General features: G+C 40.6%; 1 protein-coding gene across 4 annotated transcripts; it reads right to left on the bottom strand.

The window, feature by feature from the left end:
- Positions 1-32531: 32531 nt before the first annotated feature.
- Positions 32532-131353, bottom strand: lingo1a (leucine rich repeat and Ig domain containing 1a). Of its 4 annotated transcripts, XM_061677909.1 has the most exons (3): positions 131197-131353; positions 94559-94713; positions 32532-35543 (listed from the first exon to the last, which is right to left on the bottom strand). In XM_061677909.1, exon 3 carries the CDS (start codon positions 35529-35531, stop codon positions 33684-33686), a length of 1848 nt encoding a protein of 615 aa, XP_061533893.1. In that variant the 5' UTR covers positions 35532-35543; positions 94559-94713; positions 131197-131353; the 3' UTR covers positions 32532-33683. The 4 variants fall into 4 exon arrangements, with proteins under 4 accessions (XP_061533893.1, XP_061533894.1, XP_061533892.1 ...); XM_061677910.1 differs by lacking the exons at positions 94559-94713; positions 131197-131353 and adding an exon at positions 78230-78278; XM_061677908.1 differs by lacking the exons at positions 94559-94713; positions 131197-131353 and adding an exon at positions 61710-61885.
- Between the last annotated feature and the right edge of the window lie 12826 nt (positions 131354-144179).

Here is a 144179-nt window from a genome sequence, read left to right as displayed (position 1 = left end):
CTGAGCACTATTAAGGACCCATTGTAGAAAAACAAAGCCAAAACTAAACAACAGCTCGTAACTCAGAATTGTGTTAGTTGGGGTGCTCGTAAGTCAAGGTATCACTGCAATAGCTAAACATGAGAATGGTGTTCATGTTTCAGATCTCGCAACGGAGTTTGGTTTGGCCAACCATACCTTGTGTCCAAATCTTAAAAAGGCAAAGAGGCAATAAGGCATTATTTTTTCATTTTTTTTCTTTTTAACTGAAACCATGAAAACAAGGTAAACATAAATTGTCTATGGATCTGGAACAGATTAATTATATTTCCATTAATTTTAACAGGAAAGGTGCCTTTGGTTCGTGAACATGTCGGTTCGTGAACCGAGGTCCGACTGTATATGTGTGCCCCACGTTTGCTAACTAGTCTGAACTGCAGTTTCATGTCTACATTTACATAATGAGGACCATTAAAATGTCCGAACGTGCAGGCACCGGGGAGCCTGTGCTACCAAAGGCATGACCCAAGACAGCAGGTTCGAACCCCCCCCCCCCCCCCCCCCCTCCATGAAAATGCATCTATTTATATCTGCTGAGGCAGATGAAGGTGTTGGGTGGTCACAGTGTGTCGTAGCATGCCATGCAAGGCAAATAGAAGCACTTACACTCACACGGCATTTAAATCATCTTATTTGCATGCCATAACAGATGGAGGGGCTGCCGAATGTTCCTGGTTTGTGTGAGAGGGAGAGGTGAAAACATAATTCAGGAAGCTTGTATGGAATGGAATAGAAATGTGTTAGTGTCATACATCAATGGTGCACAGCCCACATCAGCTTACAGTACACTGTACATACAGTATGTTGCAATAACGGAATAGCATTCAAGTCAAGTCATTCATAAAAAACTTCACTAAAACAGTCTTATTGATGTATCTTTTAGAGAAAAACACAGTACAGTACTTTTAAGGTATATTTATCTATGCGTGTTAGCCTTTTTCTACACATTTACATTAAAAGCAAAGTAAATTAAAATAAAAAAAACTAAATTAAATTAAAAGAAACTTTCGCTTTGTTACTTTTTTTTTAGGTTAATTGTTTTCTTCAGTTTAAATTTAATATACTTTTAACAGTCATGCAGGAGAACACTATGGAAGTCTATTTCCACAAGTGAAAAATAAAACAAACAAACAAAAACATTTTTTTTTTTTAAATTTAAAATTTTTTTTTTTTTACCAGGGCAGCAAGCAGGCTTCTGCCAGTTTAAAAAAAAAAAACGATAGGTGGAGGCTGTTCCCGCCAGTGATTTTCTTTCTTTCTTTCTTTTTTTAATTGGGAGAAGCCATTTTCCACCAGTGAGATTAAAAATTTTTTTAAGCTACTGTCAGAACAGCTGCACGCTCATGTGCGCAATCGCATCCACAGGCAAGGAGAGTTCAAAACAATTGTTGCACTCACCAGGAATCTAAAAGTGCACTTTCTGAGGTATTGTATATACTCATACTTCACAAAATGTAGTAAAATGATGTAAGTTGTGGTTATAGGCCGACATGCGATAATACCCTACCCACAATCCAACATTTTTGGTGCATCTATCTGTAGCTGTGTTGCTTGCCAGCCGTTTGCAGCTGAAGGTCTTTGAAGCCTGCCACTTGAGCTTCATATGTAGCTTTCTCCCCAGAGTCCGTAGACTGACTTGGATATTATAAGATTCCTCCAAATTAACTAATATGTCACGGTTTGTGAATCCACGCCTAAAGTAGTCTTCAATAATGACATCCATTCCATAAAGATCTGCAAAGCTCTCTCACCTTCTCCCAACTTGTGGCTTTGGCACTACACATGGAAGATCTTTGGCAGTTTATTTTTTATTTTTTTTTCAACTTACTACATTAAAAGAAAAAAATAATTCCATCAGTGGAAAATGGCTTCTCCCAGCAAAAAAATAAATCACTGGCGGGAACAGGCTCTGCCTATAAATATATATATATATATATATATATATATATATATATATATATATATATATAGTTTATTTTAAACTGGCGAAAACGGGCTTCCTACCCTGGATAAAGAATTCATCATGTTGAAAAAAAAGAAAAAGGGTTGTCACAAAGTGGAAGTAAAGGATTTTCATTGGCTGGTGACAATTGTTAGTTTGCATTTGCATGATGAAGAAGAAGACGAATCATCTTTGTCGTGACATTAATGCATAGTCACAGAAGAAGATTGGACCGTGACAGCCCTGGCTTAGTTCTTAACTTATATAACGATTTAACTTTTAAAGTCAGTATATTTGTATTTAAGCTTTACAAATTGTTTGTTTTGAAACATTTATATTGGTACAATATTTTCTTAATTTTTTATGTGCAGTACTTTCTTTTCTTTTTCTTTTTTTTAGTATTTTCTTCGGTGGTACTTGGTTAAAACATTTTGCCGGCCACTGGTGTACCTGATCTGTGTACGTGGCGCAACTCGTAGACGGCGCTGATAGGCTAGCAATAGACGTATTTGCCGCTGTATCGGGGTGTGCAAATCAGCACATGAAGTCACATGCTCTTAAGGTTTGACCTTGAAAAGGAAGCGTGAGTTGAGCTCTGGGAAATAGCTTTCTGAGAGCCACATTAAATTCAGCTCCCCTCGCCATCCAGGGGAGAAAAAAAAGTGTCAGGCTGATCCCCTCTCTTGATCCGTAGGCGAGAAGGCAGCTAGCGAAGGGCTGACAACGTCGGGGCCTCGATTGCGGATGCTTATTATTATCCTGCGGCTGCGAAACATGTCACGTCTTTGCCTGCTCACGCGCTGACCTCTATAGTCCATCACTTAGCCACTGATGATAAGATGGAGGAGGCTGACGCTCACCCGTTCACTCTCGGCCAGTCGAAAGTGAATATGTGGCGTGTCAGGGTTGGCGGGTCAATCATGTTGACATATGTCAGGTGTTCAATGGAAGCAAGTTGTGCTGATGAAGGTCACCCACAGCGCAAACATCTCCCACCCGTGTGTTTGCCTCTGAATAATACCTTCCTTCAGGGATGGGAAAGTTCCACTTCAAAACAGAGTTTGTGGAACTTTTAATGGTCGGCTGTTGAGTAATGCGCACGTGTACACGCGGGTATAATATCACTCTGCAGGGCCGCTTGTGCAGGAAAGGTCATTTGTTCAGGCTATTAGATATCTGCAAGACAATGCAATCGATGCTAGGCCACTGTCAACGAGCTTTGCAGCTAAACGTTGCCCAATCGCATTTCCGCACTCAAAGATAAATGGCCGGCATAGGCGAGTGTTACACAAGCAGCAGCTATCGATTAAATATACACTGCATGATATTACGCGCATGCTTTTGTACAGTTGGTGTTTCATCAAAATGATTGTCGACAAGGCTATCATTATTTCATTTCTATTAGTGAATGACCGTCGCCACAAATTTCCTCACTGATATAGTAAGACATAAAATAGAGGCTGGCTGTGCTAATACAGATATCGATATTTTATCAAAAGCATAGTTATCGAGGCTACAGTATGATGATAGCCAATTCCAAAAATTTCCTGACTGATATGATTCCAGGTAAAATAAACGTTGCCATCGATCCTGATATCAATACAGATACTTAATGTAGGTGATTATGTATACACTACTACATTTACTGCACTACATTACTACATTTGTGTAAGGTCTATTAGAAATTTTCAATACCACAAAGTTCATTCCTAAAACGTTACCAATTAAAGTGTATACCACCAATCAATAATATTAATATCAAAACGTCAAGTGATTGTTTTGTCTACAAGACATTTAAGTCGTTTCTTTTTGTAATGGGCAATACAGTGATGCCTTTGAGATACGAGTTTAATTCATTCCGTGACCACACACATACCTCAAAACACTGATCTCCAATCATCCTTTCCAAATGAAATGGAAATGCCATTTATCCTTTCCAGCCTCCCCTTCCTAAAAAAACAACTAAAATGTTTGATGCATATTTTGAATAATAAAAATAGCACACGATAATATTGTACTTTATAAACACATGCAGTAATGAACTAATTAAACTGAATGTAAAGAAAGATTTTCTTCAGTTCAATGGACATTGTGTTGCTCCATCTGTTGTGTGCACCATTGGCAACTGGGGGCAGGATAATACCGGCATTTACATTGAAATGGTCTTCTCAGGAAGGCCCGGTGAAACATTAGTCGGCTTTACACGATCAAGACTTTTGGGGCCGATCACCAATCAGCGAGTTTAAAAAAGCGATAACTGATCACCGATCCGATCACAAGATGGAGGAATGTGTCTATTTAAATGACCTGTTCAGTTACTGTATATACTTGTGTACTTAATTGCTAAAAAAAAAAATACATTTATAATAAATAATGTATCTTTGTTCCTCTATTTATGCCAGTGAGGCATAGTGACAGACAGAACAAATGAATGGCCTTCTATTAGATGGCAGGAAATAAATACAGTAATGAATGTATCCGCTTTTTGTGACATTTTTATTTGTTGGTGTGCCGTGAGATTTTTCAATTGTAAAATATGTTCATTTGCTCCATAAAAGTTGGAAATCACTGCTCTAGTCAGATTGTGTATTCTAATCAGTCAAGTCACACCAACATTACAACATGACAGAAATAATGGGTGCTAAATTGCTGTAATTAAATTACTTTATTTTTAATTAAATTACTTCACCCACACTGAAACTTTAGTGCATGATTCGACAGAACAGCGGCATGTTTACGTCCAACCGTTCGTGGTACCACTAGCTTGCTACGCTACATAACATTTTATTGCGTGCTTGCGAGCCGCACCGTATTAAAAGTATGGGAACACACCTCAAGCAAGCCTTAAACGAACGTCCTCTCCTGTCCTGAGCACCGGTGAGCCATCAACACATGTTTTTCCCCATTTTGTCCTTATAATAAAAAGTCGACGCGCTCCACTCTTGTTGTCGTCGCCACGGTAATGAGTGTATCCGGTCACATTTGAGTTGACGATAAATCTCAATGATTGTAAAAAACGGGATGCGTAATATACTGTGTATACTGGGATATATATACTGGAGTAAATGTCTTTTGCGGAGTCATTGATCGGATCGTCGAATTATGACATTAAAGCCGATCAGCATAAAATGCTAAATATCGGCCGATACCGATCAGCTCGATAAAATCGGTGTAAAGTCTAAATATTAGTCGTTAGGATAAATAATGCAGTATATGCCTGTAAGTATTATTCCATCAGTCTACATGTGTTTCTCCACCATTTGTGTTGAAATATCCTTTGCTTAAAGGGCTATAAACCTCAACACCGATGCTATTTGTTAGCCCATCTATGACGCTTCCCATTATGTGTTAGCATTAAGCTAGTGGACTTTAAAGCAAAGGTACAGCATGTGTTTGTTTTAAACACACAAGGCTTTATTCTCTTTGTTTTATCTTTAATTTGACAGTAAATTTCTACTGGGAGCGACAATAAACAGCTTCAAGTCTCTTCTTTGAAGAATTGCTCACTATCTGCCAAACTGCTGCTTGTTGTGAAGTGAGTTAAATTGAAGTCACTGCCGCCATACAGCGCTTGTATCTTAGGTGGTTGCTCCTAATTCAAAGCAAAATGTCGGGGGACTCGTATGTCAAGGCGCCATTGTATGGTTCTGTCAGCAAGAGCCCCTTTGATTTGGAAAGTTCCTCTTGCTTTACAGTGCTCGACCCAAGTGTCACATTTTTATTCTTATCACTTCTTACTTAGCCAGACACGATTTGTAATCAATCTTCTTCAAACATTTGGTACAACTGCCCTGTCAGAGCAAATCGATCTTTTGATTTTTAGTGTTCTTCCTCAAAACATTGAAGGTCGTGTGATATTTTAAAAAAGAATAATAACATTTAGAAGACATGATGTACCAAAGGCTTGAAAAATGAATAGCCTTCTTTTATGTATTACAAAATGAAGAAAATGTCATCAAAATAAATGTTCGCTGTTCATCATTATTTATTTCGTGTGTGCAATGCACATGTACATTTATGAATCCGTGATGCGCTGCTGTCAGCGAGCGTGTCAAATCATCGCCTCATGCCATCTGACAGCATTTTCAAAGGTGCAAAAGAAAAAGAGAGAGAAAAAAAATCCTATAATCCCCAAAATGAGCCCATGAAACTCATGGCGCGCTTTCAGGTTATTCCGAGGCGTAGCGAGCGCATTCACATAATGACCAGTCGCATCATTACCATTTGGCAAAAAAGGTGACTTGCACCATTAACATCGGGGGCGTGATCAGCATGTGTGAGCTCTGCCTGCTTTTTCGGGTTAGCTCAAATGTGATGCAAGGTGCTCAGAATAACGACGGGAATACACACTCTCAAATGATCTTTCCCCATTGAAATGAACAAAAATACCATCAATACATTTCAGTGACCCCCCCCAAAATAGAAAATCACCATCAACTATTTTTGTAACTGTTTTTCTAATTGGAGAAATAGCACTCTGCAGTATTGTGCTTTATTAAAACATACAGTAGTGAAATAAATACATTGAATGTAATGAATTAAACAAATGTTACATTGGAATATCAATTACGGATGATGAAGCAAATTAAACGTTTTCGGGTTCACACATGGTAGAATAAGCCGGTAATATCACAATCTGTGAACAAAGGCAATTAGCAACAGGAAAGCTTTAAACACATTTAATTGTTTTGGTTCTCTGGCCATAAACATGCAGGCTTCCTTTGCGTATTGCAAATGAATTTTACAGCTGTTAGTCAGGCGACGCAAAGTTCAGCATTCGTACCATAAAGCTTCGGTCACTGCACAGATGGCGCACGGTTGCAGGCAGACGGACGCAGCAACAAAGAGCCTTGATCGAGCGCTACCTGTTCCTTCCGTGTAAAATATTGACGGAGCGCCGTGCACCAGGCCACGGGCAGGAGATGTCATTTTTGGATCAATGACTCTCGGTAAACACTTTCCCATCTGGCGGAAATGAGTTTACGCTGGGAATTGTGTGGCGTTCTATGAAAATTTTAAGTGATTATTGTGTGAATATTGAAGAGCACTCACACATCTGTTACTCAGTAACAGCATTTTTTTTCTACTTCTCTCTATTCGTTGTCCTTCTTCTATTCAAAATTTCTCAACTGATTCAAACATCACAATATTAACATCTGTACAGTTCATTCAGCACATATTTTGGAACTATATTTCACATTCCCAAATTTCCACAGGTTTCATTATTCCACGTTTTCCATGACAATGTCACCAAATCTCTCTTCCTTCCACATTTCTCAACTGATGCAAACTATTCAAACATCAAAATATCCAACTCTTTCAGGACAAATACTTTTTTTACATTTCCCAAATTCCGATTTTCAGACAATTCCATATTTTCAGATAAAAGAAAACATTTTATCATTTCAACTACTTTCTTGCACATTTCTCAACCATTCCAACTTCAGAACATTTACAGTCGCTCATTCATCAGGACATTTTGGGGAACTATTTTCACATGACCAAAGTTTCCACTTTTCCCACAATTACACATTTTCCATGAAACAAATATAAAAATGTTTACTATTTTACCTATTTCTTTCACATTTCAGCCCCTACTCAATCCATTCCAACTTCAAACTTTTCAGCTTAATCGGGAAATCTTTGGGAACTATTCGTCACCGACCTCTAATTCCCAAATTTGTCATCCTTGCACATTTTCCATGACAACATTCCCAAATCAATGGAGCCATTTTGTATAGTGACCTCCTCCTTCCACATTTCTCAACTAATGCGAACCATTCAAACAACAAAATATTCAATTCCTTCATGACATCTTGGGAGATATTTTTATGTGTTTCCCAAATTCCCACTCTCCCCACAATACAATTCCAATAACATTTTACCTCCTCCTTGCACATTTTGTGACCAAATCAAACCATTCCAACTGCAAGCTGTTCATCTCATTCAGGACGTCTTTGGAGCTACTGAACATCCTGGAACCTACTTACAACCCCAATTCCAATGAAGTTGGGACGTTGTGTTAAACATAAATAAAAACAGAACACAATGATTTGCAAATCATTTTCAACATGTATTTAATTGAATACAGACAAGACAGACAATAAAGACAAGTTATTTAATGTTCAAATGGATTAACTTGATTGTTTTTAGCAAATAATCATAAACTTAGAATTGTATGGCTGCAACACGTTCCAAAAAAGCTGGGACAGGGTCATGATTACCACTGTGTTACATCACCTTTTCTTTTAACAACAGTCAAGAAACGTTTGGGAACTCTGAGGAGACTAATTGTTGAAGCTTTGTAAGTGGAATTCTTTCCCATTCTTGCTTGATTTACAAGCTTCAGCTGTTCAACAGTCCGGGGTCTCCGTTGTCGTATTTTACGCTTCATAATGCGCCACACATTTTTAATGGGAGACAGTTCTAGACTGCAGGCAGGCCAGTCTAGTACCCGCACTCTTTTACTACGACGCCAAGCTGTTGCAACACGTGCAGAATGTGGTTTGGCATTGTCTTGCTGAAATAAGCATGAAAAAGACATTGCTTGGATGGCAGCATATGTTTCTCCAAAACCTGTATGTACCTTTCAGCATTAATGGTGCCTTCACAGACTTGTAAGTTACCCATGCCATTGGCACAAACACAGCCCCATACCATCACAGATGCTGGCTTTTGAACTTTGCGTCCATTACAGTCCGGATGGTTCTTTTCTTCTTTGGCCCGGAGTACACGACGTCCACAATTTCCAAAAACAATTTGTAATGTGGAAATCAAATTTTTGCTGGCAAGTCAAAGCAAAAAAATCGGCTGAGCACCGGCTTATATAAATGTGTTGTGGTTGTTGAACATCCTTCAAAAGCTGTATAATTCTTATTTCAATATTGCATGATACTGGTGCGATCACATTTATAAAAAAAAAAAAAAAAAACAGCCCTTGCCTAAGATTTAATTATTCAAAATATGACGAGGAATTATGGATGGTCCAGTTGGCATCACTTGATTGATGATCATATATATTTAATGCATCACACGGAGGTTTAGCCAATTCCCTATTTAATTTAATTTCCAAGTGTAACCTCAACAAAAACTTCAGGAAGGATGACCGTCCAAAACCCCCGACCCCCACCACCCTCCTGCGTCGATGTATATTAAATTACCGAGCACATGAATGTTTTATTGAATGAGAAAATATTGAAATTCAGACATCCCACTCCAGTCGAGTTTGTTCTCACACTCCTGTGCCCTTAAATTGATTTCACGCTCAGTGGCTAGCTGCATGGAAAATAACGGGCAGCATTATTAACCAAGGGAAAGGGAGGAGAAAATGGGCCGTCAGTCTGCCGCATCTCCCCGTCGAAAGCGGCTTTGTTGTGTTGCGTTAATGGGGTGCGTCTCCTGGAGATCCGCAACAATTCCTCAAAAAGTTTTTATTGGGGGCGCTCGTGTTGATCAGCGTCTGCATCTTTATGTTTCCGTCTCGCTGAGTCAGGGGTGCCGACCTCATTATCGATTCCGAACGTGTCAGCCTGGGGAATGGGACTTTCATGGTGCCAAATCTAATTAGCTCAAACTTTCAATTAAAGCCAATTTAAACTCTTCTAACTGTACTTTTGCTTACCGCCTCTTTGTAGTTGAGCGGCTTTGTGTTGTTTCCCCTTAAAGCGACCATTTGTAAAGTTAGACGACAAAAGAGGTTCATGAGAATTTTGGAGAATAATTGGAAGAAGGTGAAAACAGATTATACTTCAACGATAAATGTTCATGAATTCATGAGAATAAAGTCATAAAATGAAAAAAAGTTTCGATTTTACGTAGATATTACACGAGATTGTAGATGGATAACGTCGTAACTAGGGAATAAAATCATATGATCACAGAAAAAAATCCCTTTTACGATAAATGGTGGTCATTATGTGGGACTAGAGTATATATGTAGAATATATATTTTTCATATAGTACAAAAAAGTTGTGTTTTATGAGAATAACTTATGTAAAATATTACATCAAAAAGTTATGATTTACGAAGAAAAAGTCATACTTTTGCGAGAGTTGATAATTTCATGAGAAATAAGAATGCATTTTCCCCCCAAAAAATTGTGATTGAAAGTGAACTTTTTACACATTATTACATGACGAAGTTAGAATTTCAGAAGAATAATGTCGTACCGTGAGAATAAAGTCATATTACGAGGTAAAAAAAACAACCTATGATAAATTCATGATGATAAGCTCATTTTATTTGAATAAAGTCATAATATTATGAAAAAAGTTATGATTTTGCAAGAATAGCTAATATTATATATTAATATAGCAAAATATTAGTGTACATGAAAAAGTTATGCTTTACAAGTCATAATATGAAAAAAGGTGAGATTTTTCAAGAATAAAGTCGTATTGAGAACAAACATTATTAAAACAACAAAAGTAACACTTTTACGGTAATAGGAGACAAATCAGAATTTGGCGATCAAAATGTGAGACTTTTACGATTAAGAATACTAATTTTACAATAGTCATAACATCACAAAAAAGTTGTGATTTCATGAGAATTAAGTCATATTGCGGAAAAAGTTACACTTTTATGAAAAATAGCTTTAAAAAATGATGACAACATTTTGATCATGAGTGATAAAGTATATAAAGTTGTAGTCTTAGAAAGCTGTGATATTATGAAAACAATTGTAACATTTATGAATAAAATCATAACAGGATGAGAAAAAGTCATACTTTTTACGTTTATTGGAAATAACTGTATGAGAATGAAGTCATACTATTACCCAAGAAAGTCGCAATATTAAACAAATTATGTAAAAAATACGATGAGAAATTTGTCACTTGTCAGAATGACAACATAATCCATCCATTTGCTACCGCTTTCCGAGGTCGGGTCGCGTGGGCAGTAGCTTTAGCAGGGACGTTCAGCCTTTCCTCTCCCCAGCCACTTCATCCAGCTCTTCCGGTGGGAGACGTAGTCTTCCCAGCGTGTCCTGGGTCGTCCCCAGGGTCTCCTTCCGGTGGGACGTGCCCAGAACACCTCACCAGCGAGGCATCTGAATCAGATCCCCCAGCCACCTCATCTGGCTCCTCTCGATGCGGAGGAGCAGCGGCTCTACTCTGAGCTCCTCCCGGATGACCGAGCTTCTCACCCTATCTCTAAGGGAGAGCCCGGACACTCACTCGTGACCATAGGTCAGGGTAGGAACGTAGATCGACCGGTAAATTGAGAGCTTCGCTTTTCGGCCTAGCTCCTTCTTTACCGCATAACCACAAAACATAATGTGATTTTTAATTTCAGGGCATACACGTGTGACCCAAATACTCTATAACTAGGACTCTCTAAATGCCTCTGAGCAAGGCACGCTGTGTCAAGCAGCGTCAAGGTGGGCACATCAAATTAAACAGAGTGTATTTAAGTGCAAATGGAGCGTGAATTCCTATCCCGGTCCAGCGAAGCAGCAGACAAGCCGGCCGGGCCGACGAGTGGCGAGGCCAATAAGAAGTGCCAGCCAACAGCTTTTGACCGCCTGCGCTGGATCCAGCATACACAAGTTTACACAAGCGCTCACCTGTGACACTCTCGTCGCTAACAAGCGGGCAACTGCGAGATCATTTACTGGAGAGTCGAGTCTGTGGGTGGAGGATTACAACCTCCGCTTGTTAATTCACAGCTCGGAAAGCTGTCGGCTTGATTACTGTAAAAAGCACTTTGCTGTGTCATCTTCACCCAGAGTGCTCGCAATTTGCGATCTTACTGAATGACCTAGATCAGTAAATTTGTATTATTATTTTTTTTTTACTGCAGAAATAGGATTCAAACAGCTATTCATTAAATCTTTATACTGGTAAACCTCATTAGGATCATAGGTGAGCCGCAGCCTATCCCAGTTGACTTTGGGCGAAAAGCGGGGTACACCATAGACTGGTTGCCAGCCAACTGCGGAAATGTGATTCAACACGTTTATTATTACCTCATGTGTCCAAATAGTCAATTTAGATTTGTTCACAAATGGATAGTGTGGTTTTGTCCCCATATCTGTAATTTTTACACATTATCAACTAATTTGTGTGTTGAAAATAGCTTCAGAACAAATCTATTAACTCACTTGAACACTAAACTGTTTGAGGAGTGATGTAAAACTCCACCTCTTCCCTCACTCTGCGGGAGCCATGCGGCATTATGTCCACTCAAGATTGAAAGTCAAGATTTTTTTCCCCCAACAATAATGAGTGAAAAAAGTTCGATTCATTTGATGAAGACTGACTTTTGTTAAAAATGGATCGCTGCAAGGCCTCAGTGCAGAAGGAACTGGTCAGCAACAAAGGTACGTTTGCGTGACGATTCATTTCTGCCTGTATAAACTTGCAATCAATCATGGCTGTAAGACTTTGGCAAAAGAGTTCAAGACGATGATATAACCACAGTGTTTTTTAAATTTCCTGTAAAGTGGTATTTTTGGACACGCGAGGATTCTGCCCGACAGCTGCAATATATTATGATTATTTGGGAGGGTTAAAAGTTTATTCATCCATCCATTTTCTCCACAGCTTATGCTCATTAGGGTTGCATGGCACATATAGACAAACAACAATTCACACGCACGTTCCCTGTAGATGCCGCGATGTCACAATGGACATCAGTCGTTTGCTGATGTCGTTATCAAAATGTCGTTTTGAACTCGTCCTGTAAATGTAACTGCCTACTTTTTCCAGAATGAGACCCGCTCATTAACTTGTTTGACATGAAATAAAAAAGAACAGTGCGCCTTTTAAATTGTCTTCACATCTGCACACGGGTTTATTGCACGTGGATTACATCAATCCCACAGAAAAGTAAACACGCAGCCAGCAAACACACCCGTTCACCTTCCTGACCGAGCGGCGAGCAGACGACGGCACGCACACGCATGCGTTTCGGCCAAGGGTTTGATTGGAGCTCCCAGCGCAATCGAACCTGAGCGGCGTTGTCGGTGGCCGCCGCGGAAGCTTTCCGCTTGTGATGACGACTGATTTTCTCTACCGGGAGTGCGTCTGGCGGCTCTTAGGCTGTTATGACTTTTCTTTCTATTTGTTCTTCTGCTGCAGCAGCCAGAGGCCACGCAGCACAACAAGCTGATTGATGGCTGCCCCTGCCTTTGCTTTATTCCTTCGGCGACACGTCCCAACATGCGGCAATACAATTGACTCACTGTAGCTTTGCACCTTGACTTACAGTACTTTGTTTTGTACCGTGACCAACACAACAAATGTATAATGTTTTTAATAAGGTAAATAGCACTAACTTAATAATATAACTAAATAGAATGCTAAGAATTAATACAGTCATGTAGACAAACGAAGAAGAGTTTTACAACTACAGTGACGCAGTCGACTGCTGTAATATTAGTCGTTTTTAATCCGAGGATAAAGAAAATATGCCTGTGAGTATTGTTATATTGTCTGTCTACATGTGTTGCTCCTCTGTTTTTGTTCAAATAGCTACAGTATATAACACCACAACTATTGGTTCTATTTAGCGGCCCTTCTGTTGTTTTGCATTGTTGTTAGTGTTAAGCTAGTGGAGGGCAAGGCAAATGGCACATATAGTTGTATCAAATACACATGTAATTCTCTTTGTTTTAGTTTGACAGTAATCTTCAACTGGGAGTGGCATTATACATCTTGAAGGGTGTTTTTTGAAAAATTGTTCACTATCTGCCTAACTGCTGCTTGTTGTAAAGTAACCTGAGTTGAGTACTCGCATCTCAAATTTGTGCACGCAAGTCAAAGCAAAACATTGTCCAAACGACAGCTCGTATCTCGGGAAATGTGTGAGTCGGGTCACTCGTATCTCAAGGCACAAGTGTATTTCAAATCAATATTCCCAATTGAAATGCCATTGATGCCAACCCCCAAAACAACACCTGAATCTTTTTTGCGAGTTGTTTTTAATTAAGAAAAATGGCAATATCTTGTATGATAGCATTTACGATAAAAAGTTTCCATTTTCCAAAAACAGCGCTGTGAGAATGAAATTGTGATTTAAAAAAAGAAATGTGTATTTTTACTATAAAAGGTGATTCATTTCATAAAAATTCAGTCAAAATATGAAAGAAGTTATAACAGAAAGTTGTAATAGGATGTGGAAAAGTCATATTTTCCCCCAAAAAGCTGATTAATTTCACAAAAATAAACATACACTATGAAAAAAGGTGTAATATTGCAATAATAAATTATTGCACAAAAGGTTGTGTGATCTTTGAAAATCTGAGAATAAAATGGTAATATGACAAGACAAAAGCCACAATTGTACAACAAAAGGGATAGTTTAGTGAGAATAGAGTTTAAATATTGCACAATAAAGTAATTTTACAAGAAAAAGTTGTGATCATTTTATGATTTTATAATATTAGCCAGAATAGTGTCAAATATTGCATGAAAAAATAAAAACATTTATGAGAATAGAAGGTATTGCATGACAAATTTGTAAGTCGTAATTAAGTTGTAACCTGAGTAACTTGAAATATTGCATAAAAAAATGTTGCTTGTCCAATGAGAATAAATTTGTGATGGAGAATTAAATGGTACTATGACCAGAAAAAGGACAAGTTTATGATAAAAGGGATAGTTTTGGGAGAATAAAATCTAAATATCTGCATTACACAATCAAGTACTTTCACAGGAAAAAAGTAGCGATGATTTTACAACATTATAATATTATGAAGAATTCACAATTTTACCAGAATTATGTCCAAATATTGCAAGCAAAATTGTACTATTTTGGGAAAATAAATTGTAATATAATTTAGGATAAAGGGAAATTTTATATTTTTTGATGAAATGTTGCATTTTCATGGGAATGAAAATATGAGACTAAAATTGTGAAATGATGAGGATGAGGAAACACTCTTAATAACAACAGCCAACAAATTTGATGTCATCATATTATGAAAAGAGTCGTAATTTAGTGAGAATGATGTCAAAATATTAAATGAAAAGGTTATGAATTTTTTTCATGGTAAAGTCATAACATTGATGAGGAAAACAATCGTTATAATTTTAAGAGAATACATTTGGAATTTTACAAGTAGTCCGTCCTATTATTAAAAATCACAATGAAACAATGCCGCTGAATACTTTTCACTGAAGAATTCTTCACGTAAATCTTAACATTTGTGATGGGCTGTGTCAGATCCGGAGTAAAGGATTTTATCAGCATCTGTTGTCACCTCATCCAGCATTGCACAGAAATTAGCGGCGGCTGTCGCGTCTCAGATCAATCGGGATGCGGAGGAACACCTCAGCCGTTAAATTTAAAAGCATCGCCTGAGGCCATTTCACAGCGCCGCTATTTGTCAAAATCTATTGACGAGCAAACAGCGGCGAATCCCGGGAAGTGTAAAACGACGTCTCCAGTTAATACCCGGCACCATCTAAACACTCCTATCACATCTTTGGAGTCATGATGAGGGAGATGAAAACACAGCAAACACTGCCTTTTCCTCAATCAGACTTACGGACAAAAGCACGTTTTGAGCTAAGGTTTGCTACAGTGGCGCAAACACGTCCTTTCCATCCATCGCCGCCTTGAAAGGTTATGTCAGGGCCCATTGCAAACACACACTCAAGCTGAGCACTCGAGCGTGCGGCCGTCAGCGAGGCAAGCAAACACTTTGGTTTCAGCACGATCTCGCTGATGTTTCCACTTTATGACAATTTTGACTCCCAGAACGCCCATGCCTCGAACTCGATTGTTAATCATCGGGTGCGTTCGTAAATAAACGCCGAGCGTGCTCTGCTACACTTCGGACCGTTTAGAAACTCAGAGCAGACTTGAAATATGCTGAACATTCGCACTCTTAGAGTAGAGTTAGGGCGTCAGATTGAATTTCCGAAGTATAAATAATAATGTGCCGCCCCAACCATGCACGCCGCCATCTTGGCTTGCATTTGCGCTACTGCAAACTGCTGTGCCACATTGGTAAGGGAGAGAAAAAAAGAGTCGCACGTGCCTACGAATTGAACGGGACACGTGGACCGAACCAAAACAGTGGAACCAACCCGTTTTCAAAAACGGTTCCACCGCTAACGTGTATGTATGTATATATTTATTATACTGCCCAATCGTGGAACAATGCTTGCATGAGCTGTGCGCATTATGTCTCCTCAAGATTGCAAGTCTGGATGTATTTTAGACAGCAACGAGTGAAAATAGTTTATTAGATACGTTTACAGTACGTACGATTTTTGTTAAAAATGGATCACTGTAATGCTTTGATGCAGAAGGAACTGGTCAGCCCTGAAAGCAAGTGCGAGCAGATTTTGAGAGTGCAAACTTCAATGTGGATAACTGGCGCTGGTGCCTTGTTCGTACTCTTTTAATCAATGACAGCATAATTTATTAGCATTTTTGTGTGTAATAAATTGGCTGATGAACTAAATTTTGGAGTGGCATTGTGTTGATGTTGGTGTGCAACAGTATATGATAGCAATATAAGGTATACCAACTTGAATGATTTGGTAGTTGGCAACTCAAGCAAGATGGCATTTTAAAAAAAATTACTGATATTTAGAGGTTTCAGAGATGTGAGGATGTAATGGTGAATGTGCAATATGCATACAAATAAATGATACGATATGTGTGTTAATATGGAGTTAATATTTCTTTTGTGTATGAGCAAGCAGAGAATAGCTTCACGTTTGAGGGGCTGGGGCGGCCCGTTGAGTAGCAGATGTTGGAGAGCGGATCTTTGCGCCAGAGGCTCTTGAACAGATGAAAACATGTCGGGAAGCTGACAACGAGGCCTCGGGGCAAGTGCAACTAAATACTTTCCCAAAGAGGTGGTCGAGGAGGGAGGAGGATGGTGGTGTTGGTGGTACGTTGCTCCTCAAGACCTTTTGACATTCATCTCGGGAGATGTTAAAGACGTTTGTACTCACTGCTGCACATTATATCTACAGGCTAAAATCCATGGATTCAATTTCGCCTGCAAATTACATTGCACTCGGGGATGTGCGGATCACAATGTATATTGTATTTTCATTTTGTGAGACATTGATTAGCTAGCGAAGAGATTTTCAGAAATTACACACATTATTGCACTGCACTGCATCTTTAACAGGGACATTCTGTAATAAGACACGCTTAAGTACTTCTCGGTTGTTTTATCCATCCATCCATCTATTTTCTATAGAGCTTATCCTCATAGAGCTCATCCAGGTGAGCTGGAGTCTATCACAGCTGACTGGGGCACACCGTGGACTGTTCGCCAGCCAATTGCAGGGCACGTAGACAGACCACCAGCCACACTCACAGTCGGACCTATTGACAATTTAGTGTCTTCAATGAACCTGACATCCATGTTTTTGCAACATGAGAGGAAGAAAAGAGTAAAAGATGCTAACACCACACAGGAAGGCCGGAGCCGAGAATCGAACCCCAAACCTCAGAACTGAGAGGCAAATGTGATAACCACTAGGTTTGAACATTTTAAGACTTGATAAATATGGAGTCCAGGGTAAAACATACTTTTTGCGATTTTGTGGTTTTGGGCGCGGTTAGGGTTGGGGTTAGGTTTTAGAGTAAAGTAGGATAGGTTTGGGTCGGTTTAGCATAAGGGTTAGGTTAGTATTTCAGGTAGAGGTAGGATTAGGGGAAGGATCTGGGGTTACGGAAAGGCTTTCTGGTAAAATGAGATTAGGCTGGGGTTAAGGGATGGGTTGGGTTCTCGTAGCATCACACAAATTGGTTGGGTTCTCGTAGCATCACACAAATTTGAGCAAACGAACAAGGATTTATTTTAACAAGGGTGTGCGACAAGAATCCATCCATCCATCCATTTTCTGAGCCGCTTCTCCTCACTAGGGTCGCGGGCGTGCTGGAGCCAATCCCAGCTGTCATCGGGCAGGAGGCGGGGTACACCCTGAACTGGTTGCCAGCCAATCGCAGGGCACACAGAAACAAACAACCATTTGCACTCACATTCACACCTACGGACAATTTAGAGTCTCCAATTCATGCATGTTTTTGGAATGTGGGAGGAAACCGGAGTGCCCGGAGAAAACCCACGCAGGCACGGGGAGAACATGCAAACTCCACACAGGGGGGGCCGGGGATTGAACCCGGGTCCTCAGAACTGTGAGGCTGACGCTCTAACCAGTCGGCCACCGTGCCGCTGCGACAAGAATCATTAACACAAAATTAAAAACTACGCCAACAACGGGTTGGTGCTGAAAAAAATAATAAAGAACTAAACTGGATGGGCAGAACTGAGAGGGAGCGAGACGCTGAACAAGAAAAATACTAAACGAAGTGACAGACTACAAGTAGGTAAGATAACGGAAGCGCAGCAAAAAACTAACTGTAGAGCTCAGCTGCAAATCCGCAAGGAAAAATAAACACAAAAAGCGTCAGTAAATAAACGGAATTCAATTACAAAAGTTTAGAAGACAACGATACGAACAAAGACACAACCTCTAACCTACACGAGTATAGAAACAAACACTACAAGTGTGAAAACCAAAAACTACTTACGTGTGAGAGTGAGGATGAAAGATACACGAATGACAACAAGGGCAATGGCGAAAGTAGACAATATTAAATGTAGGATAATGACACAGCAGTATTTGATTCGGTTTCGGGGTAAGGCTCGCTATGGTTGGGGTTGGGGTAGGGAAGGTTTTTAGGGTTTGGGTACAGTTACTGTCGCTTAGGGTCGATGCAGGTTAAGGGTTAGGGTTCGGATCAAGTTAGTTTAACTGCCATAAAGTGATGATGACAGTTCATTTCATGTATATTAAAACGTTTTTACATCATTTTGTGAAAAGAAGACGGTATATTTGTTTTGTATGTTTATTGTTAAGAACTATTCTTGCAGGTTATGTACACAGGAAGTGGGGGATATTTAGTTGTTGCACATCCTGTTCGACGCGCGCCACTGAATATGTAATCCATTACGTCAGTCAAGAAGTTAGCGACGCATCTGAAGGTACATGAAGTCTTCACCTGTGATTTTTGTGCCAGTTTCTGGGAGATTTTTGGACTCACTCCTTTCCGTTTTTTTTTTTTTTTTTTTGAATATATGTGCAGCCAGCAAGGTATTTGCTTGTTGAACATTTTATGTTCTTATCATATGATGTATCTAAGTTTCTTTTCCACATTGTATTGATGACGCAATGTCATTAAATTCATCAGTGCATAACAACGGTGTTGTGTACCGTATCCCTGGGCAGGAATGATATTTAGGTTAGCGTTGGGTTGGCGTTGGGCTCGTTTTCACCGACTTAGATAAAGTTTCTATCAGGGGTTAGGTTCAGTGAATAAAGTACTTGAGAGGGTGGAAAACGCCTTGCCATTGAGGATTTATGTTGAGTTTCTCGAAAATGTTGCTATTTCCTTTAATCCTTTAATCCTTTACATTATTGTATTTTTCCAAGTGGCTAATCCCTTAAGTAGATGTGTCTCTATCTTCAACATTGTTACAACATTCGCCGTCAAAAAGCGACCTGAGCAACCTCCTGCGTCGCTTCTTTTTGCGTCTTATACATTCTCGGCCGGTGGTCAGTGTGTGCATTTTCTTGATGTCTGCGTGATGAAATTGTCGTCGCACAACTTTGTCCGGTCCCGTTCTGCGTTCTTGTGGGACAGATGAAGCTTAACCTTGTGCGCTCCCGGTCTGCATCATGTATCGGTTACTCTTGGGCTGTGTGTTGTGCGTTTGGAGCTCAACCGACACAATAGAAAACACACATCCCTAATTACCCCGCGTAGATGAAAAACTGCAATGATTTATGTGTGATCCTGTAATTTTCTCCTAGTTGAAGATTAATTAGACCACTTAGAGACTGTGTCAGAATGCATTGCGTCAAATGACTTCTCGCACTGCACCAACAACAATATGGAAATTGGCAGACTTGGGGAGCTAATTCTTGTTTTTTGTTGCATGTTGTCAAATAAACGGCACGCAGTTCAGTTGCTTTTTTTTTTTTAAATTGCTGGGATCAACCAAACCAGACAAAGAACTTTAATTAGGTGATTACATCTCTAATTAATGTGATCAGCGTGTAATGAGCTTTCGAGGTGTTGTACTTTTGAACCCAGATAGCTTTATTCTCCAATTCCGCAAACGCTCATCTCCTTCTCCTGCTCATTTGAGACATAAAATCCAAAAGGTTTCACATTAATGCTGAGTGATAGTTACCAAAAGTAAGAGAGAGCAAATCGACATGTCCATTTGTTATTTTGTTGTTGTTGTATTTTTTTTAATCGTGTCCCAACAATTCAATTGAAAACATTCACTTTAGCCAGACATGCTGATTGTAGAATTGTTATTAGGATAAATGGAGGATGAGGCATTTAGCACATACTACTATTGCAACCGGGCCCGACCGCCAATAGTGCAAATCTGTGAATAATTGACACCCATTCTATTTGCATTGATTGTTTCCTTTTAGTTTGTTTTATTTCACCCGAACAATTCTTGAATAAGCATTAATATACTGCCAATAAATGTCTTGCCCAAACCAGGTTTTTTTATGTTTCAAATTTTTTTTTAAATTGGGGGGGGGGGGGGGGAATCCTTGAATAGGTGAATCCGCGGGTGCACACCTGCGGGTATGCGGGGGGTCTACTGTAGCTACATAATGAAAAATGTATTCAATGAGGGAGATGCTTTCTGAATGTGTTACAAGTAGATGCTCAATAGATTGAACGTTAAATGACTTTCACTGACTCGGAAATTCATATGAAATATAATTTAATATAATTAGTTTTTACACAGGCAAAACTTTGTCTGGGTGAAATCACGTGATTACTGCTTTATCAGTGAGGAAAGTGGCATTGATTTCGACTTAAGTTACCATGCGCTGTAAGGGCTACAATCAACAAAGCACTCAGAACTGTTTATATTAAACTAGATGAAAGATGCCTTTTAATGCTAAGCTTGATGAGAGAGCCATTATAAACATTTAATAAGGTTTAATAACTAAGGTTTAATGTTAAGGTTTCAGGCAAGGGGTAGGCTTTCAAGTTGCGAGAGTTCAAATTGTCCATCCAAACCCGAATTATGGTTTCAAACAAGGATTAAGGGTGGCAGAGTCATGGCAGAGTTTGGATTTCAAATGTTGGTTTCAAGACTAGGTTAAAGGTTTTAAACAACGGTTAGCGTTTCAAATTAGTGTTTGAATGCAGGGTTAGAGTTTAAAATGAGGGTTTAAATTAATAAAATCAGGAAGGAGCATCAAAAGTTCTCCGAAGGACTCAAATAAATGCCCCTCAAATATCAAAACACTTTGGGTGGGATTGATGACAGAAAGGGTCATTTATTTATTATTTTTTTAAATTGATGAATGGAAAAAAAAGGAGCTGCAGCAAAAAAGGACACTTTTTTTTTTAATCCAGGAAGAAAAGGCAGGTGATTGAGCACCACCTGGGCTCTCTGTGTGCACGTGCGTGCACGACGGTACGATTGAAGGCATGGACAGCTTAGACACAACTCTCGTTTTATGTTGCTCTTATTTGAGAATAAAGTCTGCAGCAGTACATCTACGAAGGGTGCGTGGCTTCTTTTTGCTAATGAAGCCCATCGATCGTTCTCTTTTCTGCATCTTGCATCCAGCCACCCATGAAATGCAACGCATGCTACCTGCAAAGCCTGCGTCTCATTAAAGTTGCCACCGCAATAAGAATTTTGTCCTTACAGAGGTCATTAACAAGCACCACAGCAAGAAATCTGTCTATCTCGCTCTCTCGCTCTCTCTCTCTCTCTCTCTCTCTCTCTCTCTCGCTCCTCCTCGCTCTGTCTACTGTAGGCCAGCCATCACTGGCAAAAGCAGTCTCCATGGAAACAAGAAAATAACTTGGCAAGAGGATGCCGAATGGGATGCTGACACACACGCGCATGAAAAACAAACAAAAAAAGGGGAAGACAGATATAAACAGAGAGTGGACACATGGCCAGACGTGTTGAAGGGAAGCTCATTAAGACTTGACGTCATGAGTGGCTGCAGTAGGGTGTCATTGGGTCTCAATGAAATTGAGTTCGTATCAAAGTTTAAGCTGCATGGGCAAAGGCCGGGGCTGACAAGAGCCTCATGAGATTTTTACAGCTGAACTGACTTCTCAAACAATATAATATAATATAATATAATTATAATTATAATATAATATAATATAGGCGGCAAGGTGGACGACTGGTGAGCACATCTGCCTCACAGTTCTGAGGTCCAGGGTTCAAATCCCAGGCCCGCCTGTGTGGAGTTTGCATGTTCTCCCCGTGCCTGCGTGGGTTTTCTCCAGGCTCTCTGGTTTCCTCCCACATCCCAAAAACATGCATGGTAGGTTCATTGAAGACTCTAAATTGCCCTTAGGTGTGAATGTGCGCGCGAATGGTTGTTTGTTTATATGTGCCCTGCGATTCGCTGGCGACCAGTTCAGGGTGTACCTCGCCTCTCGCCCGAAGATAGCTGGGATAGGCTCCAGCAGAGCTGCGACCCTAGTGAGGATAAAGCAGAAAATGGATGGGTGGATAATATAATATAATATTGCTTTTCTGATGTTAAAATGACACATCGTCATGTGTTTAAACATGCAATAAGCAGAACCACTCCAAATGAATACAGCTCTAATTGTTATAATGAGGTTTTATTGTCTGTATAAAAATCATTTTGCAGGCAAGCTGTGGTTGAAAGTTAAGAAAAGAAATGAACAAGATCACGGTGGATTTTCCAAGAGCTCTCCTTTGAGGCCTGAAGTGATTTTCTCACGCCTCATCTTTTGTCAAAGTCCAATTCTTACGCAATACGCTTCCGTATCGCAGAAGCGTATTGCATTCACTTGGATAAAAAAAAAAAAAAAAAAAAAAATTTCTGACTAATTATTTTTCTCAGTTTTTCTGTCTAATTTCCCGCTCTGTTTTATGACTATTCTCCCCCCTGTTTTTCTGACAATTTTTTTCCTAATGACTAATAACAATACCATCTATGTGACTCAAAGACAGAAGTATCTCCCAGTGTCTTAAACCCATATCAAAATAAAACTTGATCAAACTAAATAAGCCGGTCATGTTGCTTACTACCGCAAAGAGTCACTTGCAGTTCGCAGGTTCTCACGTGAGTTCGATGTGTCCCAATTGGTTAGAAAAACAGAAAAAAATAGTCAGGAAAATGGGTGGGGGGGGGGGGGGATTGTCATAAAACAGGTGGAAAAAAATTAGACAGAAAAACTGAGAAAAATGATGAGTCAGAAAAAAAAAAAAAAAAAATTTCCAAAAAAACAAAGCCCTAAAAAAATTACTCAGAAAATGTTTTGTTTTTTTAATCCAAGTGATTGCAATACGCTTCTGTAAATTCTGCACAATTGAGAGAAAAGAAAGAGAAAAAAAAACTGGCTCTAACACTTCTTGAAATGATAAAGTTCCTCTTAAAGACGTTTTATTATTGGACAATTCTTGGTGATGTAAACATGCGCCACATACACACAGTGTAGTGTATGCAGCGCTGCTTACATGAGTTAAGACTTTTATTGTCCTTCAAATGAGGGTTTGAAGCCGAGGTTAGGGTTTCAAATTTGGGTATATTGCCTGGGTTTTGGTTTCAAGCAAATGGGAGGGTCTCAAATTACGGTATGTAGCCAAGGGTAGGGTTGCAAGCCAGTGTTGGGGTTTTAAGTAAGGGTTTCAAAGTAATATTTTGATGGTGGGTTAGCGTTTCACACAAGGGAGTTGAGGATTTAAATTCATTTTGAAGCCACAATTAGGGTTTAAAGCCAAGGTTAGCAATCTAAACAAAGGTTAGGGTATCAAATTAGGATTTCAAACCTTGATTATCATTTCAAAAAGAAGTTATGTTTTTAAATAAATGGTTTGAAGCCAAAATTAGCGTGTCAAGAAAGCTTAGGGTTTTCATATAAGGGCAGGGTTTCAAAGTGGGCTTTGAAGTCAAGGTTGCGGGTTCACATGAGGTTAGGGTTTAAATTAGGGTTTCAATCCAAACTGTCGATATTCCTCTTCACCAAATGTGTCTGCCACACAGAGAAAATTTGACATAATAATAATAATGATAATGATGATAGTAATCATCATAATCATGACCTCGTCGGTGTCATGAATCAAAGTGATTTTCTCGACGCGCGCCCTGTAATTAACACGAGCCGCACAGACGTCACGTACGCACCTCACGCTAATATCATAAGCGGCATTTCCGCCGTACGCCGTCATTATTCCTAATGAACGCGTGGATGCACTTTTGATTAGGCGCAGCTGCTGTGTTTGCTTTATTAGCCAAACGCGAGCCCTCGCCGTTGTTTGCGCGGCCGCTCCAGGAGACGCGATGATGAAAGAAAATATCGCACGTATTGAACACGTTTTGTCGGCGTTAATGCCACAATGGAAGAAGCACAATTTAGGCACCCACATTTTTGAAAAAAAAAAAAGAAGGCTCCTTATTTAACCGTTTCAAGAAAAACAGGTAATTAATCATAATTTAATTGGATTGGTCCAACTCAACTATCAACGGTGCACTTTTTATGAGATGTTTTATTTGTCATATCATATATTTACATTTGGCCAACCCTGTTACAGAGACTCAAGCAACACTTAAAACATGTTGCTAAATCATTAACAAATAAATAAATATTGTTACATTTCATTTGTAAACTAATTTAATATTATTATTACTGTAATTACAGTGGTGGGGTTGTTGCAAATCATTGCTCATGTTTTTGTTTTTGCCCAAGAGTACTTGCTAGCTGTGTTAGCTGCTATGCACACTGGTTATCAATTCTTCTGCTGTGCACGACTTGGCCACCAGGGGGCAGTATAATACAGTCATGCAGATACACACGAAGAAGACGTTCACGTGAATCACTTTTACTACAGCAATAGCTAAAACATTTTGTCTCAGGAAAATTATAATTTACACAAGTGAATTTTGCTGTATTTTGTGCACGGATTATTTGAAATTTCACAGGGTGGACGGAAAATGTCCTCAAATTCTGGAATGACCCAGCATTGAGCGTTTCAAATCGACAACCTCGAGTGGATTATTGCTTCTCAGGGGACGTCAAATCACCTGGGGACATTCGCCAGCCGGCCAGTCACTCAATAATCTCATTTGATCAATTAACTGCTAAAGAGACTCGGTGGACACTTGGGTATTACATCCACTGGGAAAATAGTGTTGGCTTACGCAAATGTACTCCACATTTAAATGATATACTTCAAACCTTGGCTTCAAAGACCAGCTTAATATCTTGCTTGAAACCCCAATTTGAAACCCTAATCTTGCTGTTTAAAAGGGTGATCCTATTTGTTTTCAAAAAGGTGCTATCGAAAGAAGCGGGACAGAAATAGGCCAAAGCTAAAAGCGTGCAGATCAGCAGTTAAAACGCTGACAAATGGGCGCCCGAGCTCGGCGCGGCGCCTCCATCAGATCACGTCGTCCATCTTGTTGCTCAGCCGTCTCATCAAATATCTGCTACCCGACGTCCTTGAGGCGCGTGCGCGAGGGAGCCAAATTGTTGGGAGACGGGCAAGGCTCTCAATTATCTCCCAGCGCCATATTTAGATCTTCCTTCATTAGGGCCAACATATTTATAATATTTCTGTACATGCTGCTGATTTTGGAGATCACCTTGGTCCTCCTCAACATCTTCTCCAGGGTGCAAATGAAGCACATCGCTTATTTGTATACTTTAAAAAATAATAATCATAACAAATAAATCTTAAAACTAAGAAAAGTTCATTTTCTTTACTAGGATAAAAGAAATAATAGAAGACTACATTTGGAGATATATACTCTTCACATGACAAAAACCATGTAACTCCAAGGGATGTTATTAATCCTGTGATTTTTCTTGTTTTGCACCTAAAAGAAAACCAAAGCTGACCACATTTGGAAATGCTTGATTTTCATTGTATAGTAAAGAAGCTATTTTAGTTTTCTTTTGTTACCCTAGTTCACATCTTCTTCTTCTTCAGCATTTTGATACAGTATTGTGAAAATTACAATTCTAAAACATTTTTGTTTTTTTCCATTGATAAAGCAATTTTATTTTTAGTTTTTTTTTAATGAAAAGTACCGCACAATTTGTTGATGAAAAGCATGTATCTCCAAATTGTTGACGTGTGGTTTTGTTCTTTGTTTTCGCCAAACACCTAAGAAAATGTATTTTTCTTGTTTTGTGGCTAAAAAAAATAATTTTGCTGATGTTATTTTTTTCTGTAAAGTGATGAAAAGCAAGAAAACTAATGCATTTGGAGATGTATCCGAAAAACAAAACAGACTTTTCTTTGTTTTAAGGTAAAAAAAAAAAAGAGAGAGAAAAAGTACACAAAATATGTACTATATTAAAAAGCATGTATATCCAGATTGTGATTTTTTTTTTTTCAGGGAAATTTTAACCCCAAAAACAAATAAGTGATTTTTCTTTTCTTTTTTTGCAGATATAAGAAAAAAAATACATGGCACACTTTTTTTTTTTTTTAATTGTATGTTGATAATACAATGGAAAGTAGTATAGAATCAAAATGTTAGCGTTTTTCTTTTTACCCCTAAGAATAAAACAAAAAAAAAAGTCATTTCACACTGTTATTAGCAAACTCAGTCATTTTTGGTTTTAGGTCAGAGGGGGGAAAAAAATGTACAGCGATGATAAAACAACAACAAAAAAAACAACATATAATCACGTGCTTTTTTTTTTAAACATTCCATTTTTTTTTCTCTGATAAAATCCTCTGATGAGAATTACATGATGGCGATGTTGTAGTTAACCTTGGTGCTTCTCTTCATGTGCCTGCTTTCCAAAGTGGCCACAATTTATCGTGGAAAACCTCTTTGCCAGCAGCGCTTCAGTTTCATCGGTCAGCCAAAAAGATGCTTTTAATGGCAGACAGATGCATCTTTTGGCTTTCACATTTTCCCCCCAAATTTGGGACTCGAGTCTTTCATGGGCTTGTTAAATAAATAAGTAGGGTAAATTGAGTCGCCAACAGAGATGGGGGGAGGGTTGCTGTGGCATGTGGCCCGGGTAAAAAAAAAAGGCTCTTAGCAGATTGCCTGTCTGGGACCTGGTCCAGGTCCCAGACTGGTCCTGGTCTAGGCTGAGACTGCAGTCAAAACACAGGCGGAAGATGCTTTTTTGATTTATTATTTATTTTCTTCCAAAAACACATAAGTGGGTCATCTACTGCCCGTGAGAGCAATTCAAATGATAACTCAAGAATGCAGTATGTGAATGCTGAAAAGGTGAAGCTGCAGTGGAATTAGAAAATTGTCGAAATGTAGAATGTGAGGCGGCACGGTGGACGACTGGTTAGAGCGTCTTCCTCACAGTTCTGAGGACCGGGGTTCAATCCCCGGGCCCGCCTGTGTGGAGTTTGCATGTTCTCCCCGTGCCTGTGTGGGTTTTCTGCGGGCACTCCGGTTTCCTCCCACATCTCAAAAACATCCATGGTAGGTTACTTGAGGACTCTAAATTGCCCGTAGGTATGAATGTGAGTGTGAATGGTTGTTTGTTTGTATGTGCCCTGCGATTGGCTGGCAACCAGTTCACGGTGTACCCCGCCTCCTGCCCGATGATAGATGGGATAGGCTCCAGTACGCCCACACGACCCTTGTGAGGAGAAGCAGCTCAGCAAATGAATGGCTGGATGGGTGTAGAATGTGAGACTTGGATTGGTTTTAATGTTTTACATTTTTAGAATGTGGGAATTCTTGAAGTGTGGAAAATAGTTTCCGAGATCTTCTGAATGATGAGCTAAACAGTTTGAAGTTGGAATGGTTTGAATCGCTCAAGAAATGTGGAAGAAGGACATAAATGTCAAACATCTCTTGAATTAGAGACATTTATTGTGAAAACTTTTAGTGTTACATTTTTCGAATGTGGGAACTCTTGTTGAAGTGTGGAAAATAGTTCCAAACATGTTCTGAATGATGAGCTGAAAAGTTTAAATTAGGAATGGTTTCAATTGGTCACGAAATGTGAAAGAATTGAATTTTTCTGTGAAAGTGTTCGGGTGTGTTGCAGTTGTTGGAATGTGAAGTATACTTTCTAAACTGTTCTCATTCTGAACGAGTTTGAATTTGGAATGCGAATTTGGAATGCGAAAAATGGGAAAGCTTTTTGTTAAATGATTCATTCACTGGAGTTAATTTTTTAAATTCATTTTATTACATTAGCTTTACTAATTAAACATTATATATATATATATTTTAGCTACCTTTTTCCCTTTTAACTGTAAAAAAAACCCTTCATACATCGATCCGGAAATGTTTGTTTTTGTTGTTGTTAATGAATGAAATGTTTGGAGATCCACACATTTTGTTGGGCATGAACATAATGAAATAATAAATAATAATAATAAAAAAACACTCATCAAAAACTCAAAATTTGATGATTTTTGCTATTTTTATTTTAATTAAAAGACTAAATTTGGAGACGCATGTTTTTCGTGTCAAATTTGCTACATGATAATTAATTAAATGTTAATGGTAGCATCTTTTATCCTCAAAAAAAAATAAAAAAAAAAATTTGTTTTTAATTTTTTTTTTAAAATTTAACATTAAACAGTCATCTTGCTCCTAGAACTAAAATAGTAATAAAACAATAACAATAATTCACCTTCTCATCTGTGTATTTTCTTGCATGCTCAATGCTTTTTACTTGTCTATATACATTTTATAATCTTGGTATCAGAGATAGAGTTTTGCATAACTGTGATACTATTGTGATGTGTATCATTATAAATATAAACAAACTTAAAAAGTAAAGACATTTATGTTTGGTAGATTATTTGTTTGTTGTAACAATACAATGCTTCTTGGCAATAAATCTTATACTGTTGGAAATCAAGTTTATTATCCTTTTAGATGATTCCATATTTATAAGGAACATGCATTTCTGGGATGAACAGTCGAGCTGAATAGGTGGGTTGCGCTCATGAAAAATTTGCCAGATCTTATCACAAGTTACTCTGGGATTCCCACTAATACTGTAAATTGTTCTCCTTATGGTTATGAGAAAACGTTTCACATTTAAGCGTCTCTTTGGGCTTCTGATGAATAAAGTGTTTTCCAAATATAGACGTAACTTATGAGGAACGCTGAAGACTGTGGATCAGTTCGGGGAGCACCCAGAGGTGTATGCATGTGTGTCTGATGTGTGTGTATGCATTTTCATGCAGAATCCATCAGCCTGTTCCTGACCTAGAATTGTAACGACACATCTAATATGTGAGGGAAGCTTCTCCTATCACTCCCCGGGGGGGCTCCAAACACCCAAGAATAGCTTCTCTCTTCCTACTGTGCGTGTCTAGTTTTAAGTCACATGACAAATGAGCGTGCTTCGCTAGAACTCGAGGGCGGAGAAATCGGGAATGTCCAATGTCCCAAAGGTGCCCGGACAGAGGCAGCATGTTAATGCATAGCGGCTTCCTGATTGATGGCTATCCAGATCACATCCAAGAACATTTGTGGAAACCTGCAATTGCTCATTTTATTGTTTTCGATAAATAGATGGATAGCTAGATAGATACATACAAAAATAGATACATAGATATACTGTCTAGTATATCTATGTATCTACTTTATTCATCCACGAGGTAAATTCACTGCTCTCTTCAAAGAGAGAGAGACAAGTTACATGGATAGCAGAATCAGTTATTTGTCTGGGTGTCTCCATCGTTTTTTGTTGTTGTAATTGTTTTATATACGATTGTTATGTTTTTGTGTTTCACGTACGCTATTCTGTCAACCAATCATAAGAGTGAGTTGTACCTATTGTTAGTACGGGCTCGTGATTGGCTTCAATGCTGAGTCTTCAATGAACTAAAAAAAAACCCAAATAATAATAAGTGTATGGCACTCAATAAAACCTTTCATTTTTAACAAATTTTGCATTGGGGCTGTTTGGTTCTGCAGGGTTAGAAAATGTAATATGGAACGATGGCGTGATAAGCAGTGTGCTTGTTGACGTGACTATTTTTTTCTAAATGGTGCATGCTAGCATTTGCACTGGAACTCATCACACGCAACGCTTGGAGCCCTTTGTCCTTCCAGGCAGCTGACTTGAAGGAATTTGCTTTAATGATACAACTGTCCTATACTGTTGTCCAGCCAACTATTCCATATGTCTTGCAGTGATGGTGTGAAGAATGTAGTTGTTTTGCTTGGAGATTGAAGGAGCGGAAATAATCGAGCTCGCTGAGTCCGCACAAAGAAAGTGTGTGGCATAAAGTCAATTGTCCGGAGCGAGCAACTTATGATGCTGTTGTCGTGCATTCAAAAACACTGCGGTTCTGCTTAGCTGTTGGCTTTGTGTGAAAAAATAAACTTTCACATTGTTGCAAACTCGGTGTGCAGGGCAGTATTTTTCAAAGTCGGCCCTCTCATGAACCTTTAAGAGTTAACTGCTTAGCCCACATGGGTGCTTAACAAATCAGCAGTAGCTACGAAAGCACGTCAACTATCTCCGTGTGTTGTAAATGATTCACCAGCGCATAATTAAAAATGACCTTCTCTTACGTTATGTGCAGGTGACGGCTTTAGCGTTCCAGTAGACTCTGACATCCCATCCCTCTTCTAAAGCTCTTGTCCTCATTTGGGTCACTGATGAGCTGAAGTCCATCCAAGCTGACTGGAGCGAGAGGTGGGGTCCACCCTGGACTGCTCACCAATCAATTGCAGGGCACACACCTATTCACATTCACACATTTGGAGTCTTCAAAGAACCTCACATCCATGTTTTTTGAAAGGCACGAGTAGAACATACAAACTCCGCATAGGAAGGCGTGAGCCAAGAGTCGAACCGCGAACCTCTCGACTGTGAGGTAGACGTGCGACCCACTATTACACCAGCTTTAGCATCAATTTTGTATGTACAGCATAAAGTGTAAGTAACATTGACAAAATATATAACATCACAATTGAAGAATGCTATACTATCTTTGGCCCATGCTGAGATCTCAACTAAAGTGGTGACCTTCGAGACACAACTGGAACCGTTACTTTGCTGATTTTTTTTTCTGACCTACAAGTGCTTCAGACCTCCCGCCACTAGATGGCGCCAGCAAACTCCACAACACCCGGCCAATTAATTCACATTAGTTTCCTTGCAGAAGAAGGACACTATTGGTAGGTGGCGCAAATGGACCGTTACGCTGGTTCGCAACCACCAGTAAACCCCACAGAAAAAGAAAAAGGAAGGCCAAAATAACAGGGACAGCCGTGTTTTATGCTTGTATTTTCTGATTGCAGGTGATGTGTAGAGTAAATGTTATTACCATGTTTTTTTTTCTGGAACAGATTAATTACATTTCCATTCATTTCACTGGGGAATGATCATTTGAGATAACATTGTTTTGAGATACGAGCGTGGTCACGGAATGACTTGTATCTCAAGGCACCACTGCAGTTAGGAAAAAATCATTGTGGTAAAAGAAGACAGAACCAGTGTGTTTAAAAAAAATCCATAGATTGTTTAATACAACATACCATATTGTCAACAATTCAACATCAACATAATTGTGTTAATTAAAAAAAAAAAATCTGCATATTACCTTTATTGCACAGAACAATTTGAATGATTTTTTTCCATATGTATATTTTTTTAGGTTTTTTTTTTTTTTTTTTTTTTTAAAAGTTGGCTCGGACTACATGATCAATATAGTCCAGGGTCAAAAGAAAAAAAAAAAGGGGGGGGGGGGTGGGAATTAAAAAATATATAAATAAATAAAAAACACAGAATCCTAGTTCACTCAAGACCAAAAGATGCTGGGTACAGTAGCCACACCTTGAACACACAGACAGCATTCATAAGCCGTGAGCCATTTGCACGGTTGTTTTGTCTTTTTTTTCCTCCTTTATGCAAAAGGGATTACACCAAAGCTGCTTCACATTGTATCCACGGGTGAAACCATCTGTGTCGCTGCCGCCGTTCGCATTTTCGCAACCCATTACCGCATCTCTGTCAGTAGTGAGGTCCATTATCGAGAACCTGGTCTTCTTTAGCCTCACGCGCTTTTGCAAAAGCCAGCTGTCCACAGTGTTCAATTGAGAAACTAAGGCGAGAAGAACCTCAGCATTTCATACAGAGGACAGTAAGTGTCTTTACATCTTCTGACTAACATGGTGACATTCATGGGGATAAGCAAACCTGTAGATAATCAATTCTATGGCTTTGATGATACCAGGGATGAAATATTAAACGCACAAAAAAAATGGAAGTCAACTTTTCCTCCTCACCATCATGTCCAACACAAATGATACCATTATTTTTGACAACCAAATGCTGTTCAATAGCAGAATTATCAAGATACAGCATTGCCCACAAAAATAAATAATTAGACTTCTTTCTGATTCATCCCCCAACTCTTGACTCCGTGGTAACATAAATTCGATATGGTAATCACTGACAAGTTCGTTCTCCCAATATTACCGATTAAGTGTTCTTTCATCTTCTAAAATGCGGATGCAGAAGTTAAGCTGTATGTTCATGTCAGGTATTTCAAACAATGTTCAGTGACTCGGAAAAATACTTCTCTTTTTTTCTTCTTCTTTTTTTTTTACACCTACAGCACTGTTACATTGTAACATAAATTTGATCATCAGTGGTGTGTAATCAAAATAACAGTTGTTCTTATAGCAGCTTTATTTTTTTTTTATTTATTCCCATTAAACAGATTTTAAAAATTGCTTTTTTTTGGCCTTTCCTAAAAAAGAATGTTATGAGTAGGACGATAAGTACAATAAAATTTGTTATTCCTGTACTGAATCTCAAATCTCTCAATATGTCCAGAATGTTTTGTGCTTTTTGGGGGTGGGGGGGAATTTTGGTATTGTACCTTAAGAGTTGTAACATTCTAAAACTTTCGGTAGCTGGAATTTTTCTATGGTGATGAATTGTAATTAAGTAATTAAAACATGTTAATTAAAAAAGACCAATACATTTTCATGTTCAAAGACAAAAATATAATCAATATTTATTCAAATTTTAGTTTTTTTTTTTTTTTGCATGTGTACTTGTTTGTAAAAATTTGCCAAAATGTTGCTTTCCCATAAAGATCCATCTTGCTATTTCCAAATGAAATTTTTTTTTTTTCCAAATTCCCTTTGTGCATCAATTCCAATTTCTTTTCATACTAATATCCAAACAATGTGTCCTCTTCTTCTGACATGTACTTTACTCATGAGGGAATTTCTGATCAATGGGTGTGACACTGATGAATCAGACTATTAACGGTCAAAATCATAAAGTAGGACAAAAGAATCACAGTTCAAACACTGATCAGATTAAATGTATTGATTTTGAACTTCAAATGCGTCATCTGTGTTTCATCCCATACTGACATCATTCATAACTTGGCATGTTGCCTCAGGGTGTGGGGGTGGGAGGTGCAAATTAAAATAAAAGAAACACAGACACAAAACAGCAGTGGCCACACAATCTACCTCTTGCATTCTGGCAGCTTGGACGGGTATAGATCCACAGGAACATGAACGTTTTATGACTAACATGACTTTCAATAAAATCAGCCCAGGAGCCATATAGACCTCACTAATGCCTTTCTGCGGTGGGCATGCTTTCATTGCCTCTCATTTGAAAGTCAGCGACTGCCCTTCTAAAGTTCTTAAGTCATTCTCCATGTGAACACACCAGGATCCAGTACTTAGTACTCAACAATGTCTACTTGACCATTTTTTTTTAAAATTCCTTTCAAGGGCCGCTTCTTTAAATCATTTTCATGTTAAACTTGCGGGGAGCGTCCACCGTGCTGCTGCTCATGCCAGCGTCCGATTTGCGCGGCACATACTCGATCTCGATGTTGTGCTTTGTGTTGCCTTTGCCTCTGCTCCAAAGGAAGAGCAGCACCAGGCAAAACAAGACGACGCCCAGAAAGGAAATGAAGCCCATTGTGGTCGCAATGATCAACGTCTTTATATCGAAGGGGAAAGGGACATTGGCTCGCGTGTCGTTAGCACCAGTTTCTGCAGGCTGGTTCGAGATGAAAGCAAAAGTCTTGTTGGGCTGGTATGGCCAATCAGGCGAGTAGCTGTGAATGTGCAAGTGAGCCACAGTGGTGTCATTTCCCCCCGCGTTGCTTGCTATACACATGTAAGTTCCATTGTCCTGAATCTGAGCGTAGCGGACCTCAAGGGTACCATCTGGCAACACAGAGATCCTTCCGATTGTTTTGGTGGTGATTAACTTCTTCTGCGGGGAGAGCCACATGATCACCGGAGCCGGATCGCCGTCCGCCTCGCAAGCGAAGTGAACGATGGCTCCCTCGTCGACAAACTGCTGCTGCGGTTTGCGATCCCTAATCCTGGACTTGCGACAGATGAAGTAGTTGGGTTGCAGGACATCCGGGAAGTCCTTAAACTCTTTGCCTTGGACAAATTCAGGGGAGGCGCAGGTGGGCTGCTGCCGGTTGAAGTTGAGTCTCCAGCGTCGCCGGAAAACCCACAACAAGCGACAGTCGCAGGCCAGGGGATTGTCATACAAGGCCAGAGTCTCCAGATTGCCTACTGAATGGAATGCGGACTCCTCTAAAGTAGTCAGGGAGTTCCCAGACACATTGAGAATCTTCAGGTAATTGAGACCCCGGAATGAGTAGGGCTCAATCATGGCCAGTCGCCCTCCAACCAGGTGAAACTCCTGAAGACGCAGAAGATCGTGGAGCTTATTTCCATCAATGGTATGGATCGGGTTATAGGAAAGATTAAGAAAACGCAAGTATACCAAGTGCCTTAGGGCGATGTAAGGAATGGTGGTCAGGTTAGCATTTGCTATGGTCAGGGAGGTCAGGTTTAATCCATACAAGCAATTTGGGGTCATTGTATCCAAATATGGCCAATTGGCAATCTCCAACACTTTGAGCCTAAAGAGACGTTTAAATGAGTAATCCCGTATGATATTGATGTTGAGGTGGTGCAGCCTAAGTGTGATCAGACTGTGCAGGTGGGTAAAGGCCTCTGTTGGCACAGAGGACAGGTTGCACTTCTCAAGACTCAGATGCTCAAGGCTACTCAGGCCATGAAAAGCGCGGTGGGAGATAAAAACCAGGTCGTTATCGCCCACCTCCAAAGAACGCAGGTTGTACAAATCCTGGAACATATAGTCCAGCAGGATGACGATCTTGTTCTCGCTTATGTCCAGCTCAGTGAGATTGCTCAGGCCCGTGAAGACCCCGAGCTGGATCAGCTTAAGCTTGTTGCTACGGAGCCCCAATGTCCGTAAACCGAAAAGGTTGTTGAATGCGCCGGGTTCAATCGTGGAGATCGTGTTCTCGCTGAGCTCCAAGTGCTCCAGGTTGGCAAAGATGGCGAACTCGTCAGGGTTGATGCTTCTTATGCGGTTCTTGCTGAGATCCAGCAGCCGGGTTTCTGCGGGGATTCCCTCGGGGACTGTCATGAGCTTCTTGCGGTGGCACATCACGGTGCGCTCTGGGATGTTGCACTCACAGCGGGACGGGCAGCCAGTGGTAGAGGCAGACAGCACTGCGCCCAGCATCAGGATCAGAACGGGCTGCCAGCACGTCACCAGGAAGCTGTGCCCAGTCGCTTCCCGAGCCGCCATCTTATCGGTTACCTGGGGGAACAACCACATAAGGCACAGCGTGGCGTTAGAAAATCAATATCAGTGAAAGGCAGAAGCAGTACAGCAGCACAGAAATAGGAACTGTAGAAGTAACACGCCCTTATTATAAAGTTTTCATTCAAGTTCAACAATCAATACATTTTTAAAAGGACACCGTTCTCATGTGACGCTATTCCTATAAATTTGCCACAAAGGATCATTTGATGCTGCGATATTGCTGCCACAGACTTGACAGTAAAAAGTGGGAGTACGCTATGATGTCTGCACACTTCTCCCGCATTCGACTTCAAAATCAAAGGCCAAACAATGCAGGCAATCCACTTAAATCTGGCATTGCACTGTTATTGCTGCTTTTCTTCAGGGCACCATTTCCACCGCACAGCTTGCAGGTGATCAATCAGTGACTGCTATCATCCTAATAACTAGGGACAGGGGTGCAGCTGCGAGTAGGATTAACATTTTTCAGCCTGCGATCTAATACCCGCTGTGCACATCGAGGGTTTGTTCCACTAAGGCTTACCCCCATATTCTTCCTACTTCAAGTCTGAATTTAATATGTAGTTGGGACTAAAGCAGAAATAGTAGAAGGAATGTGATGATAAATGAGATGTACAGTATGTGCTTTGGCTGACACTTAACCCGTGCCATCTATACGGACAAAACATAGCCCATGGCCACAATGGAATAAAAATAAACTAATTTCAGTGGCATATGTTCATGTATTTTTCTGCCTGCAATTAAACCTTAAGTTACCACCAGTTACGTCCATATAGTCTCGGCGGAATGAGTCGCATTACAATGAAATCTGGTAGTAACATGTAGAAGAACCTTAAGAGCAATTGTGTGACGATCTTTCGGTTGTGCGAAGGGCTTCTTGAACAGTTTTAAGCGGCCATTTCCATGGTTTCCTTCAAAAAATGACCTCCTAGAGATTTTGACGATTGCTGCCGCATTTTAACTACGACAAGACAGTTTGCTGGTACCAATCTGGAAAAGAAAACTACCTTCGTCTTCGTCTTGCTTGCGGACAAAACACGATTGCAGTTTGCTCTAACAATTCAACTCCACAAAGTCAGTGCCGTACCAAACGTCTTGTGTGCAAAAAAGGTCACACCCTGAATGGTTCAAAGGATTCCCTACTGTCAGTACTGTATAGATACCATAACTGCATACTCACCTTGACCCAACGTGGAGTGCTCAGACCTCATTGCTGCTAGCAGCCAAAATGTTTCTTTGTAATTATTTTGTATGTACAAGCAAAATTAAAACTAATCTACAGGGAAGTTAGTCTATCATCTCTTTTATGATCAGATGTAATGCCAAACTGCCAGACTGGAATGATACCAAGTTAATTATTTAGGTGTTGCTACCAACTGCGAAGAACTTCAACCACAAGACAGAAAGCGTGTTGGTCTAGTCTAAACTTTCTATTTCATGTTACACCCTCCCTCTGAGGTCAAAGGCAAACACTAGAAATTGGACGATAGCATCTTTAATTAAGACGACAGAGACGATGATATTACCCAGAGCCTTGCAGCGCAGCCTATCATTTTTCTTGACTAAGCCATATCGATCATCCCTGGAGTGGATGCGGCACGACCGGGAGGGGGGTCTCAGAAGAGGGAGTGGCCTTACCGCGAGCTCTACTCCATCCATCAGCTTCTCTCATATGTATTTTGCAAATTGGCTGCGAGTCAATGAGATGCTTTTACGCTTGACTCGACTACCACTGCAACTCAGTCGGGCCAGTGATCCAATCATAATCCCCCTGTTGGTAAAGCTCCATGTTTGCACACTCAGCAAGTTATGGAGGCTCTCACATTCCTCCACATAGATGGTTGTGAGAAAAAAAAATGCAGATCCATCAGGAAACTGACTGACACAATGGGCAACAGTCTTTTTTTATTGAATGATTTATTGCTATCACTCCCTTGCAGGCATGTCCTTAGAATGAAATAATGAACTTCTCAATTCCAATCAACACTCCAAGAGAATACTGTTAATTAAAGGAAAGTGAGAGGGGGCGTGCTCTCAAAGGAAAGGATACAGTTGAGAAACAGTAAGACAACGCTGCTCAAACAAGTGAAGGCCCTCTGGTGTCAGACCACTTAAAATCACATCACTGATTACCAAAGATTAATTAGTCGGACAATTATGTTTTGCTTAAGCTTCTGCAGCTCTTTTAAGCTCAAGTCTAGTCAAGTGTTTGTCATCACAGTAGATTTACTGGACTTTCTTTTTGTGTGGTTTTTATCCAACCCCAATTCCAATGAAGTTGGAATGTTGTGTTAAACACAGCATACAATGAATACAATGATTTGCAAATCATGTTCGACCTATATTTAATTGAATACACTATAAAAACAAGATATTTAATGTTCAAACTGATAAATTTGAATCTTTTTAGCAAACAATCATTAACTTAGAATTTTATGGCTGCAACACGTTCCAAAAAAGCTGGAACAGGGCCATGTTTACCACTGTGTTACATCACCTTTTCTTTTAACAACATTCAATAAACGTTTGGGAACCGAAGACACTAATTGTTGAAGCTTTGTAGGTGGAATTCTTTCCCATTCTTGCTTGATGTACAGCTTCAGCTGTTCAACAGTCCGGGGTCTCCGTTGTCGTATTTTACGCTTCATAATGCGCCACGCATTTTCAATGGGAGACAGGTCTGGACTCGAAGGCAGGCCAGTCTAGTACCTGCACTCTTTTACGACAAAGCCACACTTTTGTAGCACGTGCAGAATGTGGTTTAGCATTGTCTTGCTGAAATAAGCAGGGGCGTCCATGAAAAAGACGTGGCTTGGATGGCAGTATATGTTTCTCCAAAACCTGTATGTACCTTTCAGCATTAATGGTGCCTTCACAGATGTGTAAGTTACCCATGCCATTGGCACTAACACAGCCCCATACCATCACAGATGCTGGCTTTTGAACTTTGCATCCATAACAGTCCGGATGGTTCTTTTCCTCTTTGGCCCGGAGGACACGACGTCCACAATTTCCAAAAACAATTTGAAATGTGGACTCGTCGGACCACAGAACACTTTTCCACTTTGCATCAGTCCATCTTAGAGGAGCTCGGGCCCAGAGAAGCCGGTGGTGTTTCTGGGTGTTGTTGATAAATGGCTTTTGCTTTGCATAGTAGCATTTTAAATTGCACTTACGGATGTAGCGCCCAACTGTATTTACTGACATTGGTTTTCTGAAGTATTCCTGTCAGTTTTCAATGCGGTGCCGCCTGAGGGATCGAAGGTCACGGGCATTCAATGTTGGTTTTCGGCCTTGCCGCTTGCATGCAGTGATTTCTCCAGATTCTCTGAACCTTTTGATGATATTATGGAATGTAGATGATTAAATCCCAAAATTCCTTGCAATTGTACGTTGAGGAACATTTTCCTTAAACTGTTCGACTATTTTCTCACGCACTTGTTGACAAAGAGGTGAACCTCGCCCCATCTGTGCTTGTGAATGACTGAGCAATTCAGGGAAGCTCCTTTTATACCCAATCATGGCACCCACCTGTTCCCAATTAGCATATTCACCTGTGGGATGTTCCAAACAGGTGTTTGATGAGCATTCCTCAACTTTCTCAGTCTTTTTTGCCACCTGTCCCATCTTTTTTGGAACGTGTTGGAGCCATAAAATTCTAAGTTAATGATTATTTGCTTAAAATAATCAAGTTTATCAGTTTGAACATTAAATATGTTGTCTTTGTCGTGTATTCAATTCAATATAGGTTGAACATGATTTGCAAATATAATGTATCACCACAACTGGCACTCAGAGACACTCAACACAGAATGGCTAACGGTTAGCCACTTATCAGCCAGCTGCTACCCTGAACTAACAACAGCCAACTCTACAGTTTCATTCGCTGATTCCCCACATCACTCAACAGGCCAGGCCCCGCCTTTTAAAGCTACACACATTCAAAGTCTCAGATACTACAGTGTAGAACGTGATTATCGCTACTATAGGAAGACAAAAATAATACCTGCACCTCACATGCATATTTTGTTTTGGTAATATGCATACAGCTTTAAAATATATATAAATAATAAAATGAATATCTGGTCATATATGTCTGCTACATAACAGATTTCCGTCTACCGTGAGGGGGTTCTGGAACGTAACCCATGCAATAAACAAGGGACTACTATTAATTTAGAATTTTCACTTAGAAACCTCAGATAGAAAAAAAAATATGTTACTTTTCCATCCATCGTCAGCCTCTGTAAATATCAATAATTATGACACAAATTAAATGTATGTCTTCCTTTTTTGAGGCGCTGAAATAAACGGGCATGCAACCTGATGTCAAACAGACTCCACGCTTCCACTTTTGGACAGTCTTCCTGCTTGCTAAATCTAATTGTGCCGCGTAATTAAACTGCTTGTGTGGGCTTGCCAAAGACTTCACCAGTGGCCTAAGCTTTGGTCTACCTGACACGGCACATTAGCCCCGAGCGCTGCTCAACGCCATTGTAAATACCTGTAAGCTTCTGAGGAAAATCCCCAGCCATGATGCTGACGCTATGTGTTGCAGGACAAAGCATTAAAAGCCTCTAAAGCTCATTCTTTTCCAAAGTGCTTAGTCAGCTGCAAGACTCTCCTTCAATGGACTCACCTGTATTTACTTGATTCATTTAAAGACCCAACATATACACTCACGGAACACTTCTATTCTCGATGGACCGGCAACCATCCATTTTCTGTATTTTTTTCTTTTATCCTATTCAAGGTCACGGGATCGGGAACCGGTTCAGTCCAGTATTAATTAACCAATATTTTTATTCAAGTGGTTGTGTTTCCAGTTGCACTGCATCATCCCAAATTCAAAATGTCAAACTTAAAAAAAATTAACTATGTATACAACTATACACGGTTTTTCATATTACTTTGTATTTTGGAGCTGTAATGTTAAGCACTTTTTTTTTTCATTATCTGTGAAAAGTACTGAACTGTATACAAGGGGTATAAAAACATTGTAGTTCAGGGGCCTCATACTGCCTGATTTGATGTCAAAGGGGGCGGACTACTAAAATCACACCATACTTGATATAATAATGAGTAACAATACGTAAGGGATTAAGGGAAAACTATTTGTTTGAATGCAAAACATAACAAGTACATTATGAAAATCTTTAGATTTAATGACTTTAAAAAAAAATCATTTTACAAAACAACCTCACATTTCTTCAGTTTGTCTTCTATGTGTGTGCATACTAACTGATCACAGGGATGCAATTTAAGGCACAAAACTAAATCACAGGTATTTGGAACTGAAAAATATAGAACTACACTTTAAAATTAAATCAACATATGAAAACCCAGTACACACCATGCCTATATACTTCCAAATAAAGTGAACTTTTTTTGTTATTACAGAATAATTTTTTGATGTACAGTATAAGGGAGCCCACAATTTATCTTTAGCTGTCGAGCAAGTGAGATCACTTTCACGCTGCTTAATACTGCTTGCCCTGCTGAATTTCAAGAGCAACAAAAAGTTGACCCTCGTATCATGGGGTGGCTAAAGCCGGCTGCCTGGTGGGATGGCTGACTGCGGGCGGGCCTGTGAAATGCCAGGGCTTAAATGTAAGCTGACGCCCGACAGATGGACGCCAAAGCCCTAAGCCGGGCCAAGAAGCCGGTTGGTGTAACAAGGTGCAGAATTCCAACAGCGGCCAGCTGTTGTCCTGAAAACAACTACGTCCGCGATGGCAGTCGGCGTTGTTGGCCTGAACTTCACCTCACACCGGGCTTGACTTCCTGTGCAGGTGCTCGGCTTGCTAATGCCTATTCTCATCACACGCCTCTGAGGAAGTTTTAAGAAGACACCACTTCTAAGGACCATAATCCAACAGCACCTTTTTTTTTCACACTATGTTCCCTCAATATAAGTGGAGACTCACTTCCAAAAAGTTTAACAGCAGTAAACAATAGTAATAGCAATCTTGTCTCTTTTGACTCACATATAGAAACATTTGAAATCCATTTCTGACATTTTGTGCTGTGTTCGAAAAATGATTTGGATCCGGATTACAAATCCACATCTAGAAAGTTTTGAAATTCATCCTAGATTCATTCTGAAGCTAACAAAAATCTTTTTTCAAATCATCAATCGATCAAAATTTACATCCTTAAATAAAATCCATTCCGATTAATAATGCAGATCATTATAACAAGTGAACTACTATAATTCGTTCTTTTGTCATACTGAGGTTAAAACACTTTTTTTTCAAACTCCATTATGTCTGTGTTTTAAACATGATCATGATCAAAAGTTCACAAATGTGTCCTAGAGTCAGTTATATATATATATATATATATATATATTTTTTTTTTTTTACAAATCCAGATAATCACGCAGTCAATTTTGTCAGAGATCACAACGTTTTAAGCTATATTTGTTTTTAAAACGTTTTATATTGAATACCAAATCCAGATCCATACCATTTCACATTGACACCATTTTTGAGCGATTTAGGTCATGATCAAAAATTTTAGGGTCATAACAATGCTATACATGAAATTCTTTAGCGTTTGAAAAAGTCATGCAGAAAGAGGTTAACAAATCTAGATCATTATTGAAAAGCAGCATTTGTCCCTGCCAAATTTCTTTAAATACATTCAGAACTTTTTGAGCTCTTTGTGTTACAAAAATGATCTGGATCGAATCAAGAATTAGATAATGATCAAAAGTCAAATTAAGCATCACAAAACTACACATCAAATTCCTTAAAAACAATTATGTCAGTTATGTCTTGATATTATAATTATGCAAGTTTCAAATCACAAATTTTATCGACAGTTTAACAAATCATCAATGGGTCATATCAAAACAAGACTTTTTTCATAATCCATTTACAACATCGTGTTCCAAAAATGATCTAAATCCAGGTTACTATCCTGACCTAGCTAATAATCTGAAGTTAAACCATTCCTCACATCCAAAGTGATCCAAATCTGTCAACAATTAGTAAGGTAACAAAAGAAACAAAAACAGTCGAAAACCTAACCTTCTCTGGTAATATTAATCATTAGTTTTATTTAGTCTCACATGCAACACATGACAATGTAAATGTTTTCTTTATGAATCAGAAAATGCACTATACCTATCGATCAAATGACAAAAAAAGGCAAACAAGATGTGGAAACGTGTTAGTGGATTAGACTCAACACCAAATCAGAAGTACAGTGACATAGACGGTTGATATTTAATGATGACATGATGTTTACGGGTCATTGATGCGTTCAACTGTGAATCCCTAACAATTGACTCTTCGCCCTGACCTTATTGATGAGTGTGGGATGATGCAGATCAATCGAATAAAAAAATAAATAAATAAAAATATCAAAATGAGTGTTGTTTCTGTTAAATCATTAAAATCGGTTTATCCAAAGTATACTAGCTGCTAGTGTTTTTTTGCATTTGCGCCTTGTCAAGGCAGACAAGAGATTTAATACGGCGGCCAGCGAGTGCACATCTCCAGGCTGTAAACGTTTACAGCTGTGACTGCAGCTAAACTGGCTCTTCGGAGCAAGGCAGCTAACATGCAAACATGGCTTCTCATAGTCATAAATAATAGAGATTTTATATCCTCTATGAAGGGTGACGGTGACAGTACCGGGGGGGCCGGGGCCATCTTGATTTTAATTGTGAGTGACGTGGGAGTCTAGCTTCAAAAAAAATAATAAAAAAGTCCTTTTTCTGCTGCTCACATCGAGGCCTCGTAAAATGAGACGTAAATGAGTTCATGGGGAGGTGAGACAAAGTGCAAGTGTAGCAGAAAACAGCAAAATGAGGGCAGCCTCTTATCTTTTGCTTAGGTATAATTTGAAATCAACAGGATTCTTATTATTTAGACACCCATAAACAAGATGCAGCGGACCCGCCCGACACATCCCCCTTTCGTTTTATGACGCCTCATTTTTCCACCAAGAAGCAGCTATTTATGCTCCAAAGCCACTATTGCACGAGCAATGCTAGGTGACACATGAAGCGAGAGACTGGACTGGCTCTCTAACGTGGCTCATGGATGTGGACAGATAAGCGTTCACACCTACTGGCCATTTACAGGATCCAATTAACTTAATCTGCATGTACGAGGTCAGTGGGAGGAAGCCACAGGCCGCACAGGCGAGAGTAATCGCATGCTTACCTCCGCATCTCAACGGGGTTTCACTGACAGCGTCCAATGAACATGCTAGTCTACCGTAAGTCCGAACAGAACACGTAACACAATATTTCAAAGAAAGAAAGAAAAAAAATTAATGAACCCAAAACTGGAGGACCCCCCCCCCAAAAAAAACAAAAAAACCTCAATATTTTAATTGGTCTTAATTTTACTTCAAAAGACAAGATGTTTTTTTTTAAAGTAGTAATTTAGGAAAATAAATGTTAATATTTTAAGAATAGAATTGTAATTTTGCTATAAAATGCAATACTATATATATGTATATATATATATATATATACTATATATGCCCTGCGATTGGCTGGCGACCGGTTCAGGGTGTATCCCGCCTCCCGCCCGAAGATAGCTGGGATAGGCTCCAGCAGCCCGCGACCCTAGTGAGGAGAAGCGGTAAAGAAAATGGATAGATGGATGGATTTAGGAATTTATGCAAAAAAAGGGAAAATATGAATTAAAAAAAAGATTAAAAAGTATTCAACTAAAAAAAAAAGTATTTTTGTTAAAAACGGCATGTAATAATTTAGGTACGTGGAAAAAAAAATAGCAATTTCATTCAGAAAAACTGCTCTTGCGTTAAAAAAATTGAATTGCAACTGTTCTTGCAAAATACACACATTTTCATATGTTTACATTCTATACACATTTTGTAGTATTCAGACTTTTTACTTTGTCATTCATTCATCACAATGATTTTTAAACCGCTGTTCTGTTTAAAACAAGCTTCTGATAAAGAAACAGCAGGAAATTCTGCATGATAGCCCGCCCAGGTATCACACCATTGGCATATGTCCCAGATATTTTATTGGGAAATTGTTGGGCCGTGATGGAAGGAACCCAATCACGGAGTGCGCTCGTTTGATTTGTTTTCATTCCGACGTCTTAAAGCTTCCATAAAAGACAACAAAGTTTGTTCAATGATCCGACATCATTCCTATTCAAGCAGGAATCCGACGGCATTGAACAAGTTATAGGAACAATCAAGCCATCCGTCTCCCGAGGCACGTTGCGTGATGACTGCCATTTTTCACCGTCGATCAAAAACCAGCAACAAAAACAGCTTCTTGTCCTCCACCTTTGAGCCAAACACAACAGTCTTTCTTTTCCGGACATCCATGAAGGTGAACCTCCTTCAGACAGAGCCGGCAAAGAATTTCATGGATTTACAACCAGCACCTGCGTGACCACACCTCCAAACACTGCGAGGAGAAATGATTTTGACTCAAAAAAAAAACCACACACACACACACACACATACATACATCAATAATAGAAAAAAGAAAATATGAGTATTTTCCCCCCAACACATCTTGATTTACGAGCCCAAAACGCACACCGTTGTATCAAACTGCCACACCAAAGTCATTTCAATTTGCTGCTTCACAATTTATCTCCTTCGATAGGAATGGGCTCATGAACAAAAGCAGTTTCCTAAGCGCCGCGGGGGCATTTAAGAAGCGCACATAAGCCCGCTGAAGCGCTCTGATAGATTGTGTTCCAGCGCAATGACACAACAAAATGTGTTTTCTTCCACTGCAGAGTGAAAAGAAATGGGAGGCTTGATTTAACCGGCGGGTCACACCCGCGCACTCGTCGCCCAGCGAACTGGACGGATGCTTTGATGAGCGGACCTGGAATAATAACCAGACATTTAAAATGCATACAGTGTGAAATATGACTCATGAGCTCTGCAGTATGAATGAGCTGACTGTGAATGTGCGCAAAACTGGTTTGTAAGTGACTTGTAACAAAGGCGACGGTCCGCTGGGCCATCGATCACAAATGGATTTTTGCTGTAAATCCCGCTGCCGTTGACTTGGTCACGTTAGCGCTACAACTAAAGTAAAGCGCTACAGTCTGGAAAGGGAAAAGAGGAGCAAACTAGCCTGTACATTTTGACGGGTTTCACCGGTGATGGGACATTGTGATTTCCTAGGAATGTTGGTGAAGAGATTACTTGAAAAGGTAAACGCTTGCAGAGATTTACAGAAATAATGTGTTGCGTATTTATAGTTACAAAATCAGCGTTGATAATGATTGTGGTAAATAATGAACAAATGAGAATTACTCTTTTATAAAAACATGAAGATCACGTGAGCAAATGATTTCTTTCAGAAGTGTGGTAGCCTTTCGCATTAATCAGTCCCCAAGAAGTAGCTGTCAGTTTCTAAAAGGTTGCCAACTTCCCATAGCTGACGTCATGTTGCTTTTCTTTACACGGCAAACTACATAGGTTAGCATGTATGACGTGAAATCGCATCCATTGAAGTTTGTACCCGAAGCACGTCTGTAAAGCCGAGCCCCCGTTGTGTATTTCGCTCGTCTTGATTTACCAATGACCCGTTAGGACCGTACTATTTTCAACAGTACTGTAGCGAATTGGTTATGTGTGTTTGTTGTTGTGTGTTGCTTTCAACAGCGGTGGGAGCATGTTGTGTACTGATCCCTGAGCTGTTGCGTGGAGCGCTGTTATTTCCGAGCGGTCGTGAACACATCTCGCTACTCGGTCTGTGGTAACGGGAGAGAGACTGGCGGAGCCCGCAAACTAACTTTTGCGTTTTGCTTTTGTGGTTTGTGGCATCGGCTACGGTCCACAGTAGCTGCGTATTTTTGTTTTACAATAAACGGACTAGCGTCACCTGTGGTCATTGATTAAAATGTTATACTTACCATATCACTGAGCATTGATTCGATCACCATCTTTGTTCTTTGCTAATATGAGAACTCGAGTAGAAATGCATGGTGAGGGAGTGACATGAAAGATGAATAAGATATGTGTCATAATTCAAGTATCGAGCATGAACACCAGCAAACTGATGGTGCGTCATATACATAGCTAGAAGAGAAGTCGTGATTTTGGAGTCGATTTTGGGGGTGTGTTATATACCCGGAAGTGTATTAGACATGACAAATTACGGTACTTGGCTTAGAAAATAATTTGTTGTGAACAACTAAACCATGCAAAAACAAAAATCTACTTTGTATCATTTAAGGACTTATTATACACACTGTTGTTAGCAGAGCAGTCAAAAAAAAAAGAAAAATTGAAGGAAACACATTTTAAGAGACTTATTGTACTGGTATGTGTTCAAATGTTTGGCTACTTTTTCTAAGAGTTTCATTACTCTGCTACATTTTCACGATGACACAAAAGGCACTTTATAGTGATACTCATCCTATTAATGCATTTTTTCTTTTTTGTCAAATTCAATGCGCCGATGGTGATGTCACACTATATTCACGTCGACCAGGCAGCTACCGACGTCCCTCATCAAACTGTCTGACATTTATTAAAGCGGTTTAAGCGACACACCCCACCGTTAACTACGGTACGGCATCTATTTGTCCACCGACCTGAAGATATAGGGTTTATTTATTCCATGAGCAATTTTATTTTGACAAGTCTGTAAATGAGCTGCCAGCTAAGAGTTGTGAGCTACGTGCCGTCGTGTGTAACTCAAAGTTTATGCGTGTGACAATGTGAAGTTGAGCGGCCGCCTATGTATGACCTCTGCGCAGCCACTTGGAACCTCTCAAACTTTAACGGGGGAGCGAGGGCGTTTGCGCCCCTGGACTGATTGAGGAGGCTTGCGATCGGGGGTGGCGGCGGGAGGACTGTCATACAAGGGCAGAAACTGAAATGCTGTTTGACCTTGACTGATGCTGGCGGAAGTGCAAAGTACTTTTTGAACCTGTGAGATTTGCTTCGTGGTGATGGTGGTTAACGCAGGGGGAGGAGTGCGCCAGAGCGATCAGGTTGGCGGAATGAGAGGCGACGTAACCCGTCCAATCCCGGCAAATAATCTAATAATATTGCAGGCGTACGTGTGGAACATGGAGGTGGCATATGGTATCACTTTCATTCCACATCAAGTGATTGCTCCTGATGTGAGGTAATGGGCTCTGTAAATTGCCCAAGCCAGCCGTATGCCACATTAAGATCCTCAGGAGTAATGTCCCTCCGTAACACAACCCTTCCTCACCCCGGCTCTCAAACTGGGCTACATATGCAAATGGGAAAAATAAATAATTGAAGCGCTCCGCATTTCCTCACATTTTCCGCCAGACGTGTTGGCGGGAATATGTAGAAAGTGAAGAAAATTGTGCAGTCCATTCACCAGGGATGGTCCATCAGCTTTTGTCGTACGGAGCCCTTAGATGTTTTATTATTGTTGCATTAGCGGCTATATGCCAATGTAATGTACTAAACGACATCGTCGAACTCTGTGTACGTCACGTGAACTAGCGGCGGACTTTCACGCAGCTAAGTGAGTCTGTCTCATACTTGAGCGGCACAAATACTTTGACGTGAGCGTTGGAGTTCAGTGCAGCGTGGATGGCTAGTGCTGTATGCGTTTTGAATCAAAGTTTTTTTTGTCATATTCGTTAAAACCGTCATTATGATTAGACAGCAGTACATGGAAAATATGATCTGTGAACAAGGCACTTTCAAGCGGCCACGCCAGCAGACTATCCGAAGGGAAGATGTATTTTCGGGGTGTTGGCATAGCGAGCTAGCACGTCGTAATTGCGCTGGATAACCGCTGATGCGAACACAGTTGTTTAAGTTCTTATATTGGGGAGGAGGGTGACTAACGCCGCGGCTAAAATGCGTCACTGGACTTTGTTTTAGCCACGGCGCCCCAAAAACTCTGAAAATGTGAAATGGTGAAAAAGAGATTAACATTATATCTCCATAATTGAATACGACATAGTTCTCAGTCCTTGTGTGTTTTTAGCAATTGACTTCAGAAACAAATCCGTGACGCAAAAAAATGTTGTGGACGGCTGGCCTAAATTGTCCATAGGTGTGAGTGTATTTGTCTATATGTGATTGACCAGCGAGCAGTCAGCGTGTACACCGCTTCTCGGCCAAAGTCAGCTGGAATACTGTCGGCTCCAGCTCGCCTGCGACCCTAATTACAACAGGCGCTATGGAAAATGGATGGATGGATTTTGCACACGGTTGTAAATGTCACGCGAGTCACGCTGCCACACGGCTAACATGACAAGACCACAAAGAGCGGCTTCAAACAAAAACGTGCGTCCGCCAGTGTGTCGCCGGGCTGTCTTTTGTGGGCGCACAAAGAGAGAAGACCAAGCGGCGCTCATTAACGCAGGTATGAGTGGCACCTCGGATCGCGCGCCTCGGCTCGCTACCTTCATCAGACTCTAATTAGGTTCTCGGGTGCTCCGTATTAGCTTCTGTGGAATCACTCTAAAGCTGATAGAAGTCTTCTAAAAAAACTTCTCAGAGCGAGAGTGTTGACAAGGGATTTGCGGTGTCATTGCCGTGCCGGTATTAAGTGCGGGGTGACCTTGTCACGGATCCACTTGTCGCATGTGAAATACCTCGATCGTCTTTTGTCAAAACGCGAGATTTGGCTCCCTCTAGTCGCCTTCGGATTAGCCGGCCTCGCACGGTTCTGGGCCTCTCCTGCTCTATCTTTACGACCTCGACTACTGGGAGCCCGAGATAGCGAGCGGGAGGATCCAAGGACAGCTTAGACAAGTAATTTTGCCTTTAATTGCTTCCGTCTCCCGTGAGGGCCATTGCTTAAGCACGCCGAAAACTGTTGTTGTTTTCCTCCTCATAATCTTTGATGATATGAAGGTCAGCATTTTTTTTTTTTTTTTGTCTAAGCGTCTTAGGGAAGAATTCGAGAGCAGGTGGAGATGAGACAGTGCCGCGCTGCATTGTGAGCGCAAGCTACCCTTTTCGACGTCCACCGCGGCTTCTTTGCGCTCCGATCTAATTCATCGGCCTTTGAATTGCTTTTTTTTTCGCGAGAGCTTAGTCCTCATTTCCCCATCTTGTATCAATAGTGTCATTATGTGGGGTTTTATCTGGCTAATTAAGGCTTCCTGGGCGATCTCTCGGAGGACGTGGATTAAGCTTTTCTATCTCGGCAATGGAGGCACGGCGGGGTCGGCCGGGCCTGATTCACCACGTTGACTGCGGAGCGGGAAGAAGCAGTGATCGGACTGCTGCTGTTTCGGTTAAATTCGACTTCAGTCAGAAGGTTGACCGCAAAGATGGAAGGATATGTTGATAAATGGGAAAACAAACCTCCATCGGGCTCATCTTGTATCTAAGGAAGGCTTCTAACCTGACAAGCTAGATGATTAGTTCCGTGACCCTGGGAAAAGTGGGGCAGTGCCCGACGAGATCCAACAGATGACCCTGCGGTTATCTTTGGATTTTATTTATTTATTTATCTATTGGCGTTATCCCAGTTTTGACTGTCGCCGTGCTGAGTCTCCCGGTTCTTTTACCGCAGCGAGGGGATGTAAGAGCCCTTAATTTGTCTGACGATTTATGCCAGGCCACAAAAGTTCAGTTTCAGTTGTGGAGTTTTATAACGATTTATTGCTGTTTTGTGAATTTAACGACACAGCCATTAGAGGATTCAATTGAAGTCAATTGCAAATCAGACAGTGAAGCCCAGTTTTGAGCACATTTTCATTTTGAAGTGAACTCAAATATCAAACTAGTACCATCCCACGTTTCATTCCACTCCATATTTAAAAGTTGAAATCAAAGGTAAACGGGTGATAAAAGAAAATAACGGGGAAAAAAACATCTTTGCATCAACAGATATTTACAGAAGGCACCTGACATTAAAATTTTATTTTCTTTGCTAACTGGCGACTGCCGATATGTACTTACGCAGCTATCACCATCTCGATTGGCAGGTTTACCGATCGTAAATGTACTGTGGCAAACTGAAAATTCATTTCCATTCACATTTACCAAAGAAAGCATTTTTCTTTTCGATATAGATGCATTTGAATTTTAAAGATGACATGTTATGTAACCAATAGCATAGCTGACATGGTGAGACTGAGTGAACAACAAGCACCGCACTGTATCTTGCCTGAATTACTTCAAGACGTGGCACAATTCTTTTAACAATCAATTTAATGACTTTATTATTAAGTACGACTACAACAATTTTAACATTAACATTGCTTTTAGCGATAGTACAAGACCTGTAATGGCTTTTGTCTTTTAACTTGTCTTGGCCCATTTTTGTTTTTCTTTGTAGCACTTTGATGCCACGCAAGCAAATGTCTCTCCATGCCACCCTGTCCGGTCGATAACCTGAAATCTGACCTCCCGTTTCCTCTTCCAGTAATTTCCCTCCCCTCTGCCCACAGTCTATGTTTAAAAAAAACAAAAAATACAATCTCTTTTCTCTGTCCACCAGCGGCTTTCAAGGATGTTGAACAGAGCGCTACATAATGAGCGTTTTGGGAACAAAAAGCCTCGTCCCCTCATTTAACCTAAAGCAAAGCTTCTGTTGTCTTGAATTGCATAATAAATGAAGGAAAAAGCCCCAACACTGATCTTATGAAGGGAGGCCATAATGGACTTGAAGCACATTTAAGCATTTCAATTAAGTGTCACTCTTTTATACTTTGCCGTCATTTGAAAACAACTACTGAACTAAACCTTTTTTCAAATTGTTTTAATGGCAGGCAAACAGCCACTGACAAAACATGCAGGACATACAATTGATATAAAAAGTCAACACACCCCTGTTCAATGATAGGTGTTTGTGATATTAAAAAAATGAGACTGAGATAAATCATTTCAAATACTTTTCCACCATTATTGTGACCTGTACAATTAAATTGAGTCTTTAATATCTAGTATGTACCCATTCTTATTTATAATTGGGATGTGGCTGTGTTCAGAATTAACTAATCACATTCAAACTCATGTTAAACGGGAGTCAGCACACACCTGCCACCATTTAAAGCGCCTCAGATTAACCCCAAATAAAGTTCAGTTGTTCTAGCAGGCTTTTTCTGTCTTTTTTATTTCATTTTGCTTTCTACCAGAAGCCTGAAGATTTTGTTCTATCACTGACTTCGACTTCAAACTGTTTTTAATTCCTTCCACCTTGTTTGAATTGAAAGCTGTGGGGGAAAAAAACGATTTATTATTATATTTATTATATAATATTAATAGATTGAGGTTTCCCTTGCCTGGACGCGGGTCACCGTGGCCCCCCTCGGTTACCCGCGAGGGCCACCGTGCTGGAGGGTCCGTCGGAAAGTCGAATCTCAGATCCGTCCTGGCTGTAGAACAGAAGACCAGCTCTACACCCTCGGCAGGGTCCTCGAGGGTGCATGGAGTTTGCCCAACAGGTCTACATGTGTTTTGTGGACTTGGAGAAGGGGTGAGGGGTGCTTTGGGAGTATGGGGTACCGAACGCCCCGATACAGGCTTTTTGATCCCTGTACAACCCTCTACGACCGTTGTTCACAAGTGAAGGAAGAATGGAACGGGAGATCAACAGGCAGATCGGTGCAGCGTCTGCAGTAATGCGGACTTTGTATCGGTCCGTTGTGGTAAAGGAGGAGCTAAGCCGAAAGGCGGTCGATGTACATTCCTACCCTCACCTATGGTCACGAGCTGTGGGTCGTGACCGAAAGAACGAGACTCCGGATACAAGCGGCCGAAATGAGTTTCCTCAACAGGGTGTCCGGGCTCTCCCTTAGAGCTAGAACCTCGGTCATCCGGGAGGAGCTCAGAGTAGAGCCGCTGCTCCTCCACATTGAGAGGAGCCAGATGAGGTGGCTGGGGCATCTGATTCGGCTGCCTCGCGGACGCCTACCTGGTGAGGTGTTCCGGGCACGTCCAACCGGGAGGAGACCCAGGACACGACCCAGGACACGCTGGAGAGACTACGTCTCCCGGCTGCCCTGAGAACGCCTCGGGATCCCCCTGGAAGAACTGGATGAAGTGGCTGGGGAGAGGGAAGTCTGGGCGTCCCTGCTAAAGCTACTGCCCCCGTGACCCGACCGCGGTAGAAAATGGATGGACGGATGGGGAAAAGCTACGTAGTTATAAAGTAAAAAAACCTAACTTTTGATTGACGCGATACAAAAGCGAGAAGGCTAGGCTATCCAGGTCTGACTGTATTGTCCAACAAAAACACAACGTTTTTTTTTGTTTTTTTAAAATCCAGAAGCAGGATAAAAAAAAGTTGTGTGTTTTTTTTTTTAATAGAATAATAACAACAATTGGAGATATTGTGTTGTACAATTTTTTGTTGGACCTCAAGGATATCTACAAGACGTACATTAAAGTTATCATGCAGGAATCTAGAAATAAGTACAAATATCAATTATTTATGAATATTCAAAACTTGGAATAACAAGTTTCATTAAAACAACCTATGTGTCTATAAATGCTGCCAATACAGGGTTGACTTTTCACTTATAAATATTGTATCAAATTATAGACTGTATATGATATATTTATTTTCTAAATTAATATTGCACAAACTAGAAATTAATATAAATACAAGAGGTTTTTTTGCTCTTCAAAGGAGGGCTGGATTTGTTCTATTTTATCAATATGCTGATCATTGGTGTTTGCAGTGGTGTGCAATTATTGTCCTGCATCATGCTAATATTTTAGTTACGAGAGTTGGAACATTGGAAACAACTCTCAGTATGACGCAGTGTACTTGTATACCACTGCAAACCGTAATAACACAAATAGCGACATCGCTGACAGTGTCAATCAAAATTGGGCGTAATTATCTTCTATTGTATTGAATACAATCCATTACATTGAGAAGGCCTAAAAACTTCTTTTCTGGCGTCTGTGAGGAATGCATCATGTCGGTCCCTGATATTATGAATATTACGCTTTGTCGAGTGAAATGGGACGACTCACTCTTTGTGTGTTGTGCATGCAGAAATTGTTATCAGTGGGGATGATTAGCGCCGTGCTGCCAAACGACAATATGCTGTCACATCTGCTCCACCGCAAACATCCATTCAAACGAACAAACGCACAAGGGCGGCTTCCACTTGCGACTGCCACGCTTGAACGGGCGCGAGTGATAGTTTGTAGTGTAGTGCTCGGGTTCGGAGTTGTGGTTCAGGGCTGGCACTCCAAGCGAGCTCTCCACGCTCCAAGTAGGCTTGTGGAGCCTCTGTCGTGAAGCGACGCTGCCATTTACACCAGACGTGAGTAGAGAAGAGCGTCTGGCAGGTGGACGCTTCATTAGGTACACTGGCAGCATCTAAGGGAGGCTACATGCATTGTCGACGTCATGGGACAACAACCCCCCCCCACCCACACGCAAAAAAATAAATTAAAAATACTTTTGTCATTCTTTGCAGGGGATATACAATATTTGATTTGTTATATTCTCTCTCTATGTTAAAATATCTGTTGCTTAAAGCAGTGATTCTCAACTGGTGGGTCGGGACCCAAAAGTGGGTTGCGGAACATATTAGGTAAGCGACAGGAAACAATATGACACCATCATTTTCCGAGCCGCTTATCCTCACAAGGGTCGCGGGAGCGCTGGAGCCTATCCCAGCTATCTTCGGGCGAGAGGCACGGTACACCCCGAACTGGTCGCCAGCCAATCGCAGGGCACATTTAAACAAACAACCATTCGCACTCACATTCACACTTACGGCCAATTTAGAGTCTCCAATTAACCTACCATGCATGTTTTTGGGATGTGGGAGGAAACCAGAGCGCCCGGAGAAAACCCACGCAGGCATGGGGAGAACATGCAAACTTCACACAGGCGGGGCCGGGGATTGAACCCCTGTACTCAGAACTGTGAGGCAGACGCTCTAACCAGCCGCCACCACGCCCAATGCGACACCAATGCTATTCAATAGCGTGTCCCAGTATGTGTTTGCATTAAGCTAGCAGACTAAGTCAAAGTTACAATGTGTAATTCTCTTTGTGTTCTGTTTAGTTTGACCGTAAACCTTGACTTGAAGTGGCAATAAACATCTTAAAGCATCTTTTCAGAAGAATTGTTCATAATCTGAAAAACTGACATTTGCTGTGAAATGAGTTGAGTTCGCGGCCACACTTCAGCGCTCGTATCTCAATTTTTTGCTTGCAAGTCAAAGCTTTAAAAAAAAGAATTAAAAAATAGCGCCCGAATGACACCTTGTACAGTATCTTGAAAAGTCGGGTAAACTAAATCTATTTCATCAAACATTTTTTGAGTGACAGAATGTGGCCCCCACGCTGGCCTAACGCCCCCCGGTTAGATGGGCTCTGACAGTGACACTTGCTCCACGTAACAATTTTTAACGTCTTAACTGATTTTTTAATTTGACACACTGCGCTTACTGGTCTCATAGTGTGTGCTGTACTCGAGATGATCTATGCAGCAAACGATACCTCCACCGAAGAATCGTGAGTCTCCTTCCCCAAACCAAACGTTTGCTGTGATTGCCTGCAGTTTATGTATTGTATCACCTTGATGAGAACAAGCGCAATAGAAAATAGATGAATGGATAGATGGATGGTATTGGATCTAATTATACTGTAAAAAAAAAAAAAAAGAGTCCAGTGAGTATGGGTGTATATTAACGAAAGCAAAGCTTGAGATCACATCACACATCCTATACAAGCACAGCCACCATTATACCAAAGCATTGTCAATGTTTAAATCTGCCCGGCAACAGCGATTGATAAGTCCCAACGCTTTGCATACAAATGCCATCTCCGGGCCCGTGATGAATATTCTTAATTGTCAAAGAAACACCTCTCCAACCCTTGACATATGAACCCTATCCACAATCAATGGCTTGTTTTTATTTTAATGATGCACCCCCGAGGGGGGTGCAAGCTAATTTATGGCAGCGTTTGCATGGAAACTACAAATTATGAGGCACTGGAGGACGCCGCATTCAAATGAAAAATTTGAATACATCCTGAAGGAATGTTGAACCAACACAGTCAAGGCTGCCGGACACGCAGTTATGAAAACGTTGGTTTGACTATGAGAAGAAAATACAGTATGAACTGAGCATTAATAATTCAACTTCTTGACCTTTAGTATACTTCAGACATGTCTTGAAGAAGCCAAATAAAAATAGAGCATGATAATTATTCTCCCCCATCCCCATTTGCGCCTGTGTTTTTTGATTACAGCAAGCCGGCAGACGCCCCTCTCAGTTACTTTGAGTGAAAGCAGGTCACAGTTGGATGTGGTTATTTATAATCTCCATCAAGGATTTGCATTTTATTGCTTCGGTCTGCCATTTTACTTGATGGAGCAACAATAAAAAGCGGAGTCTGGATTTCAAACAAAACGTCCTTAAGGAACAGGAAACATAGCCAATAAAAAAAAAAAATATATATATACTGCTTTTTTTTTTTTTTTTTACACTTGTTAAACAGATAATGATGACAGAATGTGTGAGGCGTATCTACGACTTTCCATGAATATATTGTCATTGAAGTCTGACTGTCTTATGGTTACAGTAGTTAACTTATTTCTAGACATGTAATACATATAAAGAATGGTAAAACATTGTCTGTGAAGTTAATACAAGTTTAAGAAAGGCAGCAAATGACCCTGGAATGAGTTTCTCAAATTTGTATTTCCATAAACTTGTAAAATTGTACATTACATGTACATTTCAGGCATTTAATCAGTATTAATATTAATGCCAAGACGTCAAATTGTAGCACATTGCTGTGGAGATAAAAGTGTATCCAGCAGAATGTTAATGAATTAATGCTATCTTTAATACCATGTTTGGTTTTTATGAGCCGTTTCTCAACCAATATGAATAAATGAGGTTTCTTGCATTAATTATTTTGCAGAAGAACACAACTACATTTAGTGGCAAACAAAGACAAATAGAATATTTTTAAAAACTAAGTCCCTGCCACATGAACCTGCAATATAAATTAATAATTCAAAATGTCAGCTTTGGATTAGCGTACACAATAATTATGTTAATGCCCGCAACATCACAGGGTTTTAGAGGGAAATATTTCAAGTCACACCCCTGCTGCCACTTTCTGCCCTGATGGAGGTGAAGTGGGGGGCAAAGTGTGATTGCATCCCGGTATGCTGGGTTCAAGAGAGCGCGGAACATCGGGGTGGAATCAACAGCGATTGAGGAGGCGACGCACACGTCGGCTCGAGCTAGGAGCGTGAACTTCTGATCTGTCCCCAGAAACGATAAAGCACAAAGCTGCAACACTGTCAAGGGGAGTTGATGGTACAAAGACAGGCTTTTTTGTTTTTCTGAAAGTTAAGTGAATGAGAACACTCCTAACGACCTATGCTACCTATGCTAAACCAACATCCAAACTTCACGTTGATACATCTGTAGCATTTCTATAATAGTAAATTGAGTCATTCAGTCAAATCAGTCATGGGGCTTTTCCATGCGGTGACAACGAGGCACTCTAAAGCGACCACACCAGCTCTAAGGCAACATTCGTCCAGTCACCTGTTATACAAGTACTGGCCTTTTTGGAAACAGTTTCTAACGGTTCATCATTCCAAGATGACGCTTTCTGTTGTCTAAATTAGTTGCTTAAAAAAAATGGAAAAAAACCCTCCAAGACACTACAGCAAGCCAAACTGAGTGAATTTAGAAATCATAGTAAGGTTTGATGGCTGTGGTCATATCTGATCAAATGAACTTCACCAATGGGAAAACAAAATACAGTTCAATTAAAACTGACTAAAAGGTGCTGGCATGAGAGCACCAGCCTGGTGTGTTAGGTTACAATGAATCTTTTAATTTTAGTGTTTCTCTTGTCATTTATAATGCTTTGGGTTTATCTTAACCTTTCATCTCTTAATTGAATCTTCATTTAAATCATTGTTTCATTTTAGTGGAGGAGGTAAAGGGAATAATTGTTGAAATTGTGATACAAGCATGACATTTGGTACATATAGACTTTAAATCCCATTGTTTTAAAAAATACGGCTGGCTATGTAAAATTCTAAAATGATGGCCCCGAAAGCCAAAATGACTGCACCACAATCCCCCCCCCCCCCTTTTTAACTCAAAATGCACTGATTTTAAATTAATAAATGTACTGAGGTTTATAGATATTTTCTTACCAAGTGCATGTCTATATCTATTTCAGTTCTTGCGATAGAGCATAAAGGTACTTTTAAAAACTCAGGAGAGAAAAAAAAGTGTCTTTGAGCCACAATTTTGAAATTATTACGTTTTGGATATATAAATGTATTCAAATTTAATATAAATACAACTATTGTTGACATTTTGGTACCAAAAGCATGTCCATAGTTATTATGGTTCCTGAAATACAGCATGTACATTCAAAATCAATCCATTTCAAGTTAAAGGAAAAAACACATTTTGGGGCCGCCATCTTGGACTTTTGCTTGGCCAGCGGTATTTTTGGAAAGTGTTGGATATGAATAATATCTGTGCCATATTTCTTGCTTGTATCACTTTTTTGAACAACTGCTACATTTTCTTTTTGCAATTGCCTCTTGCCTCTAAGAAGCACAACCGATTTGCCTTGTGTATGAATGATGCTATACAAATATACTCGCCTGGCCTTAAAAACCTACACACTGCTAAAACTGTCAACTAATGGCCACAATTAAATGATTATGTCATCATAATATGCACCCAATTCCTCCAACACGATCCATGTCACCTCATGATTCGCACCGCAACCCATCACCGCCCGCTCCCCTGAGGAGTACCAGTTTCTTGCATCCAGATGGGCATCCACACAATGGCAGCTAGTTGTGTCAGAAAAGTAAACAACATAATTGCCATGCCGGTGTAGGCGTCATGGCTCCCCTCAACTGGGAGCTAATAAACACCTTGTTAATGCAGGAGGTGTCAACTTTACACCCGGGATGACGCCATCTCCAAGAGACTCACAGCCACGACAAGCCAACGCGAGCCTGCTAATACCACTGGCCATTTGGCTGTGTCACCAGAGGGCAAGCCTGAGAGCTGTCGCTTCGCACTAGTATCAAACATAGCTTCAAACGTGGTGTCAACGAATAAGGCGAGAAGACGCGATGATACACCAGCCTCCGTGCAGACGCGCTGTTTATTAGAAGTAGGGCTGGGAAAAAAAATCAAATAAAAATGATATAACTCGGTTAAGTCGACTTCAGAAATGGGTCGACGCGCAATTTCTGCCTCGAATCTACGCTGGGATCCAAAAAGTTCCACCCGAAACCATGTTTGCCCCGCCAGAACCAATGTTTCACACGAACATTTATTGCACATTGCTCGGCCACTGATGAACTTTGCCAAAAACAACAGATGAGCGTCTGTAAGTGATTTTTAAGACACTGCTAGATGTGTAATGTACATATAACGTGAGAAGTATGAGTGAGCTGAATTGCAATTCATGCTTTTTTGACCTAAAATGGTAATCGCTTGCGCGCTAATGCTAATCGCGATTCTTAACCGTTTAGTATTTACCATTTTGCTGTCTCAAATTCTGTCCAACAAATTTATACAATACACTCAGTACCAACATATGTAGTTTAAGGGTTGAAGTCCATGAGAATAAAATACATGTTAGTAGTAAATACATACATAAACAAATAATCGCGTGTGTGTGTGTGTGTATGTGTGGGAAGGGGGGGTGGGGGGGGGGGGCATTATTATTCGATGAGTCAACCAATAATCAATAGGACAATTGATTCAAAAAGATTCAATAGTGACGTCCCTAATTGGAAGCATTGAAAAACAGGTGGTAAGAAGACCTCAGTGGCGGCATGTGCTGTGCAGAGGATGAGGAGGACTGTTTGATTCCTCCTTCCTCCTGTGGGTCACTGAGGTGAATCCTATTGATGACCGGCTGCCAGGGTCGCCGTCCGCACATTTGTTTAATGCATGCCGAAGCCGCGCGGACTACAAAGCGGATCACGCGTCTAAAAGCAGCCTGGGAGGCGGCCACCATTGATCCACAACCTTTAAGGTGGCAGTGGCGAAACCTCCGGGTCTTGGGCTGTAAAGACAACTGGGCGGAGTAGCCAAAATTTTAATAAATTAAGGGTAGTGTAACTTTAGATTACTACGAATCAGGTGAAAGTAAAAAGTAGTCCAAATATTTTACTTAAGTACTCTGATTTACTATCTTTTTAATCAAAGCATGTTCATCAAAGCACGGTGGACGACTGGTGGGGTTCAAATCCGACCCCGCCTGTGTGGAGTTTGCATGTTCTCCCCGTGCCTGCGTGGGTTTTCTCTGGGCACTCCGGTTTCCTCCCACATCCCAAAACACGCATGGTAGGTTAATTGACAACTCTAAATTGCCCGTAGGTGTGAATGTGAGTGCGAATGTTTGGTTGTTTGTATGTGGCCTGTGATTGGCTGGCAACCAGTGCAGGGTGGGGCACAAATCATTTATATTACACATTTGATTAATCAGTGCATTCAATTTTTCCCGGCGCTCAATCAGCAGCTTGTTTACTAATTTAAAAAATATATAATTTAATTCATCGCACTTCCTGGAACACAGATCACACTGACACATTAAGATGCATTGAGTGAAGTCGGTCTGAGTTTTTTTTTTTTTTAATGGCCGACAGAACCGGCATGGTTGTGTAATCGTAATTATAATTGTGCAACAAGGACTATGTGGATCAGTGAAACGCAAAACATGTAGCTGCCAGCCACTACAGCTAACCTTAGCGTCAACCGCTAGTTTGGAAAGGTCAAAAAGACAGTGTCGCCCGTGTCGCTTCGTCCTGAGCACACGCGGTTAAGAGAAGCACTTTGATGTCATTGCTAGCGTTGTTTTTAGCATTAGCATCCCTAGCCCGCAGACAGCGGAAATGCCTTCTTCGTCTTGATTTGGTTTGACAGTCAGGAACGGTTTGAAACTGACCGACACTGATTGGACTTAAGTGAAGAAGCGACGACTAAGTTGGCATACACAGGAGTAGCTTGAGTTATGAGCTTGATTTTGTTGTTTCTTTGACTGAGCTTGTATATCAGGTGTGATGCTATGCAGATTATGCGACGTTAGCTTTCTGAAGCTGGCTCGCATCTCAGATTCTGGGTCACAACGCAATGCAAAAAAAAAATAAAAAATAAAAAATTCAACCGGGCGATGGCTCGAAACATCTATCATTTTAACATTGTTAGTAATATTTTAGCACAATTGTATGTCCTCCAAGTTCATAAAAGCATGTATTGTATGGATTCCTTTGCTTTATAACCTCTCACTCACAAACAGCACCAGAGCCCAAAGCAAAAGAAAAAAGACATCGACCGCGTGACGGCTCAAAACCCGACAACTTGACCGTGTCGTCGATTTATTTACTTTATTTTATTTAACTCTTGGGGGCACTGCAGCAGGTGCTGAGTCTGCTTTTTTAAATGGCAAAACATAACATAAAACATTCCATAGTGTTGTTGTTGTTTTTTTTTCTTCCAAATCCAACTTTACAGATGCCACACCCTTTGTCGTCTGATCTTTCCTTGAATGTTTTTGGGGGCGCATATAGGAAATCACAGCCCCTGCCTCCCTCTTTGCTTCTCCTTCCCCGGGCTGTCGTCCTATCCCTCCCCGAGGCTATTTATAACCTAACAGCACTTTATGAATGTCCGCAGGCGTAGCATTACACAGCCTTGTGATATACTCTGCTGCATCTGTGTTGTTCTGCAAAGATAGTGGGGGGGGGGGGGGGGTCAAAAGACCAAGTTTTACCATCTTGTAGTTGACTTAATGTGCTATCCCGATTGTTCGGGAGGGAGTGGTGACTGGCGGGGGTTCGTCGCGCAGGATGCAGCCCATTGAACAGATAAGCCATCTTTGCAGATGAGGCCGCCAATGTTATCACAGCGGTGAAGATTAATACGGGGCTTCGAGAAAGGTGCTGCAATCACATTCACGGGACAATTACAATGTGATTAATGGCGAAATCCCTTACGCACACACGCAGGTACACACCGACACACACTTACATGACCAAAGAGCTAACAAAATGCGCTTGCTTGTTCATGAGGTTTGTGTGTGTGTGTGTGTGTGCGTGTGCGTGTTTTACCTGCAGAGGACGCGCCTCAACCGGATCACCGTGGACTTTGCACGAACCTTATTGTTAGTTGTTGTTGTTCGTTTTGGGGGGGGGGGACTCGCCCCAGCCTTACCCATTCATGCATATAGGGCGCGCGTGGAATAACTCACCTGCTGTGGTCCTCAGCGCCGAGCATCCTTTCGCATTTCCACCCGCGCGACAGCAACTCCGAGCAAGCCCCGCTGAGGCGCGCGCGCACTACCTCAAGTCCAACACCTTCACGCGCGGAGCGGGTGGTTGGGTGGGGGAATATATAGCTTCCACTCCCCTACCACCAAAAAAAAAAAAAAAAAAAAAACAATAAACCAAAGAGGGGACAGCGAGCATCCGTTCTCCACGACTCCCAGACTGTGCGTTGGTGCTCCGTCCCACAATGAGAAGGAATGCAAATGAGAGCTGGAATGGATGGAAGGACGAGAAGGAGGGGGGAGTGGTAGGTAGGGAGGGAGGGAGGGAGGATCCACTCCCACGCGTGGCACACACACACACACACACACACACACATAAACACACACACACACACACACACACACACACACACACACACACACACACACACACACACACACACTTCTACCAGAGCCCCACTCTCTCAATCTCTCATTTTTTCTTTCTTTTGTTTTGGACGAGCAAGTGCGCCTTTTGATAATCATACCTTTTTTTGGGGGGGGCACCATTTGTATGCATGGTATAACACCACCCCACTCCCGTCAACCACATGCGCGTCCAAAGCCTGAGGGAGAGTGTCCGCCGTCACGCTGACGAGCAAATCAAGCAATGAAATCAGATTTAAGTGTGAGTGAAAGACGAGGAAGAAAGAGGGTGCAGTTCCACTAGCGAGGGCCTGGTGGCGCTGTGGGCTTCAGTTAGTGCTCTTCTGATCCACTGCTGTGTGTCGCAGATGTCACCGAAGGATAGTTTAAATGGTTTAAAAAAAAAAAAAAAAAAAAAAAAGGAAAGAAAAAGTGGATTTCATTCCAATTGCCTTGAGCGTTGCTTTGATTATGTACAAGTACTATTAATCGTTTTGGAGAGTACTTTCATTTTAAGGTTGCCAATCTATTCAGAATCAGAATCCTCTTAATTTGCCAAAAACACACAAGGAATTTGTCTCCGGTACTTGAAGCCGCTCGAGTACGACACAAGACATTTTAACAAAAAAATAATCATAATAATAATTTTTATACTTTTGAGGTCCTAAAAACACACGACGGAGATTCACTGAGCAATGAAAGGTTCCCAGTAATGTGGTGATGCTGGAAAGGAATTACAGGGTAGATTTCCCTAATGGTTAGCAAGTCTTCCCTTGTGTAAGTAAGTTGCGTAATGTCTCCGAAGACAAAACGAAAAACACAAACAAATAAGACAGTACAAGAGAGCGCGTTACCGAAGCGACCGCTCGGTTGGGCGCCATCTTGTCGTGTCTATTGTGGGTGGGTTGCCTTTCTTTGGATGGACGGAATAATATTTATCTTCAGTAAAACTTTCGCTTAAAACAAAATCAAAGTGACTTTGAAGATTTTTCAGCTTTTGGTCCTTTACCTGAGTATTAAGATGGAGGCACTTAGATGTTGTAGGCATTTGAACAGGAGTGTGTAGATTTTTTATAAGCACTGATCCGACCTACCCACATTCCTTCTTACCGACAGTACCTGTCAAGCATCTTACCTACCTATCGTTTTGTGTACCTGTCAAACTAATTTGGTACTTCTTCTTTGGTACTTCCCTTCTGTTCATTTTGTTTTCTAAATTCATCATTGGATCACTCACTTTCTGGATCATTGGATCAATCACGTTCTCTCTCCTCCCTCGCAGTCGACGCGATGCGACCGCTTTGTAATCACGGCGCACGCTGTGCGAGGATTAGCAGAGGTTGGTGGGAGGACAGCAAATTGGAGCCGTTCCTTGGCTCTTCGTTAAAGCCTCCACTCGGGCTTCCGCGGGCCCATTTTGGAATGATTAGTCGGAAGCAGATCCGGCCAGGGTTTAGGCCCGTGCTAGTTCAAGAGGAAACACAAGAAATTAAGGCCTCATTACAGTTGGAAAGTGTGTTACAAGTCAAAGAAGTTCCCTTTGAAAGTAACACAAGAGTAGTCGGTTAGATATTTGGAGACAAGATGAAAGCAATTGTTAATTAGATTGAACACAGTCTCCATTTGGATTTTTTTGTAACTGGTGGTAAGTAACGAAGAAATGATAAGTGTAATTAAGATTTCTCAGCTATCTGCCCTTTACCTGAGTATTTATTTTCCCTGATTACTTTGAATTTTTACTCCCTACATTTGAAAACACATATCTGGACTTTCTCCTCGTCGTCAAAATAGGCTTGTTACTTTTTTCGATGACTTCACGACATGATATATATAAATAAATAAATATATACACAACACTACTATATATATATATATATATATATAATTTGGCATCTTCTCTGTGGTGTATAAAATTTAGAAGACATTTTTAGTCTCACTTTGCAGGGACTTTAAGTCTTAGTATTTGATATATAAGTGCTATTTCAGATGATGTACTTTTTTACTTTTACTTCAGCAGTTTATTCAGTACTTCTACTTAAGTACAGAGAGTGACTACGTTTGCCACCTCTGCCTTTTGTAAATTATTCTCAAATTATTATAATTTATTTTGTAAATGGGGCTTATGTTTCCATTACCGACAGATGAGCTTTGGTCAAATACAGACGTGCAGCGCAAACAGTTGCGGCAATATCCTGCTGATTCGAGGGCAAAGGCGGATGAATGAAATCACTTTCTTCACCGTGAGCCATCCATCGCTTCTCCATCGGGTTTTTATCATAGCCGCATAAAAAGTTAGCCAGTGGAATGAGATGACATTTGTAAATTGCCTTTGAAAGGTTTCCAACAACTTCACATTTTACTGAGAGGCATCTTTACTGTTACTCCCTAAGAGGAAAAAAATAAAAATAAAAAATACACATCTCAGCTGTTATCTAACACACTTGTCTAGTCCATATGTCAGTTAGGCTCTCCTTCACATTGCACAACAGAGAATTGTACGACTAAAGTGTTTGTCTTGCAGTGTTAAAGTGCAGTGTCTGTGCACCCGCAAGCATTTCTCTACCCCCTCCCCCCCAACACTCCTTTTTGCACGGACCCTCAGAGCGACAGAAGCCGTTCAGGCGTCACAGCTACATGTAAATGTCATCAGCATCAGTTCACGAATGGCCAACATACGCTTGCTGCAAGTTCAGTGCGTTCTCTCGACTTTAGGACTCTTTCCATCCTCTTCCGATGTGTGTGAAACTACTCTTCCAGGGAGGATGAGCGGTTGGGGTCTTCTTTTCCAGATCACTAGGCAGACCTGATGTGGACACTCAAAGGTAAGTCAGCAGCTACATGGCACAAAAAGTCTATTGAGCATCCTGTGAGGAAATAGTTGGAGTATCACAAGAATAAAGGCAGGGGTTTTCAAGAATTAAAGTGTTGCACAGAAGAAAAAGACATTGCCAGAAAACAACGACAAAAATGACGACTTAATTCTCTACGAGAACAAACTAGTAATATCGTTCTAATTTGATTAATTGCACAAGAAAAAAAGGGATAGTTCTAAAATTGAGTGAAGGGAGGCTAACTTAAAATCTTGCAAGCAGTTTTCAGACTGAAAACTCTCCCATTAAGTCAAAATATAAAAACGGTTAACTCGTAACTTTGCGAGAAAGAAAGTGGTATTATTGGCAGAAAAAATGAATACATTTACAAGGAAAAAATAATCACACCAATTATACCAATAATTATACAAAAACAATATATAGTGTGGAAATTTAGCAAAAATGCCTAAATAGACCAAATTTCACAAGAATACAGTTGTAATAGTATTAAAATTGCTTCTTTTTTTTTTAAAAGTCTAAGCCAAATGTATGTATTTATCTATTTCGTAAATCTAAATAATCATTTCAACTTGATAATGACAACTTCATTCTGGCAAAATCTGACATACCTAACTAAAAGGTCATCTAAAAAAATATATATATATATATATTATTTTGCTGTACTGTGGCCCTTATACTCCTTTGTATTTCCCAAATGTAAAGAACTAAAAGAAAGGTGGCAATTATCTTTATGGGGATGGATTTGACGAGAGGGTAGCGCTCTCCCGCTAAGAGCAGCCAAAGAGAGGTAACAAAGGAGAGTGCCTCCACGGCTTTTTTAAAGCATCAATAATTCATTTACTCTGCCGTGTTCCTCAGCGCTGGCACGCACGCTTGCCCTTCATCTACCTGCAAAGAGGGCCCGAAGGCTGTCACTCACACGGACGCTCCAGTTTAAACCGATAAATGGCCCCTGCGATGAGGCGATAAAGCGGCCATTTGCTTGTTATCAGAGAACATCGTCCCGCCTTCTTGAACAGGTTGCAAATTGAGGCACCGGGCAGCCGTTCTTGTGCTTGACCTGTCTGATAAAGCCGAACCGCGAACAAGCGTCACTTCGACTCTCCGATGTACACACTCGACTGAATTACGTCCATAGAGACACACCGCAGAGAACAATTCACACCATTTCAAAGTCAATCCCAAAATGTGTCGGTCGTACAAGACAGGCTTAAAATATTTTTTCTGTTATTGGAAAAAATTATTTTGCGACTAAGGATTACCTTTTGTTGCCCCCGTGGTTGTAAACTAATTGACATGTAAAACTTCAATTTGCATTCAACTGCTAATCATCAGAACTTATTATTATTATTATGTTTTTTATCATTTCTTACGAGACTTCATCAGAAAGCATCTGCATACGATTCAATTAATAAATTACTTGCGGCCTATCAAATTTCATAAGAATAATGGTATCATATCAATTCAGTGGCGGTTCAAGAGCGATTTTTATGGGGTGGTCAGGGGTGATCTCAATCCATAGCTTCCCGCTCTCCTCAGATCTTCGTCCTCCATCCATCTCACCGTCCCTTAACGCAAAATTTGCCACTGCACATCTCGATCACCCCCAACACATCATTAAAAAAATTTATGTACTAGTAGACAGTGCAGTCGCAGTGATGCTTGTTCCATACAAACAAACCCACAATTCCCACACACATGCTGCACGCTAACTCACTCCCTGTCACAGTCAGTTGTGTCGCCGTGCCTTTGTCTGACGTGTCAGGTGCACTGTCAATGGACAGCCGTGGATTTGGCTCAATGTGATTTCGATAGCAGGGGTCGTGAATGAGCATTGTAGTGTACACAAAAGTGAGGCAAGGGGCACGGAAGTGCAATTTGTCCCCGCCGACATCTAATTGTGTCGCGGCGCACCAGATAACCCGAAAATCCAAAACGATCAACAACGGCATTATGGCCGTCGGGCAATTGGTTTGTGCTGCTTTCTTTTAAGTTTGCCATTGTTACGTTGTCGGGTGTAACAGCTTTTATAATGCTGCAAATGGATCATGAAGTGACATGATAACAATGAAGAAAAAAAACATCGAATGGAGAAGCGCACATTTATGATCCTACACACACACTTGTTAACCTTTCACATACTCTTATAATCGTTTCCCTTTAGTGCTTTTTTTAATCGATTAGTGATTATCCCATCGATTATTAGAGTACACGCATACAAATTGATTTTCCAGAATATCCATACAAAATATGCATGTGAGGTCCAGGTATTATTTTTGTCCATTTGGGGTTGCCATTCTCACGCCCTACATTGTAGTATCTGTGACTTTGAATGTCTGTGGCTTTAAAAGGCGTGGCCTGGCCTGGCCTGGCCTGTTAAGTGACGTGGGAGTCGGCAAATGAGAGTGTAGATTTGACTATTTTCAGGTGAGCAGTATTGATTTTTGATGTATGTATTAATATTAGAGTGTGTTATTTACATTTCATTAGCATAATAGCAGAATTGCCCAAGTCATTTTTGTATGTTTTTGAAATAACTTCAACAAAAAAAAATAGTTACCTCAATTCAGCCTTTGCAGAATACCTGACCAGGATTACTGAGAATCTACACAGAAATGAAGAAAAAACACAAGCACATTGGTATTGTTTTGTTGATATTGTGACAGTAAGTTAAAAATGACTTTGGCAATTATTCTATTACGCTTACCATTGTTATTTGTATGATTTTTTAAAAATGATCTGTTTCTTTAAAAAAACGAAAAAGAAAAAAAAGGGCCAGCAAAATCAAATGTTTTCCGATGGGGACAGTTTGACTCTCGAGCTAATTGTTTTCTATTTCCATTATTTTATCAAATCTGAAAAAAATATGTTGGAAGACTACTATTCTGGAATGAATTTGGTCCGACCTTTGAAATAAAAAGCATGTTGAGAAAAATCTATGCTCGCTTCCCAACGAGATGCGACGGCGGTTACTCTTCTGAACTCGCTCTGTTGCGCCGTGAGACGTCTGAGCAGCCACGTTGTCTCGGGTGGTTTAGATTAGCCACAACACAATTGTCAACGCGGGGGCGTTTTCGGTGCAACTCAGCTGTAATTTTGCAGCGTGAGGAAGACCAGTAGGGATAAATGATGCCCCCCGTGCCACTTGCACTCGACTATCGCTCCTATTGAGTGGCCCTAGCGTCTTACCTTACAATGCCTTGGCAAAGTCACTCGCAACTGCGGTTTCATCTATCGCCAACGACGGGCATCATCATCAGCTTCAATTTGTTCGCTTGTGTGTGGTTATCTTGGAATGTATTTTAGTGATGAGTAGTGGTGTGTTTGCGCCAAACATCCCTTCTGGAATTACGGCCAAAAAGTTCAACCAACCTTGGTTTAATCAGTCCACAGCAAAATCCAAAGTGGGAAATACAGCATGTGTCCAGCTATTGATTGATGACCTGTCCAAGGTGGACTCTGTCTCTCGCCCAACGTTTGGACAAGCGGTATGGTAGATAAATGTTTATCTTATAATACTGTTAAAAAAAAAAAAAAAAGTTACTTCCGTAGTTTACCTCAGGTTATTCTTTCAATCCCAAAGAAGAACCCGAATCACCAGCGGCTCTGCTGGTTGCAGCCAAGCAGCACAATTTATTTTGCCTTAATTGCTTACAAACATGATTAAGCAACAATCAATTCCACACAAGTGGCCGAATTTTCAATTAATCGACAACTATCCCCATCCCCAAGTATAGTATCTTAATTAGTCAAGTAACTAAGAGTGTTGTACCGGTACATTGTGATCATTTACCAGTATCGTGAAACTAATTGTATTAGTACACAGGTCACAATGACAAAACAACCTTCACTGTGTTCATTTGCTATTCACAAACACATTGCTTTCAGATGTCATGTTTGTTTTAGTTGAGCCATGCATTTTTTCTTCTTCATTTTTTTTATCTCATTTTTCTTCGGTTTAGGCCGAGAGTGAGCAAACACACGGTTTGGGCTGCTGCTGTGCAACGCCGTATTCTATATATAAAAATGACACTGTACGCTCCAAGCTATCGGAATATAATGAGATCACAACACAAATTGTCCTTTAAAAAGATTAGGCTGAGTTTTTCCATATTGTGTCGTTTACTGTGGTGTTTATTAGAGAGGAGATCTTTATTTGTAGAAATATTGTTCTCATTTAGGCAATGGGTGAGCTGGAACCTATCCCAACTGAGTTTGGACGAGGCGGTTTACACACTAAACTCGTTGTCAGCCAATCCTGGTAGTTGATATTGTTATTAATCCCAAATAAAAAAATCAATCAATTAAAAAAACATCTTACATTACAGAACCTTACAGAACCTCAATTGTTGCCAAATTACAACTTTAAGGACGTAAAATTTGCAGTACAAAGTAAGTTTTGTGCCTTGAATATATACATATATGCATGCCTTGAATATATGACAAATATTGTTTGGTAGGGCTGCAGCTATCTAATATTTGTAGAATCGAGCCGCGTATACCGGGGGTCCACTGTATTTGAGTTTTTCGAATAATCATTGTGGCCCGGCATTCAATAAATGACTGTAAAAATTGCATTTTAATTTTCATTTATTTTATTAGTCAAGTGTAATGTAATTGTTAGCTTCCTGTGATAAAAAAAAATTGTTGTGTACAGTATTTTGTCAATTGTTATTTCTGATACTATAGAAAGATACATTAATTGTAACCTAACCTGACCTAACCATCTTCCCTTGTCTTAATATTACACAAAACAATTAGTGGTGGATTTAACGTTATAATAAGACATCCGATAAGGGGTTAGCCCGATTATCGGGATATGTATAACACCTTTTAGCCTTCCTTCACGAACCAGGGGAAAAGCTACTGATTATTATGCCATGGTACCGGAATGATATTACGGTTGTTATGGACAGTGTCAATATCTTTGGGGAAAAAAAAAAAAAAAAAAAAAAAGCATAATTTCTGACAGAGCTCTCGCAAACCTACACATGGGAATAATGATGTGCCTCTGATGATGACTAATTGTGAGAGTGAGGCTCTGATATCGCAGTGGAATATGATTATGTATCATAAAGGATTCACATTTAAAAGAAAAAAATACATCAATGGTCAGAGTTGATGCATTTTTGCTGATGTCATACACGTGAACAAATGCATAGAGATGCAAGCCTCCTCTCGTCCCCGATGCCTCTGGGTTTATTTGCCCGTGCGGGATAAATGCAGTTCATGCATTTAATATTGTCACCGAAAGCCATGAGTCATGGAAAAGTGATGGCGCCAATGTGCAAGTGCAGCACCCCTTAAAAAAAATAAATAAATAAAATCGCTCAAGTGTCAACTTTGTGATTCCTTCGGCTTTCCGCTTTGTGGCAAGGTCCCTCCAACCATTTTGTGTAATCTGACTCATGGTGCAGTATAAAAAAAGAAAAAAAAAACAAGATCATCACGGTGCCAAATCAGCCCGCCCTGCTCCGTCTTTACAAGCTGACAAACTGTCATCAATGGTGCAAAACTATTTGTCATCCGCTGCGCATTAACATGCAGCTATGGTATCAAAAATCCATGTTTGCTCAAACGTCATCTCTTTTTCTCAGTGAGTGACGGGCAGCTGTTTAACTCCCACGCAAGTCCTGCCCGCGCCGCCTCGCTTAATGGCGTGTGGGCAATGCCTCATTTTAACAATGAGGATACCCGTGCCGCGGAATATTTCATCAGTCATTTTGTTTCCGTCATTAACCCTCCTTTCTCCGCGCACTCGACTCGAGCCAATATCTATGTCGGAGGCCTTTGGTGCGAGACGTTTCGACAAAATGCCATCAGGATTTTACTTGAGAGAGCGTCCTCCGGAGACAAATTAAATCAGCCATTTCAGCAGGTGCCGCAAAGCTAGGGATCAGCTGCCGTCATTATGAAAGATGGAAATTAGGTGACATTGTTAAAAGAGCTACGAAATTTGAAAATAGGGACGGTGCTGGTTGCGTGGTTCGATCAAGGTCCCAAAGGCACGCCGGTTAAAAGCTTTAACTCTGTCGTTACGATTGTTGAGTTTAATGTCGATCATGATTTGGGGGATTTTACGATACCTTCGCCAAGGAGGTTACGTTTTCAGAAAGAGAAAAAAACTTTGTGGACACTGTAAGAAAGTACATGGAGTGAATTTTAACCATTCGGACACAAAAGAAGGCTGCGATGCTATTCTCTGCTCCCATGTTTGCAAGGTCTAAATGGTAATCCATGCTGTCTGATGTTTTTTTTAACATGCTTTTATTCAATTTTTTTTTTTTCAATTTTTTGAGGAACGTTGTACTTGTCTTTCACCAGACAGCCATGACATACAATATCTAGCTGCCTCCACCAAGGAAGTGATGGGTTTTGTCATATACTGCCTGCAGTTCCGTTATTGTAGCCGGGAGGGCGCTTTGTGTTCTCTCCCCTCCCTTCTCTGTTTTCAGCACCTGCCTCCAATCAGCCTTATCACCACCGGTATATAAACCTTCATCTCCAAAGAAGGTCACAGCCCTGGATGGCCGTATCATCGCCGCTGTTACCCACCAAACTGTGCCATTCACCTTGCTTATTTCAGGGAATCACCGCAAAAACATTTCCCTTTTTGTTATCCCTTCTCCTGATACCCCGTTAGTCCTTGGATTTCCCTGGCTTAAAAGACATAACTCCACCATAGACTGGACACACTTAGCCATCACCGGATGGAGCCCTCACTGCCACTCACACTGCCTGCTCTCAGCTATACCTCCTTCTGGTACACCACCACCCTCTTCCATGCTCGTTGACCTCTCTGGAGTCCCTGGAGAATATCATGATCTCTCTCCGGTATTTCGTAAAGACTTGGCCATTTGTCTACCCCCCCCCCCCCCCCCCCCCCCCCCACCGCCCACATGACTGTGCTATTAATCTGCTGCCGGGGCTCCCTCTTCCCTCCAGCCGTCTCTACAACCTTTCCCGACCTGAGAAGAGGGCTATGGAGGACTATATCCATGACTCTCTGGATTCCGGACTCATTCGACCTTCCTCTTCTCCAGTTGGGGCCGACTTCTTTTTTGTTACAAAGAAAGACGCCACTCTCCGCCAATGTATTGACGTCCGTGGGCTCAATGATATCACCGTGAAGAGTAAATCTCCGCTTCCCCTCATCGACCCCTCGCTTGAACCCCTCTGTGACGCCCAGGTATTCACCATATTGGGTCTACGAAACGCCTACCACCACATCCGTATCCGAGAGGGGGACGAATGGAAGACCGCCTTCAATACCCCTCTCGGACACTTCGAGTATCTGGTAATGCCATTCGATTTAACCAACGCCCCTGCAGTTTTCCAGACATTTATGACTGACGTCCTCCGTGACATGCTCAACCGGTTTGTATTTGAATACCTTGATGACATCCTCATTTTCTCCCGCTTCCCCGAAGAACACCGCCTCCATGTACGCCAAGTCATTCAGCGTCTCCTTGAAAACCGGCTATATGTTAAACCTGAAAAGTGCGAATTCCATCTCTCCTCCCTACACTTCCTGGGCAACGTCATCTCCAAAGGTCAACTACAACCCGACCCTGCCAAGACCCAAGCAGTCGTTAACTGGCCCACTCCCACCACCCGCAAAGAACTACAACGTTTCCTTGGTTTCGCCAATTTCTACCATTGGTTTATCCGTGATTACAGCAAGGTCGCTATTCCTCTCACTAGCCTCACATCCGCCATCTCCCTCTTTCGTTGGACCCCGGCAGCATCCCAAGCATTCACACTGGTTGGAAGGGACTGAACAACCATTTATCATTTGGACCGACGACAAGAATCTTGCTTACCTCCGTTCCGCCAAACGCCTTAACCCCCGACAAGCTCGCTGGGCTCTCTTCTTGAGCAGGTTTAATTTCAATCTCTCCTTCTGTCCTGACTCCAAAAACGGCAAACCTGATGCCCTGTCTCGACTTTACTCACCCCCACCAGCACTCACAAACCGGAACCCATTCTTCCTTCCTCGTGCTTCGTTGGTGCTGCCACTTGGCAAATCGAACTGGTGGCTCGTCTTCACACCTGCCCCCAGCTGGGCTGCTGTGTCCATTGCCTATCCTAAGCCGCCCTTGGTCCCATATTGCTCTGGACTTCGTTACCGGTCTACCTCCTTCTGAAGGTAACTCTGTCATTCTCACCATTGTCGATCGTTTTTCCAAATCTGTCCATTACATACCTCTCCCCAAGCTACCATCCGCCTTCGAAACTACTGACCTCCTTGTCCACCATATCTTTAGACTCCACGATATTCCCATCGATATTGTCTCTGACAGAGGTCCTCAGTTCTCATCCCTGGTGTGGAAGGAATTCTGTAAAGCGGTGGGCGCAGCAGCCAGCTTGTTATCGGGATATCATCCGCAGACCAACGGCCAAACCAAGCGGGCGGAGCGGGCAAACCAATCCCTGGAATCAGCCCACCGTTGTGTTGCCGCACGCAACCCCTCCTCCTGGAGCTCATTCCTCCCGTGGATGGAGTATGCCCACAACTCCCTCACCAGGGGCCTCATGTAAAAAGATTTACTCCTAAAACATGCCGCACGCTCAAATCCAGAAAAAGTTGTACGCACAAAAATATTCAGATGTATAAAACTCGGCGTACTCATGAATCCAAGCACATTTCCTTCGTACATTCCAATCAACGTTGAAATGAGCGCACATGTTGGAGTAGCCGACTCTTCCCTGTCCACGGCCATATTTGCATATGTAAATCATATTTAAATGAACCCTGCACCTGAGATGCCGATATCTGTATGATCAGACAAAAAGGAAAATGAGCAAGGTAATGAAGAAAAATATTTTTTCTGAATGTGAAGTTGCTCAATGAAGTGGAGGCACGCAAGAAAATCCTCTTTGGCACGCTGTCCTCCGGCGTTAACAAAAGAGGAGTGAATGGGACAGCGCATGTGCGGCTGTCAATGCTGTGGAGACAGAATAGCGCACATACGCTGAACTTAAAAAAGAAGTGGTCAGACATTAAGGTGGATGTGAAGCGGAGGACAGCTGCTCACTGCTGAAGCCGAAGTGTGGCCCCGTTCGAGGAGAGAATCGCTGCGATCATGGGTGACGCTGCTCTCTCAGGGGTGATGGGAGGACACATGGCTCACAATGATCACCCCACAAGGTTAATATCATGTGTTTTTTAGAACTCATAAAAAATGTGTTCATACAGTAGCCTACACTCAACCCTGTGAGATAAAGGTTCATGCGAAAATGTATGTGTGGTATTTGTAATAAATCTTTTGAATTCAAATAGAAGCACATCAGCATATCATAGAGGATATCAAAAACTTTGACTCCTTTTTGATTACTCAATGTATTATTTTAATACACAGGAGAGGACACGCACACTGATAAAAAAAAAATGTTTTTTTTTTAGGAGGAGAGGGGTAAATTATGTCAATTTAAACACATTTTAATCACCTGCAACCGATGTGAAGTAAATTGAAGTAAATGAAGTAAATTCAAAGGACACTTTTTTTCAGTGCATGTGCTGGAGTCACGAAGCGATTGTGAGGGCAATAGGCGGCATAAATGATCGCCTTGATCAATTAATAGGTTTTTCTCACAAATATCAGTGGTTCATTAAATACACTGGTTAACAAATGAATTCTGAGTCCTTGCCTCGAATTGCATTGTTGAAATCAAATGTTGCTGGACATGAATTGTTCATCAGTGCTAATTATTCATGTGTCTCTGGTGTGCAGAGTTATGAGAACAGTTTCCCAGCATCACCTCTAAGTGTCGCCAAAGCACCAAAAGCTGCAGAAACGTGCGTACGCCAGCCATGCAGTTGGCGTGAGGCACCGCACATTTCCACGGTCATGTCACTCTTGATATGATCTGAACTTTGCTGTGAAAAAGAACGGACGCCATGTTTTTGTGCGTTTTTGTGCATGAGGACCAGTATGTCCCCATTCATGGCTTGCTATGGTTACCAACCGCCATTGTTCAAGGAGCAGTGGCAGTCCTCGCAGTCAAGGATCATCTCCAGTGGATCCAGGCTGTATGGAATGACGTCCGTGCGGCATTGACCCGGTCCGCCGCACGCAACAAACAGCTTGCGGACCGTCATCGCTCCCCGACGCCCGAATACAAGGTGGGCCAATCTGTCTGGCTTTCTTCTCACGACCTCCCACTTCAGACTGAATCCCGTAAGCTCAAGGTCCTTTCCAGATGACCAAAATCATCAATGCCACTTCCGTCCGGTTGTAGCTTCCACTGTCCTTGAAAATTCACCCAACCTTCCACATCTCGTTGCTTAAGCCTGTCTCCACCTGCGCCCTGAGGTGTTTGCAATTCTCCCCCCAAAAAATAAGAAAACCCACAATTTGTCATATTTGTATGACCTGACAGGACTACATGAGTAAAATGATGTGTGGAAGGGAAAAATATAAAGATAAAAAAAATAAATCAGCCCTCTCTGGCCCCATCTTGTACCTCTAAATTATTTTTAAGAAACGATCGCGCCCGAGGAAAAACAACCCAACCAGAGCCAGAGGGTGGCAGTCATATGCTGTGCACTTGCAAGCGCATCCTCACAGTCTCACGCTGACCTGTTACCTCAGGTTTCAGGAGCTATGGTGGAATACGCCACCACATTCAGAAAAAAATATATAATAAATGTCCATCTCTCAAGACTTGCAAAGAGAAGCAGAATGAAGGGATAGGGCAGCTGAGATGATTCGCAAGCGATGCGGAGTTAGCAACGTTTCTGCTTCACAGCTGCTGTAAGTTTATCAACTTTTTGATTTTAAATTGCTTGTACATTCAAAACAATAAAACGTCAAACTGATAACATTTAGTGTTATGGTAACACTCATTACGATTCAACCATGCTACCAACATAGCAGCTGTGGCTAACTTAAAGCTTGTTTACAGTGCTAGTGCTAGCTTAGCATTGCTAAGGCTGCTATTTTGTGGAAGCTGGATATACGTTCTCCGTGACTTTATGATGACAACACACTTTCATAATCAGCATTACGAATGGCCATGTTTGAGAATCACGTGCACGTTAGTGATTAGTGTGGCTTTGGTCCAGAAACTCGAGTGCAGGAGGGATTAGGGAAGTGAGGCTACATTCAAATCTTGCTAGCAGTTTCAACACTTCAATCTCCCCCGTTAAGGATCACACTAGCACGCTTGACTTTGCTTGAATCAATCTCTAGTTTCCCCCCCTTGGCTCAATTGGACAGTGGTAAAAACAGAAAACCAAACTAACTCCACAAATTTGAAACCTTCCATGAAAGGTGGTCTCCGAACAGGTCCAAACAAGATCTAGCGGAGTTGACCTCGCCATCTAGGTCCGCTACAACCTGGATTTGAGCGCATTCAATTTGACCCTTGACGGCTCTGCACGCGTGCCATAGCGCAACAGCATTAGCATTGGCAGCTAACAGTATGAAGTGAGGTGGTGTCAAGTCAGATTGTCGCATTGGCGATCAGTCCTTTGGTGCGGAGATAAGGTTCATGACCTCACTCTACGGTGGTAGTAATAGGCCCCACTGTGACTTCACCACATGACATGTAAACAGATCAGAGCATTGACTTCTTGAACACGTTTTTGGTTAGCTTGTTTGCGAGGATAATGCACTTCCAAAGTGCGCTTGGCTAATTGGACGCCTGCTAGCTTCGTCCATATAATTATTAAATTATTAAAGTTAGAAACAAATGCCAGTTTTGGTGTTTATTTGTGGTATTTAATTCGCTTGTCACTTGGTAGTCTTTACAGAGAACCCTCTACCTGTTTATAGTTTGAGCAATAAGAGAACAATAATGTCATGTGGTTTGTTTAATCGTGAACTGTTGTGTTACAAACCATCCAGCGATTCGGACCAGAGAAAGCGAAATATGGGTCGGAAAGCATGAATCAGCAAGATGCACACTTTTTTTTAATATAAGGAATTAAGGACCATCTCGGTAATCTATGTAAAACATCACACCATTGATTGCTGTCGAAAGAATCCATCAATTTTCTATACTGTAGTGTTTGAGCTCATTAGGATCGCTGGTGAGCTGGAGCCTATCCCAGCTGACTTTGGGTGAGATGCAGTGTACACCCTGAACTGGTTGCCAGTAATTCATAGGGCACAAATATACAAATGTCACACTTTCGAGACAATTTAGAGATTTCACCAAACCTAACATACCCGAGCCGAGATTCGAAGCCAGAACCTCAGAACTGCAAGCAGACATGTTAATCATCAGGCCGGCTGTAAAAACTACTGTATTCAGAATCATTCCAATTGACAATCACAACCCAGCTGTTCTATCGGATGATGTCATCCATTGTCAGGGTTTATTAATCGACCAATCAAAAGGAGACAAAAGCCACAGCCAAGTCCCGGTTGGTTTACGATGCTATTTATGTCACATACGGACCCCTGCCAGTCAAGCAGCGCTGCATCTGCCCGTGTCTGCCGGGCACATTCACAACACCAAGCAATAGACACTGACCCGTGAGAACCTGTCATGTTTGGAGGGGAACACTTGAAAATCAACTTCAAGTTTCAAAGCCACTGAATTGGACGGAGTAGGCTGGATCAGGTCTCTTTTCAAAATGTTTTTATTTGCTTCTCGCTTCAAGTTGTTCCCTTTCAAGTCGGAGGGGGCGAATGCATCCCGGATGCAAGAACTATTTCAGAGCAGCGTGGAGATTCTCAGCAGAACAAACAGAGCAAATAAAACCATTTAACCTCTTCAACCTTTTCTACCCTGCGGAGGCAAAACGGCAACCACATAAAACTCTTGGACGTATAAATGCAATCCTCACACAGACTCACATGAACACTGGAAATGTTGGCTGAAACAAATATTCCATTTTATGCGGAAACTGCAATGTATCAACTGTAGTTTTATGTGTTCCTATGTTTACAACAGTAGCAGGACTACATGGAGCATTGAAAAGGCCACCCTCCAAAAAACACGGGTTAAGGCTAATCCTTTGATGCTGTATCTGAAGTGCGCACTTGTACGGTACGTAGTCTCATGTGACATCATCAAAGATGGAACTTCATGGTATTGTGAAACTTTGTACTGTTAATATTGCTTGTACTCCAAATTATACAACCTGAGGGGGCATATAATTGTGTTGTATTTCTCTTTGTTCCAGTTCTAACCAAACACTCGACTTTCTTGTTCATTCAAAGTGAGGTTTCCTCCTTCTACGCGGACTGAATTCCCGGCATGCATTTCATTGTACTGATTCAATGGTTTGGTGCTGCTGAATGAGACGAGAACCTTGTTTTTTCTTCTTCTTGTTTTTGTCCTGTTCGGCTGTTAGGTCAAGCAGAATGGAAGATCTGTATCCCTTTTATGCCGGAACAGTTTTACTGTGTCACAGTGGCGTTTTGAAGCTTCCGCTGTGGTTTCTTAGTATTATAATTGACGTTGATTGAGAATCAGAGTCGAACAGAACAAAGTTTCTAGAGGGGAGACAGAAACAAAGACAAAAGACAAAGCACTAATTGTAAACAGGATGAGAAAAGTAAGTCATTACATTATCTACAACATTAAATATGAGTGTTGCATGGGGCTATAGTGCTACACCCTGTGAGGGAAGGACAGGACAAGCTAGAACAGGACAAGGACAGGCGAAGTAGCATGCAGGACAAGGGTCGTATGTAAATTATAAAAGTATTTTGGACGAGAGTATGAGTGAGGGGACACACAAGCAATTCGCATATTCATGAGTTATTAGTCGCAATAAGTGAGTAGCCCCACACCCAGTGAAAGAGTCCCAGGGGTGTGTGCATGCGGACACATGCAAGTGAATTGACACCGTTTTACATGCACAAAGACTGACAGAAATGTCCTGTAATTGCTGTGCCCGGACCGCGGAGGCTGAGGACCCCACCCAATCAATCGAGGGGCGGGATCGGGCCCAGGGGTCCACCCGAGAGCAGCCCTTGGACAGGACACGTCCCACACTGAGGTAGCCGGGGCGGTCCGCCGGCCCCACCGAGGCGCCCCGACAACTGGGCACAGGGTGGGGGCCGTAGGGACCCAATGCCAGCCCCGCAGCAAACCCCCTGCAATGGCGGGCACAAAAGACGAAAGGTGTTGTGGCATTGAATCGGAATGTTATGACCGTAGTGTGTCTATATACAATGCATTCACCAGGAGTGGAACTTAGAGTACTTCGTAAATTATCATGTGTAATGAATGTGCAGTTCCCCCCACCCCCCCAAAAATTTTTTTTTAAAAAGTCAATAGTGCGCATTATACATAGGTATAGGGGAAAATGGAAAAAACTTTCCCATTATATAAATGTATGCCACCATGTAGAGGTTATGAGAAAGGTGTACACTTTCATTCTAATATGCCACCACCACGTAGAGGTTATGAAAAAGGTGTAGCCTACACTTATGACAGGGCTATGTATGACTGTGTATATGTACAGTTGTGCTCATAACGTTAGATACCCCGGCAGAATTTGTGAAAAAAAAAAAAATAAATAAATATATATCTATATATCTATATATATATATATACATTTATATATTTATAAATACGACTGATGACTGAACAACATCCATCATTAATTTCTTTATGGTTATGTTTTGTTTAATGGTAATGCTTTTCTGAAATGTTTGAGAGTTTAATTTGAATATCATTAAAATCAAATGAAATGTGTTTCACCTGGCCCTTCATGTTTTCTTTAAAGAATTGTACCCATCTTACAAATTCTGCCTTGGTAATCAAACATATGAGCACAAGTGTGTATTTTCTCATTTACTGAATAAAAGAAGGGCTGTAAATTTCAAAATAAGAGCAAGTAAAGAAAAGCAAAGTATTACGTGTTTAAATAAAGTGCTTAACTTCAGAATAGTTCTGAAAAAAACTAAGAAAATACAGATAATACTTAATGTTTTGATCATATGGGTAGAAGCAAAATCATGCATTGTAAACATGCATTATAGATAGGTAGAAGGGTTTTCCCGAATTTTGAGGTCAACTTTGCGGATGCGTATTATACATGTGTGTGCATTATACACGAGAAATTACGGTATGCAACTTCATTTGTAGAGAACTTGAAAAAACTGCGGCTCAATTAAAGTGCTGTACAAAAAGATCCAAAACAAAACAAAAACAAAAACGGAAAAAAAAACAATACAAGAGTACCAAAGATTAATTCTGCTCAAGTGTGATTTGCATGTTCTCCACGTGCCTGCGTGGGTTTTCTCCGGGCACTCCGGTATCCTCCCACATCCCAAAAACATGCATGGTAGGTTAATTGACAACTCTAAATTGCCCGTAGGTGTGAATGGTTGTCTGTTTGTATGTGCCCTGCGATTGGCGGGCAACCAGTTCAGGGTGTACCCCGCCTCCTGCCCGATTATAGCTGGGATAGGCTCCAGCACGCCCGCAATGGATGGATGTGATTTACTTACAGTTTTTTACATAAATTTGGATGTAATCTTAGCCTATTTGATGCCACATCTCACAGTAGTCGCTGGACTACTGCAATTTCCATGACTTTGTGGATTATTTCTAGCCGACCTGTTTATTTGGATTGCGAAAAGTCTTGAATGTATAACTGTTGCACTTAACGTTGCGCATTTGGCCAACTTCATTTTGATTCTTTGGATTATTTTTAGTTGTTTTAAGAATTGTCAAGGAACAATTGCATTACAGGAATTTTATGGACTTCTTTTTTTTACACTGTGGATTATTTGAAAAATTCAAAGACAAAAGCAAACATCTTCATGTTTATGAATTAAGTAAAAAAAAAAAAATGTTGAAATTTCTGGTTTCTGGTTAAGGCTAAAACATTTTGATTTCGCGTGTGTGTGGGGGGTGGGGAGGGGGGGTCTTGTATCGTCGCAGCCAAATGCGTCCAACGAACCAGCACCGGGACACCTCATTACACAGATGTGCAGCTTACTGCAACTTGCCAACATCAAGATTCATTGACAGTATTTAACTGAACTTCCTGTCTGAGCTTCTAGCCGACACACTCTTCCTGGATACAGATGAACAAACAGCTACAGTGGAACATCCAAAGATGAAGCAAGCGATACTTGGATCAACATCAGAACATTCTTCACTGTCATACGAGTATATAGAGAGCTTAATCACTGCCCTGCGATTGGCTGACAACCAGTCCAGGGTGTAGCCTGCCTCTCATCCAAAGCTAGGGTAAACTCCAGCTCATCAATTTGCGGAGAATGTGTTTAATGTGAATGTGTCAGTCAAAGACAGCTATTCTGAAGCAAAACACAATTGTTCTTAAGAGGAATATTCATACTGAGCTAAAAGATCTTGAGTTGAAGTCATACTCTATACCTCGATGTTTTACTTGACTTTTGAGGAATATTTTTCTCGTAAATGTTGCTGGAATGTTGGTTCAGATGTACAGTAAATAGAACAGACAAACTGTGGTAGACAACATGCTGGATATCTTTCGAAATCAGTAGGTTTTTTCGCTATGTTGGTGCTGATAGAAGTGTTATATTATTTGATATACAAGTCCACATCTTTGGGTTATCATTCACCATATACAGCAAGGTTGGTCAAAATGAGGACCACTGATGGTGAATGGCAAACATCAAGTAGTCCACATTTTTTGCTCTTGGTCTTGCAATATTACCAAAGAAAACGAAATTAATCATTAAAATGCCTATAGCAGTGAAAGCAAAGTTAAGAAAACAAAACCAGCAATAATTGTAACTTTAGCAATGATATTTTGTGAACCGTCCCAGCACAACTAGCACTATTTCCTCCAATGAAATTGACGTGATAAATGAATGAGTGAGCAAACAACTTTAATTTGGCTTTCATTTAAAATTTGCTGTTGGAGTGGCAAGCTACTGTTTTTGGATTTGGAGAATTAAGTGGCCGTTAGTTCACTGGAGAAAAATTATTGTTAAACATCCAAAAAGGAAAAATTGCTCATGAAAAGTCTTGATGCTCTTGATTTTCTACAATAGATGTCCTTTAAAAATATATATAAATCATTTTTCAATCTATATTGTGAAGACAAATTTAACAGTTGTATTTATTAAATCATTTTTCCCCTCCAGACAATATTTACAGTGTTTGTTTATAAGGTCACTTTTACCTGATTTGTGGCTTTTTATGCATAAGCGATAAATGCATCTATGGGGAATCAAATCATCCTCTCTACTTTGCAAAAAATTGAATTTGCATTTGTTAGAGATAGTAAAAAAGGCCTCTGTTGTTGTTTTCCTCAAGCATTTGTTCTTGACCTTGACCAAAAATATATATATATAAATCCCTCTGTGATTATGGTCCCCTTCACCCCCACTTTTCTACAGCAAGATGAAGAAAAAGGTACAGAAAGTCAGGCTGCAGATTTCCTGACTGGTATTTGTTCTTCTGCTAACATGTAAAGCTTTTCTTCTCACCATTTGAAGGTGAGAAAGATGAGAATTAAGGATGTACAACATAGCACAAACACATGGCATTATGTCACATACAGTAAACACCGCTTTACACAAGCTCACAGCTTTTCAATGGTTCCAGATAATGAATAAGCCGTTTAGTCACCGTCATCAAACAACACCGTTTTAATTATTTTCCTTTTAAAACCAGTCTGGACTCAGCAATTTTCCACCTTCGGAGTAGTACGACACTAATATCAGAGTTGTAGCCGAGGTGGGACTGGCTGTTGAAAGCACTCACAATAATGTCAACATCCAAATTTGATGGGTTCTGTTTAACAGGCAAAGACAAAAAAGACAAGGCTCTCTGTGTAAAAGAGGATTATAACAGTGGCCTGTCTTGGTCCAGTCGTGCAACCAAACACCTGTTTGGAAGGTAATTAACTCATTCCCCACTTGTTCCCCATTTTACTAGCTGTTTTAGAGTATTTTGACTAATCTTTCAAGACTCAGAGAATATTGTGTTAAGTGACAACATAAGCACAGAACCTACGAAAAGAAAGACTAGACTGTCTAGACTGATTTTATTTTTTTAGTAATCAGCAGTAGAACATAGGTTCGTTTCACCAAAAACACCCATTTGTGACCAAAAAGCGGAGATGCTTTTGGTGAAAAGCAAGCTTTGACGCTAATAATTTTAGTTTTAGTGACACCTCAAGCTATAAAACAAGACTGAGAAAGGGCTTTTGATCATAAAGTATTCAAATATTCATGTACAGTATTTACAGATAAACAACTAAGAAACGCGCCGTGAGCGAATAACTCACCGAAGGGCTCGAGTTGAATATCAGTAGTTTCATCATTCACTCCATGAGCTGTGTCATCTTTTCCCATGATTGCAACACGCATGTTCTACTACCTATCGCAACACATCCTCTGTTTTTACCATACAAATACATATTCTGTTCGAGTGTGAGGTGCCTGTATTTCTCCGACTTCCGTGTCAGCATTTCTTTCTCCCCCTCGTAATTGAAGTGGCAAGCTGAGATTTACTCCCTTATCTTTATCTTCTACTCAAAAACTGTGCTGATCTAAACTCCAAAGCGATGCGACGCCACCATCTACAGGGATCTCTTAGTCATTACAGTGGTTTAAAAAACTGAATATGACAGACAAGCTAGGTGAGACCCGATTTTCAAATACATGACGAATACTGTATATGTTGATTGCAGCAAACGTATAATTGACGAATACAAACATCCAAAGCAGTGAATGAGTTAAAAAATAAATAAATAAACAGCTTTGATTTAGGAACTTGATCCTAAAAACTTTTAAATGCCCAATTATTACTTTGTACAGAAACCGACGCATGGTTGAATGCATAACGAACGTTCCCATGTGCCACTGCACCTGTCTGGTGATTTATACCCAGCAGCAGCTGCGAAGTCGGCGACGTTGCCATGACTGTAACTCATCCCGCCAATTGGCTGACATTTCCCTTCTCCATGCATCATCCATTAAACGTTGTTTTTATTCAGACTTTATTCTTGCGCTCGCCACCTGCATTTACCGCGTGTCAGGCATCACAACTTGTGCAGGGTGTAATTTAAATGATCACTCCTCTGTTCTCATGGTTTATGAGCAGCAGTTGTTGTGGGGAACGGTGAATAATACAACTGCTGACAACAATGGCATTTTTTTTCAGGCAGGTAACAAAGGATTTTACTTTCGGGGTGCTGGAAAAGTCAAAGCAACGCCGCTTGAATTGCTTGGCTGACAGTTGAACGCTGCCACTTTAAAGCCCCTCATTGTATTTAGAAGTTGGCAACAATTAAGGAGTGGAAAAACTTGCTTTTGTGAATAAGTGTTACTATATTAACAAGTGCACCAGGTAGAACTCAAATCTTTAACAAGGCAGAACAATATTTGCATGTTGCCATTTCTACAGACGATAACTTATTTTCTGTTAGTAACAGTATAAATGAGTGTGTGTCTGTGTGTTTGTTGATAGAAACAGCGTATTTGTCATCATTTATTAACTTTTGCGACGTTGATTGTAACTTACATATTAGAGGAAAACACCTTTTTCTCGCTTTTTCCGTTCTTTAGTAATCAGCAGTAGAACGTGTTGGCTTCCCCAAAAATATCGGTTTCCGACCAAAAAGGGGAGAAAATGAGCTTTTTGTGAAATGAAACACGTCAAGTAGAACAGTGACAGTGAGTGTTTGCTTTTGTGACTCAAAGTTGCTGAATACTTGACAACTGTGACCTACCAAGTGAGTTGCTGCAGACTAAGACTAATCTGTACAGAGCTCAAACACATACTTTTATACATACCATACATATGCATACTCTGTTTGGGTGTTAGGTCCCTAAACTTGTTCGAATTCCAATGAATGAACGAATTGAATTTCTCTCCCTCATAATCAACGTGACAAGCCGAGATTTACTACCTAATCTTTGCCTTCAACTCAAAAGCTGTGCTGAGCTCAAATCCAAAGTGATGCAATGCTGCCATCTTCTGGTGTTTGTTTGTCATTACATTATTACAGTTACAGTATGCAGAAGCACGTATTTTACAGACAAGATGGGCAAGACCTCCCACACCTACCTGTTGAAAAGCATACTTTGACGAATAAATTTGTCGGTGGCAGTGAACGGTTGGATTCCAGTTGACGAATAGAAATATCCACAGCAGTGAATGAGTTAATAGTGCCACTCCAGGCTTTTCGGGGGTGGGTAATGCACATACAATGGCGTTAAAAATTTGGACACAGAGGCAAAGTTGTGAGTTTTAAAAATTATGAATTCAATCATAAATCATTCAAGGCAATTTTACGGTGTCTTCATTGACAAGTGCCACAACCCATTACAAAAACTGTCATGTCAGAATCAGAATCAGAATTCAGAATCAGACTCAGAATCAGAATCATCTTTATTTGCCAAGTATGTCCAATAAACACACAAGGAATTTGTCTCCGGTAGTTGGAGCCGCTCTAGTACGACAACAGACAGTCAATTGACAGAGAACAATTTTGAGACATAAAGACATTGACAAAAAAGAAAAAAAACAGTCACTGAGCAGGGCAATACATGAAATATTCCTGGAGTAATTACTACCTGCACTTGGTGGAGGTAATTTGCAGAGTGGCAGATGTGATTGGCTCGGCTGAAACTGCATGGCCACAAGGAAAGCTTGTTGGATGCTTATCAGGGACACGTGGTTGACACGGTCATGGAAAATGCCGCTGACCTTGGCTGAATAGCTGTAAACAAGCTTTCTTGTAATATCACGGGTCAAACGCAAACACCTACGCTCAAATGTACGTATTGGCAAAAGAGGCCAATTCAAGAGAAAAACAAAAAATAAAAATCATGCCATACGTACTGGAACTTTGAGCTCTGCTGCACGGAGCAATGAGAGTTATTACTGATATTAACCTGAGCTTGTGGCTAAACCACAATAATAATTTGCATGAATGAAATATTAATAAAGTCCCCCCACACACGACGTAAATGGAGATCAGTCAAAGGGATTTATGCTAAGTAGTAATAGGGAAGATAAATGAGATACAGTGATTATGTTTAAAGGAGGTATGGGGGTTAATTAATGCAAAATAAATTCAAAAATTGAATTTTTGAATAGGACAAAATAGTGAAGTCATTTTTGCTCTTCCGTGGACCAGACTGCTTTGACAGAGGGAGGGACAGACTGAATTCATGAATGTGTCAGCGATTAGGCTTAACGAAGGCAGTGTGTAATGAGAGCGTGAAGTTTAACAGCCGAAAGTCACTGTCCACGCCCCTTCGTATTAACAGTAGTTGTCGCTGTCACACTGACATCACCACACATCTAATTATATCAATACATGAAGTCGCAAAGGTTGCGTAAACGCGCACTTTCAGAAACAGCAACATCATTCCTTGTGCGTTTTTGACATACTTGGCAAATAAAGATGATTCTGATTCCGCTTCAGGGAGCTATGTCTGAAAGTCAAAGGTTACGAAATGGCTCAAAGCGTAACAGTGACCACATATCACCGTTCAACTTGCTTTTATGCTCACAAGATCCTGAATTAGTGCTGTGTGATTGTCAAAAGCCACTCTGGATGACCCACATTCCTAATGTTTGTAAATTGAGATTCAATTATGCTCGTTAGTCTTATTCCATAAAGCATTTACATGACACGAGAAACACATTCTCATCAACATGCAGCCTCCTGAAAGGCAATTTGGGAGAGCAAGGGTTTAAATTAAAGTTGTCTACGAAATGTATTTGTGAGACAGCCTCAACATCGGGACAAGGAAATGCAATAAACAAACAACCGCACTCATTTGGGAATGTGGCAAGAAGCACGGATGCTCTCATTGCAGAGTCACGGAAATAGTGCACACTGGGTGAACAAGTCTGGTATGATATATTTTAAAAATAAAAAAACACAATATTGTTGCACATGATGGGACTATGATATAATGTTTGAGCTCTGTACAGATTAGTCTTTGTCTGCAGCAACTCACTTGGTAGGTCACATTTGTCAAGTAGTCAACACTTCAAAAGTCAACTCCAAGGATATATGTCCAAACATGGCTGAATTTTCAAATCTCACTTTCAACTCATCTTCAAATCCACAGAAAAATACAACTAAAGAGATTCATGTTCTCTTTTGACAATCAAAGTCTTCTCCTTGCATCGGAACAGCCCAATTTCCATGATCCTGAAAGCAGCTTGCTCACCAACAAATTGTCCGCCAATCAAACACTCCACACTTGTTTTTCACTTTTTCAGTCTATTTTCTCTTTTGAAAAGAACCACCCCTGCAGAATCAATCAATAATGGTACGGTCCGTTATGGGTTAAAACTTAAGTAGAGCTCTACGAAAGGAAACACCATTCAAGTTTAATATGCCTGTTCTGTTGCATTGCGATGTATTATCCTCTAACCCACTACCTTTTAATGTTTCTTGGCAATCTCCCCTCCATGTTTTTGCAAGCCATTTCTTGATTACTAAAGGCATCAATATTCGATGTAGAATCAGGCCTAAAACCACTATGACTAAGCTCCTAACAGGCTCGGCTGACAAAGGACAGTGACCTCCGTGTTCCCGAGGCTTTGCAATCACTTTAAAAGCTCACTTTATAGACGAGAAAAAAAAGATTAAACCTTTACAAGAGGAAGTTTCCACTCACACACACAAAAATCTGTTGCCAAACTAAATCCTACAAGCGGCCTGGATGCAAAACTATTTGATAGCTCTACTCAAGGTCAAGCAGCTCCAATCCTTCGATTCTTACCTTCGCCTCGGCACTCTAGCAGCCTATTGTAAGTGCTCAATCATTTAGGGAACACAATCTTGTCCTCTTTTTTGCCATTTTGAGTGAAAATGATCCAGAGTAAGCGAGGACATTTCATATATAAGATGAATGTGCAGCGAATATCCATTTAAAGGGCTGTTAAAACACACGTCATAAACCCAGGAGATTAATTCAGTGAGACATTTTAATATCACTCACAATAATGAGGCACACACACAAAAGAAAGACAAATTGTTTGAAAGTTGATGCACTCGCATTACGTCTGCTGCCTTCTTCGCGTTACATTTCAGCCACACAACACCTTTGTATATGTGGAAACCTGTTTCCATGGCAACCCTTGTGGTCAAAGGCAAAGAGTTCATTCACCTGCATTAAGCGGTGAGTGCAAGGATTAAGTTCAATGACGCACACTATCATGTTCCCCGTAATACGAATTGTGTTGCTATCGGACAGGAGTCTTTGATTTTGATACTTGACTTTGTTCTGACAATAAGTTAGAACATGAATCAAGAAGCTGCAAATCCCGTAACATGATAGAACTGCGGCCCTGGCATCCTTTGGATGGCTGACCTTGGATTCTTGTTTGGAGTTCTGCAGCACGGATTAGGAGAAATCTTCCGCAAACACACATTTTGCTCCGAGAGATCGGCGCCTGTTTTTCTCCCTCAGCTTTATTACTGCAATGCAAAACAAGGCGAGTTCTGAACTGTACAATCTTTGGCTATTGACAGCACTGTGGAATAGGAAGGGCGCTGGTGGTGGGGAGGGGGTGGGGCTCTTATCATTTTTCTTTTCCTGCCAAAACTAGGTCAAGCTAAAACTTCTATTTGAAGAAAAGACTTCCAAAAGTCAAGCTAGACTTGCGGGCAATATGATCTACCCATAAATTAATGGGTGCCTTTTTCATGCTTTTAACTGTAATGTGCGCAAACAACATTATTGCTATTATAAAGCAACAATAGATGGGGATTTTACCTTATGTGCTTCAGTTTCACTGGCCATTAGCAAAAGGTCATCGTCAAGGGAATGGCAATCCTGGTCCACTTATTTTACAGGTCTATAACAGCGGTGGACCAGCCTGGAAAATTCTTACCTAAGCATCCGTGGTGCCATTAAAGCTCCTTGCTGTATTTGTATAAACACATTAAAGAGTTCACACAATCTTGAAGTCCCTGCAAAGTGACAATAAATGTCTTCTAAATTTGAGACACCACATAAAAGAGTTGTTTACAACCCTGCCAAATTTCAATGATTTAAAAAAATCCCTTCTTCCCTTATTTTGCCCTTCTCACCATGTCATGCGCACACTCAAGGCCGACAATGAGGCGCTCTAAAGCGGCCATGCCAGTGGACTATCTGAAGGTAAAATACAGTTTCTGGGTGTAGGTATAGCTAACTAGCTAATTTTACAATTGTGCCAGATAACCGCTGATTTGAAAGAAGACACTCAATTTCTTATATAATGGGAGAAGAGCGTCTCATGCCGTACACCCAAGTGTGTCACTGAGCGCCGTTTTAGCCACGCCCTCCATAATAAGAGGAAAACTGAAATGGTGAAAAAAAACATTTAATGTTATAGCTCCACAATTGAGAACTTCGTACTGGATGTTAACTACCTCACGTCTGAAGACAGGAAGGCAGTCTGCTCTGGTAACCTTCCATTAGATAATTGTAAATGATTGGTGAATAGCAGAAAGAGTGGTAACAGACCAAGCATGGAAAGTCATGTGACGCTGATATGAAGAAGTTTGCAAAATGCTGAGTCACTAACATTTAAAGTGGAGATTGTACGTGCTGAAAATGAAATCTGAGCTCAAAAGTCCGTAATGCAAGTCAAAGAATAATCAACAACAAACACCCCCCCCCCCCCCCCAAAAAAAATGCACCATTTTGGGTCAGCGCTCACTGTGATCTAACAGCTCCACATTAGAACATTAGCGCACGGCGTGAAAAAAGCTTTGTAAGATCTCATAAACACTGAAGCACACTTTAGTTTGTAATGCTTTGATTGGGTTTTCCGCACACAAGCTGCTTGAACGGCTTATCGGAAGGCAATGGATATTATTTTGATGTGTTATACAAAAAAAGAAAAAAAACGCTGCCATCCTTTGGGGCAGTTTTACAAGGACTTTGTTACGATTAAATCGTACGTTTGAAAACATGTTGCTCACGACCACACACTCCTTTCAGAGACAAGGACTAAAGAAGCAGTTAATAGCACACCATCTGCACTGAATGGAGGCTGTGGAGCAAGAGAATACCACATTGCACAAGCTGCCTTCCGTGTTTTAAAAAGGGCACGGCGCATTTCGTAACGTGTGTTGACAACCTTTGATGTAACCCAAACATTGTCATCACGGCAAACAAACACACCTCCTCCATCTCGAACGCTCGCTGAGGCGGAGGAGGTGGCACGCTGTCTGGCGTGATATTTATTAGCCACTACACATTTACAGATAATAGCAACATAGAGGAAGTCTGATTTGCATGAAGCAGAAACTATAAATGGCAGTAGTGCTTTTGAACTTCCCCTTTGGGATCAATAAAATATCTATAGATCAAGTGTTGATGCTTTTAGATACAGTTGAGAAAATGTATTTAAGTCAGAATTATTCTTAGCTCATTCCCCACCAGCCATTTTTAAAGTTCCTAATATTGGCAGCTGTTTTTTGTCTGATCTTTCAAGATGCACTTTGTGTTATTGTGAGTATTGTGTTTTGTAACTAAAAAAGAAATCAAACCTTCCCAAATAAAGAGTAGACTCTTCTTTCATCCATCCATCCATCCATTTTCTGTACCGCTTATCCTCACTAGGGTCACGGGCTGCTGGAGCCTATCCCAGCTATCATCGGGCAGGAGGCGGGGTACATCCTGAACCGGTCGCCAGCCAATCGCAGGGCACATACAAACAAACAATTTACGGGCAATTGAGAGTCTTCGATCAACCTACCACGCATGTTTTTGGGTTATGGGAGGGAACCGGAGTGCCTGGAGAAAACACTCTTCTTTCACCAGAAAAAAAAAAAAAAAGTTTCTAGCTTTTTTCATTCTTTAGTAATCAGCAGTAAAATAATGGTTGCTTTCACCAAAAACCAAACATGGCTCGAGTTGTTTGTCGAGTTCGTCTTTCACTCCATGACCTACGTCATCTCGACACACGCTTTCTACAACCTACCGTGACACATATTCTGTTTATTCCATATCCATACTCTGTTCGAGTGTGAGATGCCTTGTTAGACTTACTTTCCCTCATAACGGACGGTAAAAGCGAGATACACCACCTTATCTTTATCTTCCACTCAAAAGCTGTGTTGAGTTCAAATCAGTGAAGTGATGCAATGCCACCATCTACAGGGATCTGTTCGTCATTACAGTGTTTTTTACAAACTTAAATTTCACAGACAGGCTGGGCGAGAACCTCGTCGACGCCTGCTTGTCTAATACACAAGTCAGTAGCAGGAAACTGTTGGATACCAGTTGACAAAAATAAACAGTGAATGAGTTACGGGCAATCCATTCGTTGGTGGTTACCTGAACAGCTATCCTAGTCACTTCAACATACTTTAAAATGAATGATTTCGAGAAAGGAAATGCCAAATAAAAGCCTGTAATTAAAGTCGTACAAATGTAGAATCTAATTGTGTTTTCTGAACAAAACAACAGCTTTGTACTTCAAGGATTGAGACAACACGTCCAAAAATCTGTACTTTGTCAGAAACATGTCTTTTTCGTGCCCTCTGATTGCACCATATGATGGTACTAAAAAATATCATAAAACAAAAAAAAAACGGTCTCGTTCTTGTTCCTGTCTCATACGTCTTCACTCATGCGGAAGGCCGTCCGTCAGTTTTACAGCATGTCGACCTCCCCTCAACACAGCGCAGATGACTGATGGGCCTAAGTGCGACTAAATAACTACGGCAGGGGATGATAAAATCGTGAAAACACACATCCTGGACAGGAAATTGGCCATTTTGGACCCATTGACACAACGGAGCTTAAGTGATGGCACTTCCTCACAATGCTCATCCCCTTGGAAAGCGAAAATGTCTCGGTCGCCCATAGGGAGATAGTTACAGTCCACTGGACATATTTCCTAGGAACGCCAACCTAATAGGTGTATTTTTTTCTTTTTTCTTCTTTTTTTTTGTGTGTCCTTGCCCTTCTCGCCTTAACAGAGTCAAAGCTAAGCTGTGCTGAAAAAAATGTGCATTCATTATGCAGCTGCAATAAGGTAAGGAACTGAGACAGTACATTCTGAGGGGGTGTTATCAAACAAAGTAGGGTAATGAGAACTACTAAATCTCAACGAAAACAGGTTCCTGTGGCTTAATGAGTGAATGGAATATCAATGACAAGCTGCTTTGAGGTGACTAAGGCTGGATTCAAACTATGCGGTTAACATGACAGTTCAGAAATGTAAGGAGAAAAAAAATGCAGGAAATGGGTTATCCTCACATCATAATCAGGCGTCTTCCTGAAGTTGGATAAAAATCTGTTGTGAATGGGATATCTGCCAATGTGACTGCAGCATACACTGGCAGATCGGATATACAGCATCAATAAAGCCTAACATGAAATATGATTAAAAAAAACACGTAAGATCATAAAAATGAAATGATAGAAGAATCTGACAGGATTTATCCTACTAAAAATGTATCTCCTTACTGAACCAAAAATGTTTACGCAAAGTCAACTTTCTGTGGGAAAACCCTCGTTGTTCATTATCAAAAGGATCGGCTCAAAGATCGAGGTCAATATACTGTATGCCAGAATTAGGTTGGAACAAGTGGTCCCAGTGGGGTTGATTTGGTCAGCATCCAAGTTCGATTCTTCTACCCAACCAAACCGCATCAAGGGAAAAAGCAAACTGGACTTAAAAACGGACTGTTGTCCGCTGGCGACAAAGTCAAATTTGCATTGGTTAACTCAGTTATATAAATGTGAAGACCTGAGTAAAGATTCTATACTACGAGAAATATGCTAAAATGTATGCAAATGATGCTTCGATTTTTCCCTCCAAGTTTTTGTTAAGGTTGTCAGTTTAACCTTTCTGGTGAAGGAAACAACATCCATCATTTGAATGAGCGAGGACACCCAATGAATCCAAGAGCAACTACATGACATCGCTTGACTTTTACAAAGCCAAATGGTGGAATTTTAAGTCTTCCGATGGTGTGGCACAGCTGGTCTGAGCACAAGCGGGTGTGAAAAATGATTTAAGAGCTAATAAATAATGTATCTGTGTGTTGTCAGAAGTGTTAAACCACTTTTGTGAGAATGAGGATCTCCGAGATTTAGCAGACAGCTTTGCTTGGGGCAATATGCTAAATTGCTCATATTCAGTTGCTCAGGCAAATTAAAAAGCATATAGTGGTGACTATGGCAGTCTCAAAATGCTTATACAGTTTACATTTTGTAACATCAATTTAGATGTTTGGGTTCAGACTTAAAAAGAACTGCCATAGATTCTTTCAACGGGGGAGGGGGGTCCTCGGTTTACAACGGAGTTCCATTCCTACGGTGGCGACATAACCCGCATCGATATCCAAGTCGGAATGAGCCATAGTCTATCACTAACCTACTCTAACACAGTAGTGAAGTCACAGTTACAGTAAATATTTGTCTGAAAAACACTTCAAAGTCATAAATACAAACAAAACAATCAAATGTCGAGCATGCCTTCTGGTGCCGGGAGACGACATATTATTACACCCCTGCGCAACTTAGTTTATCGCGCACGGTTCATAAGCTTAAAACGTCGCACATAGGAACCGCAAACAGAGGACCCACTGTAATGGGCATGACACGACATATTAGCATAAGCTTTGCCTGATACTATTTTAGCATTTAGCAAGCAGTTCTAGCTCAGCTTTGGCAAAGGAGTGGTTTTGTCAGAGGGGCAAGGTCTTAAACAAACACATGCACACACAGGATATTGTCTAAACTGCTTCACTGTATTTATTTATTCATGGGATGTATTAATGGTATTAATTATGGTATTTTCACTGGATTTAGTGAAGTCTCTCTTGGACTCAAACTCTGGACAACACCCGTCCATATAGCTGGGACAGTGAGAAAGTTAAAGTAAGCATGTCATTAACAGTATTTATTAAAGTAATTTCATTGCAATAAAGTAATTTAATTACAGTAAGTTAGCACCCATTATTTCTGTCATGTTATAATGTTGATTTGACCTAAACCTATGTCAGTGGCCAATCCTTGAATGCCCCCTAGAGGTCATTGGTGTTTTAACTTTTGTCTAAAATGCTAGAGAATACTTTGAGCTGGGACCGGCTCCAGCACGCCCGCAACCCTTGTGAGGATCATCTGTACAGAAAATCGATGGATGGATGGATACAGTATACAGTACACAAGTATATACAATAAATCAACAAGTCATGTAAATAGAAACGTTGCTCCATTTTGTGATCGGATCGGTGATCGGTTATCATTTTTTTTAAACTTGCTGATCGGCGAGCGGCCCCAAAAATTCTGATCGTGTAAAGCCTAGTAATAATTCTTTAGAAAACAGATTTGTTTCTTTACATTCTCTTTTACCATGCTTTATGTTTGTATACAGTACAGTGCGCTACTTTTGTTATTCAAAAATACATGCAGTAAAAAAATGGTGGTGTTTTTTTAGGGTCTGGAACCGATTAATGGCATTTCACTTAATGTCAATGGGGAAAACATATTTGATATACACATCCGATTGCCAACCCCAAGAATGTGATACTGACATAGGCTACAGTGTAAAAAAAAAAAAAAGAAAAAAAAAGAAAAAAGCATTGTACACTATTGCACTACCATAACATAAACAATCAATTTTGGATTCAAGATGGCGCCATGACCCAAAAGGCCGCGTTATGTTCTGGCTAATTTGCCAAAGTGGAGTGGTGTTACTTACAGGAAGTAAGTGTTGGCGTGCTGGTTCGAATATGCCGCTGCAGCTGCTTGCTGTGCAGAGCAAGAGGAAGAGAGGCAGGCAATGTTGTGTGGAGGGCTCTCCTTAATCCGCATTCCCTCCCCGTGGTCTCATAACCTCTCCTATCGATCAGCTACCTGCAAAAAAATGTGTTATGTTAAAATACAACTCTGAAGTATAAAGTTCGCGTGAAATACTAATATGTGGCCACATAGGTATAATGGATAAAGGTCTACACACCCCTGTTCACCCAGGAGTATGTGATTTAAAAATGAGAAAAGCTGAACTTTATTCGGGGTTAACCAGAGGCACTTGAAATGGCGGCAGGTGTGTGCTGCTGACTCTCATTTGCGAATGCAAATGCCCACCTCGCACCAGCACTGTGTTTTGTCCTCACGCCGCGGCTTGTAATTAGTTGGGATATTTGTCAAAAATGTAATGTAGTGCTGTAATTTTCAACACATTAAATTACATCAATTCTAGCTTCTACGGCCACACCGCATACCATTTGCCAATCATGAGTGGATGAATACGATGTTGAAGGAGTTATTTGCACACATTGTGATCCCGCACTGTTGAACGCTCTTTGAAAATGCGGTCTTCGCTCACAAAGTTCACATCTCAACTTGTCGCCAGTAATAAGCACATGCTCCATTTCGCTCTCTGCGGGTGTGAGATTATCATCCTTTGGAGATGTAAAAATATGTTGTTCGCAGTGGGGAGGGTTGGACACGGCCACAGATGAATTATTCATTTATCACAGGGAAGATTTGATGAAAAAGAGCTGCTTGGAGCATTATCAACAATCACATCTTGGATAGATTTCTACATTAAAGACAGCTTGAATATGAAAACCCCACAGTTACATGCTAGCGCACCTAAATGCGAAGCGGTGATCTTTTGATCCACCGGGCTTACTCACTAACATCTGCGCTTGAATAATTTGTCTGCACTAATAGAGACACTTTGTTCTTCCTCAAAAAGATGTGGCACTCATCAGCTGCCTCATTAATGGCACGACAATTACTTTCCGAGCATGATATCTGGCTACGGAGCTTCGCGAGCATCTGTGCGGAAGCTCAAATGTCCGCAACGGTCTGGCTGCAAACGCACTTTGTGTAGTACACGACTACATCGCTGTGTTGTCGTCTTCCGTGACTGTTGGAAGGAACCGCCACCTTACAGACTGTACCTTGGGCTTTGATTGTGTATTATTCTTGCTAAGGTTGTGCTTATTATTAAGCGTTTCATGCTCAAACATATCTCTTCAAACTGTGCTGGGGTCAGGGAAGCTTAGCGTACTTTGGTGCGGCATGGAGTACTCAAACAAGTCGAAAAAAAATTGGACTTGGTTCAGTTCAGTCCGGTACGGTATAAATGTCTGTCCAAGGCTATACAGTATTCGATTGTGGCTGTGTTCACAGAATATCATTGCGGTGGGAGCTGATGGAAATTCTACTCTTTTTTTTTAACAAAGTATATTATCTCTTTAAGTATGATTGCTTGAATAAAATACCTTATTTTAATAAAATAAGGGTTAGAGTTTGTAGCCAAAATTGTTGAGTATACTTGAAAATGGGAGGCTTTACCTTTCATAAAGATATATTTTTTTGGACCATAAAACACAGTTTTACTCAACAAGGAGTGAATGTAATCTACCAAGGATGTGTTTAAGCACTAAAGGAAGATGTGTCAGGCCCACCGATGCTGAAACTGCTTATATGTTGCTGCTGCTCGAATGAAACCTGGAAGTCGGCTCCTCGTCAGCGGAATATTGAAACGAGCGGCGCGGCTGATGAGGGAAATCTGCACGTTTGTTTCACTACTTGAAAGACGTCAGCTTGGCCACGCAAAAAATATTCCTGCAACTCGGTCACACTGACGCCACCGTAGAGCATCGCGGTTTTGCTGGTGGCTGCTATGCAGAATAGCAAGTAATAGGAGTGGAGAATGAACAAACGCTGAGCTAACATTTTAAAGACGACAGAATAACCTCAAAACGGGCAAAGATTCTTTAACAAACATTACCCATCACGGTCAAAATGATTTAGAATGGAACATCCAAAGTGAGGAGCAGCTAACATAGCAGTCTACATCTTCAGTCATTCGTGTCGAACAGGACAAACCGATGGCAGCAGAATATCTCAATCAATATCCTCTTTTCATAAAAAGTTGGCCAATGTCTCTCTAACTGACAGTCCTATCTCGATGAGACATGCAAACAATAACAATGCTTAACAGTCACTTCTGCGCAATCATCCACTTGGTTACTGGCATTCATCTCCAATTATTATAACACTTGACAAAAGTGTTTATGCCTTAAATGAGTCCGCTTACGCCACATTAACTTCCAGTGGATATTCTTATCATCAAGAAAGATTATGTGACGTTGGTTAAAAATGAGGCCTAGTGCGGTTTTCCGGCATCACGCATTAGGATATTTGAGGTCTATTTTGATGCAGCTCAAAATGTGGCATTTTGGCTTTGGAGGTTCCACTGTACATGTAACGCACAGGAAAGGAGTCAGTAATGAACACATGGAAAAAAGATGAAAACTCAAAACATGGAAAATGATGACGATCCAATTGTACCCTTGAGGGGAGTGGAATTTCAAAGTGGCGAATGCTACAATATGTAACAAATGCATGCCTAAGCAAATTGGAGCTCTACAACATCAAAGCTCTCGAAGAAGAAAAACAACTTCTCGGTTTCTATCTTGAACCTTCCATATCACCTCCGTGAGCTCAAGTCTTTGCAACCGAGAGCTTGAGACTTTGATTTCCCTCCTCCTCGCAGTGTCTGTGACAAGATTAGGCTATCTCTCCTTGTGCACATGGATGACTGACTCCTTGGGGCCGGTGGCATCGCTCTGGCATCCCCATCCTCCATGCGCCGTCCCGAGGCAGCAAACATTTCTATTTTGAACAGGATTAGCTCTCAGCACAAGTCACCTAATAGGCGACCGCATCACCCGGCTTTGTCGTTAGTTACGTATCGTTGTTGTTAAAGTGGCATATTGTTTTATTGCAGCTAATTATTTAAAAGTCTGACAATCCACAATTAACATTGTAGATATTAAAAATGTTTTTCTGACCAGACGTAATTACATTTTCAACAGTTGGAATTTTCATTCAAGCTATCTGTAACGTAACTTTGACTACTCAAAACAACAGAAAGAGATATCTGGAATTTACTTTTGTCTAGTCAAAACGGAATCACAGATATGTGGCTACCCAGGACAACTGACCCCAAATGATATCACTTTTGTGATTCATGCGTATGGGCTTTCGCATTACAGATATCAACAATTCAGTTGCAGAGATCCACTACTGAATTACAGATATCTGCAACTGAATTGCAGATGTTTGTAACTGCAGTTTGGGATACAGTAGCTACAAAGCCGTTTGGACAAGTCATAATGCCATTTACAGATATCGACATTGTCAATTTGCCTAGTTAAAACTCGATTTAAGATATCTGAAAAGGGACATGTAGATAACTTGAACTGAGTTGAATGAAATATATCTCAAACTGTAGTTACAGATATCTACAATTCTGTTACAAATATCGTAATTCAATTAGCGGAGACGGAATTTGCAACTGATTAGATATCTGTAATGACACACGAATGGCAAAAGTGACGTCATTCGTCCAAGAGGAAATGATGTTGCAGACATCTGAATTTACCAATGGTGGATAAGAAGAATGCACTGTAGTTAAGGATACGTGAAATGTTTGGTTTTTATTAGGCAAAAGTGAATTACAGATATCCTCAACACATATACAGTCTCGCTGTTAGACGTTAAAGGGCTTGACATACAAGTCTGCTTCGCAATGCAAGGTCGAGGGTTTGGATCATGGCTCAGAACTTACTGACTTGCTCTCGCTTCGGTTTGCTACTTCGGCTTCCTTCCACATTCCGAAAACATGTGTTAGGTTCAACGGTGAATGTGAGTGTCAATGGTTGTTTGTGTCTATTTGCGCTGTGATTGGCTCACGATCCGGCCAGCGTGTACCCTGCCTCTCACCCAAAGTCAGCTAGGATAGGTTGATGTTCACCTGTGATCAGGGACAGGATAAGTGGTAGAAAATGGATAGATGGAAAATTAACAGTGGTTAACTTTTTTTTTTTTGCACATGTATATTAATAATAAATATGATCCTTGTTAGCAGGTACACAGCGATACTTTAATGTGTTTTCATGAAGATTGCTTGTATTTTTGAACCAACCAATGAATGTGCTTGGTTATGTATATGACATACAGTAAGTGTCATTCAATCTCTCCATGGGTTGTTCATCTTGGATCAACCTGGTAATTTGGGTGGATATTGAGAGGAGGTAGGGGTCACGGAGCCTGCCCTCAGCATGGCATAGGCATGGCACATAGGTGGTGACATGAAGGAGGTGAGTTGAAATAGTAGAAAAAGTCATTCATTGAGCCATTTTCTCCCATGTATCCTGTTAAGTGTTAATATTTTCCAGTTAGCACATTCTGCAGTCAGATGTATAGAGTATATCAGATCACAAAAGAGTTCAGATCACTGTCAAAAAATATTTTCAAAAGTGCAAGTGTCAAAGTACTTTCTTTAGTTGGCAAAAATGTGGGAGGCTTTTTCTTTCTTTCTTTCTGTCGGTGCTTTCTCCATTACACCAATATTTCCCCCTTATCTCGCTTCAGTAATCCTTAACCCGCGAGGCTTCAAACAAGAGATTTTGTTCTCCCCCCAAAATATAATAATAAAAAAAGGGTTTTAAAGGGATTTTTTTCCCCCTCGTTTGAAATGTCTCGTTTGACAATCTGATGTCATGTTTTTTTTTTTTTTTTCTTGTTGAAAACGCAGATTCTCTGTCGATGCAGAGTTCCTGCACAGAGGTGGCAATACGAGTTGCAACAGAGATTTCCTGTTCTTGTCTCTCAATTAACGTCTTCAAGATGCCTCCCAGCAAGGCACTTAACCGCCACCGCACTCTGGGGACTCTTCATTGACCTGCTTGCGACTGTGCTCACAGCCTCACAGGCAAGGGATCTTTTTTTATGTTGGGGGGGCTAGTATAATTAGAATGGTAAACCTTGCCTAAGCATTAAATATAATTTTTAATTCACACGAAAATGAGCCAAAAAGACGGAAACATGAAGTCATTTCCGAGGTTAGCCATATACTTCGCTTGTTTACAATGTGAGGTGGGGGGGATGAAATGATTTACGGCGGGGGCGTTCATTGTAATTAAGCTGCTTGTCTCCCAGGGCAACAGCGTGTATCACTGACGGGCTCTTTTGATAAACGACTTTAATTGATGACAAGGAAATGAGTAAACACGTATTAGCAAATTCATTAAGTCAAATTTAGAAATATATTTAAGTCTGTCTGTGTGTCAATGCCGAACGATGCATATTGAGACATATTAACAAAATAACTTTCAGTCGGAGCAGAGCAGTTGACTTGGCACATTTCCACCAAGCGGTAGATGATTCAGATCATCTAAATCAAACCAGGCTATTGAGGGTGTCCAGATGGGATGGCGATAGGGTGCGTCAACTAAGCAAATAACATGATATCATTACACACATGAAGGGATGTCAAGATCTAATCTTTTTCAAATCGATTATCCTATATACTTTTCGTCAAGGACTCAAGTAATCGCCGTCCCCTCCCGCCAAAAACTTTTTTTTTTTTACAACTAAAATGCATTCAATTCTCTTTTATGAGGGCTGGACTTCCATCCTGAAACTGCATGTGTTGGTACTGAGTGTATGGTATAAACTGTGCAGAATTTGAGACAACAAAATAAGCCTTTGCGAATCGGTTAGCATTCGTGATTAGCATTAGCTAGCAATTACCATTAAAAAAAAAAACTAAAAAAAAAACTGAGCTCACTCATACATCATGTTATTTGTACATTACACATTTAATAGTGTTTTTTTTTTTAAATCACTTACAGATGCTCCTCTGTTGTTTTTGGCAAAGTTTATCAGTGGCCCAACAGTACGTCTGTCTGCAATAAACATTGGTTTTGGACTGAACTTTTTTTGGGGGGGGGGGGGGGGGGGGGGGGGTCCCTGCAGAGCTTCGAGGCAGAAATTCTGCGTCAACTTGTTTTTTAAGTCGACTTATTTTTTTGAGTTATTTCAGCTAAGAAAACATAACCCAAAAGGGAGAAAATACAAGAAACGCGTCCATTATGCAGACCGGAAAACAACTGTGCAGATATTTGAATGTTGATGCAATTTTTTTTAGATTTGTGTAAAGTTTCAGCGCACAATAAAAGCAAACACAAATCACCTCTCCCCTCGAGACAATGAACACGCTAAAGTCATTATTGGCTGCAGCAGCCTTTCATGGTTCATGACTCTTGCCCCCTCGTATCCTCCGTCGGGCGTCTGCATTCATTTCCATAACTTAATTTGAAAGTGCAACACAATCAAGGTAATTAGGGGGACCTGGCAAAGTTTGGACGACGGTCATCTTCTTGGTGATGGAGAAGGAGAGAGATACCACACTTGGCTGCTGTCACATCCACCATTCTCCTTAATTAGGAGGGCAGCAATTTAACTGGGCCCAGATAAAAGAGGTGTCAAGGGAGGCAAGCAGGTCAAGTCCAATTTAATTAAAGGATAAGCCATTAATCAATTAATCAATGAAAAGGACTTGGGCAACATTACAAAAAAATCCATTTAATTATTTCACTGGAGGGCACGGTGGACGACTGGTTAGAGCGTCTGCCTCACAGTTCTGAGGACCGGGGTTCAATCCCCTGGCCCGCCTGTGTGGAGTTTGCATGTTCTCCCCCTGCCTGCGTGGGTTTTCTCCGGACACTCCGGTTTCCTCCCACATCCCAAAAACATGCATGGTAGTTTAATTGACAACTCTAAATTGCCCGTAGGTGTGAATGTGAGTGCGAATAGGTGTTTGTATGTGCCCGGCGATTGGCTGGCAACCAGTTCAGGGTGTACCCCGCCTCCTGCCCGATGATAGCTGGGATAGGCTCCGGCATGCCCGCGACCCTAGTGAGGAGAAGCGGCTCAGAAAATGGATGGATGGATGGATATTTCACTTGATTATTTAAAAAAAAAAAAAATACAAATACATAGACAACAAACAGTTGTACAGAGTAATATGCTTACATAGCTACATAATATGTTATTACATTACATCATAGCACATGGTAAATAAAAGATTCATAACAGGCTAAAACCAGGTGCAGCCATCATGTACAGTATCCCTCACTGATTTTTTTAAACGATGAGCTCGGGATGAATGAGGTGAGTTTTATCATTTGTTGCAGTGTGTTGAAGTCGTTCGGGGCAGGAAATTGAAAAGAAGGATCGACCAAAATTAGTGCGGATCTTTGGTAGAGGAGGGTGCTCAATTCAACCAACTGTGAGTGCGGGTGGTGGTATGCATGGTGAGCAGAGAACGATGATAGGACCTTGGACTATTTTGACTGCAGCGCATCACAGATATTTAATTAGGATATTTGAAAACTGTTTTAATTTGTAGGGAAATTGTACAATATGTCTAAAACTGACCCTGACTCACATTCATACATACTGTACCTTTACACATTCCCACTGAATAGATAACGTAACATTTCCGTTGCAATGGGGGCCTTGCGGCAGCGTCGTGAATGTTCAGTACATCAGTGGCCAAGGATCTTCATTATAACAAGTCTTATCCTTGGATAGTCATCTATGCTGCTACAACAGCAATTGTTTGAATTTGAAAGAAGTTCCCCTGTGTTGTTCTTTTCGATTTCCGAGCCAGTCCATTATGGTGAGTTTAAAGAATAAATAAACAAATAAATAATGGTCCATCACCTACGTGTAAACAAGTAGTGTGTGTTAAATAGTAAGAGATTTTATTATAAAACAAAATGTCAATTGAGTCTCTGGAGAGAAAAAAAAAAGGTAACTCAAAAGCCTTTCAACTCTCATTCATTACCATGAAGTAGTATATTGAGTGGCATTTTAGAGTCTGGAGATTAATGGCTGATGTATAAATAAATGTGTCATGTCAAGAGACGTCTACCTCTTGACTCGATGGGGCTCAGTTTTATAAAATAACACGATGCTGATGTACTATAACGCTTTTAATGCTGACTGGTTTTAATGTGCTGCTGTAAACCTTTGAGTACATTTAAGTAGACGGCTAACGGGCACACTCAGAGACGGTCGCCGTAACACTCCTTTACGAATAAGTCATGCTACCCATTTAGCAGCCGTGGCTAACGTCGGCTTGTTTAGAGTGTACATGAGCAGTGGACATCTTGTGCAAGTTCACAGTAATGAGGATTGTGTCTTTGATCAGAAACCCGGGGGGCGAGGGGAATTAGTGAAGTGAGCCGGCAGTCAGATGATTTGCTGATGGGTTATCACAGTTTTTCCAGTGGTGCTTCAATCCAAGAGTGCGAGGTTGATGCAAATAATGAAAGTAATCTGATCGTGTTTCAGATGGGGTCCATGCGCAGGTCTCCCACACACAGGAGAGGCCCTCCTGAGGTTCCCTCCCCATCTCAATGGAGTGCTATTGGCGATGCCCATATGGATTGACTGCAATGAAATGGTAGAGGAGGGCGCTTGATCTCTCTCTCTCTCTCTCTCTCTCTCGGGGAGATAAACGCTGTTTGTCAGTCTGATTGACGCATCAAAGAAAGGCAGCCTATGCCATTGGGGGTCTCGGGCTGGGGGTGACATTTGAAAGGCTTTTTCAGCCTTACACCAGACTGGTTTCTGATGTAAACAAGCAGGGATGTGTGTTGCTTTTAGCCCAACAAAGAGAGGATAAAGGCAATTCAAGGTATACTGTATCTTGTTTTTAAAATCGCAACCCACTGAAATCATCTGTTGTTTTTCACTCGCTTAAGAAGGAAGTGAGCGAAACAATGGCATCAAGAGACGACGCTTCCACTGAATGCTGATTAACTAAGTGAAGGCGTGTGAATCTCAGAGCGGCATCCGGAGGAATCGGAGCTGTCATCTGGAAAAAAGTGTTTATCTGCAAAGCTTGTTGACCCCAAGGCATCGCAAGTGTATGAAAGATGGTACAGTGAACACAGAGAGAATGCAAGAGGCCTACTGTCATGTAAATTGAGAGAGTCCAACAACAGCTTTACTACTGCTCCCAAAGATTTCACATGATGAACTCTCCATTGAGGTTTAACTATGGCTTTACCTGAAGTGAAAATCTGTCCAGTCAAAAGTTTTAAAGACAACACAACAACCGTCAGAAGAGTCGATGTCTGTTCCAAGTAAATGAAATCATACAGCAGGAAATATTCAACCCCTTCCCAGGAAGTAATTATGTCTTTATTACTTGGTGTACACTCAGAAGATATCCAGAGAAAGCACAGCAGAGACGCGTCTGTTTCCAGCTAGTTCCAACAGTTTTAGCAGCATAAACATTCTTCACCCCTCGATAAAATCACGCAACAGTGTGGGCAGCAACTACTGAAATTGACGGAAGTCTTCCTATTTACTATAATGCTGTCTCCATTTCATTTTTACATAATGTAATTAAAAGACATGGACTCAGGCAGCATGGTGACTTTGTGGTTAAGCATAACGATCGGTTCTGGTAACAGGGCAGTGGCCCCAGGCATCCACCCGGAGGTGGGTATCCAAATGGGCTTGGGTGGGCATCGATCGCCCCCCACGACCATTTTTCGGGGGTAATAAAATTCAACCTATACAGTTTTCTTGACCATATTTCCTATCAACACATTCTTGCTATTAATCAACATGATCTGATTTCCCCATTTGAACATAAACAAGATGATTTCTCATAGAAAGGATTATCAGGAATTCAAAAGCATGATTTGAAGCAATGTTTGTATTGTCAGCTTCAATCAATCATCCCACTGTGTTTAAACCTCTGTGGGCACTAGAGATCCCTGCTACCAGCTGACAATTTGATTATTCTGCTTTTATGTCCATATCTTCCAAATGCAGGGGTATCTCTCTCATTGTATGGGTGAAAGTGAGTCCATATGCTCTCACATCATCATCAAAAAAATAATGTCGATGGCATCGGAAGATGATTTATGGTTACAGATGCCTAGCTTGAAAATTAATGCGTTGACAGACGAGAAAAGTCTCGAGTCGTTACAAAGCAAACATTTACAAGGCGTTATGACGAATGTGTTGTACTCCCGTTCCATGTGAGTACAAATTTCAGAGCGATTCTAACAATAATCTTTATGCTCTCTAGTCAACATTTGGTAAAAACGAAAAACTGAACATGCTACTGTAAAGACATTAGCCTAACAACATAGTTGTCAAGTCATTTTGGGAAGTTATTGGAAAACAAGCAAACTAACTTCTAACTTGTTCTAACTTCAGGTTACATCACTGCCATAGGAATGGAACTCCAATGTAAACCGAAGACCTAATAATGTATTGAGTTTATACGAGACTGGACCAAAAGAAAATGTCACAACACAATGTAGCTGAAGAACTAAAGAAAAAAAGCCACTAGACGGATGCATGCTTTAATGTCCAGGTAAAAGATGGCCCTTGGTGACAGAAATATGACACTGACAGTCATGCTGTTTCTTTTTTTTGTCATTTTTAACCGTAATTTATCGTTTATAATGTGCACCCATATATAATACACACCCCCAAAGTTGACCTCAAAATTCTGGAAAACCCTTCTACCTATGTATAATGCATTTTTACAATCCATGATTTTGCTTCTACCCATATGATCAAAACAAAGTATTATCTGTATTTTTTTTTTTTCAATAAACAAAACATAACCATAAAGAAATTAATGATGCTTGTTGTTCAGTCATCAGTCGTATTTAAAAAACAAATTCTGTACATATATACAGTCATACATGCCCCTGTCATATTGGAATGAAAGTGTAGGCTACATCTTTTTCACAATCTCTCGGTGGCAGTGGCATATTGGAATGAAAGTGTACATCTTTTTCATAACCTCTATATGGCGGAATACATTTATAAAATGTGAACGTTTTTTTTCCATTTTCCACTATACCTCTGTATAATGCGCACTATTGACTTTTGACTATTTTTTGGGGGGGGAAATTTTGCATTATACACGAGAAATTACAGTAACTGTTTTGGTATTGTGGGGACAGAACTAAAACTAACAAGCACACAGCATTTATAAAACACTTTACAACTATGTACAATTCCGCTCTGCATGCTGGGGATTCATCCAACGCTACAGTATTGTTGTCGTTCAAGGCAATCGATACTGAAGAGTTCCATAAATTGCTTTGGTGGAAGTAACTCAAATGTATCGCAAAGTTAGTATAACGCAATTCACAGCGATGGAAATATTGGAAAATAATTGACTGTTGTGGTCACTGTAATAAGAGTAATTAGTCAGCAAATTAAGAGCTTAGCTGTTCAAAGCCAAAGTCATCAATGCTATCAAAGACGGGCGTGTATTATTTAATCTCTGCTCTAAACAGTGATCGACTTTAAAGTATCCTCTGAGTCTTTGTGAATGTGAACAGCCCCCCCCCCCCCCCCCCCAAAAGATGGTCGAAAACAAAGGTGATAATCCGACACTATTCTTAATTAGTTCCGTCTCTTACAACACTTGACATTCCAGTTGAGTTCCAATCAACTTTTCTGTGGTGGGATCACCAGATTATGATGATCCTTTTATTAAAGTTACAAATGCCCCAATAAACCCGACCTCATTTCCCTTTTACTCGTGTCTTCAAACCATTATATTTGTTTACCACAAGGACAGGCGTCAAGGTGGCCGGCGAGGTGTCAAAAATGTGATATACTAGTCTCAAATCAAATAGCACACAGCTGAGCAAAAACCACTCTGATCAATAGACTTCCAAGTGCCAGAGATGGATTTTTATCGTATTTATTTCAGTGGGAGCTTTGCTTCATAAATCAGGATTTTTTCGTTTTGTTTTGGCAGCTCGATACTCATGCTTAATGTTTGTCAAACTAAGTTTGAGTCAACAAGGATGTGCAAATTGGGAACAGCAAGCATTCTGCCTCGGAAATTAATAATTACAGCTCTTGTCACAACCTTCCAATTAGCATACTTGCATGAAGGTTTTCTTCATAGGTCTGAAATGAAAAGATGGCATTGATGAATCATGTTTTAATTGCTGTTAAAAATTCAGTCGCTTGTGTGGAAGTGATTTCTGAAGGATTGTGTCATAAAGTGATAGAGATCAAATGGAGCGCACTACTTGGCTTTAACCAGCAGAGGCACTGTTGATTTATTCTTTACTTATGCAAAGAAGAGCGAAATGAGGGTAGCTCAGTAAGACTTCCATGCAGACCTCGACTATGGCAAAATACCTCTAACGTAGGATTATTTTGCTAAACTCTGGCAGTGAAACAGGAGTTCACAACATTCAAAGAAAGATCTCACACCTCATTAAAAAAAATGAATTAAACAGAATTCTCAAACAATTGCTTAAATTTCTCCAGTATTGATGGTTTACAGAGGATAAATATATAACAAAGCAATATTTAACTGTGATTCCCGTACATCCACTGGCTTATAGCAATCTGCTAATCAATGCTAGAACTAATAGATAAATTATTATTATTGTTTGAATTATTTTGTTATTGTATATATATAGTCGGGATCAAAGTGGTAAGGACATTTTTTTTTAACATGACCCCCTTATGGTTGTAAAGTGAAATGTATTTTTAAGCCACTGTGATAAAGAAAATGGTCATTGGTACAGCGACAAAGAGTGCTAAAGATGCTTATAAAGATAAAGAAGTCAAGTCAATGAGTTGCTAAGCGCGAACATAGCTCGTCTGTGTGATAACATCAAATTCTGTTCGGGAATAATTGGGATTGTACCAACGGAAACAAAACATGTATTTTTGCCCAATATTCTTAATAGGCCTATTTTTCACTGTACTTTTCCCCTGAATAAAAAAATATTTGTACATTTATAGCTACGCAGTTGAAAAGTTGGTTGCTAAATAAGATTTAACTTTTTTTTCCCCCTGCTGTCTTTGCCATAACGTATTTCACAAGTCAAAATTGCAAAATAACATTCACTTCTCATGTCTTACCCTATCTTATGCCCTGAAGATCCATCTTTTTTTATATCGCTTGTCTTCATTTGAGTCATGAGCAAGCAGGAATTTATATCCACTGACTTTGGGAGATAATTTTAACTCTTCAATGAACCTGCATGTTTTTAGAATGAGAGAGGACAACCAGAGTACCCGATATACACAGGATGGCCCCAGCCAAGATTGGATTTGCAAACCTCCAAACTGTGAGGTAGACGTGCTAACCACCAAATCAGAGCGCCGCCTGGGCAATGGCAAATAATTCTAATTCTTTCTACATCTGACAACATTCCGTCCAATTAGGCAAGAATTTGCTTTTCTACACACATCTGTTGCATTAGATAAACATTCTGCTACGTACTAGCATGTAGGCTGAGTAAACGTCGAACCACATCTGCCATGTGGCGGTTCCTTCACAGATTCCATGACAGCCTCGACATTCGCAATTTTTTTACGGTTTCTTAGCAAACAAGGAGTGGCTCAACTCGCCCATATGATCAACCTACCCCGGTCTCCCCCACTGGTATGTTTGCAATTGTCTGGCCTTTTACATACTGTACAAGACCTGAGAGTTTAATTACATTTTCATGATGACATTGGGGCTCTGATTTCAAGACTAGTGAAAATCCAGTGCTGCGCCTGGCGCAACTTTTCTAAGAGGCGGGCTAGACCTGGTATTGGTAATTTCATCAACCGGCGTACCCCCGCACGCTTAAAATGAAAATGGGAGTTCTTTGATGGTGTGGGCGTCACCACAGCCGACTTCAACCCTGTCCAATCGAAGCGGGTTCTTTCATCCCCTTTAAAAGTGGAGCAAATAGTCTTGCATGGTGACATCTCGATATGCGGAAGAGGGCTCAGCGATCAGCGCGTGACTGGAGCATTGAACATTGGCGGTATACCCTTACTAAATACAGAATGAGTTGGTGAAAAATCACTGGCGACTTCAATATGATACTGACCTCTGCTTTTTATTCATGTCAAGGTAATGTCTAAAAATCCCTCAAGTTAAAATGACGAGTTCTCTTCTATTCTAGCCTACCTACTTTACAATCTCACAGCTTGAAGGAGCTCTGGTAGGGAGGGAAAGGGAGATATTTTTAGCAGGTGTGACAAGGCTTCCTGTAAATAATTACCCTTGATGCTGTAGCAGCTGCCAGCCGATTGAATCAGACGCGAGCGTGGCGTCAAAGAACGGAGCTAACGCACGCCGACGTCACCTCCACGCGGGCCCTTGGGTGACGAGGGACCGGGGATGTGTGGACAAGCCTAGAGGAGTGGAATTATAACGCAGGAGTGATGGGACAGGAATTGGTCAGCTTGCAAGAAAATCCCACAATATTGTTTGTGTAGAAGTTCACCCAGGGGGAGCTGTTGACTAAACAAGGAGAGGACAGGATGTTTTAAGAAAATTACTGAAATGGAACGTCTCAACGATGTAAATTCTTACATGACTAACCCTCGTTATTCTTTCTACGACTCCTCGAGACTGCGGCTATAAACAACAATAGGATCTTAGCAGAGTGGCATATTTGAATGAGGATGAAATAAGAGGAAGTTTCACACTCGAAGGTCACGTAAAGTTTGGCTGTCGTCTGCTCTGAGCTGCAACAACATGCAGCAATGCCTCTCATTAATAATAATTCAGCTACAAGGGTTCAGGGGAGGTGTATTTGCTGTTTGGGTTTAGTTTATCTGAGAGGTTTGCAAGGTTTATACACAGTCACTTGAGAAACACTAGGATTTTATGCATGCAATTAGCTTCCGATACACAACCTTTTCCCCCCTATTCTACAGTATATAAAAAGGTCACATTTCCTGTTGACTCCCTAGAGCTTGAGCAAATACACAATACAGTCCATAGCATAGCATAATGTTTGTACAACTTGCTGCTCTCAGCTGGAGTTCAGTCTTTTTTTTTGTTTTCCTTCAGCCTTTCTCTAAACGTATACCTGATACATGGTGTAACATTGAGGAGCAGGCAGAGCTATTGTTTTTGGACTTGAAACAGAAATGTGAAAGAGGAGCGGAGCAACACAGGAGCTGCGAAGAACATTTGTTTCGTTCGACTGTTCCGAGAAGGTGATGAAGGTATCTCCTGGTCACGAAGGCAAATGATTTGGAAAATGACCAAAGCTTTGGCAACTGAACGATAGAGTAATGATGATCGGCACATGTTTTGATTCATATGCACTCTTACATAGTCATGCAAAGTCCACAATGAACTGAAATCTATACTGTATGTTTCTGCCTATTAATATTCTGTTTTTAGCGTCACAAAATACAATACATGCTGTACTTCATCAGGACTAGGTAATACACAAAATACAGTCATATGGCAATGATATTATGGGATTGCCTACAGTTCAGAGCACATACTAAGCAGATTGTTTTCATGTCATGCACTGTTGGGATCAGTATTCCGTCCATTGTGTGGAATTGACTGTTGAATTATTCGTGTCTTGGAAACGTGCCGTGGCACAACTTCTCTGGGCACTGGTATTCGGTTTCAGGAAGAAACCGGAGCGTGAGCTGAGATTCAAATCCTAGGACACTGTGCTGTATCTCCTTCTACATTAAACATAATATTCTAATCGATCATTAATTTCGATCACTAATAACCTGTAAAACTCAGACATATCAATATATTCCCAGCCCCCATGCAACATTTTGAACGGAATTCGATGGAAAAATCAGTCATGGATTTCAATACAGTTTTTTTAGTTCATGAATCAGATGTTGAATTTTCCATTCAAATGTATAAATACATTGTGCAGTATGGCCTGGAGGACTTAACCTCTAATAATTCTTTCTTCCAAACCAATTTGTATTCACCTGCTATTACCTTTCCAACAACCCACCCGGTGACACCGTGAGAGATTTGTGACAATTACGAAGGCCTTTTTCCAGAGGGCGTAACTTATCGGGCAGCGCCATCTCTACATTTTCGAGTAGGAGTGGCTGTGAGAGAACGCTGAGCACTGGAAGAATGTTCCAGGTCGTAGTAGGAGAAAGATGCTGGACGGATGGCCAGGTGATGGAGACAAGATGCACTTGTCCCGCCTCAGACTGTTGCTCATTACAGTACTCAAGTCCGACTTCCCCAAAGCGTCAATGTAATACAAATGTACCAGAAAAGCCTGCTGCATGTGATCAGACTCCTCACCCACGGCCATTGTGGTACACGCTCACTGTAATGTTACTCTGTTCTCTTGAAACAATTAATATCATCATCTAAAACTGACCCTACGATGCTAATCAGATGACCTTGTGTAGTGTACCCTCTAAACTGCACTGTACAGTGTTTATGCTGCCACTAGGGGGCGGTCATATGTAGCATATTTCCTCAACAAGTGGCCATCCCTATAGCAGACGCTAATGCCTAAATTACCCAACTGGGTATGTCGGGCACTTAATGCCTTTTTTTAATCCATCAAAGAAAAAAATGTAACTGTAATTATCTCGTAGATGCTATTGTTAACAGACAAACAAACAGTTAATGGCTAAGACCATTTGCTGACCAAAGGAGCATCATCGAACACTAACAGAATCTTATGTGGAACAAACTTCTTTTTAAAGTTCAGTTTAAAAAAAAAAAAAAAATCCTCTTAGTTCTTGTGGAAATGGCGATTAGCATTCAGGTAGATTCTGACACGCAGCCGCTCCACAATATTATGTGCTTCCGTTTTTATATTCCGGCAATTTATTAGTTCCTCCCAGTCCGCCTCTGACTTTATGTTATGTTATCTCACAGACGCTGCTGTTAACACACGGACATTAAGAGGTAACTGCGTAGGCAAGTGAAACCAGTTTATAACCAAATCAGTACAGAGTCTTACGGTATATTATAAACAATTAACGATCTTGCATGTCATGTGTAGATGGTGTCTTTACTGCCGATTATAATGTCTTCCATCAGACTCAGACGTGGTTACTTCACAAATGTTATGTGCCTCCATGTTTTTGTTTCAGTGAGCTAGGCGACTTCACTTATTCCAAAAACATACCTACTTCATTTTCAGAATAACATAAAACATTTCTGGGATGCAGTGCCACAGTTTGTGTAGGAGGCAAAAATGGATCTCTCCAGAAAGGATAACATGGCTGCAATTATGCAATTTGGTTTTTGGATGGTCCCAGTCCAATTGTACAGCCAGAACACCTACACGCAAATTAAAAAAAATTAAATAAATAAAAGATAAAACATGAAAATGTGCAATTCTTGAAAAACAAAATACATCTCTGGCGAGTGGAGAACACAAGCACTATGTAATGTTCTGTTGACCGTCAAATAAATCAAATGTACTAGCAACTTCATTATTATGCTTTTTAATCTCCAGTGAGTTCCAGAGGTTTATCACGCAAAGTTTTTAAGTTTTCACAGTGAAACCTGTATTATGTGTACGTTATACTCTCCTGTCAGCATTCCTCACATTACATCAGTTCAGAGAGCATCAAAGGATTAATGTTGTGTTTTGATAATTTTTTTAGCTTTTGTGGCAACATTCTGCTAAACGCGGAACGACATGTGACCAAACACGGAAAACGGGATAACTGACTTCCTATTTATGTTACGCTAATGAGCATGACCACTCTTTGATTACATGACCGTGTCTAGCTGAACTTAAATGTGTTATGTCTGGTGTCTTGGGACAAAAGTTAAATAAATTTTTCATTTGTTGTACAAATGGGCTATATGTAAACACGTACGGAGCCTAAACATGGGATATTGTCATCTTCAGTGGCACGTTGGTGACATCTTGTGTTTGGAGGGGAAAAAAAGGCATTAAAGGTTCTATGTTTGCTTTGTCACGGCCCCCTTCGCCATTCACCCAAACCGGGAGGAAGCACTTAGACTCGTTTTGCCGAATGCGGAAGTAGGTTGGGCATATACCGGATTATGCCGTAAAAAAAGGCGGGAAAAGTAGAGAAACTCCAGTGTCACCATACGCATCGTCACTCATAAAAATACTGGCGAACTTCTTTTTTGGTGTGAGTGATGGATAAGACCTTGAAACAGATTTCTATTTTCATTATTGCCAAGAAGAAAAAGAAATGAAAAACTTTTCTTTTGTAACTTCAAGTTAAGCTAGCGGTGGTTAAAAAAATGGTTTTATGACATGCAAGAAGATGAGAGCTGCAGTTTATCAGGCTCCTGCCAAAATTGGATTAATACAACTCGTAAAGAAATGTCAGTAAGTCTTTCAATCACATTAAAAGCTTCATGCTTGAAGTCACTTGATGACACCAAGACATCCATAAAAAGTCAAGTAAGTCCGAACAAAACAGCCATAATGTGATTTTTTTTTCCCATTAATTACATTTTGGGGAGAATTAAATATCTCGGCGTTACGGTGAACTAGTGGTTGGCGCATTCGCCCCACAGTTCGCCCTTCCTGTATGGAGTTTACACATTGTCCGTGTGCTTGTGTGGGTTTGCTTCAAGTACTCCGGCGTCCTCGCACATTCCAAAAACATGCCGGTTAGGAAGCTACAGGAAGTCTTCACACCGGCCTCGCATCGATTTTCACTGTCACAATTCACGGCAGCAGAGGACGATGGATCAACATTTCCTCAACCTGACACCTCATCCTTGGGTCGGGGGGAGGGGGCGCGCCAACACATAAAGTTTATGTTTATGGCTGCAGTTACTTCACAAGTACATACGCAGAAGCAATACCAGAGCCCCCGCCGGCGGTATTTACATGCAACGTATTGATTCCAGATCGCTGTTGCTGATCTTTAATTATCTACAAGGCCGAGCTGGATTTACGTGGGAGGCGGCGGGAGCTCCCACCAGGAAAGCTGCAGCATTCGTCTATAACTGTTGGACCAGTAGATGATGTATTTTTAAAGGGCGATTGATATATGAAACGATATTACAATTTTGTGTGGCATTTATTGTGCCATTTGTGTAAAGCTTTATAGACAATGGAATATAGAAAGGAGGGGGGCAATTTAGATCCAGCGGGTATTGTTTTATTGGCCCGAAATGCATGCGTTTCACAGTACTGCTCTATTATTATATGAACGTTGAGTAACAAGACACGATTGCTCTTGTATTGACATAAAATGCATTTGTTGTCATCTGAACTGTATCTAGATTGTAACTGAAGTAGCAATATTCTAATGAAGTGTATTATCCTTAGTGGGGCAGGAAGCTCCTGATTTTGATTGCTTTCTGAAACAAGAATAAATGATGCCAGAGAATAAATTCTTTGGCATCTGTCCATAAACACACCAACACAGTAATCCCTGCATATTTGCAGTTTACTATTTACTAATTCACTTATTTGCAGGCCCCGTAGAAAACATCCCCAGCTATTTGTTGAAAAAAACATACCTATTCTCATTTTCACATTGGTGTCAAGGAAGTATTTTGAAGTAATATATCCTAAATGACAGGTATTTGCGGTTGAAACTATAAAAACAGTAATCCCCACATATTCGTGATTCAGCATTTCTGGATGATAATTTTCCTCTGGTGGCATCTTGATTCCAACAAAACAAAGTGAGTTGAGGAATTTCATTCAGACAAAAGATGTCCTCTGCCACCATCTTGTGACATTAATAGGCAATTCCAAACCCTTTGGGGGTGAGTGATTTACTTGCAAATTTTTGCTAATTGTGGCAGTCCTTGGTTTCCTTCCCCTGCGAATAACATCGGATTACTTTATTTGCAAGCACATGTATCCTTGTGAAAATGGGAAATGTATTTCGAGGGGTTCCCAACACTTCACCTGGAAAGTTAGAAATATGCGCTAAATGGATTATATTTAGGCGGCACGGTGGACGACTGGTTAGACAGTTCTGAGGAGTGGGGTTCAATACCTAGCCCCGCCTGTGTGGAGTTTGAACGTTCTCCCCGTGCCTGCGTGGGTTTTCTCCGGGCACTCCGGTTTCCTCCCACATCACAAAAACATGCCTGGTAGGTTAATTGACAACTCTAAATTGCCCGTAGGTGTGACTGTGAGTGCGAATGGTTGTTTGTTTGTATGTGCCCTGCGATTGGCTGGCAACCGGTTCAGGGTGTACCCCGCCTCCTGCCCGATGACAGCTGGGATAGGCTCCAGCACGCCCGCGACCCTAGTGAGGAGAATAGGAAAAGTTTGCTCATTTTAGACATTTATCTTACTTTATGATTCCTCATACTTACACTGTATTGTGCATTTCTTTTTGTTTAAAAAAAAAAAAAGCAAAAGACACACAATCCCTCCTCATCAGAGTCTGTGAAAATCTGCACCGCGTTCACTACTTCTTCCTCTTCTTTACTTGTTTCCATGGCAACCAGACAGCGCAATGAGAAGGCGGGGTGTGGGGGGTGGGGGTCCTACTGGCTCTCAACTTTCAGATGGCACTAATGAAAATGCTGCAGGACGTCTTCCCCAGTTGTACTTTTGATAGCACGTTGGCAGCCGTCGGCCTCTGTCCTGGCGCAGCCCGCGACAGCCTCAATGTAAAGCAATTGCATGGGTTCGCATGCCAACTGACGTTATTGCCAGCTTTGATAATGAGCCAGCATTATAGCCGCAGGACATAACTATATTTTCAGATTATTTCCCGAGCACTCTAATTTCTAATTACACGTTGGACACACTTACAGTACATTGACTATGTAATTATCATTGCGGTCGGTCTCTAAAAACTAATTCTATACTGGTGTGCTTTTATAGAAAACAAACCTACTCTTCAATAGAAACGACCTGCTTGTGCGAAACCAAGTTACAGTAATCACATGATTGGTGGGCTTTGGAACAAACAAACTCCCAAATCTGAAAATATAATTGTACTTGCAAAGACTGCTTTGAGAAGTGATATTCATTTTAACGGGGAACTATAATGTAACGTCAACACTCAACCTAACCTGCCTGTTTATGGAATGTGGGAGGAAGTCAGAGTACCCGGAGAAAACCCACACAAGCAGGGGAGACCGTGGCAAAACCAAACAGGAAGGCCAGAGCCAATGACCCCGAAACCTCAGAAATGTGAGGCAGACGTGCTAACCAGTATACCACGCCCCAAATGTATTTGAATTGGGAAAGGTAGCGTTTCACAGCCTTTATTGGGACAATGCACATATTTTGCATTAGAAATATCTCACAGCATACCACCAAACAAAAATGCCTCAAAAAAGTGCTATGTAAACGGAAATAATAACGATCTCAATTTACTCAATAATGTACTTGCAGTATGCAAGAGTGAAATCTGGGCCTCGTGTTTAGTTGAACACAAAGGTTCATTGTTCCTTCTGCCATCTAGTGGAAGAGCATGGAATTGTTCTGCTTGTCACGATCAGTCACTGGCGTGGCTAGATGAATAAAGATGCATTATTAGCAGTGAATAAATACTCATTTTCAGAGCAATTCAGTAAAATTGGATAATTTCCCACAGCAGTGGTTGAAATCACTGCCTTATTGTGTCAAACAAAAAGCCTCCAGCTAATTACGTTTCTTCTTTTTTTTAATATCGAGTACCACCGCTCTTAACATTTTTTTTTTTACTCCCTGCCAGCAAAGGAAAATAGCGGTAATAGTCAATAATATAGAATGCAAGGTAACGGCCCTCCACATTTCGCTAAGCTTTGATAATTACACAGCATCGGAGCCACAGGACAGTGCTGTGTTTTGCAAATGATTCATGGCGTTTCTGTATGCCCAACGTTAGACGTGTTTAGCATGTGAAACTTTAAAGGGAAAGATGTCCACACCGAGCACCACACCCGCTGTTGTTGCATGCCAGCATGAGCGTGTGCGTTCGCACGGACAACAAGGTGAAGTGGACTTCCAGTATTGCCAAGCCGTAAATAATTGAGAATGCACTCGTGTTCCGCAGTCTTCCCCGCGCCTGCTTTTGTCTTTAATTAAGAAACTTATGGGCCTGCTGTAGTTTTCCCTTTTCATTCTGAGATGCTATCAAGCTGCAATACTAAAAAGATCTCCGTAATCATCACTTCTAAAAAGAGAAGCCAGGATGCAAACTAAATATTCACTATGTTGACTTATGAAACATGGTCTACGCCCGTGGTTCTCAGACAATACCAGGTACAGTGGTGCCTTGAAATACAAGTTCAATTTGTTGTGCAAGCATGCTCTTAACTCAAAATACTTGTCTCAAATCATTTTTCCCCATTGAAATTAATGGAAAGGTCATTAACCCGTTCCAGCAAAGCAATGTCCAAACTTCCCGCCATAATAAAACGTCAGCCATCTTGGATCCCAGGTGCCATGATTATTTCCTTGCCCACGTCCGCTTCCTGTCTTTCACTTCCTGGGTCACTCCCTTTAAGCCCTGCTGCCATAACGCCAGGTTAAAAAAAAGTAGTAGTAATGTTTGAGCTTCTTATACACATTTAAATATGCACGTAGAGGAGTGATTCTCATCCAGTGTGCCGTGAGCACTCTTCTGGTATGCCGTGGGAAATTATCAAATTTTACTTACTTGCTCCAAAAATTATATATTTCCAAGAAGCAATGTACCTTTATTCCTTTATTTAAGAATGAGGCATAGTGACAGACAGAACAGATAAATGCTCTTCTATCAGATGACAAAAAGTACATACAGTAATTAATGTATCCACTTTTTGTGACATGTTTGTTTGTTGGAGTGCCGTGAGATTTTTCAATTGCAAAATATGTGCCTTGGCTCCATAAAGGTTGGAAATGACAGGTGTAGAGTATAAGTGGATGAGTTATAATACACTCCTCATTAACTAACAATAATTGTTATGATGATACACGTTTCTTTATATAAGGCGTGCAATTTACATTGATCTTTGCAGATAGGGAAAATAAATCTTAACCTCGGTCTCAAAATAACGATAACGATCAGAAAAACAAAAAGAACAACACTCATCATCAACCTCATAACACATTGTTTACAGTGTGACAGGTTGAGAATAAAATTATTTGATAATAATGAGGATATAAATAAAACATTTTGTTACATCCATTTGTGCATTTTAATATTTGTTAATTTGAATGTTCATTTTAAACATGAAAAAAAAAAAACACTATTACTGTCAATGATTATAATGAACATTACATGATGACACTAATGATGACAATATGAATATAGATGGCAGTAGTATTATGTAAATGATCAGAATAAACACATAGTATACATAAATCATAATTTCATGTTCATAAATTAGTAAAAGATTAAAGAAGAAACAGTGACATCCAACGTATAACCGGGAAAGTGTTTATCACTACAGCGATGTGCCAGACACACACGCATGCACGCACACACACACACACACACTGACCTTTATAAGACATGGAACATGTCAACTAGGAGTGTGCAGGATCATGCTTAACATAAGTCGACATCCTTCACCTAAGATCGGGCGGCACAGTGGGGTCGCGAGCGAAGGACGCCGAGCGGTGACCTTCCCAGCGACCACTGCTCGCAAGGCCCAATTTGCATAACGACCGCCACCTGCACGTAATTAGCCCAGTGACCTTGAGGGGGGTCAGATGAATGAGGCATGACTAATTAGCCTTGCGCTTGCTGCTTGCTAGGACCGAGCCAGTGGGACGCTCTGGGCCACAATTTTAGGGGAAGAAGCAATTTAGTGAATCCCCACTTTTTGGGATTCATCGATTGCACTCCCGCTATAGCGTCGATTTCTAACGAGTGTCTAACACAATCCGTTGCATGATGCTGGTTGACTCCAAAGTTTTTGCATCTTGTTTCCAATAGAAAATAATGTAAATCTGTTGACTGAAATTGTTGCCATCATAAAACCTTTATGGCTCTATAGGCAATGTTTCAATGCACATTTTAACATTGTTTAATGTCATGCAATTGTAAAAACAAATAAACAATTTTAACAAAACTAAAATCTATCTAGCTATTGTAAATAAAGCAAAAATACTCACTCAGAGAAGAACAAGTAATGGAAAGGGAACAGGGAGGTGTTTGCATTGCGATACTAGAGGTGTTTTGTCTGAATTCAATTATTCAAGTATAATAGTATAGTATAATCCACTGTATGCGGAATGTCACATGACCACCGCGGAACACGCAACAGCTGAATTTCTGTGTATGCTTGACTAACGATGAAAACTAGGATTGATTACATGACTGCTTGAAGCTAAACTTGCTAAAAAAAAAAATTCTTTATGGCTGGACAAAAGTTATATTGATAGATATCATTTTTTTATACAAATATGATATCGTTCTTGTTAACACGAAAGAAGCCCAAACACCATCTGTTGTCATTGCAGACATTTAAATTTCCTAAGGGCGCTTTGAAGCGGTTCCCTTCCCCATTCACCCCAGCGAGGCGGAAGTGCTTTTACCTGATTTGCCGAATGCGGAAGTAGTTTGCCCCTGTACCGGATTAATTGTATTGCACATATTGCACTAGGCCGCTAAACGTGTTCCTATGCAGTAAGTTACATTTTGGGTTTTACGGTTAATGTCACTTTAACTTGCTGCCATCTTTGGTACTCTTCTGTTGTGACATAGAGTACAGCTGACTTAGCATGAGGCAAACACAGATAATTGCCTGGGGCTTTGATTTCAAACAATTCTTATTGTTTTAGTCTTGATTCACATGCTTTAAAACACGTCAAAATGCTCAATCTATCACGATAGTTTTTAGTCCCCTCCATTCTTATGCAATGGACTGTTCCATCATTTTGCTGCTGTGCAGACTCGACATTTTCACAGTGGTGTGGAGAAGAGAAGGAAAACAAAAAGTTTTTCGCAAAACTAGCGAAGGTTTCCACTGTGAAACCGAATGTGTTTAACCGACAACAGCAAGAGCCAGACGCACTTAGTGTCAACCAAGGAGGGCGCGGTCAAGATGAAGTGGAGAGTGACACGTTACTTTTCATCTCAAAGATGTGAGTATTAAAGCAGTCGAAATGGTTAACTATATTAAATGTTGATGTTCTTACAAATTATAAAAGTGTTGAGATGATACACCCGTTAGAAAATAATGCTCAAGATGGATTTTAAGGACTTTTTCTAACTCAGAAAATAGAATCATTTTCTCAAATTCATACTTTTTAGTTGATGATAAACACTACTATTCAAAAAGTTTTGTTTGACTTTTAATCCATATTTCTCTCCATTTTCAGTGTAACTTCAAACGGTATCACTCTATCAATATGAATGTAAAATCAATGAAGTGCAAAATCGACACCAATTAAAGAGACCTCCTGGATGGCGAGCCTGATGAATAAGCATCCAATTTGCCACCTTTTTGCTCTGTGGTCAGGCCAAACGGAGAAGCTGGGCATCGACGTGATCGCTTACGCTTCGCCCTCAGCGAAGTAGCGCCTGCTTGAGGGATGGATTTCACTATAAACAAACCTGCGGAGCGGCCTGGAATTCCAATGAGCTCTCTCCTCCTCAGCCTCGTCTCCTACAAACCTGATGAGAATTTAACACGCACCCATTGAATCTCACCTGTGAGCACGTGTCAAGGGGAGATACTTGAGCGAAGAGTCACAAGAGACGCTGAATCAACATGTCAGCCGGTATGGGGAGGGATTAAGCAAAGTGATCTGCATACATTAGCGCGGCGAAAAGATACGCACTTAGCCCCGGTCATGGCGAGTCCACAACGGGAGATCGCCGTGGTAGAAGTGCATGAATAAATAAGCGGAGGAGCACTACGAAACCAACCACGAGTGAAAGCAGAGCAGATGTGTGCAGTGGTAGTGGTGGATAAAAACATGGAGTTTGCTTGCCTTCCGTCATTCAGCATTGTCCTTTGCTCTGATGACATATTTATATCAGACTGTATCAAGAGACTTGAAAATGGATTTCTGAAAATAATGTCCCGGGAACTTTTATTTACTCAATTGCATATCGGGGGGTGGGGGAGTGTAGAGATGTTGGTTGTGATGAGATATGAGGAGAGGGCGAGTTGAGTCAACATTTTAACCTCCACTTCACAAAAATAACAGCTATTAACTGCTCTATCTGTAATTGCTACATAACCCGGCAACCAGAGGAAACTACTCCTAATGCAGAACGAAGGCACAGTCCCTTGGTAAATGTCTCCATTTTGGGACAGCACAAGACATTTATTCTCATGATTTTATAAAGTAAGATTAAATGACGTTACTGCTACGTCACAATTTCTGTTGGGTTAAGCTGCAGTTTAGAACTGAAAGGATTGCTGCAGCTAAACTTTCTTTTCTTTTTAAAAAATATAATGATTGTTATTATTAGGCAATGTAACATTGTGCAAAGTTTGAACATGGCACTCAAATACAGTAAAGGAAAAAACATACATAATGATTCAATCAAAATGCATTGCACATAAAAATAAAAAATATTAACAAACAGATGAAGTTAAATACAACTGAACTGGACTTGCGCAGTGATTCTTTGGAATTGCAGTAGAAGGAGCCCCCGTACCACTCGTACCACTGTAGCGCAACAATTCTTTATTTCAGATCAGTTGCGAATTCTTTGCCATGAGGAGCCATATTGAACTTCCGGTGAAAAGCATGAGTGTGAGAGCAGCAGCAGCAAACTCAAAACTATTGCTCCCTATTCACATCTTAACCTTTGTAATATTAATTAGTCTCATGCCACCAGGGAAGGAAAATGGCTAATTTGGCCCAATTTGGATTGGTATGAATTTTGTTTTAAAGTAATATCTAAAGGTAATACTGCAAATCACCATTTAAACTATGTCCGGTGAAACTAGTCTGTAGTATACTGAGTGAATAAATACATTTGGTGTACAGAATTTGAGACAGCAAAACGCTAAATGCTAAACAGTCAGCAATTAGAATTAGCATGCTAGCAACTGCCATTTTCCGTTAAAAAAAAAAAAAAAAAAAAAAACGCTACTTACCATTCAGCTCACTCATAAATCATGTTATATGTACATGACACATTTAACAGTGTCTTAAAAATCCCAGATGCTCCTTTGTCATTTTTGGCAAAGTTTATCACTGGCGCAACACTGCATTTGTCTGCAATAAATGTCTGCGTGAAACATGGGTTCCGGTGGCACAAACATGATTCCAGGTGGAACTTTTTTTGGGGTGTTCTTCTTGTTCCCGGCCGAGCTTTGAGGCAGAAATTTTGTGTCGACCTATTTTTGAAGTCCACATAGTCAAGTTATTGGATTTTTTTCCCCCCAGCCCCGCTTGTAATAAATTCAAACAAGCTGACATTAGTAAAAGAAACAAGGATATGAGCCTTCTCCAGGGCAGCAAACTTGAGTTCGTGCAGACATCAGCTAGAACCTTCATCTCTACGTTCCATCCACAGCGAGGCCAAGGTTAGCCATGAATAAATGATGGACACTCAATGTTGCATTAGTCACACGAGTGAGTTTACCCGGAAACATAGCGAAGCACATTCACATACTGGGAAAACCATCTTCGGTCGAGGACTCTGCAATACCCCCCGCTGATCTCTTCAGGAGCCGTAGATCCAACCAGCTCCTCATGGATATAGAGAACTGAAGATACTGTAAAGTGACGTATTGATGTTAGCATTGCCAGATATCGATTAATATCAATCGTTTGTCTGGTTTTGATACTGAGAAATCGCAGTACCCTATTTTCACGACCATAAGGCGCACTTAAAAGTCGTAAATTTTCTGCAAAAAGGACGGGGCGCCTTATAATGTGGCGCGCCTTATGTGTGCACCGAGTTCCAAAACCTATAAATGTTGTTGTGTGACTTTAATGAGCGCTAAGCTTGACTGTCTGGGAGGATTTCCTGCCGACACGCTGCTTATACAGAGGAAAAGCGGACGTGGCGGAGGACAGCATGCGGACGTAATGGGGGAAGGGTGCGCGTGAAGGAGGACGCTAAAGACACGCCCCCAGTAGGTATATAGCGCTGGTCAAGCCAGCCTCCACTCGTGAAGTAGCAATCAAGCCAGCCGCCCCTAATTTTGTTCATACTAAGGCATTACGGTAATAAGTCGCCAACTCGCGGCGAAAGCCACCTTCAAAATAAAGCGCTTTGGACGCTGTGATGATGAAGATAAAGTGCTATATAAGTGCAGTCCATTTACCATTTATTTTTCCTAAGATATCAAATAAACTACATGTTTTAATGTATCTCAAGATTCAAAGTAACTTTGCTGGTTGCATTCCTTAACCGAACAGCACTGACGTCCGTATTATTGGGAAGCTTTTATTTGGAAGGTGGCTTCGCCGCAAGTTGGCGACCTATTACCGTAATGCCTAGTATGCGCAAAATTAGGGGCGGCTGGCTTGGCTGCTACTTTACGAGTGGAGGCTGGCTTGACCGCAGTCGATTACTGCACCTACGAAGAAACACGCATACGAAACTCCAAGCTATCAGTTACGCGGAGGAACATGGGAATCGAGCAGCCGCGAGAGAATTCAAGCTCAACGAATGCATGGCTTGCAAGTGGAGGAAGCAGGAAAACGAGCTTCGCCAAGTCAAGAAGACGAAGCTGAGTTTCCGCGGAAAGGCGGGCATGCAAATTCCAAGATTAAAGTTTGATCAAACTATTTTTATACCCATCTTCATCATAGCCCTAAAATGAGACACTGGCCAGCATGGCAAACATTATTTTAGTCACACACTCCATATGCCCTCCCATCATGCAACTGTGAAACTATCAATTTAAAAAAAAAAAAAAAAAAAAAAAAAAAAAAAAAGAGCTTTAGAGAGCATTTTAAGCAGATGTTAACAGCTTCGGCAAAACTGGGATAGCAGGTAAATTGGTGTCTCAAACTGTTTTGCAGATCAAAAGACTTAGCAGAGCCGTGAACGTTTAGGGAGCGCCGAGATCACACGAGCGTCAGATGACACCAGGACCATACTTTTTTGTTCTTCCCAAATTGTCATCTAAAAACAGCCAACGCGCTTTGCTGAGTGAAGATATCACCGGTTCCTGACTCTCTAAATGCTTTCACTTTGAAGGTCAGTCGTCATCCGTCGGCTTCTAACAGGGTTTGAAAGCAACAAAGTAGCGGCAGCGACAATGAGCTAAAGTTACCCGACAGCCTGCTGAGCCGTATTTCAGAGGGTATCGTTTCCAAATGTCAGCAAGCAGCAAACGAGCGACACTGCGATTCCTTGATTTGTTATTCACATTTTAAAAAGCAGCAACTCTGCTTAATGTTGCATTTAATTAGATAGCAGGAGCACAGAAACATCCTGTTAGTTATACAGAGGGAAATAGTCCATTGCCTCTTTAAAAGATAACATTGCACGGTTCTCTAGATGCAGTTTTATCAGAACCGGACAAGTAAAACGACAACTACTGACGGACAAATGCGCCTTGGAGATGTCGCCATCGCCTACAATTGTGAACGTCTACGACTTCTGTCCCCTCACATACTGTGAATGTCCATGCATGTGTCGCTCCCACACATCAGAATACGAGCAGAGGGAGGACATTTCCATTACAGGTGGGAAATGCCCCGCTCTCACATAAAATTCATCTCATTTTGCTTTCAAATTAAATGTCGGCCTCGGTTTTAGCACGCCGAGCCGGTGATCCCGCGGAATAATCATATGCTCAGTTTTGTAATCTCTTCAGGGATTTGTATTAATAAAGAATCCATCTAGCCACCCGTGCATCTATCTACTATCATTTTTCTGTTTAGCCAAAACACATCTTATAAACCTTTTGATTTTTACAATAAATACAATTCCTTGCTAAATTAAGGTCCACAAAGCAAAGGAAAAACAAATAAAACAAGGGAGGTAAAATTGTACTGTTGAATGATTTAAAGATTGTAGTGTTGCATGAATAATGTTGCAGTCTTATAAGAAAATTTTACATTTAAGAGAAAAAAGAACAAAGCTATAAAAATCTTGATTTCTTCCCTCTCCCCAAAAGCTCTTATTTGACAAAAAAGGAGTAAGGATTTCACCATTAAATCAGGTGTAACATGAACAAAAGAAAAATCATGTAATTGTTACAATTTTATGAAAATATTAAAAATAATGAGAAGTTTTTTTCAGAGAAATTGTTTACAATGTTTATGTGAATAAATGTAGTATAAGAACAACAACATTTTATCAAGAAATACGTGTCATGCTTCTAAAATGTAACTGCAATTTTATGAGGGGAGAAAAAAATAGTGTCGAAATTTTAAGAGGGAACTGTAAGTTTCAACACTTTTAGGACCATTAAGAATATTAAATTGTTCCTTTAAACATAGCCTGCACACTTAAATATATTACCATTGGGAACATTTCAAAATGTTTTATTTCCAAATCATAGGTCAATTAAAATCAAGGGACGAATTTTGTCCAACCTCCGAGGTTTTTCTGCATGTTTCCAAGCAAGCTGTGTGCGAGTGATGAATCTTTTTTAATATTTCCCACCAGCATTTATCGAGAATGAGCATTCCAGGATGTTAGAGTGTGTCAAACACACACGGGGGGTGGGGCGGGGTGGCTGAGAGAAAGGTCTCAACTAAATATGTATTAGTTCTGATTGATCTCCAGCTGCGAGAAGGATGAAGAGAAGGAGGAGTGGTGATGTAGGACTGATGGCAAAGATTTAATGGTGATGTCAAGCCGCCAAGCATGCAAGGAAACGCGCACAAACATGCATCAATACAATAAAACGTGGCCTGGGTTTGTGTACATTTGCAAAAGACAAATCTGGTTAGTACTGGTTGTTTTTGTTCACCAACAACAAATGTTCGCCATTCAATCATGTTTGTGCTGCACTTACCAGTTTCTCTCTGTGGAGCATTCCACTGATTTAACTTCATACTGTTCGCATACGGCATTTGTTCATGGTTCTAAATAACTTGCAACTTCGAACATGTACCAAAGTGGGCTTTTAAAAAATATTCTTGTAACTGTATAAAAGTAACTAAAATGTAACGTATGTTTCATGAAGACGGAACTGATCCCTTACTGCTTAACCCTAGCATACTGTTCAGATCAAATTTGACCCATTTTGAGAGCAACTAAAATAGCCTCAATTTTTCTTCATTTCTTTCACTCTGAAATTTGAAGTGACCCAAAATACAATCCCCCCCCCCCCCCCCCCCCCCACAAAAAAAAAAACGGTATACAGCCTACAGGTGCTACAAAGTTTGTGTTACACTGAGGCTTTCCAGGTCAAATTTGACCCTCGTCTACTTTAAAGGATTTTAGATTCACCAGTGTGTGTTAAATCAACCAAAACGGTGGGACTCTTTTAACTGTAAATACCATAATAGTGTGTGTTTTTTATGGGACAGCAGTAATTTTCAAAAGGGAGCTTGAAACAGTCCCGTGAACTGTCTGTGTGTTCACCACATTTGCACAGCTTCCCAGCAGAAACAAGTACCTGTGGGTCCTTGAAGGGCCATGGGGGGATATCGAAATAGTAAAAGAGTAAAACAGCAGAATAATTACCATACATACTAAAAATAAGGAACTGAAGTCAAGTACTGGACCACCAATGTGGCAAAAGAAAAAAAGTATGGTGTGAAAAATAAAAAAACAGATGTTCCCTTTTCTCCGAAACACTGATGAAGGATTAATCATCCATCTACTTGTTGTAATCATCAGACAATTATTATGAGGATATTCTTGGTCAGAGTCATTTTGACCAGCAACATACTATGTGTGCATGGAAAATGAACAGTAAGTCCCACAAACTGTACATGAGGGCAACATGCAATTACACTTAGTGATAGCATTTATTACACATTTATGAATTTTTAACTGAGGGTAAGGTGCCCATTATGCATTGTTAATGTAGATTTTTTTTCTTCTTCCGACACACATTATTATTTTATTAATCCTATGCCAGAACATTAGTTGCTATTATTGGTGCTCACGCTACTATTTAAACTTCAACTATGTTAGAAAAGCCAACTAAACCATTATTACGTATTGTTGTATTATTATGTGATGTCAAAAAATTATATTTACCTTGATAGTAATTGTGAAATTATTCTTATTACTTTTATTATTATTCCTTCATTATTTTTTTGACATTATTATGATTTATTTTATCATCAAAATGTAATGAATGAGTAAATGAATAAACTGAAATAAACTCATAAGCATAACCCTGACTTATGTACATATTACATAAAACATTACAAATATGAAAAAATTAGGAAAGGGAAGTGACCCGCTGTAATGTCATTGTCATTCAGTTTGACTCACAGCTGTCATGAAGATGTTGTGCAAAAATAAAAAAACATTTTGTTTTTTTATTTTCGTCAGACTAAAAGCAGTGAGCGTATGATTAGCAAATGCTAACTAGGCCTACCGACTACAGCCGGAGAATGTGTCACATTGTTGTTGATGTGTAATCAGAGCAGAATGTGATGTCAGAAGTGGGAAACAAAAAACTTTATTTATTTTATTTGATTGTTTTAATGTGGAAGCGCCTCACATCTGATTAGCACATGCAAATGATTGCACTGCACTTCATCCCTTATCTGTGTTAAACACAGGGCATGTTCATATCACTGGCAGTTGCAATATTCATCATAGACTATGAGACTAAAAAAAAATAATAACTTTAATTAAACATGTGTCATTTGGTGTTTTTACAGTGTAAGATATGTTTCTTGATAGTCCTGATCCGGACCATTTTTTGTTACGTGTTAAGCCATCTGTAAAATGGATTGGAGTTCCTCAGGGTTTTGTTTTCAGCCCCCCAAACTATTAGATGTAATGCATTGTTCTGGGTGCATGGATGGACGGATGGATAGATGGCTGGATGGAAGGATGAATGGATGGAGAAAGATTAGGTACATTAGGTAGATAGATTAATCAATGGATCAATAGCTCGATAGATATAGATATAAGGAGATGCTTCTAATGCATTAACTATAATCGTATCATTTTCCTTCTTCGCCTTTTCTCTTTATAAGCTGCAATTATTTGCTAATTAATGGTTTACTATTTTATTTAAATTTAGCTTGAAACACCACATTTAAAATAGTTCTAAACATATTCTACTTATGTATATTTCAATAAATAATAAAAATCAAGATTTTTTGGGTTTTCCACTATGTATTTTTCTTGGTGGTCTTTAATTTGTTTTTAAACCATTTTCCCTTGCAGATGAAAATACACCAATAGTGGTGTTTCCACGAGGCAGTAATGAGAGTGGAGCACACATTCGGACATCATTAAATGTGATTCGCCGTGACGAAATTGCCAAGTTCATTTCATGCATCAGGCTCAATCATAAAGCCACATAGGTAACGACCATTATTTGCTGCAACGGCCTGGAGAAAAATTGTGCATAAAATGAGCTGTTAGGTCCTCAATTTTGGCAGAGGGTAGCATCAGGGCAATTGGAGGGAAAGGCTGATGGGGACAAGTCGTGGGTGGGAGGGGTGGCCATTCATGGGTGCTATACTGTGAGTCACCCTTGGACCACATGACTCGCTCACTTTACAGCAAAGGGCTATAGAAATGACTTGGTTGACAGTCGCACTTCACCACATTGTTCATGCGTTTACGGCATTCTTATAGAAAATAGAGCTCTTGGCAAGCAACACTGACCGCTGATTGGCGGTTCAAATCATACACATGATCGATAAATATTTAGACATTGTGTCATTCTGTATACCATATTTTCACGACCAGAAGGCGCACCGTATTAAAAGGCGCAGTCTCAGTTACGGGGTCTATTTCTGTATTTAACACATACATAAGGTGCACCGTATTATTGGGCGCAGGGATGGTAAAACATACGCTAGCTTAAAACATACGGTAGCATGCATGCGCGCTAAAACAATGATTTTAAAAAGGCAGCGGGAGCAAAACTGAGTTCGGTTGTACTTTATTGAAGTATTCAACAATGTACTCACGTTATTTTTTTGATCAACCCTCATCCACTAATCCATCAAAGTCCTCGTCTTCTGTATCCGAAATGAACAGCTGGGCAAGTTCTCCATCAAACACGGCAGGTTCCCTCTCGTCATTGTCGGAGTCAGTCTCGTTGCCGTGCGGCTCCTCAGAAATGATGCCGGCTTTTACGAAAGCTCGAACAACAGTGCAAGCAGACACGTTAGCCCAAGCATCCACAATCCATTCACAAATTGTGGCGCTGCCTCCTAGTCTGAGTAAAGATGTGTTCGCCATCTGTCATCCATGGCTCCCACGCCGCTCACAACTTCACTTTGAACGCCCTGTTTACACGGATGTCCAGCGGTTCGTCAAGCCTCCCGGAATGATGGCAAGCTCCGAGTTATTGCACTCAGTCGAATGGTGACTGTAGAGACGCTTCTCCCGGCTGTTATTTGCTCATTAATCCATTGCTCGCCTTGTTTCCACGGAAACTCAGGTTCGTCTTCTTGACTTGGCGAAGCTCGTTTTCCTGCTTCCTCCACTTGCGAACCATGGATTCGTTGATCTTGAATTCTCTCGCGGCTGCTCGATTCCCATGTCCGTCCGCGTAACTAATAGCTTGCAGTTTGAACTGTGCTTCGTAAAAGCGTGTCTCTTCGTAAGTGCCATTTTCGGGGGTCCTTAGCCAAACCGATGCACATACCAAAACTATATACCTGCTGGGGGCGTGTCTTTAGCGTACTCTGTCACGCGCACCCTTCCCCCTTTACGTCCGCATGCTGTCCTCAGTCACGTCCGCGTTCCTCTATATAAGCAGCGTGTCGGCAGGAAATCCTCCCAGACAGTCAAGCTTAGCGCTCATTAAAGTCACACAACAACATTTACAGATTTTTGCACACACAAGGCGCGCCGCATTGTAAGGGGCCCCGTCCATTTTGGAGAAAATTTAAGACTTTTAAGTGCGCCTGATGGTCGTGAAAATACGGTACTGAACAATAAGGGTAGGAATACAGGGTAACTTGATATCGTCAATATAGTTTTTCACATAACTCCACGACTATCAATGTTATTCATTAGGCCGTCTACAATGTTTTGCATTGTGTGTCAGCATCAAGCTAGCAGAAGGCAAAGTTGTGTGGTTGTTTTAAATACAAAACATGTAATTGTCTAAAACTTCAACTGGGAGTGGCAATAAATAGCTTGAAGCCTCTTTTTTGAAGATTTATTAACTATCTGCTACACTGCTACTTGTTCTGAAGTTAGTTGAGTGTAGTTCACTGTCCGTACAGTGCTTGTTGGCTTGAGATTTTGCTCGCAAGGCAAAGAAAATAATTAGCATAGCTCGTAAATCTTATCAGTCGGGTCACTTGTATCTCAAGGCACCATTGGACGATATTTAGAGATTGTATCGTAAGAGATGAGACAATCAGAGGCTTTCAACTGGTCTCGCCAAGGGACCCGTTTTTACAGAAGTCGAGGCCACAAGTAACCACAACCAAGCTGTGCCCATTGTCATCGGTCATGGTAATGGAAGCTGTTCTGGCATTGGTACATGCCACAGTAGAGTGGGGCGGTGTGAGTAGTGTCTCATCTACATGAGACAGTACCGTCCCCTTAAAACAGGCATATTACAGCCACGGATGGATATCCATCCATCCATCCATTTTCTTACTGCTTATCCTCACTCGGGTCGCAGGCATGCTGGAACCTAACTGGATGGATACATGTCATTTAAAAATAAAGACACACCTTGGACGTGATTCATCACAACATCCATATTTTTATCGTACCCCTACTTAACAATAGCCCATTAGATGCAAACTGGATCACTGTGCGTGTTTTTGTGGCACATTTCGAAAATCAAATGAAAAGAATTGTGAATGCAACATGAGCGAAAAAGGTCCGATCCAAGGTGGGGCTGATTTAATTTGATCTTTTATTATTTTTCCCCATCCGGTGGAGCGATCATGTTTTCTCCTCTTGAAATGGGGCAATGTGATAAATATTGATGCTCTTCACTGCCAGAGTGCATCCATGTGTTGGATCCAGGCTGGAATATCACGTTCCCCCCTTTCGGACGTGAGTAAACCGACTCCTGAACCTTAAAAGCACTTTCCCGGCCATGTTAATGCCCTATACCACCCCCTCCTCTCCTTGTACTCTTTTCTGCGGACCTCCTGTCCATCTTCCGTTGCCCTCGGAATACTTTTCCCTACTAATCTCTCTCCTTCCTTTTTTGGCTTTCATTAAGTGACGGCTGGATCCTGACACTTTCCTCCCGTCCCCTCCCTCCCTCCCTGTAGATTCCACAGAGATGAGGAGATGAACGGAGAATTGATAAAATCGCAGAGATTAGAGAGAGCGAGAGCGAGAGAGAAAATATACTCATCCAGCATACAGAAATAGCAGCATCCACTCTGAGTGATGCTGACAAAATGAAGGATAACAAGGGAAGAGGGAGGGAGGGGAGCATTGAAGAAGGCATTGTCATCAGCGTGACAGTTATAAGGCTAATAATCCAATCCGTTGTTGTCACATAAAAGCAGTTTTGGTTTGATGGCTCGCCCATTCAAACACTGTGCGTTATGGATGCACCGCCGCACAATTGAGAATATATATTTAAAGTCCTTCCACTTCACAGCAGATACACCATGCAAAATTGCCGTCTAATAACTGGCTGAAAAATGTCCAAAATGAGACATTTTACAAGCTTTGGTGTGCAAACCCCTACATTAGCATCCCTATCCTGGGTACAGTGTGCCATCAGAATGTCTGATTGCACCTGTCACTGTGCTCTCACAAGTAAATCGGGCGCAGAAGAAGAGCGAGGCGCGATGCCATCCTTACCGGAACGTCAGCGAAGAAGAGCCACGAATCGCCTCGCTTCATTCCATGCCGGGGTTGCTCGTTAAATTCCAAGGTGCTCAAGAGGAGACTCCGTTTGTAGGGGGGGCAAGGAGGGGTTATTTATGGGTTTATCCGAGTCGGGAGTGCGTCCCGTCGGCTGCCGAGCCACATGTGCGCGCGGAGCACATGTGCTTTGCACAGCGACTGGCACCGCACACGAGGAGGGGGAGGGTGGGGGTGTATTGAGGGAATGAGGGGAAGGTGGAGCCGCAGTGTGTGATGAGAGATGGGAGGTGGGCACCCCTCGCACCCCTCCTCGTTTGTGTCGCCGTTTACACTACAGTCTGATCGATACAATCGGGAGAGCTGGAGGGAGTTGTGATGCCTCTTTTGTTTGTGTTTAACACAAAGATGGAGGATGCCATGGAGGATATGAGCACATTGTCAGGTCCGTTTAACAAAAAAAAAAAGAGAGATGTTCGATACCAGTACGAGTATTTACTCTTGAGTACAGACACAACTACAACATTTAATACATAAAATTTCAATGAACACAATGGCAGACAACAGGGCCTGTCTTTCTTTGCGATGCACATGATGATTCGGCGATGTGTCAATCCACTGTAGTGCAGCGCCAACTACTGGCGAGGAGGACTTAATGTCAGATTTTATTGCCTTCAGTGTTGGTGGCTGGTATTGGCAGCCTTGACGAGTACCCGATACTTTGAAATAAGGCTGGTATCAATACTCGCCCACATTCTCATAGTAAACAAACCTTACATGTTATTTGACCAAAGGAGGGCGATTGAGAAATTGATTGAGAGATTTATTATTCTCTGCGTTTTACAGCATGTACTGTTAAAACTGTGTCACTGTATTTTAAATAATACTTTAGCACTCATAACCGCCACAGGGGGAAAAAAATGAACAAAAATGTGTATAATACATACAGTATTGGCTGTGAAAAGATTTAAAGTTGAGAACATGAGTTTGTGTACGTGTGTACTTTGTGAGACGAGTGTAGTTTTGCTTTGTAAAATGTCCCAAATTGCACCTAATTCATTCTAATGTACACTATGATAAAAGCGGCACAAATCACTGATTAAATGGCTTTTAAGAGCATCCAGTACCTCTAAGAGGCAGAAATAATAGAATTAGAGGAGGAGGAACTGCTATCACCTTTCTTTGAGCGTTAATAATATACGGTGCACATCGGCTAGTGGAAAACAATCAATACATTTTCTTCATGCTTTGTTGATTCGTCAGCTCAGCAGCTTTCTCATCAGTGTCAGTGTTCTGAAGTCACGTGTCATGAGTTGGGCAATTAGATTTTCATTATCACTATTGACAAGTTGAAAAGTTTGACGAGAAAGGTTAAACAGCGCAGTGGTCCACCATTGTTGTTTTGCTTGTGATGACATACATACAGTATACAATATCTACATTTTCCACAGAAAACGTTTTTTAAGTGTTTTAACGGAAACAACAATAGTTAATTAAATGTACACATTGCTGGAGAAGTGTTATAAGCACAAATAACTTTGTGGTCCGCCACGGTTGTTTTGGTTATGACATAATGAACACTTGCCACACATGCGCCGTCATAAGTTTTCTAGCCACGTGTTTAGAGGATTATGACACTTTTCAAATGTTTACATTTCTAATGCTGAGCCATAATGCAGATGTCCTCTAAACAAACAACGAAAGCAAGCTTTTAACTTAAAGGGTGTAAAGACGGTGTCTCCTCGTTTATTGATCTTTAAGGTTCTACCTCACATTTACTGAACTAACAAAACAGCAATGATAATGTGTTCCATGGAGAAAATAATACTATCTGAGCTGAGACCAGCTGCTGTTTAATGTTGGTTTAAGGCCATAGTTATAGTTACAGTGGTGGAGATACAAGTTTAATTGTGACCACACTCGTAACTCAAAACACATCTCAAATCAAATTTCCCCATTGAAATGAAAGAAAATGCCATCAATCCATTCCACTTCCCCCCCAAAAAAGAAAAATGTTTGTGATGTGTTTTTCATTAAAAAAATAACACTCATTACAAATGTTTGAAAAAAAACCCAATGACAATTAAATAGGATGTAAAGAACTAAACAGTTTTTGTCACTTTTTATTTGCTTCAATTCAATGTATATGGTGCTGCTCCTTCTGGTGTGCGTGCCTGGGACACCTGAGGGTAGTATAATACAGACATACGGATAGACATGACAAAGACGGTCACAATTGCTCAGTAAGCCGCAGTATTAGTAGTAATTCTTCTTAGAGGATAAAGAATATATGCCTGTAGGTATTATATTGGGTGTCTAGATATGTTGCTCCAGCAGACCACCAGTGTTGTACCTGAAGGCTTAGCAGCGTGTCTTGTAAAGTTAAATGAAAACTTCAACAAATAAACAGTTCCCTAAAGTTTTGTACAGTAAATAAATTTTTCCAAAATTTCAATACAACTGAAATATTAATCTTTCACTCATCTTTGTTTTAAGTTAAAACAAAATAAAAAATGCAGGAAGTTCCCAGGGTCAGCAGCAGCTCATGAAATTAAGAGAAAATTAAAAAAAAATCACTGTAGTAAACAGACAAAACTGTTCGTCCTCTCTGACTTCCCGAGGCAATGAAGGTGATATATTTAGCCGCGGGATTTTGCTCTCAACAACATCCTCTCCTGATTCCATCCAGTCCTATCCAGGTAAAGTATTCCTGCCAACACATGCTTTGAAACGCACAGCGGGCATCCCTAGGCTGACGTGACTCATCGCGTATAATCCCACACTTGATGAGTCACGTTCGAAATCAGCCAACACTTTGAGGCAGAGGTGGAGAGTATGGGTGGAATCAGGGGGCAGGATGCCCTGATTTACACAGGCAGGACTCTATAGGATGGGGGGCCAACCTAGGGCATTGGCACGTAAATCACAGGGCACGTATAGAGACGCGCAACCATTCACTGAGTGAGAACTCAACCCACGCGTATACCACGACATCATTTCCATGCCAAATGCTCATAACGTGATAATCGTTTTGAAATTGTTTGCTGCATAATATATTCCCATAAAGGCAGTTGTTTCATGTCAAAGTGCCCTTGAGCAAGGCGCTGAATCACTCCAACTGCTCTGGGTTACATCACCATCATGCAACCCCCTCAAATCTCAGCTCCATTTGCTTAAAACCAATATTTGGATTTCCCCTTTGGGCAGTGAAAAAGTGCACAAATGCAGAGATGGAAAAGTTTTATCACCTCAGCCAAGGAAGTTATGTTTACTTCATAGCTTTGTTTGTAAGTCAGCAGAATTACACAAGAACAGCCCAATTAATTGCATTTTTGTAGCAGGGTGTGCACAGGCAAAGGAAGATTTACAGTTTACTTTTACAACCACAATTCCAATGAAGTTGGGACATTGTGTTAAACATAAATAAAAACAGAATACAATGATTTTCAAATCATCTTCAACCTATATTTAATTGAATACACTACAAAGAGGAGGCACATTGGGCGACTGGTTAGAGCGTCTGCCTCACAGCTCTGAGGACCGGGGATTCAATCCCCGGCCCCGCCTGTGTGGAGTTTGCATGTTCTCCCCGTGCCTGCGTGGGTTTTCTCCGGGCACTCCGGTTTCCTCCCAGATCCCAAAAACATGCATGGTAGGTTAATTAACAACTCTAAATTGCCCGCAGGGTGTGAATGTGAGTGCGAATGGTTGTTTGTTTGTATGTGCCCTGCGATTGGCTGGCAACCAGTTCAGGGTGAACCCCGCCTCCTGCCGATGGTGGCTGGGATAGGCTCCAGCACGCCCGCGACCCTAGTGAGGAGAAGTGGCTCAGAAAATGGATGGATGGATGGACACTACAAAGACAAGCTATTTAATGTTCAAACTGATAAAATTGATTGTTTTTAGCAAATAATCATTAACTTTTTATTAATTAATTATAATTTGATTTATTTAAATTTTATGGCTGCAACAGGATCCAAAAAAGATGGGACACGTGGCAAAAAAGACTGAGAAAGTTGAGGAATGCTCATCAAACGCCTGATTGGAACATCCCACAGATGAACAGGCTAATTGGGAACAGGTGGGTGCCACGATTGGGTATAAAAGGAGCTTCCCTGAATTGCTCAGTCATTCACAAGCAAAGACCGGGCGAGGTTAACCTCTTTATGAACAAGTGTGTGAGAAAATAGTCAAACAGTTTATGGACAATGTTCCTCAACGTACAATTTAGGGATCTCATTATCTATAGTCCATAATATAATCAAAAGGTTCAGAGAATCTGGATAAATCACTGCATGTAAGCGGCAAGGGCAAAAACCAACATTGAATACCCGTGACCTTCGATCCCTCAGGGGGCACTGAATCAAAAACCGACCGTGTGTAAAGGATATCACCACATGGGCTCAGGAACACTTCAGAAAACCAATGTCAGTTCGGCGCTACATCCGTAAGTGCAACTTGAAACTCTACTATGCAAAGCAAAAGCCATTTATCAACAACACCCAGAAACGCCGCCGGCTTCTCTGGGCGCGAGCTCATCTAAGATGGATGATGAAAAGTGGAAAAGTGTTCTGTGGTCTGACGAATCCACATTTCAAATTGTTTTTGGAAATTGTGGACGTTGTGTCTTCCGGGCCAAAGAGGAAAATAATAATCCGGACTGTTATGGACGCAAAGTTCAAAAGCCAGCATCTGTGATCGTACGGGGCTGTATTAGTGCCAATGGCATGGGTAACCTACACATCTGTGTCGGCACCATTAATGATGAGAGGTATATACAGGTTTTGGAAAAACATATGGTGCCATCCAAGCAACGTCTTTTTCATAGAAGCCCCTGCTTATTTCAGCAAGACAATGCCAAACCAACACACTTTTTCGTGTGTTGATCCTGTCGGGAGATCTTTTCACGCTGTCCCGGGTCAGTGTCAGCACTTGGTCACCAGGAGGGAGTGGAGTCTTGTGTGCAGGGGTGCTATTGTCTGCCTCAACGTGAGCAAAGAAGTAATTTAGCTCATTTAGCAGGGAGATGGAGCTGTCGCAGGTCTGTGGTGAGGGTTTATAGTCCATAATTGTCAGAATTATTTTTTTTTTAGTTTCTCTATGGATAATGCATGAATATTAATGACACAGAGCCTATACAGGAGGTGACGTGTGAATGCTAGCTACTTTACCATTGAGAAACAATTGCCCTAAAGTTAGATTTTTCAGTCTGGTCCACGGTTGTAATATTGGTGTTAATAAAACACGTTATTAGAATAAATTAATTCAAAATGAATTGTTATGACAATATTTTCTGTTATTTTATTGAATTGTGGGAAACACCAAAAGTTTTCTTTGTAGTATATTCCTTAGTCTTTAGACTAACATGGAAATGTTGCACTCATACTAAACAATCAGATGCTTCATGATCACGAACATACAATTGAAGAGTTCAAATGCAAAAGCACACATCTCCTTTTTTTTTTTTTTTGTGAATTTAGTCATGAAATTATTATTTCTGGTTTACAGGTCAAAGATCATATTTTTTATTTACAGTTGTATAAGTTAATATAAATTAAGCCATTAAGAGGCTAATATGGAAAAAAAATATTTTATTGGAAAGGCCTTTCAAAGAGGTCTCATCACAAAAGCAAACTGCAAGAAAGAAATTTTCTTCAAGAACTGACAAGCCCAAAAACTCACATAATTGTATAATGACACTGAACTGGTGTCACACTTTATGAATAAAACTTACAATAACTGGTCAGTTTACAAAAACTACAGTCTCTTGAACTAACCCTCAACTTTAAATTAACCCTTAATTCAAACGCTTCAAAGAGGGCACATTGATTGCAGAGACGCAGCTCTCTTCTTCGTAGCTGCTGTCCTCGGGATCCTGTTGGCCCACTTGATTGAGACCAACATCAGCAGAGTTAGCAGCAAAATCCAACAATGCCGTGATAGGCAGTCTGCTATGCATGTTTAAAAAAAAAAAAGAATTTTTGGTCTAAATGGCACTTGTCTGTTTTTGTGCTTGTCGTCAATTGTTTCGTTACTTTGAACAGGATGTCCATAGTAGCTTTGCATAATGAACTGCATGCTGCTTCACCAAGTCAAACAGCAAATACATCATGATCTGATGCATTCAGAAGCCTGGTAAATATCCATTACACAAACAAACAAACATAATTTAAAAAACAATTCTGCCCCAATGAGTTCCTTCCTCAAATCAATGCCTCTCTTTTCACTTCAGGGGGGGAATGATAACTGTAATCAGCCCTGTTCATGCTTCTCACTTTTGTCCACATGCAGGCATTAAACAGTTAACTACTGAGCTCATTTGAACTTTGTTGCTGGCCAAAACAGCAGCACTTACTATTGCATTAAAAACATTAAATTATGGAGTCTTTTAACACATGGTGTGAATAATTTACCTCCACAATATTAAAGAGGATATTACTTTACATACAGACTTCATCTTTAATGACGGTTAGCATCATGTTGTCCCTCCACAATGTTGTGTACACCCTTGCACAAATTAATTGGATCACCAGGCCATTTTTGTGTTTTTATATTTCTCTTGGAATATTATCGAAAATATCCCAATTCAAAGTTCATGACTATCTGTATTCATGCCTCTAGTGCGTTTTTTTTTTTTTTTTTTTGCCAGTTATGGTAAGACAAACCCTTACATGTGACAAAACTGGCAAAGTTTTGTGACTGACGATTAGATCATCCCTCTTGGTATTGCATCACCAAGCTCACTGCTATTCGCCTGTTGTTGAAATATAAAAATTGGACCGTGGAACAATGGCAAAAGGTGATATTTAGTGATGAAAGTCCCTTTTTTTATCCAAGGCCAACGCATTCAGCACGTTTGAAGATCAGACAGAGAGACCCTAAAGGAATGTCACATCGATCAGTCCGTAAAACATTGCGAAAAGATGTTCTGGGGCTGTTTCAGCTACCATGGAGTCAGTCCACTGCATCCAGTTGAAGGAATGATGTGTTCTGAGCAGTATTTGGAAGTTAGAGAAAAAAGAGAGAGACAGACAGAGAGCAAGAGAGAGAGAGAGAGAGAGAGAGAGAGAGAGAGAGAGAGAGAGAGAGAGAGAGAGAGAGAGAGAGAGAGAGAGAGAGAGAGAGAGAGAGAGAGAGAGAGAGACAGAGAGACAGAGAGAGATTTCCTGATGGCTCAGGAATATTTCAACAGGATCTTGCCACCGATCACACGTCTAAAATTGTGACTACATTTTTCAAAGATAATCGGATAGCTGTTTTAGATTGGCCTGGAAACTCGGCAATGTCAATCCAATAGAAAATCTTATCATTCTAATATTTACTTCATTCAATTAATTCATCAATTATCAAGGAACACCTACACGGAAAGGACTGCACCACTAAACAACAAAACTGATTGAGACCACAATTCAGCTGTGGCACAGGGACCCCAAGATCAGCAAAAACTACCAAAATTTGGTCAATTCAATGCCGAAACGATTGAAATTGTTATTAAAGAATCGCGGTGGGCATATTAAGTACTAAGCAAGTCATATTGCTGGTCAAATGAATAAAAAATTTGTTCAGTAACCATGCATAGTTTTTAATCAATTCTTGTTCTGATCCACGTAATTTGCATGAGGGTGTGTGTCTTTTTATATTCCCGGTACCTACCCTATAATAGTGATCTAAGACTGTTAAATGTTCTTCAAAAATGTGTTCCAAAACACTCCCCCCTTATCTGCAGTCGAGTAAATAAACATCCCCAGTCACTATTTGCGGAGACAAGGTAGTAGCTGTATGCATGCACAGACACGGACACGGGTGTAATACTTCTTTTACTCTTTCACAATGTCAGCCGGAGCCTATTTTGTCAAGTCAGAGTTTACTGAGGCTCCCACGCTCCGATAATAAATTGATGGTTAGCTGTTGTTTAGAGCCACAGAGAGGCCGACAGATGCGGCCGTAAATATCGTTTTCCCTCCTGGACGTAAATATCTGCCGGCAAACCAAGCCCCTTACCAAGCACAAAAAAAAAAAAAAAAAAAAAAAAAAAAAAAAGCTTAGCGCCATGCAGAATCATAAATTATCAAACAACACCTCCAGGAAGGCTTGAACTTTCTGTCCATTAACACACAACGCCGCCCAAATGTCTGCGACAAAGCCCAAGAGTCCACGAGCATTATTGTGTGTGTGAAAGCCATTTTTCTTCCTAAATGTGACCCTGAGCAGACATGACATTTCCCCGTGGATCGCAGAGCCAGTGTAGCACATTACAGTGTGCATGTGTGCATAGAAGAGCAGAGCTCGCTCAGAAATTACTTCTGTCCAAGTTGTTTGGAAAGAGCTTGATGCTAGTTTTATTTATTTTTGTGAAAACTGAGCCATTAGGTCTTTTGATGCCATTGCTAAGCCTTCCATAGTGCTCATTTTTAATGAATACATAATATGTTCCGTGTCAGCTTTAAATGTCTGTATCAAATTATGAACAAGCTGCTTCAAAAATCCCTGATGACCCTGTGAAAATGTGGTGGGACATACAGACAGTTCTCAGGGCTGTTTCAAACTCCCCCGTGAATACCAATTCAAATGTCCCACAAACACACACACACACACACACACACACACACACATATACATATACATATATATATATATTTGAGATTCCCCATGACCCTTCAAAGACCAACAGGAACATTTTTCTGCGGGAACCCGTAGAAATTTGGTGGAAACACAGACAGTTCTTGGCGCTCATGCTCCCTCTCGAACACTTGTTCCATAATTAATTAATTCATTAATTAATAATTAATCCATACATTAATACATAAATTTAGGAATTTCCAGATAAAATATATATTTTCAAATATATTAACTTAAATTAGACCAATATAAATGGCAAGTGACGATTGCGCCACAGTAAAAACTAAAAACAGTATTTAAAAATCAATAGGCTTATTACTTTCATATTTGAAGAATAGTTGGTCCTGTCTGAAAAGGTTAGTCATGATTTGATTTCGGACTCAACTTGAGACACCTTCAGTAGCTCAGATGAGGATAATTTAAAATCAGTAGGGAGCCTGTTCTGACAAAATAATTCTCCCCGAGTGTTAAACGAAAGGTCAAGAATTCAGTCTGCTGAGGTGTGAAAAAGAACATCTTACTCAGCCATTGTCAGAATTATAATCTTGCTTTCACCAACAGGATCCCTAAATGTTTGAAGACAACTAGCTAAGCATTGAAAAGTGAGGTAAAGTCCCTAATAGGTTGATCTTTGATCTAAGCTCGCTCTCGTATCGCAGATCAGTACCTTTCAAAATCAGAATGGGTCTTGTTCTGACACAAAACAGTCATTCATGAAAGACTGAGAGAAAATCCGTTGAATATTGTGACAGCTCGAGGAACAGCTTCCTTGGGCAATTTCTGTAGTTTCTTGATATTATCGTTCTAATAACTTCTTTTGGCCATTTCGGTCAGAAATTATTCAAAATCATTGCAGTTTTGCGCAATATACAGCTAACAAAATATTGTTTACATTTATTGATTAAAATTGGACGTTGCTCAGATAGCTTAGCCATCTCAGAAATCCATAACCATCTTAGATGAAGCACTCACAGCGGCCTGATAACCTTACTTTCAGCATACAGTACATTGCCATTTTTCGGGAAATGAGATCTGATCTGAAAACTTTACTCATCACTAACTATGTACTAATTAGCCTGCTGATCTAAAACCAGATACTTGTACTTTGATTTTTTTTATCTTAACATTTTTTTACTTGTTTTTTTGTCTTCAAGGAAAGTAATTATGTGACCCTAGCGCCCTCTATTGACCGGTCGCCACTGTTTTAAGCAGCGAGATGTTGCACGAGATGTCTGAACAAAATTTAATTAGTTGTAAATTCAATTTACCTGTTTAAATGTAAATTACGGCTAGCATTCAGGCTCCCTTCCATGGAGTTTACCTCACGTAAGATAGTTTCCACTGACACTACATACATTCAAACTACAGCGAGAAGGAAGGCTAAAAATCATCATTCAAGCCATTTACCTTGTTTCTAAACTGTACGGGTTACGTCATGGTGAAAAGGTCTATAGGATTTTATTTTACAGCTCCCATGCAGGAAATAATATCAGTGGGAATCTCATTCTGGCATCGAACTGACATTTCTCATGTAGCTAAATAGTCTGATGCCAGTTTCTTCATGCTGTGACGCCGTTTGTCCAAACATGGTTAAAGACCAGCCAGAAAACTTGGCCGTCGTCCGTTGTTTACATAGAGAAGCTGCTGTGGCACATTGCTTCGACAGCACCAAGATGCGACGTGGCTGCACGCAGTTTAGCACTCAGCAGCACATGCAGTAAAAACAGAGCTGACAAGGCACCTTTTCTAGTATTAGCTTAAAAATGAAAGCTGCAGTCCAGAGCTGGTTTAAAAAAAATAAAATAAAAAAAAAATAAAATAAAAAAAAGGAGAATCGGTTCACAAATGGCCCTCATTAAGACTCAATCGCTGTCGAGCAAAGGCCATGAATAAGAACAAAAAATGTGGCCGCTGACAAAGGACACAACTGCAGAAGATAGCCTCCCTTGACTAATTCCCTTGCGTTTAGCCTCTTAGCCTGCCGTTTTATCCATCCATCCATTCTCTGAGCCGCTTATCCTCCCAAGGTTCGCGGGAGTGCTGGAGCCTATGCCAGCTATCATCGGGCAGGAGCTGAACCCTAAACTGGTTGCCAGTCAATTGCAGGGCACATACAAACAAACAACCGTTCACACTCACATTCACACCTACGGGCAATATAGAGTCTTCAATTAACGTACCATGCATGATTTTTGGGATGTGGGCGGAAACCGGAGTGCCCGGAGAAAACCAACGCAGGCATGGGGAGAACATGCAAACTCCACGGGAAGTGAACCCCGGTCCTCAGAACTGTGAGCCAAACGCTCTAACCAGTCGTCCACCGTGCCGCCGCCTGCAGTTTTAATAATCCACAATATGCGACCAATACATAATTATCAAGCCCTCATTATGCCATCAGTGGAGGTAATCATTATGGGGCCCCTTAGAGAACTTTCCGGGCACAGCGCTGCCTTTCAATGACAAAGCATAATCAAATGAGCCAGGCAGACTTGAAACAAAGGTGTTTTTCAAGCGCAATAAACCATTTGCACACTTGCACCTCCAACAAGGACATTATGTATTCTTTTTTTTCCCTGTATGTCTACAGCGGAATTTCTTCTACAACACTTTTCAAACACCAACTTGTTTGGCTTTAGAGACAATTTTAGTGTCAGAAATTATGAAAATACAATTACAGTAAACACCACAAACAATTGACAAAAATATTTCTGATTGCCTGTATTACTAGTTTAAATCATAAATACACCACAAACTACGATCTCAAAACAGTTTAAACTCATCATATATTACCCCTAAATAATGTCTTACTGATGATTTAATTTAGAAAAAAATGCACATTTGAACAACTGCATGTATTTAACATCAACTTCTACTAACAACCCAGGTTAAATTTCTCACCGACTTACAAAAATCATAATCATTTAGTCAGGATATGTCGCTTTATCAACAAAAACATTACAGAAAGAGCACAAACATATGCGAATATGTGAATTCCTGAATCACTGTATACACTGTACTTGCAAAGGTCAAACTGCCACCATCATGAAGTGGTTTTGATAACATTTTAATAATCCTAACTGGCAAACAAGAGCAATATTTGTCCAAAAATTTTGCTCAAATCAGCCCAGGTTTCATTCAGAGGTTCCACCTTAATTGCTCTTAGCATTAAAAATGGAGTGTCTGAAGTGTGTATGTTTATGCAATGTTGTGTAGCGTAAATGCTGAAAAAAAACTGAATACATATCAAAAGTCTCTCCAGTGACTTTTATGAATTTAAAAAAAAAATAGAATGTTGACACTGACTTAGGGATGAGCTCTTGATTTCCACTTTTTATGCTTTCCAAAAGTACTCGCAGTGTTTAAAAGTCATTACACATAATTGCAGTTGGGTTCAATTTAATCCAGATAGACGAGGATTACCTTGTCGAAAAAATAATGTACGGTAGTTGAGTTTAAATGCAAATCCGCTCAGAATAACAACATGGCTTTTATTCCCCCTAAAAAAAGACAATACAGAAAAAAAAGAGAACATCACTGAACAGATGCATCAGAAAAGTGAAAAAAAAAGAGAGCATCAAGTGTTGAGAGAGCGGGGGATTTGATGTTTCATTAATCCAACCATTTTCTATATACGACTTGTCCTTGTCCTGCGCATAAGAGTGTTTCATTCATCAACACACAAATATAAAGGTTGTTAGAGAAAACATCTTCTGGGTCATTGTCGAGAGGTTGGACTTTATGTAATATTTATCATACAATATTTGTTATGTTGTATGTATCACATCTGAAATGCCCATCAAGGTCAGTCTACTTAGTGGTTGAATTTAAATTGTACAATGCAGCAGCAGTTGAAGGTGTTCATGTTCACCCGTATGTTACAGGGCTGTAGCATTATTTATTTTCATGGGCGGGAGGAATCGTGATTCTATGGAGCCCCTAAAGCAGGGGTGCCCAAACTTTTTGGCTCAGGGGCCACATTGCCGTAAAAAAATTGTCATGCGGGCCAGCATTAATTTGACATGCTACCGACGAGGGGAATGCTTTTTTGTATTTTTATTTTACTGTTTTACTATACTGTCTGCTGCTAGGTAGATCTTATAACTGCCTGACCTGGATAAATGAAGGTTAAAATAAAAATTAATGAAATGCAAAATAAAGTATTTTTATGAAATTTGACTCAAACTCAAACTTTATTCATCAGAATCAACAAACAACATGTTTGCATTCATGTGAAGGGTGATACTGAGATCTCGACTGCAGTAAATGGGGCAGGTCTGCCTCAAAAGCGGTGGTTTTAATGCGGAAGATGTCACGCAGTTGGGAGTCACTTAGTCTTGTCCTCACGCGGTTCTTATTCATGT

This window comes from Phycodurus eques, chromosome 5 (assembly GCF_024500275.1).
Source record: "Phycodurus eques isolate BA_2022a chromosome 5, UOR_Pequ_1.1, whole genome shotgun sequence".
Classification (NCBI taxonomy): domain Eukaryota; kingdom Metazoa; phylum Chordata; class Actinopteri; order Syngnathiformes; family Syngnathidae; genus Phycodurus; species Phycodurus eques.
Note: the sequence above shows the minus strand (reverse complement) of the source record. Positions and strands in the feature narration are given on the sequence as shown.

Coding starts and splice junctions, on each gene's coding strand:
- lingo1a (XM_061677907.1), bottom strand. CDS start 37,208: ATGGATGGAGTAGAGCTCGCG. Junction 35,544..37,187: donor TGGATGGAGTAGAGCTCGCG/GTAAGGCCACTC, acceptor TTGTTCCCCCAG/GTAACCGATAAGATGGCGGC.